We start from the raw sequence: 144,179 nt of genomic DNA, 5'->3' as shown, positions 1-144,179 counted from the left end.
CTGCCCAGGGAGGGGCCCTGGCCAGAGTCGCTGGGAATGTGTTGAAACCACAGCCACTCACCAGCAGCCTTTGCCGTGACTCCTAGAGAGCTCGAGGCAAAAAATAATGTTGTTGCCTCCTCCCACAGGGGAACATGAAGGCATGGAGTGGCAATGCTGCCTCCCATCCCGAGAGTGAAACTTCCCAGAGGGCCAAGGGATTAACTGGAGAAGACAGGGTATAATTTTAACATCCCCGCACTGCCCTTTCCCTCCCAGTTATCCCTGTACACATCTAAAATCTATTTAAGAATTTATATTGTGCTCATCACAGTAGTATCAGCGTGTCCTATGAAACGATTACTGCCATAATATAAAGGCATGGTCTAGTTTCTTTCCTCTCTCCGTTAAGCAGCTGAGGGGTTTTTTTATTTTAATTTTTCCCTTCTCCTCCTCTTCCAGTTCCTATGTTCTTTTCCTTCCTTGTTGTTTTTATTGTGCTATAGAAAAGCTAAATTGAAAACAGACATTTTGTTTGTCGCTCTGAGATTGGTAAGGTCCCAGGTTCATAGGAAATTAATTGATAGCACTTGGCCAGCTGCTGGTAAAGTTCTGTCTTCTGCTCTCATGAGCGTCACTTCAAGTCTAGGAGTTTCACAGTGCTTCCTACATAACATTTAATATACAGTTGTAACCCTTCCGCCAGTTGGAGTTGGCAGCAACAAGGGATGAGTTCAATATCTAGGGGTTCCAGCTCAAGCCCCCTGACAGTAACCTGGGACAATTACACACCATCCCTTGGGAGCCTCTAAGAGGCAATACTTCCCCCCCTTGCAAGCACAAAGTCTGAGTGTATAAAAGAAACTTTTAATAAAAAGGGGGAAAGTAACCCAGCATTAACTAGGGAAAATGCTGCAAGCAGGATTCATAAACACATGAGCAAAACACCTAACCAAGAGTTTATAGATTCATAGACATTAAAGGCAGAAGGGACCATTATGATCATCTAGTCTGACCTCCTGCACAATGCAGGCCACAGAATCTCACCCATCCACTCACTGGGCAGTGTCCTTTTACCTCAGATGCTTAATTCCAGCTACCAAAAGTTCTTTAACGCACCGCTCCCTTCTCCCTCTACTGCACCCCAATCACAGTTGTTGTCCTTGGTCAGGGAAGACTAAGAGTTCAGAGGCACCTTGCTTGCTCTGCTGTCCAGGCACACACTCTGGCATCAGCCATCCTGCCAGCCACTCACCCTGCTGGCTGCTTGCCACGCTGCTCGGCACCCTCTGGGATGTCTTGATGTCCCACCACTTCGCACAGCTCTCCGTGATTTCAGCTCTCAGAGCGGGAGCCTGCTAGCGCAGACTGGGCAGCCTCTTGCATCAGAAACACTGTCCCAAATCAGGACTAATGCTCAGGCCTAGTTATGAGTATTTTCAGCTCTATTGGTCTGCAGCAAGACTCTCAGTTGAGGATTAATCAGTTCTGTTATTGGACAGTGAAGAGATAACAGATCAAATGGTGTCCAGAACCTTAAGCAGGCCCCCACACCACCAGGTACAAGCACCTGTCCCCACCTTTTCTCAACTCCACTGGACCTTGGCACCCATGTCCCCTGCCTAGCAAGTGCAGTTTAGTTTAAGATGAGTCCCTCAATCAGTGTATGACAGTTCTTCTGCTCTTGGTTCACATGAGGATAACAACCCTTTAATAACCCTGCCCCCAATAGCAAAGTGACTTGTGATCCAACGCCAGCCAAAAATAATGATTTGGGCAAAGCAGCCCCATCATGCTGAGCACCGAGGCAGGGTGGGTGTGCCCATGCAAACACGGTCAAATCCTGAACTCCTCTTCTTCAGCTCATCACTAGATGTCAGGGGAGAGCTCATTCAGATCGTGCTTACACAGTACGATACCACATCAGCTGTATCTCCTCTGAAAGCATATATTTTCTCCCTTCGCTTATACCGTTTAACTTCTCTCTGCCATGTCATTTAAGTCTGTAAAGCATCTGGAGATACGCTTTGGATGGAAGATGTATTAAAGTCATTCCATACTATGTTTCCCCCCTCCCCCTTGCATTATTTTTTCCGTACTAGACAAGCTAAATCTAAAGGGGTGGTTAGCAAATTCTACTGCAGCTGCTGCGACTACAACCTAGCAGCACTTTTCATTTTTAGCTCTCAAAGGGCTCTGCCAAGAAAGTCAGTATCATTAGTCCCAATTTTTTACTTTCTGGAAGTCTAAGTCTACCATGTAGCGTAATTACCTCTATAAACCACATTTGTAATCTCGTCAAAAAACAATAGCAACTTTATTTGACAAGAGCTGATTTCCATAAGCCATGTTGATTGGCATTAATTATGTAACCATCGTTTATTTATTTACTACTTGCATCCTGTATCAGCCGTTTCATGATTTTGTCCAGGATTGATGTGAGACTAACTAGGTTATGGTTATGTTAGTCCATTTACCTTTTTAAATATTAGCACAACCAACATTAGCTGTTTTCCAGTCCACTGGAACTTTCTCTTTTAGCCCAATTCTTTTAAAACTCCTTGGTGCGAGTTATCCAGTCTTGCAGATTTAAAAAGTTTGATTACTGGGTTCTGTACCTGGCAAAGTCATAGAATCATAGAATCAAAGAAGATCAGGGTTGGAGGAGACCTCAGAAGGTCATCTAGTCCAATCCCCTGCTCAAAGCAGGACCAATCCCCAGCTAAATCATCCCAGCCAGGGCTTTGTCAAGCTGGGCCGTAAAAACCTCTAATGATAGAGATTCCACCACCTCCCTAGGTAACCCATCCCAGTGCTTCACCACCCTCCTGGTGAAATAGTGTTTTCTAATATCAACCTAGACCTCCCACACTACAACTTGAGACCATTGCTTCTTGTTCTGTCATCTGCCACCACTGAGAACAGCCGAGCTCTATCCTCTTTGGAACCCCCCTTCAGGTAGTTGAAGGCTGCTATCAAATCCCCCTTGACTCTTCTCTTCTGCAGATTAAACAATCCCAGTTCCCTCAGCCTCTCCTTGAAAGTCATGTGCCCCAGCCCCCTAATCATTTTCGTTGCCCTCCGCTGGACTCTCTTCAATTTGTCCACATCCCTTCTGTAGTGGGGGGCCCAAAACTGGACACAGTACTCCAGATGTGGCCTCACCAGTGCTGAATAGAGGGGTATAATCACTTCCTTCAATCTGCTGGCAATGCTCCTACTAATACAGTCCAATATGCCATTGGCCTTTTTGGCAACAAGAGCACACTGCTGACTCATTTCCAGCTTCTCATCCACTGTAATCCCCAGGTTCTTTTCTGCAGAACTGCTGCTTAGCCAGTTGGTCCCCAGCCTGTAGTGGTGCATGGGATTCTTCCGTCCTAAGTGCAGGACTCTACACTTGTCCTTGTTGAACCTCATCAGATTCCTTTTGGCCCAATCCTCCAATTTGTCCAATTTTGTCACTCTGGACCCTATCCCTACCCTCCTGCATATCTACCTCTCCCCGCAGTTTAGTGTCATCTGTGAACTTGCTGAGGGTGCAATTAATCCCATCATCCAGATAACTGATAAAGATGTTGAACAAAACCGGCCCCAGGACCGACCCTTGGGGCACTCCGCTTCATACCAGCTGCCAACTAGACATCGAGCCGTTGATCACTACCCGTTGAGCCCAACAATCTAGCCAGCTTCCTAGCCACCTTATAGTCACTGACCCTCTTTCTGGTTTAATCACTTAACCTGCTCTATGATTCAATTTCTCCATCTAGAAAATACGAGTGCCAATGCTTACCGTAATTAGGGTGATAAAGTGGAAAATTCTAAATTTTTTTAAATAGTTTGTCCTTAAGAAGCATTCATCTGTCTATTGGTTGGGCTTAATGCTGCTTTATTTCAAAAGTTGTTTCTTTAGTTGTTCAAACCTTTTTTCTTTCATTTTCTTGTGGAAGACAAATTTTAAAAATGAATTTGGTATCTTGGCTATTATGAGCCATCGTTAATTTCATCTGCTTCTTCATTTCTTAATGGACTGAAACTCTCTCCAGCACTTCTTCTCCCCCCCACCCAGTACATTTATAAAATCCCTTCTTATTCTCCTTAGGCCCTTTAGCAGCATTAACAAATTCTGTGTTCTTTGCTGCCCATGTCTTTTCCCTTCAAATCTTAAATTATTCTTATTTGGTTGCCCTCATCCTAACCTTTTCATTTACAGTATAGCTATTTTTGTAAACTTCAGATCTCTGAGCAGTCCCCCATGACATACATTGGCTGCTTCTTGTTTTCTGGAAACTACTTTCTTAGAGGAGTTTTAGTTTTTTGTGCTAAAATTAGAGTGGGTTTGATCACATTCTCTGGCAAGAGGAAAGCTTTGTGAGGATCCCTTCACGAAAATTCTTGGATTGGTTGGGGGAGGGTCGCTGCCCCATAGAAAGGACAGCAATTCCATCCCCCAGAGCTTCTGACCCACAGGGATCTGCTGAAAGCCAGGCCATCTGTAGAGAGTTTCCAGGCTCTCTGCCCTTCTCCTGCTCTCAGATGTTCAGCATGGAGAGGGGAGTGTGGCAACGTAAATACAGCTTCAGACAGCACTCACTTTTTCTTGGCTTTTCCAGGGATTTGGAAGGCGATGGTGTGCATCCCTGTCCCCCCTTAAACTCCTCCAGCTGGGTGCCCAGCCTTCTTCCATACTGGTGAGTTTTCATACTCCCATTCATTGCACCTCACTCACTAAAGACCAAATCCTGATGTCCAAACTCAGTTTTACGCTGCTATTATTCAGGCAAATTCCCACTGGAGTCCATTGGAGTTGGTCTGTATAAGCAGTGAGTCGACACTGAGTAAGGATCTAAGGATTTGGCCGTACATTTCTTAATTTACCAACATTTTCTTTTCTTACCCATGTACTGATGAATATGGTGATTCCCCCTCTTCTTCATGCATATATCTCATAGGAACTCCTTCTAAATTTCCTTATTATTCTCCCATTCTCCATCAGTTCCCCTCTCTTGGTAAGTAGCAAGGTTAGGATGGTCTCTTCTCTGATTGGAGTCACTCATTTCTGGACTGTACAGTTGAGTTCTATATAATTCAGACATGTATTTGATGCCTATTTGGCTGAATGAATGTGTTATCCACCAGATACTGGCATTAGCAAAGCCTGCTCCATTCTCCAAAGCTGAAATCTTGTGGTTTCAATGTGGTGCGGGTTGGTTAAGAATATTTTCCTCTCATTCTCTTCCTGCCTTGATAGTCTGAAGCACATTTTTCTTTACCTGTTTTCATTTCTCATATCCTCACATAAAGATGTAATCAATACACTTTCCATTGCTGGACTGTAGCTGGTTGGCATTAGCCTCCCGCCCTTCCCCTATCCCATATAGCTCGCACTCCTCTGCATTGACATTTTCTCCCTTACTTATGTTATGGCATTAGAAGGAGAAGTCAGATTATTTATGTTAAGCAACAGCTTGCACTTTCCATCAAGTTTATATATATGTCATAGAGGCAACATCATCCATCATGAGTTCTTTACACCTGTACATGTCACCAACTCAAGATCATTCATGGGGTTTTGTTAACATATGTACATAGCACCAAAGTGAGATCACCTCTCACATGTTGTTTCCACATATGTGAAGCTCCTGCATGGAAAAGGGAATGTAGCCATTAATTGGAATAGTTATTTTGAAAATTTGAATAGGGGATTTAATTGTAGCCTTGCAATTGGCCTCAAATCTTCTCACCAAATCATCATTGACAAATATTTTGCTGAACTCCCCAAAGCCATAGCTCAGCTACACAAATAAATACTGTAGCAGATCCTGACAGGAAGACGTTCAGTCCAATCTTTTCCAGATGGCAGTGATGGATGGCTGTGTGCATATATTTATTTAGTTTCCCAGGCACTGGTGTCCTGCTTTCAGTGGTCATCACGTGTTTAGCTTTGGCTTGGAGACTGACACAGCAGTCTTTACAATACTAGGTGGATATTCTGGCAGGCTTGCTTCATGGCTTGGGTACCATGATTGCAGAAGAGGAGCAAATGTTTAATCTACAACCATTTAACTATTTTGCTGCCACTATCTTTTCTGGAAGCTTTAGCTTTCTCTCAAATTTGTGATGAGATCTTGTAGCAGAGCTTGAGACGTCTATATGTAATACGTGTTGGCTGATCACTTGTGACATGCTAGCTGCTGGGGTACCCTGGAGATGAGTACAGAAGGGGACCTAAAGTGAACAGAATGGGAAAACCATCCTGTGTAGTAAAATCCTAAAATACAGGGACTGGAAATGTGGTTGCTATGTGGTTACATAATGCCATAATGTGCTTTACGTGAAGGAAAAGACAATGTCCCTGACCCAAAGACCTTGAGGACAGATTTTCAAAGGTATTTAGGTGCTAAATATGCAGGTAGACATCTAGTGGGATGTTCACAAGCTTCTAGGAGTTGCGAGTTAGGCATCTAGGTGTTTTTGAAAATCCCTCTAGGCATCTAAATGCATCCTTAAGAGCCTGTATCTAGGGATATGGCGTCTCACCTCCACTGCTTTAATCTGGCCCCAGCTCAGTAATGAATAAATCTGGTGGATGTTTGGTGGTATGTATCAACTGACTTGGTGGCTTCTCTCCAGGCGTCCACATTGCAGGGGTCAGTAACAGGGTGTAAACGAGGCAGGTTCTGCTTGCTGGGGTTCTTAGACTTGTTAGTTTAGCATAGATTGTAAGCAATTTGGGGAAGGGATAGTGTCCTTTCATGTGTTTGTACAGTGCCAGTACAATGGGGCCTTAATCCTATTAGAGCCTTTGGCACTAGTGCAAAAATAATAATAACTACTATAATAATAATGGACAGGTTGTTTGTCATGGACACCCCTCCCCCCATGCACACACTCGCACATGCGCGCACGCACACACACACACACACAAATCCAAGGATAAATAGATACCAGAAGTATGAGCTATGTCCAGAAAACAGGTAAAACACAGAGTCACAAATGACTTCAGACAGTACTTGTCAGGCTGTTACCTGCTTCCTAGTAGGTACAACCAATATTACACTGTGCTTACTACAAAGCCTACTGCTAAACACGAGCCACCCAGATCATAACTGCATTAAGTGACACCCTTGTTGTCAGTTACAGTACTGCATCCAAGAATTAAAAGGCTCATGAAACTGAGGAGTCAATGAAGTGGAAAGACACAGGGAGACTATTTCAAATGGTAGCGGAGATGAGAAGGCTTGAATACGAACAATTGTGGGATGTAGTGTGGAAGGACAGATGGAGGATTGTGCTAGCAGAGAGTGAGTAGAAAGAGACATGGTCCATAAAATAGGCTGGGGTAAATCCATGGAGGGCATTAAAAATTAGGAAGACACGTTTAATCTGGATCCTGAAGAGACCAGGAGGCAAATGGAATTGTCTGAGGGTATAGGTGTGCAGTCATGCTTCTTTGTACATGTGAATAGATGGGCAGCTGTATTCTTCATGTGCTTGAGTTTGGACAACTGGGACTTGGGAATGCCATAGACAAGGGAGTTGGACTAGCTCAGAGGAGAGAAAATGAAGGGAAGGGTAAAAATGTCTTCATTTGAGGTGGTAGCTGAGGTTGTGGTGTGCATAGGTGCCGACCCCGTGGGCTGGGTGTGGGGGGGGGGACACAACACATGACCTCCCCTTTACATCATACCCCCACAGTATGGGGAGGCACCAATTGTCTAGGTGCCCTTGGGGGAAGGGGCAGAACGGGTGGGAAGAGGTGGGGTGGGGCAGGGCCTGGGATGGAGCGGGAGTGGAGCACCCCCCAAGAAATCAGAAAGTCAGTGCCTCTGGTCATGTGTTCAGGCACAGAGCTTGAAAGATTCACCAACACCTCTTAGTCTACTTGCCAGGCTGAAATATATTACTACACAAAAAACTATGTTAAAAGAACATTATTAAGATTGCAAAATCAAGCATGCAAAATTTAGGAAATGTCAGAATTAACACTGTCTGTGCAACCTTGATTCATCCCCCTTGTTCAAATGCATAATGATACAGTCTTTAATTACATGATCACATACTATTTTTTCTCAGGACCCCTACCCACAAATTGAAAAATGGGTCATAGGTCCATCATGGGTCATCATATTGACACCTTCATGGTTCATCAGCAGGGTTGGAAACTTTAGGTCCAACACAAAGACCCCTGCCAACTGAGCTAACGGAGTAACTGAGAGCAATAGTAGGTTGTTATCCTCTGTACGGACCAGTGCTAGAGGGAGGCGGGACACTCTGCCAGTGGCTTTCACAGGTATTTGCTGACAGCAGAGGAGTGGTGAGACTCAGGGATCTTGAGTTCCATTCCAGGCTTTGGAGGAGAATGAGGAGTTTGGCTTATTCCACCCCTAAGCTTGACCCCTTCTGCCCCTGCCAGGTGAGGGTCTGTGGGTCTCAAACCTGGGTTCCCAGGCAGCCTTCACACCCTGGCCACCGTTGGGTATCTCACCCAGAACTACTGGAAGCAACTGGCAAGTAGAACTCTGACCCAACCTAGAAGCACTGCTCACGTGGGTCATGACCATAATATTTAAGCCAGAAGGAAGCACACAGAGTTGTCAATCCAACTGATCAACTTCCTTACTGGCTGCTCCACTGGACCTGACTGTTGTTTGATCCCTGGTTTCTGAGTCTGGCTCTGACCCCTAGCCTGGTTCCTGGACTCTGACAACTACCTCTCTGACCAGTAGGTCACACCACCCACATCCTGGTTCTGACATGTCCTCTGCAGCCTGTCCCTCTCCAAGTCCTGTCTTTTTTCACCCCAGACTCCTCATCCCAGTCCCAGTCTCTTTGCTCAACAAGTCTGAGTATCATCCCCCTGGACTCACTGTCCCAATCCTAGTCTCCCCTGCTCCAAGTCCCAGTCTCCTGGCCAACCACACCCAGTTCCCCTCAGCCCCCTCATTCCTGTTCTCCAGTCTCCTTGCCTAGTCAGTCCCAATTTTTCCCTGTCTCCTGGTTTATTGTCTGATCTGTCATCCCCATCTCCAATCTCCAGTCAACCCTCTGCCCATGTTCTCCATTCCCAGTAGCTCCCAGTCCCAGTCTCCCTCCCTAGACTCCTCATCCAGTCTTAGTGATCCTTCCAGGTCCTTGTCTTAGTCTTTTTGCCCAGTCAGTCCATATGCTCCCTGCTGTGACCTGTCTCTTTATTAGATCTGTCTCCCTCACACACACACACACACCTTCTTCCTCCCACTGCATTGGTTCTCAGTCAGAGTCTCCCCCAGCTCTTCAATCAGTCTGTCTCCCACCCATCCACTGGTGAGCTGTTTTCATATTACAACCATAGTAAAACCCAATCAAAAATAGTCAAGAATATTTATTTGTGGAGGTAACTGAAAAGACTGCAGCAGTAACCTTAACTCTGTCCCGTTCTACATATTTATTACAAAAGAAGCTCTGATTACAGAATCACTGTCACATAATATTTGACAAAAATATTATGGTGCTTACTGGCTGTGCTCTAACAATCTCTGCTTAAGGCCTATTAGGCTTGAGACTGAACACATCACACATTCCAAAGAAATATAGATACATAGGTTCACAGGTTTTAAGGCCAGAATGAACCATTGTGATCATCCAGTCTGACCTCCTGCATGATGCAGATCACAGAATTTCTCACAGTAACTTCTGTATAAAGTCCATAACTTCTGGTTGAAAGATATCCAGTCTTGATTTAGAGACTTCAAGTGATGGAGTGCCGACCACATACCTTGTAAATTGTTACAATATTTAATTACCCTCCCTTATCCATATTTGAGTTTTATTTCCAGTTTGAATTTGTCTAGTTTCAATTTCCAGCCATTTGGTCATCTTCTGCCTTTTTCTTCTAGATTAAAAATCTTCTCTCCATATAGATTCTGATCAGGTCACTACTTAGTTAAACAGATTGAGCTTCTTTAGTCTCTATAAGGCAGATTTTCCAGACCTCACATCATTCATATAGCTCTTGTCTGAACACTTTCCAGTTTTTCAACATCCTTTTCGAAGTGTGAATACCAGAACTGGACACAGTATTTCAGTAACTGCCTCACTAATGCTGAATACAGATGTAATACCATCTTCCGACTCAATATTCCCTCGTTTATACATCCAAGGATCACATTAACTCTCCCAGCCACAGCCCTGCACTGGAAGCTCATTTTCAGTTGATTATCCACCATGACTCTTAAGATCCTTTCAGAGTCACTGATTTCCAGTGTACAATCCCCCATCCTGTAAGTCTGACCTGCATTCTTTGTTCCATTGTTATATATCATTGCAATTATATTGAGCTGCCTAAAGAGGGTGTAAGACTAGACTGGCACCAATCTATTGCAGAATCCTGCACTTTGACAGTGCATCTCCACAACAAGGTCCTAGAAGAGTAGGGCTTAGTGGCTCCAGCCAACTCCTTTTCAGATCACCTATTTGAATTAAATCTCCTGCTATCTAGAGAGCATGGTTGCTGTGTGAAATTTGAAATAGAGTCCTGCAGGATGCACTGTGTAGCTCCAGAAAGTGGGAAATTTGACATAAAATTAAAACAAAAAAATATAATGGAGGAGAGGTATGGCGGGAGGGGTCCCAACCTAGACTATTACCCCTTTTAAATGTGGAATCCATTGCAGCCATATGCTTGCTCAGCTAGCTGTGCAATGTGAACTCTAGATCATGTTCAGATCAGATAACCTCTTTAAGGTAAATGGATTGAAGGCAGAATTACAGTTGCTGTGAACCCATTTTAAATTTCCTGACTGTAGGACAACTGCATACTCAACATTTTACTCAACATTTAACATTCCATAAGCATTTCCCTTCCTCCTGACATTCCAGATGGAGATCATTTGGGGAGTTTGTGATTTCACTCTGCTAAGATCACTGAAGGGTGAGATCTATCAGTAAGGGTGGAGAAAAAGCACCAGGGGATTGAAATTAGAGTACCACATTCAGCCCTGTTGTATGTGGATACAGTTCCTTTGAAGGGTATGTAGTCCTACTTGCTAATGTTAGGATCAAAATTGGGGTTTATTGTCCATTCTCAGCATATTTTAGCATGTCTATAGACACTGACTGCAAATAAACTGGGATTTTATGATTAAAGCTCCACTACTTTTGCCAATGTACTGTTGAAGAACAATTTAATCTCAGTTAACTGGGGATGTTTTGAGGGAGAAATAGAGAGAGAAAAGCCAAACACATGGAGATTAAAATCAGCAGTTCCAAGAATGGAGAATCAAGATCTCTTCATTTCAAAATTTACTGGGCTCGAGAGGACCCAGGTTTGTTTAAGCTTTGTGTAAAGGGACATAAACTAGAGAAACTCTAGGATGCCGGTGCTGTCAACACTGGTTGCTGAAGTCTGTTTCTGGCTGAATACCACACTGATTTACAATTTCAGCATCCTATCAAGACAGCAGTCTGTGTTATTCCTATTATCCTGCACTATGATTTCCACTGAACTCACTGTGGAGGGGGTGTCTACACCAGCCCTGTACATTGTGGCACTGGCACAAGATGGAAGGCCAGGGAAGAAGCCATAAGATCTGTGATTCTGTGGACCCAGTGGGGCTAAAACTGCACACAACAGGTGTAGAAGGGCTTCAGGAAGCCTGTGCGGCCCCATTTTCTGGCCACAGTTTGGGGGTGGATTTACCCTTGTTAAGCCCAGTTAATGGAATTTGACCCACAGTGCACAGCTATAACTTTAATGAAGAAATCTATTGGGCATGCTCGGTTGGCAGCTTTCAAACACTTGTAACTGTGGAAAATCAAAAACAATTTTCCCAAGCTAACTAAGCCATTTTCCCCTGAAGCTTAGTCTTGAAAAAAATGTGGTTTGAATTTTTCTAAATCAGGAAAAATGGATTTTTTTCACCATTGCTGTGCTCAAAAATGGCTGAAAGGATTTTGCTCAAACATTATGAACATAGAGAGACAGATGGGCAGACAGCACCGAGCATAGTGAGATCCTAGGCTCCTAGCCACTGTGGGAATACGAATAGTAAATAATAACAGATGAATGGTGTAGCGAGGGGGCATGGCCTCCCTCTGAGATTGACAGGGAGGAACCCCCGCCCAGCCCCTGGTGGGCGGAGCCAGGACACCTGTGCCTGCCCTGCTGGAAGCAGAGGGGCAGGACAGGAAGTATAAAAGGCAGGCCTTGCAGCTCAGTTGGGCTGGAGGTGCAGGAGAAGAGAGATGCCTCTTGCTGCTGGGGTTTGAGCCTGAAGAGGACCCCCTGCTGCACTGAGGACTTACCAGAGCTGCCAGACCAGGGCATTGAGGAGCTGCTGAGACTGCTGCTAGCTGTGTACCTCAGGGAGAGAGAGGATGATCCTAAGCCACAGGTACACTGTGAGGGGACTGTAGGAAGTAGCCCAGGGATACCTGACAATAGTTTGGTTTTGTTAATGCCTGAATCCAGGTCAGTGTGTTTAAGGCAAATCCTAGCTGACCCAGTGGTGGAACACTCTGCCACTTTTAGGGCCCTGGGCTCAAACCTGGTGGAGTAGGGTGGGCCTTGGACCCCTACCCCTTGCTGCCATTGCCACCCCTGGGGTGGCAGCCTTCCTACCTTAGGCCAAGAGGCCTGCATTTGTCTGCTGTCTGCCAGAGCTAGGACATCAGACTGTTTGTGCTCTGTGCTGCCCAAGGGCCTGATCTTCTAGATTGTTGGGTGCTCTGCCATGTCTGATGGCCTGAGCCCATAGACTCTTTATTGCTCTGCCCTGCCTGCGGCCAGGGCCCTGGGCTACCTGCTGCTTGGGCCCACCTAGAGGGTCAGGGTCATAGAGACTGCTAATCTCCCAATAACTCTTGCCTTATTAGGGACCTGAGAGTGAGGGGGCATGGCCTCCCTCTGAGATGGACAGGGAGGGATGGCCATGCACTCCTACAGACAGACACAAATCACCTTCAAGCAAGCTTATGCATGGAAAAATTTAGTTCAAAGGGTAGATATTTCAAAAGATTGTGAACAGCTGAAAACAGGGGCTGAATAAGAACATAAGAATGGCCATACTGTGTTAGACCAATGTTCCATCTAGCCCAGTATCCTTTCTTCTGACAGTGGCCAATGCCAGAGGCTTCAGAAGGAAGGAACAGAACAGGGCAATTATCAAATGATCCATCTTCTGTCGTTCAGTTCCAGCTTCTGGCAGTCAGAGTTTTACAGACACCCAGAACATACGGTAGCATTCCTTACCATCTTGGCTAATAGCCATCAAGGAACTTATCCTCCATGAATTTATCTCATTCTTTTTTAATCCAGTTCACATAACATAAGAACCTGCCCCAATGAAATTAATAAGCAGCAAGTTTAAAACAAGCATAAAGAATTATTTCTTCATACAATGCATAGTCAACCTGCCCTCACAACGAGTTACACAGGTTGACTATACATTGTATGAAGAAGTACTTCTTTATGTTTGTTTTAAACGTGATGCCTGTTAATTTCATTGGGTGACCCCTGGTTCTTTTGTTATGTGAAAGGCTAAATAACACTTCCTTATTTACTATTTTCACACCATTCATGATTTTTAGACCTCTATCATGTACCCCCTTAGTCATCTCTTTTACAAGCTGAATAGTCCAAGTCTTTTTAATCTCTTCCAATATGGAAGCTGTTCCATACTCCTAATAGTTTTTGTTGCTCTTCTCCATACCTTTTCCAATTCTAATGTCTTTTCTGAGATGAAGTGACCAGAACTACATGCAGTATTCAAGGTGTGGTCAAACCAAGGATTTATATAGTGGCATTATGTTATCTGAAGATCAAAGCTGTTATGAACTTGTAACTATAGAAAAAACTCTTTGTGGGATTTGAAGAACTGGCTCCTACCAGATCCCTTATTAGAGCTGGGGTGAGCTCTACCACCCAAGAGAGGTGGTGGCAGAGGAGTTGGGTGCCTAGACTGGGTGACCTTGCTGGACAACAGAGGAGGACTACAGGTGTGGTTGCCAAGAACTGTTGGGAGTAGTCTGTTTGAGTAAGGGCTCTTTATGATAAAGCAGCTTCTAAGTTATACCATTTCTCATAACTTCTATAGTGCAGAATGCAGAGAGCTCCAATACACCACATTGGTAAAGGCTATTATTCTTATTCATTATTTGTATTACTTTATTACTCCCAAGCATGAGGGGCAGCATAGGTGAGAATAGGAATTGATTCAGGGGTTGTGACTCTGTGATTTCTGAAGAGATGTACAAACTAAAATGTCCTAATGGAAAACAAATAAACCAACATAGTTTGGAAAATTGTAATCAGTGAGACATAAACTACTGGTTTGCCTGCAGGTCCGTGTTAATTATAAAGATATCTGCTTATCATTATAGTTATTTGTGACTGAAGGAAATGGGTTTTCAGCTAATTTACAGATAATAAGAAAATGTACTTGTGGTTGATGCTTATTCCAGGTGGACAGAAGTAGTACACATAATGAACTTCTGCTGATTAAAGCATTGAGGTATATGTTTGCTGCATATGGGTACTTGAAGGGAAAGTATCAGATAATCATTCTCAATTTGTTTCTGAGGAATTCGGTAACAAATGCTAAATCTGCTACTTCAGCCCAGCAACAAACCAAGAGTCAGCTTCAATGGGTTAGCAGAATGCTTCATGTAGACACTTATGTGGACATTAGAAGCAAATGAAGTCAGAGCCATGCAACACTGTATTGGAAATGTTGTTATATGAGACTATACCACACTCTGCCACTCTGAAAACAGACTGACAGTTACATAGCTAGAGACACAACAAATACAAGCAGTAAGCTGCGGCACTGTAAATCACTGTTTCCATGTCTACACTAGGGGGTTTCCCCAGCATAGCCACATCAAAGTAGCTACACTAGTGGCTAAAAGCCAATGTAGACAAAGACTGACTCTGGGAAATCCAAGGATTCAGGAAATGCAAAGTTGGGTGAAAGCTCAGCCTTAACTCTCCCATCTTGTGCTTATACCTTAAAATATGGTCTTTTATCATTATAAATGATTTGTTAATTATTATAACACAAAATTGAATTTCTTATACATCCCTAAATACAAGTTACAATATAAATGGGGCCAGGTTCTGATCTTATCTTATTTACACCAGTGTAAACCTGGAGTAACTTCATTGACTTCAACAGAGTGACTGAGGATTTACAGCCGTGCAATTGACATCAGAAAGTGGCCCACAGCCTTTAGAGTTGTCTTGATTCTTAAGTCTCTACAAGATCTACAAAATAAGCCAAATACGGAGAAAAAACATTTGATATTTTTTGAACATAAGAACGGCCCTACTGTGTCAGACCAAAGGTCCATCTAGCCCAGTATCCTGCCCTCCGACAATGGCCAGTGCCAGGTGCTCCAGAGGAAATGAACAGAACAGGTAATCATCAAGTGATCCATCCCCTGTTGCTCGTTCCCAGCTTCTGGCAAACAGAGGCAAGGGACACCATCTCTGCCCATCCTGGCTAATAGCCATTGTTGGACCTATCCTCCATGAATTTATCTAGTTCTTTTTTGAACCCTGTTATGGTCTTGGCCTTCACAACATGGTCTGGCAAGGAGTTCCAAAGGTTGACTGTGCGTTATGGATGTTTAAAGTAAGTTAATTGAAACTTTTTCTGTTGGCTCAATCAGACAACCAGACTATAGCCTTGAATAATCAGTGACCTGTTGCAGACTTTGATAGGGTCTTTGCTAATGGGGATGATACCTCTGTAAATTGGGGCTAAGAGATAAAAGCAATCTGATTTGGGGTACATTTTCAAAACTGTCACTGGACTGTAAGCTGTTAACTCCCATCAACTTTAACACAATGCTTTGAACATGTACCCCATTCAGAGGGTGTCTCTGCCTGCACCAGCAGAGTCTTTTCTACCACTTCTGTGGGTGGGTGGAATGAAGGGGTATTTTTTTTTTTTTTGCTGCAATGAGAGTTAGACAGTGCACTGATGCTGTTTGACAAGAAGGGAGAAGGAAATGGTGGGAGTTAGGGGGGTGTTAGTAGACTATTGGGCAGTGGGTAGAGTTTCTGTTTGGCTTAAGTAGAAAGGAACATTTTGGGAGAGGGAGTTTTCTTCTTTGCTTTCCCATCTCAGGCCTCTAGCTTACTACCTTAGCCTCTGTGATGTGAGGGCTAGGAATGTTCAACAAGAAGCCAGTCCTGCTGAGCGAGAGCTCCATGGGGGTTGGGCTGAGAGTGATGGAGGGAAAGAGAATGGAACATAACCCTGTATACAAATTTGGGAGTCCTGTTTGGGGCATGCGGGGTTGCTGGGATTTGGCCTCTGCTCGCCTAATTTTTTTGAAGGCAGGGAATTATTTACAGTTGGTTTTTTATATTGATGGCAAGGCATTACATTCTACCCTGGAACTTCTTGCCCTGGAATTCAGCTATGGCACAGTGCTCATTCAGTGGATACTGTATAATGACTAAGTTTGTCTACACTTACAGCGCTGGAGCTGTGCCACTGTAGCGCTTAGTGAAGATGCTACTTATGCCGACGGGAGAGATTCTCCCCTTGGCGTAGGTGTTCCACTTCCACGAGAGGCGGTGATTATGTCGATGAGAGAAGCCCTCCTGTCAACATAGTGCTGCCTACACTGGGGGTTAGATCGATATAACTGTGTCGCTCAGGGGTGTGGCTTTTCCACACCGCTGAGCGATGTAGTTATACTGACGTAAGTTTGTAGTGTAGACCCGAGCTAAGAGAGCTCAATGGTGCTGCTGCAGATTGGGGATGTGGAGCACCAGGAGGGGGTATTGGCTCTGCAAGCCTGTCATAACAGGAGGCTAAATGAAGTGGCGAGACCTTCTTCTAGATATAAACCAGGTATTGTCATTTAGCATCAGTCCCAATGATCTCGTCAGCAATCCCATCTCTGGATCACAGGCCATTGGATCTTGTTATACCTTGTCTGCTAGATTGAAAAGCCCATTATTAAATATTTGTTCCCCCGGTAGGTATTTATATACTGTAATTAAGTCACCTTTAACTTTCTCTTTGTTAAACTAAATAGATTGAGTTCCTTGGCTCTATTCTATCAATATAAGGCATGATGCTTATAATAATCATGCTTGCGGCTCTTCTCTGCTTTATCAACATCCCCTCTCCAATTTATCAAAATCCTTCTTGAACTGTGGACCCCAGAACAGGACACTGTACTCTAGTAGTGGTCATAGCAATGCCAAACGCAGAGATAATGTCATCTCCATGCTCAATATTTCCCTGTTTACACATCCAAGCTGCACATTACATATTTCAGGTGCCCTGTGCAGTGTGTGCCTAGTTGCTGCACTTAAATACTGGTGTCACTCCCAGTCACCAAACTCCTGTGCATTTCCCCATCCGTGACCCCTAAAAGGACAATAGGCAGTTTTCACACCTCTGCATGATCAGAGAAATCTTGAATAAATTCCCCTCTTCTGTTCAAGCAAAGGCTCCTGCCTCCACAGCCCGAGCCCAGGGATAATATTACAAATGCTTTCTTGTGTGAGAGGTGAACAGAAAGACTGGGCTTGCTTAAGCCTTTGCTTTTGTAGTTTGTTGAGAAGAGTGAGGTACACTTACTTGTCGGGTTTCACAGTGAACCATCATCAGTTCATTACCTGCCAGTCATGTATCCTTTCTTCTCCACAATAAGTAGCAGCATTTCAGCTCCAACATCAGAACATTCCCACTTATCCCAATCTCTCCTTGACTCAGAATAAAGGAGGAAAGAGATAAGCACTTTGTACTTTACTCGTTTTTGGGAAATGACTCAGAGTTGTTAGTTAATGGTGAGGATACTAATCTGGAGTTTCTAGGGGCAGTGTTTTTTGAAATATGGAAGTTGTTCCTGTGAATGTAGCTGTCTCTGTGGGTAATCTGTGGAGAGAAAAGGCGTCGCTTAGCAGCTTGGGCCAGCCCCATAGAGGGCTTTGAATATCAAGCCCAAACCTCCAGTTATTCAGGGGAGCCAGCCAGTCACTCTTGGTGACCTGGGCTGGTAAGTGAGTTACTGTGTTCTGAGCCAACTGAAGCTTTATCCGAGTCATCAGCATCATTTCTAAGGATAATGAGTTGCAATAAACCTGGCGGTTATGAAGCCGTGGACTGCCAAAGCCAAATCTGAATCTCATAGGATGGGTCCCAGTTTTCTCGCCAGCTGCAGGTGGGAGATGGCATTATTAGCATGTCTAGTTTTTTGGGTATTCAGTAGCGTGAAGGGCCCTGAAGAAGTGAGGCTGTAGACTGGCCTGATGGTAAGAAAGCAGATACCCTGGTTGGAGGAATATATTCTGTTCTGTTTTTAAAAGGATTTCCCCCTTGCTCCTTAAATTCCCCCCCCCCGCCCCCCGTCTTGCCAGGGTTCAGCACTGGCTGGCTGTTCTTTGTCCAGGTGCTGATGTCTCCCAGGCACTGGAACTGGTGCTGGTTGCACAGCAGGTGAAAGAGGCGTGGAGTTATGTGCCATGCGCATGCTGCTTACACCGGAACCCATGCTGCCTTACAATCTTGGTCTATAACTTCAGGTGTTGAATGGGGCAGGGAAGAGCAGTGAGACTTGTAGAACTCCGGAGGCGAGAGGCAGAGGAGCAGTTCCCCATCATGGCTTTTTGGGATCAGAATGATTTCAGTGCTTTCTTGTTCAGACCCGCTCTGTCTATACAGCATGTGCATTTGTTTTTTGTATGGCATATTATGAAGACATGGCTATACTGTGACCAGATAGCAAGTGTGAAAAATCAGGATGGGGGTGGGGGGTAATAGGAGCCCATATAAAAAAAAGCCCCAAATATTGGACTGTCCCTATAAAATTGGGACATCTGGTCACCCTACATGGCTGCCATAGCCCCAAAGCCCTGTGCCCTATGCACTCGTATAAAGTATGGGTGAAGTATAGGCCCCTTAAACTGACAAGGCTCCAAAGCTCTATGCCTAATCTCTGTGTGCTTTGTTTAAACTGGATGTTTTCTGGGACCAGGACTGTTTTGTCTTGAACAACACAGAGCACACTGATTGTGCTTAACAAATAATAAAATAAATAATCCTTCTAAATTGCAAGGAAACACTGACTGGAAAGAACAAAACCAGTCTCATTTTCAAAAGTATCCTGACAATGTGTTTTACAGATTTCACGCAGTAGTTGGATGGCCTTTTGAATCGAGGCCTTTCGTCTCCAACTCAGCATTTATCTCTCAGCCCTTTGAAGCTCATCCCAAGTGGAAGAAAATGTTTGTTTGCTGCTGGCATTTGCGATTATAGCAGCAACGTTCACTTTCTGGAGACAAGAGCCCTTTGTGCTACACCACAGTCTGCTGCAGGAAGCAAGTGGGTAAAACTGCACCTCACCTCTTAGCCCAATTTCACACATTGGCTTCACAGCATTAATAAATTGGTTTCGTTTGCCACACATTTGGCAGGAGAATTTTCTAATAACATTTTTATCCCCTTTGAGAACATGAATCACTCACACGCTGAGTATAAAATTACTTCCCTCTCTGACTATTAAAGGTACCGCCCGTTAGCAGAGGTCAGACACTCAGCCTCACCAGTGGCAAAGTCAAAAACAGGGGCCATGGCTTGGAGGCACAATTGTAAAGCTCAAAGCTTTTCTTTCCTAGGGAGGGTAGATAACCTATTTAGCACTTGGAATATATAGTTTTCTACAGCTGTCAATCCTACCTGGTTGGGGTACAGATTGAGAAAATGTGTTAGATATACTGCATGGCTCACAGAGCCAAGCCAATAAATAAATAAATAAAATGTGTGCAGCAGATGTTTGCGTGTTCCGTGCCTACACGGACTTGCAGACGCTTCCTGTTTGGAACTGGGAATCTTCAAGGACAGATGGCCTTAGCTAGGACAGGACGTAGCACATCAATAGCTGCAAACATGCAAATATCATGCGGCATCCACTCAACTAGCACACATGTAACATTGAAAATAGAACCCAGGACATCTGGCTTCAAAAGCATAGCCCTCCCTGCAATCGGCTAGATCTTATTTTCTGAGGTCTCTAGCCACAAGGGGGCAGTGAGGGACACACTAGCCAGTCTGTTGCAAATTGTTTTGGAAAAGTAAAATTTATGTCATTTTTTCAACAGAAAAGGGCCTTTTTAATTTCATTTGACATTTTCTGGGGGTTTTTAATGAAAAAGTTAAAACCATAATATTTTCAGTTTTTAAAAACTAATCAATTTTTTTTAATTATTTGGTTTCAGTTTTTCACTGAAATGTTTCATTGGGAAATTTTGAAAAAAAATAATTTAAAAATTTGCCACAAAAAAGCAATTGGCATTTTTGGCCAGCTCTATGGTGAGTAAAGGACAAATTCTACTTGTTTTGAATAGTGCTGAGCAATGATCACATGCACAGCAGGGGAGCGCAGCATGGAGGAGGAAGGAAACTTAAGAGAGAAATCATGTCACAACATGCACAGTTTGCTGAAAGCAACTATATGACTTTCATTGAGAATGTTGTTGTAGCCATGTTTGTTCCAGGATATTAGAGAGACAAGGTGGGTGAGGTAATAGCTTTTACTGGGCCAACTTCTGTTGGTGAAAGAAACAAGCTTTATAGCTTACACAGAGTTCTTCTTCAGGTCGGGGAAAGGCACTCAGAGCACAACAGCTAAATACAAGGTGAAAGAGATGTTGCAAGAGACCATGCAAGGTGACGTGGGCAATTAACACTTCTACAGTCATAGGACAAAGGAAGGTTTGCAGGTTCCAGATTGTTGTAATGAGCCATAAATCCAGTGTGTTTATTAAATCCATGATTTTTGGTGTCTAGCCAAGTGATGAATTTTTGAAGGTGTTGTGCATGTTTCCTTTGAGGACGAGGACTGAGAGGTCAGATATGGAGTGATCATTCTATGAAAAGTGTTCACCCACAGTACTGATTATTGTAACCCTGGAGATACGTTTGCAGGTTTTGCATCTGTTGTTATGGCAGATTTGACAGATATGGCAGCTATGATAGATGCAAAACCTACAGACATTTCTCCACTGCTCTGACGATCTATACCCCCCACAACACATCTTTCAAGGTCCATAGGTCCTACACATGCCTATCACAACATGTACCATATCTCATCCGGTACACTAAATGCCCCAGTAATAATTATCTGAGTGAAACCAGACAAGCACTTTGCTCTCAAATGAACTCACAGAAAAAAATGATAAAAGACAACAAACCCATAATACCCCTGGATGAACACTTTTCACAAAACAATCACTCTATATCTGACTTCTCAGTCCTTGTCCTCAAAGGAAACTTGAACGACATCTTCAAAAGATAAACCTAGGTCCTTAAATTCATAACTCTGCTCGATATAAAAACTCATGGCCTCAATAAAGACACTAGATTTATGGCTCATTGCAACAATTTGTAACCCACTAAACCTCCTTTGTCCTGTGACTGTAGAGATGTTAACTGCCCACTTCACCTTGCAATGTGTTAACTCCTTATTTGTTCCATCTTGTATTTAGCCGTGGTATTCTGAGTACCTCTTCCAGACCTGAAGAAGAGCTCTGTGTGGCTCGAAAGCTTGTCTCTTTCACCAACAGAACATAACATAAGAACGACCATATTAGGTCAGACCAAAGGTCCATCTAGACCAGTATCCTGTCTTCCGACAGTGGCCAATGCCAGGTGCCCCAGAGGGAATGAACAGAGCAGGTAATCATCAAGTGATCCATCCCCTGTTGCCCATTCCCAGCTTCTGGCAAACAGAGGCTAGGGTCACCATCCCTGCCCATCCTGGTGGATAGCCATTGATGAACCTATCCTCCATGAATTTATCTAGTTCTTTTTTTAACCCTGTTATAGTCTTGGATATAGAAGTTGGTCCAATTAAAGATATTACATCATTACCGCACACACCTTATCTCTCTATATGACTTTTGAAATATGCACTTATTATTAATTCTTTGCACTTCTATAGTGCCTTTCCTTTAAAAATCTCAAAGCACTTTACTATAATGTGTGAGGATAGTGCATGCTATTGATGCAGATTGAGTCCAGCTTTCATTTTAATCTCTTTATTTGTTGCTAATGTCTAAAATATACTTCTATTTGGTCTAAAAATTGTCATATTTGATCTCACCCAGAGATGATTTTTTTCTTTTAAGTATAAATAAGGTTCCACAATTTTGAAGTTTTGAGTAAAAAGCCCCCACACCAAACAATCATCACCACATGCATACACTCCTTCCTAGGGTTGCCACCCATCTGGGTTTTACCCAGACAGTCCGTTTTTTTTTTGCTTCTGTGTACCAGTACCATTTAGGTTTGCCAGGTGCCCGGTTTTCAACTGGAAAGTCTGGTTGGAAAAGGGACCTTGCAGTGTTCAGTCAGATGTACTGACCGAACACCAAAAGCCTGGTTACCGCAGGGCAGGGAGAGGAACCGGGTCATTAATCAATGAGAGCCCCTGCTCAGCCAGGGCCGCCTCCTACATGCAGGCAGACTCCTTGTCAAGCTGCAGTAGCTCACATCCCCCCCATCTCTGGAGCAGACGGAACCCAGCTGGGGGAGAGAGAGGTGGAGATAACCCAGTGAGCAACATGGGGAATGGGGAAAAGGAGCAAGTGATGGAAGCAGGGCCTTGGGGGTGAAGAGGCGGTACAGAGGTGGGGCCTTAGTGGAGAGAGTTGGAAAAGGGGGCAGGGCCTGGGAGAAGAGGTAGAGAAGGGGCAGGACCTCAAGGGAAGAGGCAGAGAAGGCAGGGTCTTGAATGAAGAGGCTGAAAAGGGCGGGGTCTTGGGGGAAGAGGTGGGGTAGGGGCGGGGCTTCGGGGGTCCAGTTACCAGCAATTATAAATTCCCCATCAGGAATTCTGCACACAAATAGCTCAAAAATTGCAGGATTGCTCTTGTTCAGACATGACTTGTCCTGTAGATCTTATTGAGTGCTAAGAAATAAGCCATGGTGAAAGACAATTGGTTCCGTATGTCTAAAATTAAGGATAGAAGTTTTGTTCATGCACAGTAGAATGTCCTGCAGAGATACAAATCCCTTGCGTAATGGCCAAGAGTTTCAAAAATAGGTGCCTGTAGTTAGATTCCAAAATCCATATTTGGATAGCTAAATAAATGCTGATTTTCTAAAGCGTTGGGCACTCAGCTGAGCACTTTTGAAAATCCTTAACCCACTAACCCTCCTTTGTCCTATGATTGCAGAGGCGTTAGCCCACTTCATCTTGAATGGTCTCTTGAAACATGGGTTAACTCCATCTGCTTAACAATCTGCTCCACCTTGTATTTAGAAGTGACACTCTGATTACCTTTCCCAGACATGAAGAAGAGCTCTGTGGAGCTCTGAAAGCTTGTAACGTAGGTCTGGTCTACACTATGCTACACTAGAACCAGCTACTTGGGAATCTCCATGGCATAAAGGGAATTCCACAGTAGTGTTGGCTTTGTGCTGTTCCCTCACAGTGCCTGGCAAGGAGTGGTAAAACGTGTTGCAGGAGGGACAAAGGGGGGGCAGGAGTGCAGGGCACGCTGACTCTTCTAGTCTGCTACAGTGGCTCACAAAGCTCAGAAGAGCTTAAGGCCTGGTCTATGCTATCAAGTTAGATCAACATAAATTGCCTTGAATTAACCTATTTGTGTATTAAAATTAATCTCCCGTCAAAAGAAGCAGCCTGTTACAGCAATGCAGTAAAATCACCTCCCCAGACAGCGTTGAGCTGCAATTGACCTACTGAGGTCAACGCAGTGCGAGTGTAGACAGTGTGTGACCTGTGTCAACCCTAACAGTTCTTGAGCAGCTGTCCCACAATGCCCCATTCCTTGTGACAGTGACCACTCTGGTCACAATTTTAAACTCATCTGCCCAGGGGTCACAGAGACAGGAAGTCTCCTTAAAACCCTCCATGTGTTTTTGAAATGCCTTTTTCTAATTGCCTATGTTTGTGAGCACACCTAGCTCATCTTTGTACTGTGCAACTGCCCAACTGGCCATGTCAGCTTCATGCACACAGAGAGACATTAAATGTGGTCCTGCCTGGACAGACAGGAAGTTTTGGACCTCCTGGGCCTGTGGGAGATAAGACTGTGCAAGCTCAGCTACAGACCAGCTCCAGGAAGGTGGACGTCTACAAGCAGATTGCACAGGGGATGCAGGCAAAGGGGTGCAACAGGGATCAGCAGCAGTGCTGCATGAAAGCAAAGGACTTCAACAGGGACACCCCAAGACCAGGGAGCACAGCAATAGCACAGCCACTGACCTGCCACTTTTACAACAAGTTGAATGCCATGCTTGGCAGAGACCCCACCAGCACACTGCAGACCACTGTGGATACCTGAGAGGAGCCCAAGACAGATACCCCTCCTATGAACAGTGAGGAGGAGAAGGAAGAGGAGAAGGGTAGAGCTGCCACAGGGGACTCCAGCCATGCTACCATGGGCGGCGAGTATAATAGGCCAGGGGAGGCCCTCCCCTGGTACTGCTGCAGCCTCTGGACCCCTGGTTGTGGAGTTTTGGGGGCAAGTTTTTGCTTTATTATGCCCCATGCAGGTCCTGGGGTGTCTGAGAAGGCAGGATGTGCTATTCAGCTTCCTGGGTTGATCAGTAATCTCCCTGGACTCCAGAGAGATTACTGAGAAACCCAGGAAGCTGAGTAGCTAAGTACTGCCTCCTCACCCCCACTCCCCAACCTGCATGGGGCAATAGCAAAATCTTTTTCACGAGATTGAGAGCTTTTCTCCAGGGCAGCTTGGGGTCTGGGGAGGGGAGGTGCAGTGCAGCTGCGGATGGCCCGTGGCTCCTCCAGACAGGTGGGATGGGGGGCCTAGGGGCTTTGGCTGGCCAGGGGCTCCTCTGGGGGAGGGGAAGGGCTCGTGGCTCTGGCCATGTGGGTCAGGGGTCTCAGCACTTCGGCTGCGGGGGGGGGGCTCGGGACTCTGGCCGAGGGCGCTCAGGCCTCTGGCCAGCCTGGGGCTGCTCTGGCCGAGGGCGGGAGGGGCAGAGGGTCTCGGGGCTCTGGCTGCGAGTAGGGGGAGGAAGGGGCAGTGCCGGAGGCCAGCCTCCCCAAAGCGGGGTTCTAGCCATAGGTGCCAACTTTTCCCGGTGCTGGTGGGTACTCGACCCACCCCCGGTCCCACCCTGACTCCACCCCCACTCTCTCCCATTCCAACCCCTTCCCCAAAAGTCCTCACCGCAACTCCACCCCCTCCCTGCCCCTACTAGACTCCTTCCCCAAATACCCACCCTGGCCCCGCCTCTTCCCCGAGAGCGCTGTGTTCCCCCTCCTCCCCCCTCCCTCCCAGCGCTTGCCGCTACGAAACAGCTGTTTCACAGCAGGAAGCGCTGGGAGCTAAGGGGAGAAGCGGGGAAGGCGCGCTCAGGGGAGGAGGCAGAGGGGGAGTGGAGGCAGAGGTGAGCTGGGGTGGGGCGGGGACCTGCCGGTGGGTGCAGAGAGCACCCACCAATTTTTTCCCCCAGGGTGCTCCAGCCCTGGAGCACCGATGGAGTCGGCACCTATGGTTCCAGCCCCACCCATGATGCCGCAAACCGGTAACCAGAGATTCTGCCAGAGTCTAGGCAGTTCTGCCTGGCAAGTGCAGATGAGCCTAATGACGGGGAAAGGAACTCAAGGCAGTGTGTTCATGCATTTTTCCTTACAGTGTTTAAATTTAAAGAAGGAACCTGGCCCATCCCCCCTGTTAGCAAGACAAAGGTAACGACGTTTTACTGTTTTACTCATACAGAAATGTTAGAGGTACAACAAACAGAGGTAGAGTTGGCATCTGCTTTTCATTCTCCTGTTGGGTTGGGGGCGGGGGGCGCATATGGAAGACTTTGTCTAAGTGAATAGCGACGTCCCTTTTATCCTTCTGAGAGATCTTGATGAAACTTTCATGGAGACACTCTGCAATCCTCTCTTGAAGGTTTCTAGGGATGGCAGGTTTTTTTTCCTGTGCAGTAGACACTTTCCCATGCCACTCTGCAATGAGTTCTGCTAGTACCGTTGCAGTAAATAGGCTAGTTGCATACAGGCCTGGGCAGCTCTGAGTGCCAGTAGCTGTGTTATCTGTGCCTTTTGTGACCCTTAGGAATGAGATACCAGCTAAAATCACCACTGACTATGGAAAATAGTGCCAATATTCTGTGCCATTGCCCTATATTTGTTGTACCCATGGAATAGGGACTGAAATTTTACAGCTTTGTGCAACAGAAAATCTTTCCTCCTCCCACCCCTGGTGGGCCATGCTCACCATGGCTGGGGCTGGACAGTGATGCTGTCCTGTGACACTCCAAAGGTGAAATGTTAATAAATATTTCTTATTAAAAGTATGTATGGGAAATAAGGGAAGGGAGTTTTGAAACCTTCCCGTGTGACTGTAAATCCAGTGGTACATCTCTCTGTTTTATTTGCAGCTGCTTCTGTTGTGGCCTTGATGGGTTGACCCTCCAGGCCCGCAGAACCCCTGACCCTGAGGAGGAGAAAGAAGAGGACATATTCTATGAGATGCAGCAAGCTAGTACAGCATTGGAACATGAACAAAAGGCTTGACAAGCAAGTATGACTGACAGCATGGAGAAAGGCAAAGAGGATGGGGAAAAAGCCCAGGAATCCCAGAAGAACAAGAATGGGGAAATGCACCAGGACATATCTGGTCTTCTGAGGCAGCAAATCCAAATGCTGGAGACCCTATGTCACAGGGCTGGCCCTTTAAAGGAGTCAGATGCCTAGCCTGCCTATGACAGTCTCTACTGAAGGGATTAGGGAATGAGCCAATGCAGGCCCACCTAGCGATAGTTAACTGCCTAAGTTGCTGGAAGGCAGTTAATTTAGGAAGGACCACCTGGGCCTAATAAAAGGCTTAGGAGAGCACACTTGAAGAAAAAAGTTCCTGAGGAGAAAGGAAGCTGCGGAGGAGGGGAACTCTGAGGGGACCGGCACTAAGCGAAAGCTCTCTAGGCAGGGAGGCCTGGGAGAGTGTGATGGTTCATGGAGCACTCAAGACCATGAGTGGCAAGATGTGGCCTTGCCTGTGATGGCTGGGTGTCAGCTCCCTGACACCATCAGCCATTCAGGCATTCCCCTCTTGGATCTGATAGCCATAACATCGCCTTGCATATTAACATTAGGGGCACACCAGTCTCCAAACCCCCTTGAAGTGTCCCCCTGTGATATCCAGCCCCTGACGCTGGCTACTCACAGAAATCCCAGATCCCCTGCCCCCCCAAAGGAGCAGCGTACCCCAGTTTGCCAGTTTTCTCTTAAATCACCATTCCTATAAACCACACAGCACTTTTAATACAACAAAAGTAGGTTTATTTAAGAAAGAATAGAGATTTAACTGGAAACAAGAGAGAGTGGTGGAAACAAATGGTTACAAAACAAAATCATAAAAGAGGAGTCTGCGTCTACATTTATCATTCCTATCTAACAGAGCAGATTTCAAGTTCTATTTCTGGAGAATCCAATTATCTTTATTAGTACACAATGAATATTGCAGAATGAATAGCAGTAGTCAAGCAAACAGTACTTGGAAGTGCACACCAAGCACCATACAATTCATAGCTTTGGGGCAACACACAGCCTTTGTTATAAATATATAGCCAACACTGCAAAGTTCTTAGCAGAACTCAAAGCTCCAGGCTCGCAGAACAGTCCAGCGCAGAACATTACTGTGACTGACCATTAAAGTGCTCTTTCAAAGCCTCCCTCAACCACAAAGATCCACATTTGGTTCTTGTAATAGCCTCCGTGTCTGGGTATTCAAAGGCAGCAGACAGCCGCTCCACCTTCACCATGGTGGCAGCTTTTCCCCCTTTTGCCTCACAGATATTATGCTGGACCCAACAGGCAGCTATAACCATTTGGGACATAGGCACCGACTTCTGCTTCTGCCGATGGGTGTTCAACCGGCCTCTGCCCCTGGCCCTGCCCCTACTCCACCCCTTCCATGAGGCCCTGCCCCTTCCCCACCCCCATTCCAATCCCTTCCCCAAAGTCCCTGCCCCAACTCCGCCCCCTCCCTGCCCCTATTCTGACTCCTTCCCCAAATCTCCGCCCTGGCCCTGCCTCTTCCCTGCCTCCTCCCTTGAGTGCGCCACATTCCTGCTCCTCCCCCTCCCTCCCGGAGCAGCCAAACAGCTGTTTGGCAGCGGCTGAGCGGGAAACGCTGGGGCGTAAGCGGAGGAGTGGGGATGCGTGCACTCAGGGGAGGAGGTAGCGTGGCGGGGAGGGTAGCTTGGCTGCCAGTGGGTGCAGAGCTCCTGTCCCGGAGCTCCCATGGAGTCGGTGCCTATGATTTGGGATATTTTTCTCACTGAGATCCCATCTAGAAGGTAAACATCACCGGTGTCCCTTCAGTCTACTAAAAGCACATTCAACAGACTTTCTGCATCTGCTGTGCGGGTAGTCAGATCTTTCCTTGGTGCTATCGAGGTGGCCAGTGTACTGCTTCATGAGTCAGGGGAAGAAGGGGTAGGCTGGTTCTCCCAGAATCACTACTGGCATTTCGATATGGTCAGTGGTCATCTGTGAGTCTGGAAAGAAAATCCCTGCTGGCAGTTTTCTGACCAGTCTTGTGTTCTTAAACAAGTGAGCATCATGCACCTTCCCTGACCAGCCCCCATTGATATCAATGAAGCACTCCCAGTGACCAACCAGTGCTTGCATCACCATGGAAAAGTAGCCATTTCTGTTGATGTACTCTGTGGCAAGTTGGGCTGGTGCCAAAATTGGGAACTGCAGTTTGGGAACTCCATTGCTGCGAATCCATCCACTATATCTTGCACGTTGCCAAGAGTCACAGTCCTGCACAGCAGGAGATGATTAATGGCCCTACGAACTTGCATGACAACAGCCCCCCACTGAGGATTTTCCAACTCCAAAATTATTTCCTACTGACTGGTAGCAATCTCATGTTGCAATTTTCCAGAGTGTGTTCACCGCTCATTTCTCAGCTGTCGGTGAAGCTCTCATTCTGGTGTCCATACACTGGAGGGCTGAGGCAAGCTGAGCACACAGATAAAGTTCTGCAGCAGCTGCTCATCATCCCAAACCTGCATTAGGATACGATACCACCAGTCAGCGCTCATTTCTTGGGCCTAGAAGCAGCTCTTCGCCATCTGCAGTTGCTCCCTGTACACCAGGGGTTCTCAAACTAGGGCCGCCACTTGTTCAGGGGAAGCCCCTGGCAGGCCAGGCTGGTTTGTTTACCTGCTGTGTCCACAGGTTCGGCTGATCGCGGCTCCCACTGGCCATGGTTTGCCGCTCCAGGCCAAAGGGGGCTGCGGGAAGGGCGGCCAGGACATCCCTCGGCCCGCGCCGCTTCCTGCCGCCCCCATTGGCCTGGAACAGTGAACCGTGGCCAGTGGGAGCCGCGATCGGCCGAACCTGCGGACGCAGCAGGTAAATAAACCGACCCGGCCCACGAAGGGCTTTCCCTGAACAAATGGCGGCCCTAGTTTGAGAACCACTGCTGTACACCACCAAGATGCTGGAATTGTTTTTTGCTGTGTCCCTCAGCAAACTCCTCTGGAAGAAATCCTCATGTCCCCCATTGTTGCAGTACTTCCTGAAAGTCTGTACATAAAGAAGAAGCATACATCCTGTATCTGCAACGGTCATTGGAATACTGCAGAGCTCTGCAAGCTCCATGCTTCTGTCAGAGATGACAGAGACCAAAAAGTGTTGCATGGGTTTGTGGGATTTTTTTACAAGTGGTGTGAAAATTATGGGATATGGATGGCATAGGATAGAGAAAGTTGCATGCTGGGAATTTGACCCATAGTGCCCAGAGATCCCTGGGCAAGTCATTACTCTCCCACAAAACATCGCAAAAATATCTCAAAAGGCATTGTGCTAGATGGCAGTGCATATCACACTGGGATACTTACCCATGGTGCACTGCACTTGACATGGATACAAGTACTCCTGGTGAGTATGTGCAGCACTGACACAAGCAGGCAAGAATGCATGCACCCAAATGATATAGAAACTGCAGCGGCTATACACTGACAGCTTGCATTGACCAAAGTTTATAGTGTTGATATGGTCTAAGTTAGAGCAAACTTTGGGCTCTGAGAGAAAAGTTAGAGCAGTCCCAGAATCCATGAAGTGCAAAGGTGGCATAAAGTCACTTCTGTCCTTATTTCTGCAGTTCCAGGACTGATCTCAGCTCACCCAGAATGGAGAATGAGGACCAGAATCTTTGCTGGTGATGCTTGAACCAGAAAGAAGCCAGCTTCTGTCTCTGGTCCCAGGTTAAGTTTGTGGAGGCAGCAGTTAGGAAAAATAGCATTTTACTTGTAGTCTAAACTAATTTGCTCTGGACTCATGAAAGACAATAAACCTGAAGTCCCACAATGATATGTTTACAGTTACCTTCCAGTGTAGAACTGCACTTTAACCTTATACTGTACAGTACATCCTGTATGTATGAAAGTATACAATGTAATAAACCCAGTGAATCATGGCTGTATTACAGTGTGGAGAATAAGGGAGTTAAGTGTATTATTTTTATTAATATCATATGCACCTCAGCTTACTTGTTTGATATTTGCCTGCCTGCCTACATAAATTTAAATCAAAGGAGGCTGTTAGGGGGCAAACAAGCAGGAAACAAAACAATGGCAGAGCTAAGGCTCCTTAAGGGAACAATGGAGGGAACTATTAACTGAGGAATGCCCCTGCCTGGCTCCAACCAGGCTAGCAAGGTTTACTCTTCCCAGGCCCAAGTCTAGGATCAAAGGAGATATTCAACCATTAAAGAACTCTGGGTCTAGGCAGGAGAGTCGGGTTGAGTGGATGGTCAGCAGCTGCCAGGGGGAGATGCTGAGAGTGACACCTGGAAGGAGGAAGACAATGCAGCAGGGCAGTCTGCTTCCCCTGCCCTGAGATGGTAACTGCACTGAATTCACTTACCAAAGCTAGCCAGGAAAAGTTGAGATTTAGGTAAGGGGAAATATCTATACAGGCCTTTGTTTTAACTCTTGTTTCTGACTGCTACATACATATGGGTGAATGAATAAATGCATATTTTCAATAAGTTGGTTTTGGTCACAGTTGGGTTGCCATCTGTCCAGGTTTTCCCAGGATCATCGCTTTTTTGAAGTAGCAGTCCTGGGAAATCTGTAGTGGTGCTCAGCATACTCTGCCAGCTGTCTAGTTTTACGGGCTGAGGCTCATCCAGGATGTCCCTTTATTTCTACCTCAGAGATGGCAACCCTGGGACACAGGCTCCTGGAGGAAAAGGGTTTACAGGTGCCAAACACAGCTGGGCCTGTCAGGTTAACTCAGTTGGTTAATAGGGGGGCTGCAGTCCAGAGATTCAGTCTAATTATGGTAGGACTTCTACCCAGAGAAGGGTGAGAGTAGCGAAACCTGTCCCCAAAGAGGTGCAATAGAGAGGGACTCAAACGGGTGAAAAGCACTGCCCTGTAACCAAGACATACAGCATTACAGTAATGACTCTGTAGTCAAGAGTGCAAAGGACAAGTCATACTAAAATGCCTCCTTTTCAGATGTAATTACTTTCTTCAAAAAGCTTGAGTGAAAAGCTTTTTGTCTCAGCCACAGGGGAATAGATCTTATTTGTTGAAAAGATTTTTTTAAAAATCCATGCAACCATTTTCAAGTTAAGAAAGTGGGTAGATGGATGAATTGAAAAATAATGTGATGCTCTTTAAATTATTCAGACCCTTTCCCCCAGAACATTCTGACAGCTGATTCTAAAATAATTTCGAATACATGGGAAATGGCTAGTACTAAGGGAGGAATAATTATTTGATTAGGTATAGGAAAAATGTGAAGACATAAAATTGTAAACAAAACAGAATTGCATGCTGACAGGTGCAATGTCTAATGGTCCCTGTCAATCAAGCTACTATTAATGACCTAAAATAACCAGATCCCAGATTGTTTCCCTCCAAACTCCAGCTGGAGGGAATATTCTATGTCTGCATCTGCCCCTGACCTTGTAAGGGGTAGATTAAATATTTTGTGTCACTGTCTCCCCTGCGCTTGGCCCCACAGATGGCTCTCTATCGTGTCAGTATCTTCACTGCAGAGGATGTGAGGGAAATTCCCACACTTGAGCCATTCTTTCTTTAAGTGACAAATCTGAAGAACTATCCCAGAATGAGGCATCAACAGAAAAGGTTTTTGAACAAATTGATAAATTAAACAGTAATAACCAAGACCAGATGGTATTCATCCAAGAGTTCTGAATAAATTCATATATGAAATTGCAGAACTGCTAACTGCGGTATGTGACCTAGTGCTTAAATCAGCCTCTGAACCAAATGACTGGTGGATAGCTAATGCCATGCCAATTTTTTTAAAAAGGCTACAGAGGTGATCCTGGCAATTACAGGTCAGTAAACCTAACTTCAGCACCAGCAAATTTGCTGAAACTATTGTTAAGAACAGAATTATCAGATACATAGATGAACACAATATGTTGGGGAAGAGTCAACATGGCTTTTGCAAAGGGAAATCATGCCTCACCACTCTATTAGAATTCTTTGAGACGGTCAAAAAACATGTGGACAAGGGTGATCCAGCTGGATATAGTGTACTTGGACTTTCAGAAAGCCTTTGACATGCACCCTCACCAAAAGCTTTTAAGCAAAGTAAGCAGTTGTGGGATAAGAGGGAGTGCCTCAAGTGCCTTCTAGTAGCTAGGTCTGCAATCTTTTTTCTTCTCCTGGCATCCCCTATAAGTTGCCACCACAGCAAGGTATGTAGCAGAACTGAAGCACAAGACAAAAACAAGAAAATGTACTATAGGGAATAATCTTGCATTGGCCTGCAGGAGGTGGACTGAACGATCTAACACAGGGGCTTTCATACATTTGCATAGACCACATGTTAATAAAACTGTGTTTGTGGACAACCACCCTCCCACTTGCAATCTTGCAATATCGCTAAAATAAAATCATCTAATGTATTATTTACTGTGATTCGCTCTCCTGACTTTTTATGACATTCATAAAAAGGTTAAAGTTCAAAAAGTGAGAACCTCCTTTTTGTGAATCCACATATCTCCAAAATACCTCATCTACTATGCCTTAAACATTCCAGAAATGTTCTACTCCAACCTACAACCCTACCTGTGAAATGTCAGCTTTGGTTTGCCCAAATTAGAAGTGGGGTTAGAATCAGGCTTATAATAACTGCCTCAACTGCAGTTATGTAAGAAACTAGCATCTCCTTAATAACAGAGAGTAGAATGTGTTAGATTGAGACACGATTATCAGCTAGGCAAGAAAGGAAGACAGATAGAAATGGGGATGGGCACTATGTTCTCTTTCATCGCAGATTTTAGCTGCCAACCCCATCAATGGTTGTACAGTGTGAAATGTTCAGTATCTGACTCAACCACCCATTCTTCACCAGATCTCAGTGGGAATGCCTAACACTGAAGCTCTGTGTTATTATAACATATCGGTAGATGCACTGCAATATTTTCCTCTCTGCGTGTCATTGTAAAGTCTGGTGGTGGCATTCCATGATGGCAGATGATTTTCCAGCATCAGTGAGGTGAAAGGCAGCTGCCATTCGTCCCAGCAGCAGCTGGAGAAACCAGTGCTATGTGTAAAGAGTGTCAGAGGTGTCAGAGCCTCAGGGGCAAAAGAGGGAAGGGAATTGCATGACTGTAACAGGAACCTTGTCTGCTTGCCTATCTATCTGTCAGCATGGAGTTCTGAGTCAATAAATACTAGTCAAAATGCACAATTCCTGCTGACCCACAGTCCCCTCTCTGTCTCTGGAGAAAATAAACAGGGATCTTGGGTGCTGAGCAGTTCTGCCTTCTTCAGAGCTTCCATTGTATTTGAAGTTTTCAGCCAAAAGCACTCGGTAACATTAGTCTGGTAGTCCCAGGAACTTGGAGGGACTCCCCAGTTATTATGAGATGATCCTTTCATCACAAAATGAAAGGTTCTTTACTGTTTCCAAATCCAACAAAGGAGCGTTCTCTCACAGATGTCGAGGAGTCAGGATGGGCTGGGTGATTGAACTAACAAGTAAATCCTCTCACTGTTAGCTGAAGTTACCAGCACATTGCAACTCTCCATCCCAAGCATCCAACATGGCAAGAAGTTTTAGTGATTCTGTAGGTGGCACTCTTCCTCTGAATCAGAACTGAACGCAATGTCCCCCCAGCATAATGCTAGAGAACCCAGTGCTGCTGGAGGTGCCTCCTTTCAATGGGATGTGGTAATGAGGCCTTGACCACTTGGCCCCATGGCACTTTTCAAAAACAGCTACACTACTACTTATAGGCTACTTGCTATTTCCTGACAACAAAACATTCTGTCTCAGGTCACGCAGGGGACAGGACACTACCCCTAAGGATAAAGGAACGTCTTTTATTCTAGATCTTTGCATAACCAATTGTGATTCCTATAATTAATTGTTCACTGTAAAATTGTAGTACAGAGTTAGTTACGTATCTCCACCCATTGACTGACATCTCCATCCTCCTCTCCATATTTAACTCCACTGTGCCTCTGTGATGGGACACCCCCCTTGCTGGAGACCCTGCAGCCCTACTACACCACACCCCAGGAAGGAGCAGCTAAGGTGGGTCTTCCAGGCCTGACTAGAGAGGCCTCATGGAAGCAGCTAATCAGAGTCCAGCAGGCTCCGATAAAAGGAACTGCAGGGGCTGAGCAGGTCACTTCCTGACTGGAGTCTGCGGGGCAGAGAAGGGGGTTCTGCTCTAGGCAATGGAGCTTGGTGAGCTGCAATCCTTGGGGCAAGGGGACCTGGGAGATCTAACCTTAAGGTCACAGGGAGAGGTAAGGAAACCTGGTGGGAAGAGGCTCTGGGAAGTAGCAGTAACTAATTAAAGGGAGCAGTGTGTAGCTGCTGTTTATACAGAAAAGCCTCTGTATTAGGAGAGATTTAAAAGACTGGGACTTTTCAGTTTGGAAAAGAGATGACTATGGGAGGATATGATAGAGGTCTATAAAATCTTGACTGGTGTGGAGAAAGTGAATACAGAAATGTTATTTACTTCTTCACATAACACAAGAATGAGCAGTCACCCAATAAAATTAATAGGCAGCAGGTTTAAAACAAACAAAAGGAAGTGTTTCTTCACGCAAAGCACAGTCAACTTGTGGAACTCCTTGCCAGGGGATGTTGTGAAGGTCAAAACTATAATAGGGGTCAAAAAAGAAATAGATAAGTTTCTGTAGGATAGGTTAATCAAGGGCTATTAGCCAGGATGGGCAGGGATGCAACACCATGTCTGAGTGTCCCTAGCCTCTGTTTGCCAGAAGCTGAAAGTGGATGACAGAGGATGGATTGCTTGATGATTGTTCATTCCCTCTGAAGCACTTGGAATTGGCCCCTGTTAGAAGACAGGATACTGGACTAGATGGGCCATTGGTCTGACCCAGTATGACCATTCTTATGTTCTTATGAGGCAGGCCTGGGTTCCTCCACTGGCCTCTGCCAAAGTGGCCTAAGCCCTGAGAAGGGGACAAGTCTCCTTTAGAAACCTGAGTGAAGGGCTGATTTGAAAAGATCCAGGGACAGGGCTGAAGACCCTGGTGGGGGAAGACAGTTTGTTGAACTCTTTGCTACCCAGGAAAGGGTTCATTTGTGACTGTGTGACATGGCCAGAAGGCTGAACCACCGAAGACCTACCTAATGAGGTTGGCAACCTACACAGGGTGCCAGGAGCAGAAAAAAAACTACAGTACCACACCCAGCTGATAGAAGGCACTCAAGAGGTGAGTGTTCTCTGTCGCAACCTCTTTCCAACTTTCCTTCCAGTCCTCAACCTTGGCTGTGCCCTGCATCTGCTCCCTCTGTTCCTTCCCCTGTACTACCAAGCATCTTGAAAAAAATCCAACAACCATGCTGACTTCCACCTATAAATTTGTCTTGTTTGAGTTCTGCTATGTATCTTGCTTTGTTTCTTCTCCTTGAATTGCTCTATGTTCACAAACTTCATTCCCTCTTCTCCTTCAACTGTGTCCTCAAACTCTCTCTTCCCTCTTGGCCTGCACTCTTGCCAGTTTCCTGAAGGACTGACACCATCTGGTACCAGCTCTTCTTCTCCCCTTATCCCATTTGCTCCAAAATCTCCCTTCCCACATGCTCCTACATGCTGAGAAGTCCCTTCTCATCTCTTGGAAGTACGAATGATATATGGAAAGGAAGGAGAGAGATCCTAGAGGCCAAATTTAGGCTACTGGGTAAGAGATTAAAGTCCAGGACCTCCATGGTAGCATTCTCTGAAATGCTTCCAGTTCCATGTGCAGGGCCAGTTAGACAAGCAAATCTGTAGGGTCTCAATGTATGGATGAATCTATGGTGTTCAGAGGAGGGATTTAGATTTATTAGGAACTGGCAAGCTTTTTGGAAAGGAGGAGCTGATACAAATAGATGGGCTCCACCTAAACCAAAACACAACCAGATTGCTGGCACGTAAAATGAAAAAGATTGTAAAGGAGTTTTTAAAACTAAGGGCTGGAGGAAAGCCAACAGCAATGGTGCAACAGTAAGCTATTTATAGCCAGTAAGTCGTACTGGAAAGACACAGGAGGAGCTGTACCGCCCCCAGCCCTTCTACGCAGCTGCATACCTGCATCTCCTGTCCGGGGTCTGTTCAGCAGCCCCATTGGAGGACAGGGCTTAGAGCAGGGCTGGGGGTGGTACAGCTGCGCCAGAGGAGCTGCCAGTGTGAGGCCACCCAGTGGTCCCACATTCTGCTCCTTTCGCCACTGCCCTTCCTGGGAGAGCCCTGTGGTTTACAGAGGCAAAAAGAGCTGAATCCCACGCTGGCAGCTGCTCCGGTGAGGCTATACTGCCCCAGTCCCGCCCCCAGCCCTGTCCTCCGGTGGGGCTGCTGTATGGACCCCGGACAGGACTCAGGAGACGCAGCTGCATGGAAGGGCTGGGGGCGGGACTGGGGGCGGTACAGCCACACCAGAGGAGCTGCTGGCGTGGGGCTTGGTTGCCGGCGAGTCTGGAAAAAAATATTCTCTGCTGTCAGAGGGAGCTGGTTTGAAGCTCTTCTGCTGGCAATTTCCAAAGAGCGGCAGGGTCACGTGAGGACTCACGGGGGCGGGTGTCACATGAGGAGGTTATGTGCATTCCCCCCGCCCCCAGCTGGTGCAGCGTACTGGTAAGAAATGAAATTTACTTGCACCACTGGCCGACAGGTGCAGAGGAGAACACAGTTCAGACAGGAGAGAATTTATTAAAGGGGATTTTCTATATCCTAGCAAAGAGGAGAGGATAGAAGTTGATAAAGTATATGTAGGAACTAAAGAGAGACAATCAAACAAGAGTCCCATTCTGTTACATCATATGAAGGCAGACAACTGAATACTGTCCAATTTTATAAGTGCTTGTATACAAGTGAAAGTCAAAATACTAAGATGGGTAACCTTGGACGCCTATTATTAAATGAGGATATTGATATAACTGCATGCCTGAATAATATGAGTATAACAGAAGGAATATACTACAGACCGCCCAACCAGGATGGTTGCAATGATTGTGAAATGTTCAGGGAGATTCGAGAGGCTAAAATACCAGAAAACCCAATAATAATGGAAGATTTCAATTATCCCCATATTGATTGGGCCCATGTTACCTCAGAATGGGATGCAGAGATAAAATTTCTAGATACAATTAATGACTGCTTCTCGGGACAGCTAGGCCAGGAAACCACAAAGGGAGAGGCGCACAGGAGCTGGTTCAAGACATGACTATATCTGAACCGCTTGATAATAGCGACCATAATGTAATTAAATTTAACGTCCTTGTAGAGGGTAAAATACAAAAAACTCAACATGCATAGCATTTAACTTCAAAAAGGTCGTTCCGACACAAAAATGAGGAAGCTAGTTAAATTGAAATTAAAAAGAAAAGTCAGAAGAGTGAAATGTCTGCAAACTGCATGGAAACTTTTTAAAAACACCATAAGAGCGTCTCAGAATATATGTATACCCAAATAGAAAAAAAAAAAAAAAAGCAGTAAGAGGACCAAAAAAATGCCACTATGGCTAAACAACAGAATAAAAGAGGCAGTTAGAGACAAAAAGACATCCTTTAAGAATTGGAAGTCAAATCCTACTGAGGAAAAATAGAAAGTAACATAAACTCTGGCAACTCAAGTGTAAAAGTACAATTAGGCAGGCCAAAAAAGAATTGGAAGAGCATCTAGCAAAGACTCAAAAATGAACAGCAAAAATATTTTTAAGTACATAAGAAGCAGGAAGCCTGCCAAACAATCAGTATGACCACTGGACAATTGAGGTGCAAACTGAGCACTCAAGGAAGATAAGGCAGTTGGGGAGAAGCTAAATAAATTCTTTGCATCAGTCTTCACTGCAGAAGATATGAGAGAGATTCCCATATGTGAGCCATTCTTTTTAAGTAACATATCTGAAGAACTGTCCCAGATTCAGGTGTCAATAGAGGAGGTTTTGGAACATATTAATAAATTAAACAGTAATAAGTCATCAGGACCAGATGGTACTGAGTACTGAAGGAACTCGGATGTGAAATTGCAGAACTAATTGCAGAACTAACTATCACTTCATCATCTGGTACAGAGGCTGATTAGGCAGATAGCTAATGTCATTATTTTATTTTTTAAAAGGCTCCAGAGGCAAACCTGGCAATTACAGGCTGATAAACCTAACTTCAGTACCAGGCAAATTGGTTGAAACTATAGCAAAGAACAATTATCAGACACATAGATTAACTCCACATGTCGGGTAACAGCCAACACAGCTTTTGTAAAGGGAAATCATGCCTCACCAAGCTATTAGCTTTCTTTGAGAGGATCATCAGACATATGGACAAAGGTGATTCAGTTGATATAGTTCACTTGGACTTTCCGAAAGTCTCTGACAAGGTCCCTCACCAAAGGTTCCAGAAAAGTAGGTAGTCATGGGATAAGAAGGAAGGTCCTCTCCTGGATCAGTAACTGGTTTAAAGATAGCAACAAAGGGTAGGAATAAATGGTCATTTTTCACAGTGGAGAAAGGTCCCCCGCCAAGGATCTGTACTGGGCCCAGTCCTATTTAACATATTCATAAGTGAGCTGGAAAAAGGGGTAAACAGGTGACAAAGTTTGCAGATAATACAAAATTACTCAAGATAATTAAGTCCAAAGTGACTGGAAAGAGTTACAAAGGGATCTCACAAAACCAGTTGACTGGGCAACAAAATGGCAGATGAAATTCAGTGCTCATGAGTGCAAAGTAATGCACATTCAAAAACATAATTCCAACTATACATACAAAATTATGAGGTCTAAATTAGCTGTTAGCACTCAAGAAATAAATTTTGAAGCCATCATGGATAGTTTTCTGAAAACATCTGCTCAGTGTGGAGCGGCAGTCAAAAAAACTAACAAAATGTTAGGAATCATTAGGAAAGGGATAGATAATAAGAATCATTAGGAAGAAAATATCATAATGCCACTATAGAATCCATGGTATGCCCACATCTTGAATATTGCATGCTGTTCTGGTTGTCCCATCTCAAAAAAAGATATATTAGAATTGAAAAAAGACAGAAAAGGCAACAAAAATGATTAGGGGTATGGAACATCTTCCATATGAGAAGAGATGGAAAAAACTGGGATTTCTCAGTTTAGAAAACAGATGATCAAGTGGGGATATTCTAGAGGTCTATAAGATCATGAATGGTGTGGAGTAAATGAATAAGGAAGTACTATTTACCCTTCATACAGCACAAGAACCAGGGGTCACCCAATGAAATTAATAGGCAGTAGGCTTAAAACAAACATAAGGAAGTACTTCACACAATGCATAGTCAACCTGTGGAACTCATTGCCAGGGGATATTGTGAAGGCCAAAAGTATAACTGGGTTAAAAACGAATTAGATAAGTTCTTGGAGGATATGTCCAACAATGGCAATTAGCCAAGAGGATCAGGGATGCAGCCTCATGCTCTGGGTTATCCCTAAACCTCTGACTGCTAGAATCTGGGACTGGATGACAGGGGATGTCTCACTGGATAAATTGCCCTATTCTGTTCATTCCCTCTGAGCACTGTTGGAAGCCAGGATACTGGACTAGATGGACCATTGGTCTGACACAATATGGCTGTTCTTATGATCCAATACTTGACCCCAAGTTTTCACATCTCCTGATCTCCCTTCAATCCCCCTACTCCATGACCCTTCCATTGTACTCATTCTCAATTTTTTTTCATCTGGCTCTTTTCCCTCAGCCTCCAAGAAAGTACCTGCTTCTCCTATTTCCCTACAAACATTCCCTCAACCCTTTCTGACTCCCCAACTACAGCACCATCTCCATCCTCCCTTTCATGTCCAAGCCCCTAGACCTTGCAGTTAACTCTTGCTCCCTACTAATTCACTCATTGACCCTTTGCACTCTGGCATCACTCCACTCAGGCTGCTCTCATTAAAGTCACTAATGACCTCTTCCTAGCTTCCACCTCTTTTCCTTCTACACCTTTCCCGTGGGAGAGCTCATTCACTTGCATCGCTTCCATCACCTTCCCAACACTAATGACTGCTTCTCTCTGCCCTTCCTGATACCCACCTGACTCTCTTCCAGTTTAACAAATTCTGCCAACAAATTCATCTTCCTCACCTGCCACTCTGACCGCATCCTATCCTCTGCTGGGCCCCTTCACTAGCTCACATCTCCTTCTGCATCAATGTCAAACTCCTTGGCCTCATTATCAAGGATCTGTCCATTCCTACAAATTATCACTGGTCACCCACCACTCTCCTGATTGGGCTATGCAATCTAACAATTCTTCCTTGTTACTTTTGTTCCCTTCTATAGGTGCCTGTGCACAATTTCCCCATGCTGCCCAACGTCTGGAATGTGATCTCTAGTTCTGTGTAATACCTTCCTGCAAATCCCTCCTCAAAACCCACCTTTTCCCACAATCCCACAAACAAAGATTCTCTAATTCCCTATAAATTGTAATAAGTAACTATTTAAAATAAAATCAAGGAACTAACCTGCTGTGCATGATGCCATTGAAGCAGACACACAGGATCATCTCTATATTTCTTCCTTCCTTCCTCTTTTCCCCATCGTGCCTGTTATTTGCTTCCATCCCACATTCCTTTTTCTGTATGTTGTCCATTTAGATTGTAAGCACTTTGAGGCAGGTTCCTCTTTTACCCTGTCTCTAAAGCATCTAGTACAGTTTGGTTGTCATACAAATAGTAGATGATAGAATATCAGGGTTGGAAGAGATCTCAGGAGGTCATCTAGCCCAACCCCCTACTCAAATAAGGACTAATCCCCAATTTTTGGCCCAGAACACTAAATGGCTCCCTCAAGGATTCAACTCACAACCCTGGGTTTAGCAGACCAATGCTCAAACCACTGAGCTATCCCTCCTCTCATTAGGTGTAAGAGCATTAGGTATCTCCTCTCTTAACCTTGTCACCTATTGCAGTCACCAACATTTATCTGCATGTGTTCACTGGTAAGTTGCCCTGCAGCACATAGGGAGCAAGGCCAGGGCTGCTCCACAAAATACAGGGAATGAGCACACCTACCTACGATGGGAAATTAAAAGGCTTGAGATTTTCCTCCTGCTACCTGTCCAAATCCCCTCTCCCTACACACACTCCCCCTACATACATCCTGGTTTAATTAATGACTTGTAAACATTTTAATTTGTGAAGGTGTATTTGGGATGTTTGCTTGTTTGTTTTAAAATCAGAAGAATAGTCACAGACATTGAGTCAATTCTGACAGCAGAGAGATTGAAGAATTCAAGAGTTGTTTTCTCTTCAGCCTGTCTTGGCAGGATCTATCTCACTATTCCTCTAATCTATTTGAGGCTACCTTCGTGGCTGTGGCTGCTCCATTCATATCACTTGTGGACCTGAATGCTGTATCTACGCCAACTGTCCTGAGATATTTGAAAGAAGCCCTGCAGGCCTGAGGAATCTCCCAAAAGCCTGAATCTCATGCCAAAGGTCTGAGGTTAGGCTGGTGTAAGGGTGAGAGAGTGGCCTGGGGCAGATGAGCAGTGTCGCAAGATGCAAGGATGAAGCAATGATCTCAGAGACCTACGACAAGGGAGCAGGAGAGAGGGTACGGCAGTGACCTCTGAGGCATGGGGCAGTATAGCAGCCATTGAGGATGCCAGAATGGTGCATAATGAATATTGAATGCAGCACATTAAGATGTTTATCAGATCTTGTAATCAGGGCTCCATGTTTCCCATGATTCCATAACTGTGGAATTCACCACTTCCTGCAAAATCATGCTCCCAAATCTGAGCTTTCACTTAAAATAATGTTTCTAGTCATTAGAGCTGCAGAGAATATGAACCAAGAGTAAATAAATGCAGTGATGTTTGTCTGTTTAGTCTACAGTAAACCGAAAAACAGTACCTCTGAGAGATGTGAGCTGTTCCATTCATTTCAATCAGGGCCTCATGGACTCCATGACTCTGCTTAGATGGGATTCCCCCTCCCACCCCCGATACAACTGAATTCAGTACTTTTACCATTCATCATTTTGCTGCAGCAGGCTCCTGACATTTTTTATTTCAGTCAGCTTGCAGAGAGGGAGATGGGGAAGCTGGTGTAAGCTGGTGAGCTAGGCAGCCTGAAGAACAGTATAGCAGCTAAGACCCAGGATGATTCTAGGGAGATGCGCTTCTGAAGCCAGGTACAAGTTCCCTCCTTCCCTGCCCCATGAGGGGAAGAAAGCTCTGAGCCGGGCTACTTGGACTACATTGCTGGATTTGAGGCCCTGGGAATGGATCTGGGCTGCCTGGCAAGCATTGTGAAAGGAACCTTTCTCAGAAATAATAGTTGTTGAAAATAGTCAACAAATGTTACAGCTGAGTGTTTTCAGCTACAGGCCACAGATATGTGTGCGTTTGTGTGGAGATAGGGAGACAGAAATAAAGGGTGTTTCCTAGCGGTCACATCAATTGTTGCCACACAATGAAGTGGTTGTTGCTGAAGTACTTGGCCCCACTGTACCATGGAGTACACGGGCCCCTGCTTATAGAAGGATGCTCTATTGAATCCTATGATTCAGATCCTTAGCTGGTGTAAAGTATTGTATCTCCATTGAAGTCAATGAGCTACTCATTAATCAACTGAAGTCCATGGAGCTACATTAACTTATACCAGTTGAGGATCTGGCCCTATATATGTACTATACATTAAGGTTGGAAAGTACTCAAAAGTAAGAAATGCCCAGGCAACCATAATTCAGTCCCCTTTCGTGTATGCATTATGATAGTCTTAAATTACATGATCAATGTGATGCTTTCTCAGGGTATCCAGACGTGTAAGTCACCTTGTTATTCCTCTCTCTCAGTGAGAGAGATTTGCTGCTGCTAAACTGTGTGTCTGCACCTTGATGTTCCAATACTAAGCAATAACAATAGGGACAGAAAAGGTTACAAATAAAACAATGAAAAAAGAAAAGGAGTACTTGTGGCACCTTAGAGACTAACAAATTTATTAGAGCATAAGCTTTCGTGAGCTACACATCCAATGAAGTGAGCTGTAGCTCACGAAAGCTTATGCTCTAATAAATTTGTTAGTCTCTAAGGTGCCACAAGTACTCCTTTTCTTTTTACGGATACAGACTAACACGGCTGCTACTCTGAAATAAAACAATGGTATAATCATGCTTCTTAGAGACTAAAACTTAACTCAGCAGGTTATTATCCTTGTCTAAGGTGGTTTTCTCCCTACAGCCACTTCAGTGTCATCAACCTGTGTAGTTGGGTATCCACCATTCATAGCGACAAAGAACACTGGCCTCTTAGTTCCTCAGTGATGTATAGCTATGGCATTCTCTCACCTTCTTCTTATAGTCCAGTAAACCATTGACATGCATTCTTTTGAAGTGTATCCCCAGATAAAGTTCTCTTCCATTGCTGCTTGTGCTCCAGTGAGCTGATGCCATGCTGCCTTCCTCACCCTTCTCTCAATTTGCTTTTCCTGCTGAGTCAGATGCAAATATAACTTCTATTGTCTCTGGCTTTAGGCTGACTGGTAACTCAACGTTCCTTTGGTGCTGGGACTGCTCCCATCTGATCCATTACGCCTGCAGGCTTGAAATCAGACCTCTTACCATCCAGACTCTCCCTTGTTCCAGGGGAACTCTGACTCACATCACGTTATGGCTGTGCCTAGTTTTCCTCAGCCAGATCAGCAAAGGGTTCTCTGTTAGTGTGAGTGTGGTCTCATGCTTTATTTACTGCACACTATTCAATCCCTGATCTGAAGACAGATGTATTAATTTTCTCATGGGATTTTTTATGGCACTTATCACAGTAGGGCCAAGTGCTTCTCAAACATCAATGAATTTATCTTCACAACACCGCTCTGAGAAAAGGTGATATTATTATTCCCATTTTACAGATGGATAAATGAGGCATAGAGATGTTGATGTCAAAAGTGCCCACAAATTTTGGGTGATCATTGCACAGGCAACCCTAATTCTGGAATTTCCTAACTTTTGAGTCCTTGACTTTGCAACGTTAATGTTCCTTTATTGTAGGTTTTTGTGTGTAATTTTCTAGGTTTTTAAAAAAAAGGAAACTGAAAAAATCGAAATTCCATTGCATGGAATCATTTCAATTCCAACATGGTTCATCAGCAGGGTTAGAATCTTTAAATCCATAGCACAGATCTCTGCCACTTGAGGTAAATGGAATAACTGCTAGCAGTAGTAGGCTGTCATCCTCTGTGTGGACCAGCACTAGAAGGAGATAAGGCACACTTTTTTTGTCAGTTGGCTTCACAGGTATTGCTGACAACAAGGGAATCTAGAGACTCAGGAATCCTGGATTATATTCCAGGCTCTCGAAGGAGTGGACTCTAGTGGTGTTAGACCCTGTTCTACCCTCTCCCCACGTCTATCCCAGCCATTCCCCCATGTCCCAGTCCCAGTCACCACTCCACCACATCTTGGCTTCTTGTCTCAGACTCCCTGCCCACTCTAGCACTCCTCCCACTCAGTTCCATGTCCCAATCCCAATCCTCCATACTCTCTGGCTCCATGTCCCTGTCCCCCACCCTGCCTTGACTCCTCATCCTGGGCCTTCCTCCCTGTCAATTTGTCATGGCCCCTTAACTCCACATGCCCCTTCTTTGTTTCAGCCTTCCCACTCACAATACCTGATCCTCAACCCTCTGCACTCCAATCACGAAGCTTACTCCTGCTACTCCATGATACCTGAGGCTACGTCTACACTACCGCGATAAGTCGACCTACACTACGCAACTCCAGCTACGTGAATAATGTAGCTGGAGTCGATGTACCTTAGGCCAAGTTACCGCCGACTTACCTTACTCTTCTCATCGGGGGTAAAATACAATTTACTAGACCCTCTAAATTGACCGCTGGTGTGTTTGATCTCAGAGCGTCGATCACGGCTGTAGTGTAGACCTGCCCTGATTGTCAGCAGAGTGTAGTGAAACAGTCTCTCTGCTCTCAGTTCCTGCGTGTGGAGCAACCATTCGTGGCCTCGTGTAGCCAAGCGCACCAATTTCAGGGAGAGGCCTGATCAGCCCCTACAGTCCTGACTGGAGCATGCCCAGTGCAGACAGAATCTTCAGGAAACTTAACTGCAAAACTATAAAAAGTCTGTATTGAGCATGTGTGAACTGAGATTTTCAGAGGTTCATAATGCAGCCAAATTTGGGTGGATGTTGATAGGGGTAGGAGAAAGCATGATACCAGGATGTGAACCCTGCCAAATTTCAAGTCCAAAACAAGGAGACATTAGACTTTCTCAACAAAACAGTTGTAAGATTTTTTGTTTTAACATGAACAAGACAACCATTTTCCTTTTAGCCTCCTTCTGAGAAATAGCAGAACTATTTTTGCAGACTTTTCTTTTTTTGTTGTTTTTTGTTCAGCCTGAGGCAGACATCTGGCACAGGAAATTTCAGCCGAAATAGTTAGAGTTGGCAAAGTCATAATTAACTGAAAACAGGGTCTTATAATGGAAAGCGTTGGCCAAACTTAACTATAGGTGTAGCTATCTGTTCTGCCTATAATACCCATCTCAGTTAATAAAAACTTAAAATTATTTTTGATTAAGTGAAAAACAAATCTTCTCTGCACATTATTTTAATCAACTCAGTAATAATTTGGTGATTAAACATAGAGTTCTTCTTAATTATAGCAATTACAGGCCAGTTGTATGTATTAACCTTGGTTCTAAAATCTTGCAAAAAGTTTAGCCAAGCAATTGTTAAAAACCCATTTTTACTTTCTCTCTTTTTATCAGATTTAATAAAAATGTTTGGCTCAGATAGTGTGATGAAGACTGTTCAATTTCATTCCTACAGTAAGTCAGTGGGCTCATTACTGTGTGGGCAGCATCACTGTCTTCCAATGTCAAAAAGGCATTTGACCACCATGAGGAATGGGGCTACCTCATCCAAGCAGTTAGTTGACTTAGTGAAGTGACAAGGCTCATTAAAGGAACATTTCAATGAAATACAAAAGGCCATCTAAACACTACATCTAATTACAAAACAGAATGAATGAGAATGTAAGTGTTCAGAAAAAATAAAAATAACAATGATCAGGTTGCTAGGAAATTGCCTCATTAATAGTCTGACAATGCAGGGGAGGCAATAGATAAGTCATATGAATACATGAGAAGAGAGAACTTCAAAACTTGCAAGAAAAATTGATCATTTTTTAAATTAACTAAATGGGCCAAATCCGTCCCTAGTTGGTTAAGTGCTGACTAAGGAGGAACTTGATAATTGTCTTCAATTTGAACTAAGTAAACACCAAGCAATATGAAGAATTGTTTAAAGTTGTTCATGGAATAATGGGATGGAAATGCGGGGAAAATATCTTGATAGTAAAGATCAAATAGCTGCTGGAACTCTCTGCTTGGAGAAGTGGTAGAAGCCCCAGTATTTGTAATCTTTAAAACTGGACTGGACAAAGCACTAGATAATACATTGCAGGGAACAATTCTGCTTTGTCCCAACTCTATCTCTTATGATTTTATGATCAAAATCAGTACTCATTGTCAATCTCAGACTCTCAGCAGAGAACTCGAGGACTGGGTCTAGACCATGGAAACTGACTTCCCTTCTCCTCAGAAGGGGGATGAGGGTGTGCCTAGGGCACGGGTGATGTGCTTTGGTGAGGGAACTCAGTAGCTGTGCCCAGGCTGTACCTGTTTTGTGGATAAGTAAAGGACTTCAGTTTCTAAGGCTGTCAATTTGAAACCATTCACGAGAATCAAATGAATAAAAATGTCTTTAAAAAGTGAATAAAAAACATGTTAAAAGTGCTAAGTAGCCAGCGATTGATAGTTTGGAGCCCAGGGATTGATGGTGGAGAGTGAGCAGGGGGTCTTTCTCACCTAGGTAATGATTATATGAGCCCCATAAGGACATAGTTAAATCAAATATTAAGAAGACTGCACTTAAGAAGGGGAAAATATGTCAATCACACTTTGCCTTTGACAAAAGGAAATTCCTTGAAACTGAGAATGGAGAGAGAGCGGGAGGGAAAGTGTCTCCTCATGTGGGTGGCCAGGAAATTGGAGGCCAGAAAAGTACGAGAAAGAAAGAAAGTGTAAGAGACAGGAGGAAAAAAATCCACAAGATTGAATTCTAATCCAAATGCTGTGAGGCGTTCACACCAGGCCTTGTGAGAATATTAACAAGGTTACAGAAGAGGGGCCTTTAGCCTCGGGAATTATTAGTGAATATGGAATTATATTTGCACAAACACAACCAGATGCAAGCAGTTAAATGTTCTGCAGATGTGAAAAGGGCTGGAGTGTGTTACATGAAGCTGCCGCCCATTTGGATTTTAACCCTCCTTCTTGGTGCCTTGCTGCATGTTACAAAAGGGCTACATGTCTCAAATGGCAACAGTACCAGAGGTATGGGGGTTTCTCTCTTGTCAAAGCTGCATATATGGGTTCCGTTTTGGGATTGTTCTTTTGCAGAGCCCCCAATACCTCCCAAGTGACAAAGCTGAAGAATGTGTCTTTAGTTCATTCTTTTTCATTGTCTTGTACTTTTCCTCAGATGCATTTTCTATTATTTTAATTTCTTGTTGAATTTTTCCATTTATTTTTTTCTATAACTTCTATGTCCTTCTCACCGTTGTATTATTGCCATGATTGGTATTACAGTTGCACCTAGAGCCTCAATTGAGAATACAGCTCTATTATTTTAGACACTGTACAAACATAGTAAGAGGCATGCCCTGCCCTGACTCCATGAGGAGAAAAATCTAATGAGTCTTTAAACAAAAGTTTAATCTAATTTGGGTCCACAAACACTAAAGTGCCTTAATCATAACTGTGTGGTTTTCGGATGGTGTCATTCTAGGGCAGAATTAAGGATTTTGCTGAAGGAAAAAAAACCTCAGTTATGATGAATAATGGGAAAAATTACTGTTAATCATAGAAAAATATTCAAGTGTAGCCTATGGACGAGAGTTCACTGAGTTTTAATTATATGGGAAGTTTGACAAGTCCGTGACAGGGCCGAATTAAAGTTGTTTGGCAGCCTAACTGTGCATTTGTATACGTTCATATGTTAGGGCTTCTTTTAACTTAACTGTAAATTTCCTGGATTTGTAATGCTTGATTTCAAGATAATTACCTTAAATGTAGTTTACCCTAAATTAGAGTTGATGTGAGCTCTCAGTCTAAACTTAATTTTGAAGTATATTTGTCTGGGAATATAGACTATGGAGGCATTGTTAGTAATTCCATAGCTAAGACTGAGTTGAGTTCTGCACTTAAAGCAGGGGATTTAACCTCTTTGTCATGTATGGAAAAAAAAAAATTTCCTCCCCAAAATTGCAACACTTTACTTTTTAAGTGTGGAACGAATTTTCTGAGTATTTGCGATGCATTAGTTAATTAGTTTAGGAATAAAAATTAATGAAAAATAGGTCCTTTAAGAAATATATCATCCATTGACATATCTCATTTTTCCCTCTAATAATCTCAGTAGCAGAATAACAGACTCTTCAAACTTCCCACTTAGTTAAAAATCACTGAAATCTTATGCATAGACTACATTCAGTTTTGTTTTTGTTTAGAATCACTGTTTATCAGGGTGGGCAAACTTTTTGGACCAAGGGGATCTGGGTATAGAAATTGTATGGCGGGCCATGAATGCTCACAGAATTGGGGTTGGGGCATAGGGGTGGCTCGGGGTGCAGGCTCCAGGCGGTGCTTTCCTCAAGTGGCTCCCAGAAGCAGAGACATGTCCCCCCTCCAGTTCCTACGAGGAGGCACGTCTGGGTGGCTCTGCTACGCGCTGCCCTGTCTGCAGGTGCTGTCCCTGCAGCTCCCATTGGCCATGTTTCCTGGCCAATGGGAGCTGTGGGGGTGGTGCTTGGGGTGGGGGCAGCATGCAGAGCTGAGCCACCTGGCTTCCCTATGTGTAGGAGCCAGAGGGGGACCATGCTGCTGCTTCTGGGAGCTACACAGAGTGGCCCCCGACACTGTTCCCCAGCTGGAGCACAGGAGCAGGACAAGCCCCAGACCCCGCTCCACAATGGGAGCTTGAGGGCCAGATTAAAATGGCTGGTAGGCCAGATCTGGCTTGTGGGCCGTAGTTTGCCCACCCCTGGTTTAGATCATTTTTCAAGTTTTTCTTCATAACTGATTTTTTTTCCTTCAGTAGTGGCTGAAGGATAGAATGGCCTACTACAAAGAATTCCATAAAGAATTGCCCTCTTTCAGATGTCTGCCATGTTCCATTGCTCTCAGTGGGACTGAAGCCACAGTTGCCCCCTGTTGGTGTCCATTTTGAGAAGGTGCACTGTCTCTCTCATTGTTCTCAATGGGTCTGAATTTCTCCGACTCTTCACAATATAGTCTCTCGCCATCCTCCCTGAGGGCAGCTCTCAGACTTCAGTTCCACTGAGAACATTGTGAGATGGTGGGCATTTTGAAAGGAACCAATTCATGACAGATAAACTTTCAGTTATGAATAAGAATGGCACATATGATCATTCATCCTAAATATCTTTTCAAAAGCCAGTCATTGCATCAGGTAGGCCGTGAGAGAGGGGGAAACTGGAATGTGTATGTCCATGCAGGGGAATGTAAGAGGTTACAGGAGGAAAGAAGAAACTGACCCTGCACCGACATGTCTTGTAGACAGGTGTCAGAGGAAGAGGAAATTTGGAGTGTGTGCATAGGGTAGGTTTGCTAGTTCTGGTAGGATGTATTCCTGGAGGTTTCATCACATGATATAATCTTTAATTAAAGATTAATCTTTAATTCCTGGAGGATTGGTAAGCCTAGCACAGGGTAATGTAAGAAGGCGCAAGAAGCAGGGGAATTTTGTGTGCACACAAGGTAATGCTGGGAGGTGGAACAACAGGGGTAATCTGAGGGTTCTGAATAGTGGAACATAGGGAGGTGCAAGAGAGAAATGGAATTTTTGCCAGGACAATGCTGGGAGGTACAAGAGGCAGGAGAAATTTGGAGTATGGAAGGCAGGGCTCTGAAACAAAGCAGCCATAAATCCAGTTTATATGACCCATAAACTCTGGCTGCTTTGTGTTGCTCCAGAGTGGGGTAAAGCAGCCAGAATGTATCAGTGAATCTGGTAATAAAAGTTAAAATTTAAAAAACAGATTTAAGGCTGATACTGCATATCTTCAAATCATTGAAAATATCAAATGCAACGTTCTCTTTGAGTTTCTTATTTAGTGTTCTTCTATTAAATTTTCATTTAAAAAAGGAAATTCCCAGACAATAACTATGTCAAAATGGTTTTAAAGGTTAGAATAAATTTCAGTATTTAGGGTAAAATCCATGTTGTAATTATATATCAAATAAACAAAAAAAACCCCCAAACTGTTGTAATCCGAGGAAATTCACAGTTAAGTTTAAGATGAAAAGAAATTCAATCATGTTAAGGTATGGAGAGGCACAAACGAGGGCACTGAAACAATCTTAAATCTGCCTTGTCACAGACTCTTCAAAACTTCTCATATAGTTAGAACTCAGTGAAATGTTATGCATAGGTTACATTTGAATCTATATTTCTTTAGAATTAATGGTCATTTTCCCCCACAAGTCTTCATAGCTAAAAGTTTCTTGATCTGCAAATACCTTAACTCTGCCACGTAGGACAAAACCATATGATTTATTATTATTATAATTACGGCATTTTAGTTTTTGTGGTCCCAAATTAGAGTAAAATATTTTTTAAAACTCATTAGATTTTCTTCATTATTTTCTCCTTCTAGTTTACTATAGGACTGAGTTAAGGTTATTTGGGTGCCCTAACTGTGCATTTCCTTACTTTAACAGGTTTGGATTTCTTTAAAATTTAATCTTAACTGAATTTCCTGGGACCATAATGCTTGGCTTTTAGATAATTACAAGACACCTGTAATGTATTTTGTACATAAAACATCAATGAAGCACATATTAAATAGCTTAAAAATTGACAGATTTCCAAAAATAATTGTGATTGGGGAATCATCAGATAAGGGTGTTTTTATGGGTTTTCTGCAGAGATCTGATCTTGCTCTAATGCTCTTGAATGTCTTTTTTCAACAATCTGGAAGAAAATTATTGCTGGTAGAGTTTGCAGATGACTAAAGTTGTTGGATTAGTAAATAATGTTGAGGATCAGACTGTTATACCAAGTGATCAGCATTGCTTGGTAAGAAAGACTCAGTCAAACAACGTCTTTTAATACAACTAAGTGCAAGGTCATACATCTAGGAACAAAGAATGTGGGTCATACTTACAGGATGCAACACTGTATCCTGGAAAGCAGTGAATGAAAATGATTTAGGAGATCATGGTGAATAAGCAATTGAACATGATCTCCCACTGCTTCATGGTGGCTAATGCTATACTTGGATGTATAAACAGAGGAATATTGAGTAAGCAGGTTGAATTAAGTGAGACTGTTATTGGAATACTCTGCCCTGTTCTGGTGTCCCTGCTTCAAAAAGGATGTTGAAAAATTAGAAAGTGATCAGAAAAGAGCTACAAGAATGATATGAGGGCTGAAAATCCTGATTTAGAGTGAGAAACATAAGAAAAATCTATTAGTTTATCAAAGACAAGATAAAGAACTGACTTGATTATTTGGAGAGAAGATTTCTGAGAACAGAGGGCTCTTGCTGCGATGATTTAGTTGGGGTTGGTCCTACTTTGATCAGGGGGTTAGACTAGATGACCTCCTGAGGTCTCTTCCAACCCTAATCTTCTATGATTCTATAGTTTATTGGACAAAGGCATAATAAGATACAATGGCTGGAAGTTGGAGTGAAATTAGTTCAGACTGGAAACAAGGCACAATTTTTAACAGTGAGAATAACTAGAATAATTTGCCAAAGAGGTTGGGGCAGGGGGTGGGAGGATTCTCTATCACTTGAAGTATTTAAATCAAGACTGAATATCTTTCTAAAAGATATCGTCTAGCTCAGCCCAAAGTTATGGGCTTTAGCAGGAATCACTGAGTGAATTCTGTGATCTGTGCTATGTAAGGTGTCAGTCTAGAGGATCATAATGGTCACTTCTGGACTAAAATCTAGGACTACATGTTCACACATACATGGATGTATTTAACAAGATCCCCAATATGTTTCATGGTAGGCTCTACATAGCCAAACCATGAGCATACACAGGATTTAAGATGTCCTCAGCTTTAGGGAGCCAGACTAAAGGTTAAAATCGTTGTAAAATGTCCAATAGCTGGTGTGAGGGGAAGATAGGATGGGTGTTGGATACGTTGTTGGTGTGTATATGGTGAGATGTTGATGTCTTGTCAATGAAGGGTGAATCTGAGAATAGTCTATGATCACATTGATGGAACATATCACACAGCCATCTGTCCTCCCTGGGATAAGGGCACTGTACTGGAAGTTGAATTCTTGGGCCCATCACAGACTCCTGTGTGACACTGAGTAAATCACTTAATATCTCTGTGCCTCAATCTCATATCTGTAAAATTAGGATAATACTTCTCCACCTCCCAGGTGTGTTGTGAGAGTAAATTCATTCATTCATATTCAGAGGGAGGTTCACCCAGGGGCACTGGAACAATTTTTATAGTGGGGGTGCTGAAAGCCATTGAACGAAACTGTAATAAACCCTGTATATGGTGGAAACCATGTCAAGCCAGGGGGTGCAGCAGGCCTCCCCCAGCACCCCTAATTCCAGCACCTGTGGGTTCATCTAACTACATTAGACAGATATTTTTCTCTTATGTTATAAATATATATTACAATCTTAGCACTATTTTAGCATATTTTTTGTTTGGGAATATCACTGTCAGTTTGGATGCTCTGCAGACAGGTTCCATAGATAAGAGTAAAGGAGATAAGGTCTACTAACTCTCTTCAGAGTAAAATCCTTCAACTCTACTCCATGAATAGTTATTTAAGCAGATGGTGCAGAGTATATTAATTTAATCCAAGAAAATAATATAGGGCCCATTGCAGATGTTTTGCACATATAGAAAGAGATTGCCATTCCACATGACAACCTTCTCAGCACCCAAGAAGAGAATGATGACCGGGGATCTAGTGGAGATGATGAAATTTAAATGTTTGCTGTCAGAACTGTACTGATTTATTTTAAAGCCTGCTTGATCTCTGTGGATCAGTGTAGGGAGGAGTCTGTGACTCTGGTGGAAACTACTTTGGATAATATTTTAATTTGTTAAGCTACATTGGTACCTGGAAGTTTTAAAAGGAAGAAGTGTGTGGGAGAGAGGGGGAGAGCAGTTGAGGTGACATCCCAGCCATTCAATCCCCCCACCCCCATACACTTATGGGTCACGTTCTTGTAAGACTGCTGTATAATATGAGGAAATACTGTATATATCTGCCCTGTCTCCTGATAGTTCTCTCTCATATACACACACTCTTCTTCCCTTCCCATCCCTCTCTTGTATTCTGGAAAAGCATATAAAAGTAGGTACCAGATCAGCACTAAAACTTTTCTTCATGTTGTCTGATTTGGATATTGATGCATCCTTTTCTTTCAGCCTGGGGAATTCATGTCATTTTAAGTAGACAAATATTTCCACTATCCCCCTTATTACTAATTCATATTATCAGCATCTAAACAGCAACACTGCTACAAACTGAATTTGGGAAGCAGGAGAAATGAAAATGTAATTATTAATTATTATTTCTGTGGCATCCAAAAATGTGCTAGGCACTTTACGGACATGAGATAAGACAGGGCCATGCCCTGAATATGATTGGAGCTGTCTTCAGACATTCAGACTGGACAAACTACTGGAAATAATTGCTTTTTTTATTTACCATAGTAAAGCAACCTGGTCTAGAAACTCCTTATTGCTACAAACTAAAGGTGTGTGTCTGGGGAGGGAGAGCTTTTCCCCTTGATGTTCCAGGACGTGGAAACACAATCCTTTTTCAGACACAGATGTTTGCAATAGAAAACTTTCACCCTGCACTCCTCTGTTTTTAATCTACCCATGACAGGAAACACAGATTCAAAATGAATGTAAGAACAGAGTCACCACAATGGGTGATAATACAAAAGAACTTGTAGGATAGATCTCCTTCCCCCAAAATAGTAGAGAAAGAAAATTCCAGTAGATTTTAGGTGTATGTATTTCTGCTATGTTATCAATGCAAATGTTTTTCATGTACTTCAGAGAAAATAATCCTTACCAAACTGTGCCATATAGTACTGTGCGAATATCTCTGGTTTTTGTGCACAATACACATTTACTGTCTCTGCCAGATACTCAGCTCTTTTCAAACCGCTAAACTGCTTCATGTGAAAAGCTCTGAGTACAAAACAGAAATATCAGTTGTTAAAGCTTCCTCTTCTTATGTGTGTAAAGTTTTTAATGCAACAGATATGATTATTTGATCCACTCCCTAGCCCCTCAGCCAGTCTCCAGCCTAACTCCTTAGGCCAGGCCTGCTCCCAAATTCTGTACCCACAAATACAGGTTTCAGAGTAGCAGCCGTGTTAGTCTGTATTTCGCAAAAAGAAAAGGAGTACTTGTGGCACCTTAGAGACTAACACATTTATTAGAGCATAAGCTTTCATGAGCTACAGCGCACTTCATCAGATGCATTCAGTGGAAAATACAGTGGGGAGATTTATATACACAGAGAACATGAAACAATGGGTGTTACCATACACACTGTAAAGAGTGATCACTTAAGGTGAGCTATTACCAGCAGGAGAGCGGCGGGGGGGGGGAACCTTTTTTAGTGATAATCAAGGTGGGCCATTTCCAGCAGTTGACAAGAACGTCTGAGGAACAGTCGGGCGGGGGGGCAGGGAATAAACATGGGGAAATAGTTTTACTTTGTGTAATGACCCATCCATTCCCAGTCTCTATTCAAGCCTAAGTTAATTGTATCCAGTTTACAAATTAATTCCAATTCAGCAGTCTCTCGTTGGAGTCTGTTTTTGAAGTTTTTTGTTGACGTATTGCCACCTTTAGGTCTGTAATCAAGTGACCAGAGAGATTGAAGCGTTCTCCAACTGGTTTTTGAATGTTATAATTCTTGAGGTCTGATTTGTGTCCATTTATTCTTTTACGTAGAGACTGTCCAGTTTGACCAATGTACATGGCAGAGGGGCATTGCTGGCACATGATGGCATATATCAGATTGGTAGATGTGCAGGTGAACGAGTCTCTGATATTGTGGCTGATGTGATTAGGCCCTATGATGGTGTCCCCTGAATAGATATGTGGACAGAGTTGGCAACGGGCTTTGTTGCAAGGATAGGTTCCTGGGTTAGTGGTTCTGTTGTGTGGTGTATGGTTGCTGGTGAGTATTTGCTTCTGTAAGCAAGGACTGGCCTGTCTCCCAAGATCTGTGAGTGATGGGTCATCCTTCAGGATAAATTGTAGATCCTTGATGATACATTGGAGAGGTTTTAGTTGGGGGCTGAAGATGATGGCTAGTGGTGTTCTGTTATTTTCTTTGTTGGGCCTGTCCTGCAGTAAGTGACTTCTGGGTACTCTTCTGACTCTGTCAATCTGTTTCTTCACTTCAGCAGGTGGGTAACTCCATTTCTTTTTGTACCCACAAAGACATTTCAACATGTACTTCTCAAATACATATTCAAACATTCACATGTACAAAGATCATAGAAGTGTAGACTGGAAGGGACCTCAATAGGTCATCTAGACCAGACCCCTGCACTCAAAGCAAGACCAAGTAATAACTAGACTAGACCATTCCTGACAGGTGTTTGTCTAAACTATTCTTACAAACCTCCAATGATGGAGATTCCACAACCTTCCTAGGCAATTTATTCCAGTGCTTAACTATCCTGACAGGAAGTTTTTCCTAATGTCTAACCTAAATCTCCCTTGCTGCAATTAAGCGCGCTGCTTCTTGTCCTATCCTCAGAGGTTAATGAGAACTATTTTTCATTCTCCTCCTTGTAACAACCTTTTATGTACTTGAAAACTGTTATCATTTCTACCCCTCAGTCTTCTCTTCTCCAGACCCAAAAAACCCAATTTTTTCAATCTTCCCTCACAGGTCATGTTTCTTTAATCATTTTTGTTACTGTCCTTTGGACTTTCTCCAGTTTGTCCACATATTTCCTGAAATGTGGCACCCAGTACTGGACACAGTGCTCCAGCTGAGGCCATATCAGCGCAGAGTAGAGCAGAACAATTACTTCTCATGTCTTGCTCTCAACACTCCTGCTGATACATCTGAGAATGATGTTCATTTTTTTGCAACAGTGTTACACTGCTGACTCCATGTTTAGCTTGTGATTTACTATAAACCCCAGATCCCTTTCCATAGTACTCCTCCCGAGGCAGTCGTTTCCCATTTGTATGTGTGCAACTAATTGTTCCTTCCTAAGAGAAGTACTGTGCATTTGTCCTTACTGAATTTCATTCTATTTACTCAAGAAGAACATAAGTAAGGCCATACTGGGTCAGACCAAAGGTCCATCTAGCCCAGTATCCTGTCTCCTGGCAATAGTCAATGCCAGGTGCCCCAGAGGGAATGAACAGAACAGGTAATCATCAAGTGATCCATCCCGTTGCCCATTTCCAGCTTCTGGCAAACAGAGGTTAGGGACAACATCCCTGCCAATAGCCATTGTTGGACCTATCCTCCATGAATTTATCTCGTTCTTTTTTGAACCCTGCTATAGTCTTGGCCTTCACAACATCCTCTGGCAAGGAGTTCCACAGGCTGACTGTAGGTTGTATGAAAAAATACTTCCTTTTGTTTGTTTTAAACCTGCTCCCTATTAATTTCATTTGGTGACCCCTAGTTCTTGTGTTATGAGGAGTAAATAACACTACCTTATTTATTTTTTCTCCATACCAGTCATGATTTTATAGACCTCTATCATATACCCCCTTAGTCATCTCTTTTCCAAGCTGAAAAGTCCCAGTCTTATTAATCTCTCCTCATATGGCAGCTGTTCCATATCCCTAATCATTTTTGTTGCCTTTTTATTAACCTTTTCCAATTCCAATATCTTTTTTGAGATGGACGACCACATCTGCACACAGTAGTCAAGATGTGGGTATACCACAGATTTATATAGAGGCAATATGATATTTTCTGTCTTATCTATCCCTTTCTTAATGATTCCAAACATTCTGCTAGTTTTTTTTGACTGCTGTTGCACATTGAGAGGATGTTTTCATAGAACTATCCACAATGACTCCAAGATCTCTTTCTTGAGTAGCAACAGCTAATTTAGACCCCCGCCATTTTATATGTAGAGTTGGGACTTCAGATCATTTCTCCAGTTTGTCCAGATCATTTTGAATTTTAATCCTATTCTCCAAAGCACTTGCAACTCCTCCCAGCTTGGTATCGGTCACAAAATTTATAAGCATACTCTCTATGCCATTATCTAAATAATTGATGACGATATTGAACAGAACCGGACCCAGAACTGATCCCTGCAGGACCCGACTCGATATGCCCTTCCAGCTTGACTGTGAGCCACTGATAACTGGTGAACCCACAGAGTCAGCACCTATGCTGATGTGGTTGTCTCTCAATCTCCCACTGAAGTTGTTCCACTTTATATGAATTAAATATTAATTTGGGCAGAGAAAGAATGAGTGACTCTCTGGCCCAGTGATAAGAGCACTCATTTCAGAGGTGGCAGATCCCTATTCAAATTAACTTTTAAAACAGTATATACATGCCTAACTGTTTAAACGATTAAAAATATTTCTTTTAAACCATTAACCAATTAAACAGTTGAGGCTGATCTTGCCAGCCAGCCGGCATGGCTGGGGCTGCTCCAGCTGGGTGGCATGGCTGGTCCCTGCTCTGGCCAGGCAGCACAGCTGGCCCCGCTCCAGCTGGGCAGTGTGGGGCCAGTATTGCTAGCCGGTCAGCCCAGGGTTGACGGTTAAGTCGGGTTAACCAGTAAGACTACTACTTACCAGTTAACATTTTACATCCCTAATTCAAATCCCTTCTTATCAGGCAGAGGAGGCTCTCCCACATCCTGGGTGAATACCCTAACCACTGGGCTAAAGTTTATCAGAGCCCCTCCTCTGGCTCCAACTGTTTTATGGAGGCAGCCTCTAAGCAAACCTACTGGGTTGGACTCCACGTGTGAGGTCGGTGGAGGAGCACCTACCTCCTCTAGTTCATGGATTGTTAGCAGAGAGAGGCACTTTCCTGCAGCCTGGACCTAGGCACTGAACTCTGAGAGTGGAGGGGCTTAGCAGCATCTCCCATTGGCTATCTTAGGCAGCTCCCTGCCTCATATGCTGACTCTGTGAATCACTCTAAGGCACCTATCTTTCCCTGTTTATTGTATTGGAAGTTTAGGAGCCAAACTCAGGCTTTGTGGATCAGTGTTGTTCCAGTGATTTTTTTTTTTCCTAGGTGCCTATAAATTAGACATTGTGATACTCACTGTCACAAAGTCTCTCTGTAGATACAAGCCTTAGGCCCTGATTTTTCAGAGTACTTATTGTTTTTTAAAGTACATTATATATTCGAAGCAAATCTCCAACTAAACCCAACAACTGGAATTAGACCAAGGTATTACAATCCTCAGAAGACTAAAACTCTTCATAGATTCTAAGGCCAGAAGGAGTCTTTGATCATCTAGTCTGACCTCCCCAAAATAATTCCTAGAGCAGATCTTTTGGAAAAACATCCAGTCTTAATTTAAAAATTGCCATTGATGGAGAATCCACTATGAACCTTGGTAAATTGTTCCAATGGTTAACTATTGTCACTGTTTAAAAATATACACCTTATTTCCAGCCTGAAGCTGTTTAGCTTCAACTTCAAGCTGTTGGATCATGTTATATTGTTCTGAACTAGATTGAAGAGCCCATTATTAAATATTTGTTCCCCACTTAGGTACTTATAGAATGTAATCAAGTCACCCCTTAACCTTGTTTGTTAAGCTAAATAGATTGAACTCCAGTCTTTCATTAGAAGGTTTTCTAATCCTTTAATCATTGTCGTGGCTCTTCTTTGAACTCTCTCCAATTTATCAACTTTTTTTTAACTGTAGACACCAGAACTGGAGACAGTATTCCTTGCAGCGGTGGCACCACTGCCAAATAGAGAATAAAATAACCTCTCTACAAGTTGAAATTTCCCGGTCTATGCATTCAAGGATTGCAATAACTATTTTGGCCACAGAGTCACCCTGGGAGCTGACATTCAGTTGATTATCCACCAATGCCCCCACATTTTCTTCAGTCACTGCTCCTCAGGATAGAGTCCCCCCGCCAGTAAATACAACCTACATACTTTGTTCCTAGGTGTATACATTTAGCTGTTTTAAAACACATATTATTTGCTTGTGCCTAGTTTACCAAGTGATCCAGAGGACTCTGTCAGTGACCTCTTCTCTTCATTACATTAACGTTTTAATTAAGTAGACTGCATAAGGATTAATTTTTTCAACAATCTGACTCTAAATTAAAGTATTTCTGTGAAAATTAACTTTTAAGCAGTATTGTATGTGCGTTGAATGGCTCTGTTCTAACGTCAGGCTACTAATCTGATCTAACCTGCACTAAAACATAATGTGTGCAGATGACCTGAGGTTGAAAATAAAAGCCGAGCTTCCACCTAATGTTTCTTTGTAAACTCCATCAAATGGCAGAAATGCCTCATGTTGCGCATCTGTGGGAGCATATTACGGATTGACACCCATACTAGTAAAGCCTGGAATATATTACCCACAGTACTGCAGTAGGACGTTGGGTTAGTGCTGACTCAGAGAAGAGTGCCCCCTCCTGAATTAGTAATGCCACTCACTTCCTCCAGCCAGAAGTGGATTATGGCTAAACAGTAGCTGAAGCCACCAAAACTGTGGGAGACCCCCCTCCCCCGCAGACTGGTCGTCTTGCTCGAAAATTTACAGGCAGCTGGAAGCAATCACCTGTGTGTTACGCGCTGTCATCTTCTGCTCTGCCATTGGTCCACTGCTGCATCTGGCTCTTCCTAACTGTTGGGCCTGAATTACACAAATCCCGCAATAATCCACCCCTGCTTTTAGCACCGCGCAGGTTCCCAATCCTGGATCTGAGCCTGCCCATCTCGGTTCAGCTTGAGCTAACTGATCACAAAGCTATCAGGGAACAAATCACCTGTTCTTTATAACCCCAGTGATGTGTATTGCTCTTGGTTCTGTTATCCCGAGCCTCGCGAGGGGACTGGGGTGCAAGATCGTGCCGGATGGTTAGGGAGAGGTGATGGCCTGGGGGAGAAGTGGCCGATTTCTGGCCGGGATGGGGCTGGCGGTGCTCTGTGTAGGTGGGGTCTGTTTGGAGTGTTGGGGGGACGGGGGCGAGACTTTGGGGTGGTTCTGGGAGCAGCCTCGGAGGAAGGCCGGGCGGGGAGGTTCAGTCTGACCCTTGGGCTGGGGCTGGGGCTGGAGCCGGGAGGGAGGAGAGCTGGACACCCGCATCTCTGTGCGGGGACGTGGCCCTGTGCAGGAGTCTGCGTGGGACGGGACGGGGGAGGCGCTGGGAGAGGGGAGCTGTGCACGCGCCGGGGCGGGCACGGGCCCCGGGAGAGGCGCGAGGGGGGCGTAGGGGGAGCTCGGACGCTGCGCGGGAGGGGCGGGGCATGAAAGCCCAGGCTGGGGGAGGCTGGGGTGACGCAACGGGAGAGGAGGCAACACGCGCCGGCGGCCGCATCACTGGGAGGTGGGGGCGGGGGACTCTGACGAACCTGCCGGCCCCTCCCCTGGGCCGGGCGGTCGATGATGTTCTGGCCCCACCCCTTGAAGGCGGGTGCCGGGCGCGCAGGCGCTAGCAGTCAGTCAGGCCACGTGCGCAGGCGCAGGCTCCCCGGCTCGCTTCTCCCCTCCCCCAGCCATGGCGGCGCCGCGCGGCGTGATCCGGGCCCTGCACCGCGGGACCCTCACCCAGGTAACGGGCCGGGGCCCCTCCCCTGACCCTCCTGGGCGGGGCCCGCGCGCCTCCTCGCCCCGCCCTGGGCACCCCGCCCGGGCACCGGCCCCACGCTGCGCCCCGGCCTCTCCCTGGAGCCGCCCCGAGCGGGGAGCCAGGGGAGCCGGTGCGTGGGCCAGGGCCAGGGCTCTCCAGCTCTGCGCGGCTCGGCCCTGCGCCGCCGCTCTCTGCCCCGCATCGCACCGCGTCTGGCTCCGGGCCCCGCCCCCGCCCCGCGTCACTTCGCTGCCCCCGGCCCTTCCTGTGCCTCTCTGCAGCGCATCGCCGCGCCCGCCTCCTGCACCGCGCCGCCCCGTGCCCTGCCCCACCAGCCTCTGCCTCGCACCACATCCCGGCCCAGCTCTGCAGCGCATCGCCCCGCTCTCTGCACCACATCCCTGTCCCTGTCCTGCACCACGCTGTCGTCTGCCCTGCTGCCCCCCGTTCCCACCCTGCGCTGCCCCATCCTCTGCACCACATCACCGCCCTGCTGTTTGTTCTGCACCACATCAGCGCACCTCCCCTCTGTATTGCCCTGCCCTCCGGCAGCATTGTGCCACATCTCTACACTGCATCCTTGCTCTGCATCTCCTGCCTGCACCACTCTACCAGATCACCACCTTCCTGCTGTGCTGCAACAATGCACGACTGTACTGTCATGTTACCTTGTATTTACTGTAGGAAGAAAAGTCAAATTTAAGTTAGGCTTAGCTGGCACATGTGTGAGCTAAACCCTACTTTACACTCATCCACTGTCCCTAGTCCAGACAAAGCCTTTGGCCTTGTCTGGACTAGGGAGAGCTAGTCCAATTTAGCATGTTAAAGGAAGGCTACTTTGTCTCAATGAGACTCTTAAAAGGTAGGTTTCAGAGTAACAGCTGTGTTAGTCTGTATTCGCAAAAAGAAAAGGAGTACTTGTGGCACCTTAGAGACTAACCAATTTATTTGAGCATAAGCTTTCGTGAGCTACAGCTCACTTCATCGGATGCAAAGCTTATGCTCAAATAAATTGGTTAGTCTCTAAGGTGCCACAAGTACTCCTTTTCTTCTTAAAAGGTAGTCACTAACATCACACCATGAAATCCTAGTCTAGACAGTGTTTGGTAATAGTTTTTCTCAGGGTGATGGGGAGCCAGAGCCTGACTTTCTAACCTTTTTTCCATAGTTTACTGTGTTTATATGTGCGTTTTAGAATTTTTCAAAGCAAACCCTTTGGGCTGTAATTTATCAACCTTCCTCTCAGCCAGACATGGCATAGTTGGAAAACTGGTAAACTGTTTACAGCAAAGTTATGTGAATCAGGGTGGAAGGGAATAATTCAGTTTATCCAAAAGTATGTGTAATAAGATTTTTTTTTTACGAATAGTACAAGATTTTACCAGTCTTCCTCTTGTAGAAGAAATCTTTTTCAAGACAAAGCTCACAAATATTATGAAGAAATAGGCCCCTGGGGCCAGCTGTATCGGCCGCTGCTCGAGCAATCGGTGTAGCTGTCTCCAGGGCCGCCTGAGCAGGTGGCCCCAGTGCCAGCTGCTCGGGCCACCCTGGGATCAGCCACACTGGCTGCTGCAGAAGTCACGGAATCTGTAACTTCCGCAACCTCTGTGACAAACATGGAGACCTATTTATGCTAAACAGTCTGTTACATCTTGTATTTAGCTGTGACGCTCTGAAGGAAGGTCTACACTTAAAATGCATCAGTGCAGCTGCATTGCTATAGCACTTAAGTGAGAGGTCCCCAAAGCAGGGAGAGGAATGTGGGGGTGGGGGGGGGAACCACCTAGCCCCTCCCTGTCCCTAGGTCTGCTCTGGTCCCAGCCCCCACCGCAGCCTGGGTCTGGCTCTGCTCCTGCCCCCAGCCTCGGCCCCTGGCCACGGCCCTGCTTCCAGCCCCCCACCCCACTGTGTTCTTCCCCCCCCAGCTGCAGCCCCGCTTCCGGCTCTGGAGGAGTGGGGGAGTGCAGTAAGGGGGGTGTGACCCTCAAAAGTTTGGGGGATGCTGGCTTAAGCGAAGACGCTCCTACAGGGAGCAGAGAGGGTTGGATAGGGGGTGGGGTCCTGGGGGGGCAGTTAGGGATGGGGGTCCCAGGGGGCAGTCAGGGGACAGGGAGCGGGGGGGGGGTTGGATAGGGTGCAGGGTCCCGGGGGGGGTGGTTAGGGGTGGGGGGTCCTGGGAGGGAGCGGTCAGGGGACAAGGAACGGGGGGGGGGGGTTAGATGGGTCGGAGGTTCTGAGGGGGGGGGCAGTCAGGAGGTGGGAAGTGGGAGGGGGTGGGGGCCAGGCTCTTTGGGGAGGCACAGCCTTCCCTACCCAGCCCTCCATACTGTTTTGCAACCCCAATGTGGCCCTCCGGTGAAAAAGTTTGCCCACCCCTGCATTAGCGGGTGGTTCCTACTGAACAAAAATTTTTCACCTCTGAGGAATAATGTTAGAAAAAAGGCCACTAATCATAAAAATCAAAACGTAGCCTATACCTAAGACTGCACTAAGTTTTAATTATATGGAAAGTTTGAAGAATGTGACAAGGTGGAGTTAAGATTGTTTGGATGCTGTGATTTGCAGTGGACACTACACTGTGGCCTATCTCATTGTTCTTGAGAGTGCAGAGACATGAGCATGATGCAGTGTTTCTGGGTGAGGTGGAAGTTGGAAGTGGCAAAGGTCTGTTTGATCCCAGACCATCTTGTGGGGGCCAGTGCAGGATTGTTTAGTACAGTGTAATTTTCATGTTTTTTTTTTTTTTCAGTCCAGTTTTAAATTACTTCAAATGTGGCTTCCATTGCTTCCTTAAAAGACTGTACACAGAAGAGTTGGTACATGATATTCTACCTCAGTTTTCTTTTTTATTACTATTATCCTTCTCCTAATTTTATGCCTTTTGAACTGTTAGTGTTGGGTTTGCTCCTAGGCCTCTCTTACCAGTCTTCTGTTCTGATATAGCGTATTGGGTAGCTTTACAGCCATTTGCGCTAAGGATTGAATATCCCTTTCAGATATCCCTTAGGACAGTGGTGGGCAACCTGTGGCCTGTGGGCTGCACGTGGCCCATCAGGGTAATCCGGTGGCGGGCCACCAGACAGTTTGTTTACATTTGCAGAGTTGCCCGCAGCTCCCAGTGGCCTTCATTCTGGTGTCTTGGCAGGGCTTGGTTAGAGTCCTACCACTCGTTCCCTCTCTAGCCCGTAATTGAATCTCTTCGTTGAGCCTGATGTTAAACTGACAGTTCCAGATGCCGAAGTTCTCTGTAAATATCCCCAGAGCAGGTTGTAATTGTCACCATTTCAAGGTTAACTGCTCCTTCTGCTCCCCCAACCCCCGGTCATCCTTGAGGACATCCATTTAAGTTTCAGGCTCCCGGTAGTCACCTCTCATGGGCAGAGACCTGTGTCTCTTTCCCTCCAAACTGGGAGATTAGATTAGCAGTCCCTCTGCACCTCACTGTGGTTTTCTCAGCAGGTGTGACCGGGTTCCAGCACCTATGGTTAACCTTTCTCTAGGGGCTACAGCAGTGTATACCAGTTACCAAGCAGCCTTCACAGAGCCAAATACATTCATTTTTAGAATAAAACTATTTTGGAGAAAACATATAAAACAACAATAGAAGTTCCTAGACGCATGCTAAAAGTTTATCCCATTAATCTTATGGGATCCTAGTAAGCCACAGTCCTTCCAACCCTTCCGCAAGGATTGGGGATCCTCCTCCTTGGACAGAGGGTCCTTTCTGTTTACTGGGTCAGAAAGAAGGCCCTGTGTCCCAGGCTTTTGGTATAAACTCAGCCTGTTTATACCAAAAGCGCTTTATTTGTTTGAGTCTCTGGAAAACACAGTGCGAACCAATATATGCAAACCTCTCCAGGGGGTGATACCGCTGTAGAGTAGTTTAGTCTCAGTGACTCACCTTAATCACCCCCCTCACCAAACACACGCACCGTTTTTAGTTCCTGAAGGACCTGTGGTAACCCTTCCCATGAAGTAGAACGTAGTCATACATAAACCATGCATACATTTAGTACACTGGTCCCCAGAGATACTGCCTCGTGTTGCAGTATCTACCTGTCATCACACAACAGGAGACTGGAAGGTTATAAAAGGGCAGGAGCTGCTCTATTCTGCATCTCCAGCCATTTTCACCAGCCAAAGCTGAAGAGAGCTGCTGCTGCAGGAGCCTTGATGAAGCAGGGGGAGACCTGGCTGTCTGAACAGACAGACACTTAAGGGTTGGGTGAGCTGGAATAAGGGGTGTTGCATTCAGGATGCTTGTTTTCTAAATGAATTGTGCTTTCTCTTAAGTAAAGAGTGACTGAGTTAGAAAGACTGTCTTTTGCTATTTGCTTTCCGCAACCAGAAGGCTCACAAGGTATTCTGGGGAACGTGCAAGAGCTGCTGGGGAGCCTTGGGGAAGATGGCTCTAGTTTCAGGACTTAGCAACTGGACCGTGTGGTCCTCATTGTCAAGAGTGGCATCAGATGCAAGGTCTGCACCTGGAATGCATGCATAGAGGCCCAAAGGCAGGGACAGTGCCTAAGCTCATCTTGCTGGGGCTGAGCCCATGTTATGTGTCTTCAGTGTTTAGATCCCCTCACAGCTTTCTGGCAAGTCTGCCGTAGAGGGAGCTTGGCCAGACCTGTGACAAATACAATGGGGCAGTGGAAAACTTCCTCCAAACTGGCCTGCCCTCAGAGAACCACCTCTTGGGGTATGTCAAGAGTAGAGTGTGTAGTCCTGTATTAACTGAATTTAATTGACAATTTAGTTAACTCAAGTTAATTAAAATATGATTATAAATGCAAGTTGAGACACTCCACAGCTCTTTGTTACAGGACACCAAAATTGTTGGTTTACCCTTGGACTCCAAGGTTAGATGGACAAACACTTGTGGAATTGACTTTGTTCTCCTATTGTAATTCAAGTTCTGACAAACCTGAAGATTGAGGTCAGTTAAGTCTCCTTGGACCATTTAGCCCTTGACCTCAGCTGAGGTTGCATATAAGAGGGCTGATCATGGTGGTTTTTAGTGAGTTGAGCATCTGTTCACTAGGAAATGGGCTGACACCTTTCCCCTCTATTCAGACAGGCCAATGAACAGCCTTCAGGAGCCTCACTTGTTTCTGCTGGGCTTAAAAGATTTACCTAATACCTGTTAGCCAGAACAAACAGGTGTCCAGCTTGAAAGTCCTCCCATATCTCTGCTGCAAGGAGGAATATTTTCTGTCTTTGACGAGTCCCACACTATTTCCGACTGGCTGCCACAAGGGTGGGGGAGGTCTCTGTTACTCTTAGCCCCCAGCTTCTATTTCTATGGTTCTTCCAAGGCTTGCTGCTGTTTCTCTGAGCTTTTCTAAGCAGCAGAATGAAGTGGACCAGATTCTTATTAGTTTCACTGATTCCTGCAGGACTTTGAATAGCAGCAGGGACAGCTTGCAGTACTCTGGTCAGTTTTCATGATAATGCACCTGGTGATTAGCAGCAGAAGTAGAACCACATCAGTTACAACATTTTGTGTTTAGACTATAAAGGCTATACACATTTTTTTTTTTTTAAACGAGAGCTTGTAGTTAGTAGGAGTGGAGTTTTCAAGCCCTGAGGGTAATGATTTGCTTTTTATGCAATCTTCACACTGGGCTTTTTCTGCCACCCTGAAGAGCTGGGTCTCCTACTATCTAGGGTTGGGCATTTGACCAGTCCGAAAATAGCTAGTCATTTGACCAATTACATATTAGTCACATATTGTCAAATAATGTCAAAAATGGTCAAATATTTTAAAGCATTAATTTATTAGAACAATAACAACAGTAACAAAAAAAGAGTAAGACTTTATGGTCTCCAATAGGCTTAGCTTTATGTACTTATGCCTAATAACAAAAACATTTATGAAACAGAGTTATTTTAATGCAGAAAAATGTATAACACAGTGAAATTAAGATAAAAAATGAAAGAATGATGCAATCAAAAAGGGAGGCAACTGCTTATATCAGGATATTCTTGCTGGAGTATTTGACAATATTTGGCTGTAGTCAAATAATAGGTGCTCAACTGGCCAGTCAATTGACTGGCTTGCCAAGCCTAATCTGGTCCAGTGGTAGCACTTTAGTGTGCCTCGTAAAACGGAGATCCCACTATTTTAGAATTGACACTAATATCTATAATTGTCATACTCAGCACCCTTCCCGTGTACACACCTCTTGTTACAGCAAATGCGTACTGACATACATAAGGATTTGCACTAGGAGGTTTCTGAGAGTGTAGCGTCTTTTGTGATGTGGACCGTTGTCCAGTAAGAGCTAAGGTGAGAGCTCCAGGCCTAAAATAGGATTTGAACTTTCCTCTCCAGAGGCTAGTGCACTTGTCTGTCTGGACTCCAAAATCTGCCACATTTTCCAGTTCAAATGATCTGGAAACTCGTACTTTCAACTTCTGATGTGTGACTGTCCCAAAGCTAACGCAGTTCATTGTAACTCCTTTTACCATGTGACTCTGTATAAGCAGGTGAACCCCCACCTCAAGCCATGATCCAGTCACATATTTCAAGATGTGCCTTGCTGGGATGGGTCAGCACTTGGACTGGAGAAGTCCAGAGAATATGCATGTTCTGCCTGATATGGCGTTTGTGATAAGTACAATCTTACTTTGTGAGTCAGTATTGAGCCAATGCTGGAGCGGTACTGGGGAAGGACATTGTGCTGCTGGAGGTGCTATCTACTAAGTAAGACAAAACTTAGGTTCTTATATGGATTTGGTATTCACTTACTGTCCCAAGCAGTTAAATAGCTGCCATGTTCCACCTTAGAGGTTGCTGAATCATAGTGATTCCTGTGTATATTTTGTGTATAATGTTAAGCTTGTAAATAACTTTGGGATTCTTCAGGATAGAAGTGTGGCTATAAGATAATTAATAATCAGGAGAAAGTGAAATTTTGGAACATTTATTATTTGGGGGAGGGTTTAAGATGCTTTCTTGTATCCAGGAGAAGATGCTCAAAAGTAGCTGTATCCATTATACCACCATATTGCTGTGTTGCATTGTCTTTTCCTCCAGGAAGTTAGAGAAAATTACAGGTGGCATTTGGGATACACCTTTGCCACTACTCTAGTAGTGTCTGTCTCAAGGATGCACTACTGGAAAGTCAGCAGTTCAGGGGACATCTGTTTTAATGAAGAGACCATGCATATACACAGCAATTCATGCTAGAGAGGCTGGATTCAGGAAATGAGGATTTCCTGTGTAATATCCTATATTTCTGTACAGCTCCTTTTAACCTGAAGGATTCCAAAAGCACCTTGTGACCTTAAACTGTAATGTACTGCTTAGATTCTTAGACTTAAAATTTTCAAAAGTGCCAAAGTCCCATTTTCAAAAGTGACTTAGTCACTTAGGAACCTAACTCTGAAAATCAATGGAACTAGGGGCTGGCCTACACAATGGAGCTTAAAGCACCTTTCTACTGGTGTAACTGTCCACACTAGGGGGTTGCATTGCTTTGGTTATTGTTTTCTAAACTCATGTTGTTATAGTTGGACAAAAGTTGTGCAGACCAGCCCATGGTCCCACTGACTTTCAGTGGGATTTGTAGTCCTTAAGATGCTTTTGAAAAGGTATGTCTGTCACTGTGGTGCCTGAGCGTCTTCCTTCAGTTATTCTACATAAAGATCATTGCCATGCTTGAGATGTAATTGGGCATCAATTCTTTGGTGCACAGCAAAACTGTGCAACCGTTTAGGACAGGAAGAGAAGCAGAATTTTGAATCCAGCTGAAACTGCAGGGGGAATTTAGTGAGGCAGGATGTAATATGAGGTGAGATTTCACCAGGATGCTGCTGTTAATGGCCCGAGCCTTACAAAAAGTGCCATAGGATCTTTAATAACCCAGAGTGGTCAGATTATCAGTTTTGCATCCCCTCTGAGGACTGATTTAAACAAGCTTGATTACAATGTTCCGTTAAGTTAAGAAGAAAAAAGCTTCAAGTGATTTCTTGACTTGTTCAAAGGATTTTGCTTGTTGTCCAACCCCAAGAGTTGTCTGAGAAGCCAGCATTTCACATCAGTCAAGTGTAGACCTTGAACTGATGAAGTTGATCTTTTACCATCTGGATACAGTAGAAGGGATGATATTTTTGCATTGGCTTACTGGATACTATCCAGAAAATAACATATCTTGGGCATAAAAGAGCTAGATCAGAAGTGGTGCCTACGCTGTGGGATTGACTTTTTTAAAAAAACATGGTTATGAGACATCCTAGAATGAGATCAGAGTTGCCAAAATTTATGATTTTTCTCTTTTGCCACCCGTAAATATTCACTTATGTATTCAATTGTATCTTGGAATTAAACCTCATTGTCTCTCTAATGAGATCACTCCTGCCTGGGTAGCAGAACCAGGAGGGATGGGGGTAGGGAGTGGGCTTTGTCTCCTTGTAAACTCATGCACAGCAAGGGATGGGAGGAGAGGTGAGAGTGAGACCAGCTGCTCTAGGACCTGGGCTCATTCCAGGGAGCTGGAAATGGAGGGGCTAGAATGTGCCCGGGAGCAGGTAGGAAACCCTGGGACCCTCCTTCCCAGCCTGGGACCCTCCTTCCTGCCTCCATGCCGGCCAAGTCTTAGTACCTCCCCTCACTCCCCCTCCTGTCCTGCTTCTGCCACCTCCTGACTCCTGCAATGCACTGTGCATTTAAACAGAAGGCTGTGAACATCTCTGGGGCCTTAAATTCGGTATAGTCTAATGATGGATGCCCAAACTTTACCATACTGAGAATTGTTTTGGTAATTTGTAATGAACCTATAGTCCAGTGGTGGGCAACTTGCAGCCTGTGGGCCACATGTGGCCCTTCAGGATAATCCACTGGTGGGCTGCGGGACAGTTTGTTTACATTGACCGTCCCCAGGCACGGCCGCCCACAGCTCCCAGTGGCTGCGGTTCGCCGTTCCCAGCCAATGGGAGCTGCAGGAAGCGGCGTAGGCTGCTGGGACGTGCTGGCCACCACTTCCCGCAGCTCCCATTGTCCAGGAATGGTGAACCGTGGCCACTGGAAGCTGCAGGCGGTCGTGCCTGCTGATGGTCAGTGTAAACAAACTGTCTAGTGGCCCACCAGTGGATTACCCTGACGGGCCTCAGGTTGCCCACCACATCCACACCAGACTTGTATAAAACATGGCAGATCACAAATGGCCTCTCATCTTTCTTGCAGAGGAATGGCTCATGAAGACTACAGACCCAATCATGTGATGCTGCTTGGCTTAAGATAAATAACAAATAAGACTGTGACTTTCATGAGATGCACTTTGGCCATCCTGGTCTTATGGGAAGAGTCCTCTGGATTTTAAATATCTTAGAACTCTATTAAGTGGCACGCTGCTAAATACCCTGGCACTTGGTAAGGGTGGAATTCACATTTTCACCTGTAAACTAATAGTTTTCTTTTAAGTCTACCCTTAGTCATTGTAACATTAAAGAAAATATGGCTTCCACTTTTGCAGCAGCCATAAAAACAACTGTTAGTTATGCTGGTGTCTGTTAAATATGCTGATATATTAGGTTTCTAGATGTGAGAGGGTGCTAGGTTGAATTGGTAGTTTCTTACAAAGTTTTAAGTGAATGCAGCATTGGTGAAAATTCTTGGATATATACAGAAGTAGAGATTGAAGAGTTGTCTATCTGAAGAATAGGTCCAACACAGTAAATGATGGTGAAAGCCTCCCATCTGCCCGATCTCCACTAGGGAGCTTCAACCCCAACGTAGATTGGGCTTCTTGAGGGGGGAATGCAACTTCTGTTGCTCATGCAGTCTTTGGTGTGTCTGAGATTTAGGCCTGGTCAACTTTAGAAAAGATTTTTAAATCTTAGTTCAGTAATGTTGCAACACAAACTATGTTGAGTAAGTAAAGGTTAAAACAGTTTAAATATGTCTATGTGAGGGGTTCACACTGATTTAATTAGTTCCATTTTAAATCCATTTAAATTGGTATAACTTTTCTAATATGGGCAAGAAGGGCCAGTTGTGTTTTTTGTCAAGTGCACATTTGCCCACTAGGAAGTGCACTGAGACTCCTAACACACACACACTTCACAGTACCATCAAATGGTGTAAACTTTCATTTCCACCTGAGCTAGATTTGAGCCAGAGACCACAAAGTGAAAGTTTTTAAACAGGTGTGTTAATTTTAGCGCCATATACAAAGTAGCTAACCTTTCCAGCCTTGAGGCAATTGCCAAACAAAATAACCAATAGAAAAATATATCTTCTAGTTTTTAAGATGTATTATGAACAATTGAATAATTAAAACACAAAACACATGTTTTTAAAAAGCCACTCTATATGTGACTTGATACTGTTTGTCCTTGTTTGTGTTTTTTGGGGCTAGTCTTGCTAGCATACAACTACACACTTGAACCAAAAATGCAATAAAATATAAAAAGTTCCCTTCACCTGAAGGTCAGAGGAGGAGAAACTGAGATTGTATGTTTGTAAGGGATTTAGATACTACTGTGATGATTGCAATATAAAAACTTAGCTAGCTAGTTCACTGAGAGGGAAGCAGGCAGTTGGGAATTTGATTGCCCTCTCCTAAAGAGAAACTGGGAAGTCTTTTTTACAAATAAATGAAATAATTGTTTACATAATTCAGAGATCAGAAAAAGGAGGCATTCAGTAAATTAGCTACTAGCCCTTTGTATGTCCAATTGTCATTATTCTTAAAAGGTAGTAATTACATCCTGTCTTTTCATAGTCTGAAAATAAGTTTTGCCTCTGTATTGCTTACTCCTCATTTCTAAAATCACTTTTCTTTTTGGAAACAAATCAGACTTCTTTCCAGCAGTCTTATTTGGTGCAAATAAATGGAGCTTTCTTCTATTTTTGAATGATAGTACACACGAGGCTATAAGTACTAAATACTAAGCCACATTTCCTTGTTTCCAGAACATCTCTATCAAGGTAGAACACAGAATGGTTGCAAAATTGTCAGTGTTCAATTCTTACCTGTAATGGTTTTTTATAATCGCTTCCCCAAAACTTGTCAGAATAAGACAGGGTCAGATCACATGATCCATTGAGCTTCGTTGTCATTTCTTGCACAACAATGGGGTTTTTTTGGGAGGGGGCTTTATCTACACTGGAAAGTTGCAGTTTTAAATTGACTGGTGTAGTTTAAAACAGTACAACCCTATAGTGTGGACATGGTTATACTAGTGTAAAAGTGCTCTATATCAGTACAATTATTCCCATATGGAAAAGGAAAAATTCCCCTGCTGTAGTATTCGAAGTGTTCTATGGCTCCCCCCAACTCCGCTTTTCTATCTTCAGTTAGTGGATGTGTTCCTCAAAGCCCATTGGTTACCACCTTCTTCCTGATGGCCCCTGCAGCCCTGCTGGGAGTGTGGAGGGGCTCGGAGGAGGGTAGAATCGGTGGCTGAGTGGCAGTGAGGTGTCCCCAGGATGCCACCTCCTATCCCCCTCATTGCCACCACTTCCTCAAAACACAAGAGGAATTCGCTGACTAAAAACTTAGTGCAGAGTTAAGTTTGAGCAGCAGAGCATCTTAACCCTCCAGAATGTCAAATGAACCTATATTTAAATCTCTGAAAACCAGGAAACATACTATCCCTGCCCTGTAACAATAACTGTGCGTTCTCTGTGTGATATACCAGTGCGGCCCCTCCAACAGACATCTGTGAGGACACAGCACGGGAGTGTGATAGGAGGAATTGTCAGAACGTGTCCTCACTAAGGGAAAAGTTGTGTTTAGGGCAGGCTTAGTGGCACCAGCAGGCTACATCTGTCTTTTGCTCAACTCTTTCACCTGCTTTTCACAAACCATTCCAAAATTACTAGATGTTACCATCCTTTGACCCTTGTCCTAAGGGCTCTCTCTGCAACATACTTGCACCAACGTCTGCATTATTATGTATGCTACCAGACTGCTACAGATCCGCATGGCAAGAATAGATTTTATGCTCCTATGCTTGCACAACCCGCATAACTCAGCACAGAAACGAGGGGTCTGTGATCCCTTTGGGTGCACGTCTCTCTCCTGCTACTGCAGTGTTATTTGTGCCAACCTGCTGCAGGTAATCCCTGCACTAATCAATACTGCTGTCTGTAACAAAATAAAGTGAAGTTGCAGTGTTTGTAGATGAATAAGATAATGCAGTTCTGTGGGATGCAGCACATCGCTTAAAATGGCCCATTTACTTCATACATTCAGTACTTGCCAGCTCCAGGTTTGGGGCGTGGCTGTTGTGTATCTTAAATCTTTCCTGGTTTTCAGAGTTCAAGTATAGGTACATTTGGCATTTTGGAAGGGTACAAGGCACTGCTGGACAGCCTTACCTCTACATTAACTAAATTTTTGGGCAGTGCATTAATATAGTTTCTTAGTGCATGTCTATATCCAAAAACTTGCACGGAATAAATCTTTAATTTAATTACATCAGTGCAAACCCCTAACTCTAAATACACTTAAATCAGTTTAAACTGCATTTATACCAGTTTATTTTATTTTGATTACCAGATTAAGCTAAACCAGTTTAAGTACATCTTACATTAGGAGTGTGCACTGATGTAGTTAAATTGATTTAGTTACATCAGCACAAAAAAATTGATGTCTAAACCAGCCTTTGGTTTCCCTGTTCCTTTTAAAAAGAAAGTGAAACAAATGCCTATACCTGATGATGATAGCACTTCAATGGCCCCAGTTAGGTTTTAAAATGTATACTTTAGTTTAATGCGGGGGTTTAATGAGTTAGGGTAAGTTCCTACCTTTCTTACTGCTTCAGACTTTTTTTTTTTTTTTGTAAGTCTACGTTGACAGGCCAGCATATCATTTAGAAAACAAAAGCTTTTTATTTGCAAAATATTAATAAGGGAAGTAAAAATTATGTGCAGACCCTAAAGATGCAAGAGCTCATATTTATAGCCAGAGAATTTCTCCTGTCCCTGAAGACGAGGCGTGTTTTTGTTTTGTTTTGTTTTCTTCTCCAACCCCCTTGGGAAGATCTTACTTCTGTTTGATCAGGCACTTACAATGTCAGGCACTTTTCTTTTGACTGCATTCACTTATATATTGTTCTTTCTTCCTTCTGACACTCTGGTTTTCAGTCTTACATGTTTCTCTTCTTTTGACAAATTTCAAGATGTTTTGGTTGGAAATGTGAACTGCCTTGGATAAAATAACGATAAAAAGGAGAAAAGTCTGAGAGTGATTCTTCTCTGTTTCCTGAGTCATTCCAGCCCCATTAATCAGTGCTAGTGCTGTGGAGGCTGTGTGGTGTGTTATGTCGCCAGCACAGCAGCTCCTCAGTCCCTTTCCCCCACCCCCTGCCTGCCTACACAGTGGGGAAAACTAGAGAGGGAAGCCATCAATCTTTCCCGTCACCACATGCCAACAGTGATTCCCCTCTCCACTTCCTGTTCTCTCTGTCTTGCTCACCACCTGTGTTTAGAATTAGCTCTGATTCTACTAATCTCACTCTCGTCCTTACCTGATCTGCTCCGAGAAAATAGCAAGTGGTCATACTGCTATAGCATTTGTGAGGAGTGACTGCTTGAGTTTGGATTGTAAAATAATTTCCCTTATAATAATCTGTTGTGACTCTCTCCATTTTGTGTAACGTTCATTCTTATGGCTGAAACTCTGCTTGCTTTCACTTCAGCCCAGTGATGAACTTTTGAGAGTTTTACAAAACTCTAGTTAGCCATTTATTATCTGCAGAGGTTGAAATATATATTATGCACTTTCTCATGAGAGGACTAAACTAGCTAGAGCAGAGGTGGGCAAACTACGGCCCACGGGCCCCTCCGGCTCGGCCCCTGAGCTCCTGGCCTGGGAGGCTAGCCCCCGTCCCCTCCCCCGCTATTCCCCCTCCCGTGCAGCCTCGACTCACTGCGCTGCCGGCACAATGCTCTGGGCGGGGGGGCTGCAAGATCCTGGGGCAGCGCAGCTGCAAAGCCTCTGCCTGACCCGGTGCTCTGTGCTTGCAGAGGGGGCAGAGGAGTTTGAGGGGGTGGTCAGGGGTAGGGGGTGTGAATAGGGGTTGGGGTGGTCAGAGAATGGGAAACGGGGTTGAAGGGGGCAGCGGTCCCGGGAGGGCAGTCAGGAAGGAGAGGAGGGATTGGATGGGGCGGTGGGGGACAGTCAGGGGCGGGGAGTCCTGTGGCGGTCAGGGGACAGGGAGCAGGGGGTGGTGGATGGGGCACGAGTCCCGAGGGGGCTGTCAGGGGACAGGGAACTGGGGGCGGTTGGATGGGGTAGGAGTCCCGGGGGGGGGGGGGGGGGCGAGAAGACGGGGGGTGTCAGATAGGGGTCAGGGGATGGGCCATGCCTGGCTGTTCGGGGAGGCACAGCCTCCCCTAACCAGCCCTCCATACAATTTTGGAAACCTGATGTTGCCCTCAGGCCAAAAAGTTTGCCTGCCGCTGAGCTAGAGGCAGATATAGCAGATGAATGGATGAGGGTTGGAGACAGCCTGCAAAGTAAGTCCATAGGCAACAGTTGGGTTAAAAGCCCAGTCTTTATGCTTAGCTACTGGGAGGGTTCTTATCAAAAAGCTTTTGTACCCTGGGCTTGGTCTTGATATCTGCATCTCGCTAGTGGGTGTTTTGAAAATTAGAAGTCCCATCCCCTCCTCTTTTGGCTACTAATAGATTGGTGCCTCCAGGTTCAACTCCATAATCTCATCAGTTTGTCTCTGTCGAATAATGTGGCCAAGTAAAACCTTTATTCTCGCTGTCGTGTAGCTTGTAGCCTGATCTAGATTATGAATAAAATTCCCAGCTATCACTTTGAGGGTTGACAGGTTCTTGTCCAAAGATCAGACCCATTATTTTTAAAATTATTATATAGTTGGGAACCCCGATGTGCACAGGTGCAACACTTACACTGTAGGAACTCTTTTATATTTACAAATAAATAATTTATTAATACATTTAGCAAAGTCTCCCACACTCTAACTCAGTAAGGTAGATAGAGATAATACAGAAAGTACATCTGAACATCCACACTCACACCATCCCTTGCAAGACAACCTGAAATGTTAACCATTATCTTCCTCATCACCATCACCCTCCTCATCTTCACCAGTGGCCATCATTCTGACCCCTCCCAAGGGCTACATCTCTCCCCACTACTGCCTTGGGATGCCACTTTTATAATATGTTACGCTGACGTTACCATTTCTAATGCATATTCTTTAGGGGTTTTCCCCCTCTTCCTTATGTGTATTTCCTCCCCTTACCAATGTTAAGGTGTCCTTCTTCCACAGGTTAGTGTATTTATGATTTCACCGCATTAACATATATGTCAGTTCATTACTATGGCACTCTTGTGGTCGGATGTTCCGTCCAAAACCTTCCAGAAGCTGGTGTGAGTTCATGTGCTGTGATTGGCTAATGTCCTTATGGACAAAATTTCCCCCTGCACTCTACTTCCAGTTCCCCAAAATTTATGAGTTACCTAAGTTTATCTATGCCAAAGTTCATAGGCCTCAAGCGTCATGCTAACTGCTGAAGCCAATGACTTACAGGATACAAGCCTGTAGGTTCCTTGTATTACTACTGAATATAAAAAGCAGAATATAATGCAAAGCCATGAATATAATAGAGGTAAGCTGGCCCACTGGGCTACAAGCTTGTATTAAATAAACTTTCTAGGCAAAAAAAAAATTGTTTATGGCATTTATGGCATGGTAGAGTTAAGGTTGTAAGCAATAAGCGTCTCAATTATTTAAAAAGAAAGCTCTTACAGGAACGTTAGTAGTTTTTACAAAACTTCAGCAGCTGTTGGCCTGTCTGTTCAAAGCTAAGATTTTGCTAAAAACAACAAAATATTTGGAAAGAATGGAAATGCCCAGTTAAGGGCATCCAGGTAACCCTAACTCTGCTCTTATCTGCTTCCACTCTTCTATTGCACCTTGAGGATATGATGGTGATATTCTTATAGACTTCTGGAGGATTTTTGATAGGAACTGAGCTTTAAATCCACTTTATGTACATAGTTTAAGTTGTCTGAGGAGCAGAGGAACAGTAATACATGTTTGATATATGTGATCCTGCTATAATCTCGATGTGTAAAACTACTTAATTTGGGGTTCATCCTTTATGAAGTTCATAACCCTAGATATGGTAGCCATGGTCAAAATTTTGCAAAGGTGAGTAGTGATTTTTGGGTCCCTCAATTTGTGGGTGCTCATTGAAGGTGCATTAATTGGCCTGATATTTGTCAGAAGGTGTATCCACAGCACTTTCTGAAAATCAGATCCTTGAAAGGTGTCTTAATGAGCACATACAAACTGAGGCACCCCAAATCAATAGTCACCTCTGAAAATCTCTGGTCCATGTGCCTATACTAACTTTTGCAGTATGACAGCACTCATATTTGAAATTACATAGAATATCATTCAGGATAATTCCTAAAAAGTGTTCACCTCTGATCAAGAGATTTAAATCTGTATTTTTTTTTTAGTGACTGACTGCTTATGGCCTTAAAGAAGGCAGAAGTATTTTGCTGTAGTGATGTAAAGACAGTTGTACTTCGGTTTATATGCTACAGCAGTAGTGCTCAGTTAATCAACAACAGTACAGTAACTTTAGTCACTGACACAATGATTAAATGTGCTTTTGAAGATGGGATTATCTACTGCCTTTCAGTTGTTCTCTGGGTTGAGATACAGGTCAGAGTTATGGTTAGGTTTTCATGGCTGTTTGCTTTTGGGGGGTTTTTTATGTAACGTGACCTTGGAAGTTCCAAACTTATAATGTTACTGTAATTTGAGAAAACTACAATGTTGTCAAGCCTTTTCCTTACAAGATAGGTATTTACAAACTTATTTAAAGATTAAAGTTTTGCCTGAGAGTTTTTTTAGATTTTTGAATGCATTTTATTGCCGTTTCTGTCACTTGGACATCTGTTAGGGATGTCTAAAAGTTGTGTATACTAATTTGGACATCTGTACAGTTTGGAGGGCATTAACACAATAAACTTGTTTGCAGTGTTGTTGTAGCCTCTTTGGTCCCAGGATATTAGAGAGACAAGATGGGTGAGGTAATATTCTTTATTGAACCAACTTCTGTTGGTGAAAGAGACAAGCTTTCAAGCTTACACAGGGCTCTTCTTCAGTTTGCTGAAATAAACTTGAGTCAGTTGCAAGTCACAGAATGCAATAGAGAAACTTTATTGTGAAACTTTGGCTGCAGCTGTTTACGTCTAATGGAACATGTGACACGCTACTCTGAATGGTGCACGAAGCATTAGAGATAACATAAAACATAGCACGTATGTCTGCCAGCATCCTAAAGTTTGAATGGCATAGCCATTTAGGTGAGGAATTTCAGGCTGCCATACTGGTCAAGAGCTTGGAAGTTTCTTCATGTACATTATGAATGGCACGTGGGGACCATGCCTTGTCTTGAAGTATTTGTTTTAGTCCCTATAATAGATAATCCATCTCCAGACTCCTTGGAAATTGCAAAAGGCCCTCTTCCTTGATGTCTAAGGACAGTTCAGGAAAACATACCAGGGGGTTCTGGCCATTTTTCCTAGGTCAAACCACTTTTGATCTGTGAAGGGACAAAAACAAATGAGGAAACTTTTCATAGTCAAACACTCCATTCATTTTTGGCGCTCCCGAATCTTGGAAATGTCTTCTCTTATTTGCTTCAACCTTTTCAGAAAATTTTTGTTCTGGAAGAGGGCCCTGTTTGCAAATGTTTGGACAAATTAAGTGGACCTTTGAAGTGCCTGGTGAGCAGTGGGTGTTCAAAATCAGCCTGATAATGGTATGAGGAATCTATATGCCGTATGTGTGTGTGTGTGTTTTTACACCCGCAACAGAAGTAAATATAAGTGTACCCTTCGGGGGGGAGGGAAAGCTCAGTGGTTTGAGCATTTGCCTGCTAAACCCAGGGTTGTGAGTTCAATCCTTGAGGGGGCCATTTAGGGATCTGGGGCAAAAATTGGGGATTGGTCCTGCTTTGAGCAGGGGGTTGGACTAGATGACCTCCTGTGGTCCCTTCCAACCCTGATAGTCTATGATTCTATTCTATGAAATAAGCAATATAAGCCAACTGCTGGTGCCATTGTGGCTTGAAAAATGCAGTTTATGACAATAGTGCGGGGAACACTCGGATTTTCTGTCCTCGTATCCAGCAATTACACTACATTCTCCAGTTTCAACAGGTGGATTTCTTGTGGAAACCAAGTTTGGAGGCTGAGGAGGAGGTCCAGATATTGTATGCATCCTTATTTTTAACATGGAGGTGTAGCCTCTTGAGAAGCTGGGTGGCTGCATGCAGTGCTCTATCTTGATGCCAAAAAGAAGTCAACATTGCATGCAGGGGCTGGCGCTCTCTAAAGAACACTCTAAAAATGAGTCACATGGTAGAATTTGGTGTGGGCCATGCTTCGTTGTCCTGCAGTAAGTAGGGCCCTACCAAATTCATGGTCCATCTTGGTGAGTTTCGCAGTCAGGGGATTTTAAAAATTGTAAATTTCATGATTTCAACTATTTAAATCTGAAATGTCACCGTGTTATAATTGTAGGGGTCCTGACCCAAAAAGGAGTTGTGGGGGGGAAGAGGTTGCAGTACTGCTACCCTTACTTCTGCACTGCTGGTGGTGGTGATGCTACCTCCAGAGCTGGGCAGCGGCAGAGTGGCAGCTGCTGGACAGGAGCCCAGGTCTGAAGGCAGAGCACTGCCAGCAACAGCACAGAAGGAAGGATGGCATGGGATGGTATTGCCACCCTTGCTTCTGCACTGCTGCCTGCAGAGCTGGACCCTCAGTCAGCAGCTGCCGCTCTCCAGCCCACCCAGCTCTGAAGGCAGCAGCACAGAAGTAAGGGTGGCAGGGTATGGTACTTCTGCGTGCTGCTGGCGAGGTGCTGCCTTCAGAGCTGGGTGCCTAGCCAACAGCTGCTGCTCTCAAGCCGCCCAGCTCTAAAGGCAGGGCAGAAGTAAGGGTGGCAATATCGCAAGCCCCCTCAAATAATCTTGTGTCCTCCCTGCAACTCCCTTTTTGGTCAGGACCCCCAATTTGAGAAACACTGGTCTCCCCCTGTGAAATCTGTATAGTAGAGGGTAAAAGCACACAAAACATCAGATTTCACGGGGGAGACCAGGTTTCACGGTCCATGCCGCATTTTTCATGGCAGTGAATTTGATTGGGCCCTAGCAATAAGGTAAGCACAAATGTTTTAGTTATGATTAGTCTTGGCAGGATTCAATTTAAATCAGTAGATGTCGGTAAATGTCATTTTCAGATGACGCACTGAAATCAACAACAACAAAACCCATTGGTAACAGTTGTGGCGAGTGCAGCCTGCCCCTCACACCTTGCAGGTGTCACCGACCCTGCAGCCATGCAGGGAGCCCTCTGCAGCCCTGCTGTCATGGGAGTGAGTGAGCAGGGCTGTGACAGCAGGGCTGTAGATGGCTCCCTGCCCAGCTACATGGTCGGTGACACCTGATCCCTGCAGGTGCAAGTTGCAGAGGAGCCTGCAGTACTGGCAGACTACCCCACAGCCAGGAGGCAGATGAACCCCCTGGCCACGAGGGAGGCCACTCCACTGCTGAATGGCTCCTTGAAGGGATGGGGTGTTATTGGCCCCTCAGTCATGCAGAGAGCCCTCTACAGCTTCGATGTCACGGACCCACATTCTCACCAGCCTGGAGTGCGAAGACCATCCCCAGGCAGGAACTGTTCAGCAGTGTGGTGGCCTCCCCCTTGACCACTGGCTTCTCCTCCTTGCAGGCCTGGATGAGGGCTGCTGTTCCTGTAGGCCAGGACTATATCTTTCCCCACACCTTGCACCCAGGGATCTTGAGCCCCTGCACTATGCTGGGAACCCCCTGCAGCACTGCTGACAGCACTGCCGCACTCCTACCCTCCCTTAAATTCCTGCAACTGTAAAAATAGTTAATTAATATTGATTTTTATTTTTTATTCTTTATCAAGATTGGGGAAAAAAATCAAATGGCACCAAGCCTGCTTATGATCATTTAAGAGCAAGAGATATGGAAGTCAGTGGCCTACACTTTTGCATTTGTCAGGAGGGGTAGCTTTTCATCTTCTCATGAAAGATAGGATTTGGTGAAGGAATAGCTGAACCTTGCCACATTTCTGTGCCAGTTTTATTTAAATGGCGAGACCTACCACCACACCTGGGTTGAGTAGCAAGTTCCAAAGTCTGAGGTTTGGAATTTTTTCCTTTGGGAATGCCAGGGAGTAATAAGTAGTACCGAATGCAGAAGCCTTATTGAAGGAAAATGTGATAAAGCAAATGAAGTGTCTGAAAAGCTTCCCCTTTCCTCTGACACACACTGTAGACTCGTATATAGATTAGTCTGCCACACTCAACCTTTATGGACTTACATGCTCACCATGTAGACCTAAACACACACATAACAGACTTTCACACTGCACATACTACAGATGCCTGAGAGAGGGCCTGAGGGCTGAGGACACGTGTCTTGTGGCTTTCACTCTGCTCCATTGGGAAGTCTTCACTCCTTTCAGTTTTGTCATTTTCTCACCTCTGTACTTTAGAATACACAACTCCTATCCCCTGATCTCACAACTCCATTGAAGCACTTTCCAGCCCCGTGATTTTATACTACCGGGCAGGACTCCCCTGCCATGCTGCTATGCTACTTACTAATCCTCACAGGGTGTTCAGACAAGAAACATAAACTGTGTCCAAAGAAGCAATGTTTTCTGTATATTTTTTAGTAGTAGCAATGAATCCGGGATGCATTTAACGGTTTTTATACAGACATTTGCTAACACAATGGAATATTTCATACTTCCCCTACTTGTGAAACATTTCTTTCTTAATGGATAGAATCGAAGGAGTTAAAAGTGAAAGGTTTCTAGTAAACTGGTCCCTCAGCTGGAAGCCAAAGGAAGATTGTTCCTTGCAATGTATTCTCTAGTGCTGTATCCAGTTCCAGTCTAGTCTAATTCTTATTATTCTGCTTGCTTGGCTTTGTGGCATCTTTTTTGCAGCTTCCCCATTTTATGTTGGATAATTGCTGAACTCAGAACCAGTTTAGTGTTGCTACCATTTAATTCTCTCATTGACTCCACCATTGTTCATGTACTAAGCAAACCTTGTATCATTAGCTATTTACCATTTGTACATACAAACAAAATTAAAAACACTTTTTAAAAAAAAACTTTTAGCCCATTTTCAATATCTTGTCCATTCACAGATGTGTTGTCATTTGCCATGAATCCATTAACTCTATCCACAATCCGTATTGTGCTATGCTTGGGCTTTGCCTTGAAGAATATGCTGCCTATTCCACTGCTACACTGTGTAATAGAACATTAAGCCCATATTTAATTTTGAGCTCATCTGTAATCTTACTCCAAATATTTATACCAATAAATAGCACAGGATCTGTATTTGAATGGGGAATATACCCTTTAAGATCTCAATATTTTCCAGTATCTATACCACAAGGACCTGTCACATTTATTTGTGGTTTGGAGGGGTCAGTAGTGACTCCATAGTAAAGTCTAGGTTGATTTGCATTGATTGCATGCTTAAATTATTTAATTTAGGGTATGTCTACACTTAAAATGCTCTAGTGGTACATCTACGCCGCAGAAGCTGCACCGTTGTAGTGCTTCAGTGTAGGGGGGTTAGGTTGGTTTAACTGCATTGCTCGAGGGGGTGGGGGAGCTAGGGAGCAGGCAAAGTGACCCTAGCATGGAGAGGCATGAAGTGTTGAGTGGGGGTTAGCAGGGAAGAGTGGGAGGCCTGGGAGTGAAGAGATTTGTGGGTTGGGGTGCTGAGTCTGTGGAGGTGAGCCCAGTGTCTTCATGCCAAGGCATTGGCACTGGAGCTTTTCTTATACCATTGCCACTTCTGCTTCTTTGTGCTCTACGACTCCTGGGGACAGAAGCAAACTTCTTTGGATCTCCTAGATCCAGAGCCTTGCTTTTCTGTAGTGCTGTTAGTTAGGTTAGTAGTAAAATGTATTAGAAGCTAGTTATTATTGGGTGCTATGTTAGTAAATTTAGTTACTGTTAGAAAAGTGATTTTAATTTTAGTTCCATCAGAGCTGTAATGGCGGATCAGAAGAACAGAAGAGCAGGCTTCAAGAGACCTGCCTCATGTCTGGCAGTGTTCCTGGCATCAGACTCTCATCTAAGGTGCCTCTCGTATCTTGGTGAAGGATATTATCAATCCAGATGTTCCATCTGCTACACATTTATTCTAAGAGTGTGTAGATGAAATAGGCTACAGGCACCCTTGATTCAAGAGGCTTTGGCAGTACAGCCTATAGGGTCTGACTCCTCTCAGAGCATGGAACACAGAGAAGAGACTGCTGTTAGCTTCAGGTTCAGTTCTAAGACTACGTGGATTACGAAGACTCAGGAAATGGCATAGGACCGAACTCTAGAACCTGCTGTATGCATGGCACACAAGATGTGGGATCTGTTAAAACTGAAAACTCCTGAGGTCCCATCACCACCTGCCTTGGATCCATCAAAGGACGGGCCATGTGTAAGACCATTAGATCCATGTGGTCTTATTCCAAGGAAGGTGGCTAAGGAAAGAGCAGCCACTGTTAGCAGGGACGGATCCCAGATGAGAGACTCTTCAGATCAGTCAGGTCATTAGTATCAGTTCCCAGTCTGAAAACTAAACAAGACATTCTGTTAGTAGAACCTGTGATTCATATGGATCCGAAGGTTATGGCAAAGGCATGACCAGAACAGATAACAGTGCTGTCTTTGGAACTGAATAGTACTAGGATGTTAGCTGAAATTTACTACATCAGCGGTTCTCAAACTTCGTTGCACTGTGACCTCCTTCCGACAATAAAAATTAATACATGACCCCAGGAGGGGGGACCGAAGCCTGAGCCCACTCAAGCCCTGCCACCTTGGGTGGGGGGGCCAAAGCCCGAGCCCCATTGCCTCAGGTGGGGGGGACCAAAGCCGAAGCCCAACCTTAGCCTTGCTGTCCAGGGCTGAAGTCCTTGGGCTTTGGCTGTGGCCCCGGGCCCCAGTAAGTCTAAGCCAGCCCTGGAAACCCCATTAAAATGGGGTCGCGACCCACTTTGGAGTCCCGACCAACAGTTTGAGAACCGCTGTACTACATGGATCCCCAACTGGAATGATTTACTGATCTGCAAGAGGTATCTTCAGGGAAAGGAAGAGAAAAGCTTCTTCAGAGATGTCTATTGGGATCAGTTCCTCTAATAAGTGAGGTAGAGTGGAGGAAATATCTTGCTTTTATCCAAAGTCTTCTCTACCTCCTCCCAAGACACCCTCAGATCCTCTGAATATATGGATGTTCCAGTTTTGATAGTGCCTCCAGTTGTCTCAGCTACAAATCCAAGGTTGCATCCACATTGAGGAAAAAAGCAGGAAAGACTTAAACAACCTGAGGCACTGCCTAGCTTCTATTCTACAGGAATGGAATATAATCCAGGAGATGATGCCTTTAGACCTCCCTACCTTCCTAGTTGTAAAATAGTACTGGATGGGAGGATATTGGTAAGATTGGCCTCCTTGAGCTGCAGGGCCCTCTTGACATTCAGCAAGGGAATTTATGCCATCACCTAAGTGTGGTAGAAGAACCTCCCTTCTAATAAGGATCCAGGAGGAGACTGTGGAATGGTTTCAAGTTTCCAAGATCAGTCTACCTCCCCTGCCTTCAGGGAACAATTCCCGATGGTAGTACCAGACACTCTGAGGAGGAGGAATGCTTAGCCCCACAGATGGACTTTCAGCATCTTGACATAGAATTAGAGGCAGATTGATTTGATAAAAACATGGGAATAACTTCAGCTTCCTTTCCCTCAGAGACTGCGTGACAATTTCATAAGCTATCAGGCAGTAATATCTCGTTACCAATTTCACTTCTGGGAAAAGATGGTTACCTTTATTTAAGTGCGGCCTGGTGGCCACCTCGAACTGCCTGAGCGCCAACTTAAGTTGGCTTATACCATTTTGATAGAGGGACAGAATATGGCTAAACATATGCTAAGCGCAAGGTTTTTTTATGCTTCTGATTTGCTAGCCAGAGCAGTAGCCTTGGCTATTATTATAGAAAGGCCATCCTAGTTAAAATCATCCACTTTTCCTACTGAAACAAGGGTATAAGTAGAGGATCCCCTCTTTGAAGGGGATGGTCGATTTAGCAAACGAGCTGCTAGAAAAACAAATGAGCTGCTAGAAAAACTAGAAGATCCAAAATCTACTGCTTGGTCCCTGGGATTAAGTTCGTCTGTGTCTACACTTAGATACCACCGTCAATTTTACCTGTCATTCTCTTTGCCACTCCTTATTCAGAAATGGACTGTCTCGCTTTATCAACAAATGGATGTCAATAACATCTGCCAAAAGGATATGGGAAATTATAGAAGAAGAGTATGGAGTTCAATTCAATACTGTGCCTCCATCCAGCCTCCTCATCCCCTTTCCTTGTTCTGGGACCCCTCTCACAAGCATATGATGTTATGGGTCGTACAGTCTCTACTGCTCTCAGGTGCTATAGAGGAGTTTTCCAAAAGAATTCTGGGGCTTGGATTTTTAATCAAATTACTTCCTCATACCAAAGAAGGAAAGTGAACTTTGTCCTATTCTGGATTTAAGAAAGATCAACACCTTTATCAAAAATGTTTGCTTCTGTTTGTTGACACCTGTGTACATCCCTTTTATTTCCTAGATTGGTTTGCAGCTCTCTACCTCAAGGATGCTTATTTTCACATAGCTATAAGACCAACTCACCTCAAGTACCTCTGGTTTATGGTGGGTCAAAGACACTTTCAATATAGCATCCTCCTTCTTGGGTTGTTTATGGCCCCCACAGTCTTTATGAAATGCCTCTCTGCTGTGCAGCTCCCTCGAGAATACAAGACTTGTTTGTCTACCCATAACTAAACAACTGGCTTCTGAAGTCAACATCATGCGAGGGATTCCTCAGAGAAATTCAGTATATCATGTTTCTACTGAAGAACCTGGGTCTCTTCATAAATATAAAGAAATCTCAGTTATGCACCACACAGAGGACTCCATCATAGGTGTAATCCTAAATTCTCTGTAGGGTAGCGCTTTTGTGCCAGATGACAGATTTCTCAGACTTAAACCTTGACAGTGTTCTCAGAAGGCAGTCGTTTTGTCCTAATACTTACCGGCCTAAAGGCATTGGGAATATGTGTCAAACACCATGTGCTTGTCTCATAATGAGGATTCTATAGTAGTGGCTATCTCTAAACTACTAACCCAGTTCAGACAGCATACAGAAATTTCCAGCGATACCACAGAATGTACTAAAGTTCTTGACATGGTGAACTTGAATAAATGTTCTAAGAGAAATTTTATTCAGTCCTGCAACCTAATAAATGACAAGCACTTTGGATGCATCCAGCAATGGTTAGGGAGCTTATTTAAATTCCCTGATAGTTCAGGGACATTGGAGCTATCAGGAGAAGAGACTGCCTGTAAATCTACTGGAGCTGAGGGCAATTTAACTGGCTTCTATCAAAGGAAAACTGGTTCTGGTGGTAACTGACAATACAACTGCCATGTACTTTGTGAACAAGCAGGGAGAGAGGCTCACTCATCTCAAGTATGCAATCAAGCTACGGGACTGGTGCATTTTCATAGATTCACAGATTCATAGATATTAAGGTCAGAAGGGACCATTATGATCATCTAGTCTGACCTCCTGCACAATGCAGGCCACAGAATCTCACCCATCCACTCCTGCAATAAACCTCTCACCTATGTCTGAGCTATTGAAGTCCTCAAATCGTGGTTTAAAGACTTCAAGGAGCAGAGAATCCTCCAGCGAGTGACACGTGCCCCATGCTACAGAGGAAGGCGAAAAACCTCCAGGGCCTCTTCCAATCTGCCCTGGAGGAAAATTCCTTCCCAACCCCAAATATGGCGATCAGTTGAACCCTGAGCATATGGGCAAGATTCACCAGCCAGATACCCAGGAAAGAATTCTGTGTAGTAACTCAGATCCCACCCCATCTAACATCCCATTTAGCATAAGATTTAGCCGTTAGCCCTGCACCTTGTAGGAGAGGAAAACAACCTAGTGGACCCACTGAGCAGAGAGGCTGTACAGCTGCATGATTGGTCTATAGAGAAGGAAGTGATACATGAGATCTTCAGAATATGGGGTTGTCCAGATATAGACCTGGTTGCAACAAGTCACAACACAAAGTATAGACTCTTCTTTTCCAGGTCAGGAAGCATCTGAAACTCCATATTGGATGTGTTTCTTCTGCACTGGAGAAAAGACCTACTGTATGCTTTCCTCCCCTTCCATTGTATCACAGGGTGTGCCTGCCCTGGTGTCTGAATGTGGCACTCCAGGCACTCCCTGCCTCAGTTTCCTCCTCCCCAAGGTTTTCTGGTTCACCTGGGCCCTCTAGCTGGATCACTCTGAGTTCAATTCATTTTCGGCTAAATAAGTCCAAACAAAAGTCAAAAATAAACAAAAGGTTATTCTGGCCTTTAGGACTTCTCTGAAGCCAGCCTTCTGGGTCCTGTTCCCAGTCCCTCCTGGGTTACCTTTCAATCTCTTTGTCTTTCCTTAAACAGGAGCACTAGCCCTCCTCCTGGAGCTGGATAATTCAGCCAGTTATTACTTTTCTCCTTAAGCCAGGAGTCCCCAAGCTCTCCTCCTTGGAGCTGGGGTGTAATTTAATCCACTGGAGGGCCTTAGCCAGCTTCTCCCTCAATTAATCCTCAGGCTGAGAAAGTTCAGTAGGGCAACATTCTATTGGTTTCTGCCCTGCTATGGTGGAGGAGGCAGTATTTGGTCTGGTCCCCTTCTTCCAGTTCATCCCCAGATGGTTGGGTGACGGGGAGCTTTGTCCCCACCTTCTCTGCAAGGCTCCTGCCCGGCATCCTTAAAGACAATTGACCAGTAGATGTTAGCAGCTTAAATGGTTGAGATTTATGACTTGGATGCGCATCAAACCAGAGCATTCAGAACTGGCTTCTCTTCAATATATTTTAAAGTATTTATTGCATTTGAAGCCTCTGAGGGCCTTTCAGATTCTTCAGAGAGGTTCCCTTAGTGGCTATATTGACAGACCATAATTAGATAATAAATTGGTGTTTACACATGGTTCAGTTGAAAGGTTCCTGAAGGGACTTGCAAATCTATATCTACCAGTGAAAGATCCTGTACCTGTTTGGGACCTCAGTTTAGTGCTGGGGTACAGTGCTACAGCAGCACAGCTGTGCCGGTGCAGCTGTGCCACTGTAGCACTTCAATGAAGACACTACTATGCTGGTGAGAGAGCTTCTCCCTTCAGTGTAGTGAATCCATCTCCCCGAGAGGTGACAGTTATGTCAACAGGAAAAGTTCTCCTGTCTACCTAGCGCAAGTCTACACGGGGGAGGGGGCGTGGTTAGGTCAATATAACTACATCACTCAGGGGTGTGGATTTTTCACATCCTGAGTGACATAGTTATACCGATATAGGTCTGTAGTGTAGACCTGGCCTAATAAACTTGTAATGATAAAGCTTGAACCTTTGGTGGAGTGTTCATTATTTCATTTGTCTGTTAAGGTTGCTTTTGTTATTGCTAGAGTTTCTGCTAGACAAGTTAGTGGATTGCATGTCCTTATCACATCCTCTTTTCACTATCTTTCATAGAAACAAGGTAGTTCTCAGGCTATACCCTAGATTGTTACCATAAATTATGTCATTATTCCATGTTAATCAAACTATAAATCTACCAATTTTCTTTCCCAAACTGGTGTTAGGCAAAAAGATTCTTTTCCCCAAGAATCAGGCAAGCATAGACAATACTGAAGGGCTTTATTCACGGTACCGGGAAGACTGACAAGCAGCCTCAAAAATATGGTGCCACAGTGGCCAGTTATATACATTCTCTTATCAATTCATTTGCATTTATCTGTACATACAGAGACAGACATTGTTACAAATCAAGGGAGAACCCTAAACAAAGATAAAAATAGGAACAATACGTAGGTATAGAGGTCATCCCGTTGTATCAAGCATCTATGGCTACCTTGCGGGGGAAAGAGGCGGGGTGGAAGGGAGGGTAGGGATGAGTGCTTACAGACATCTGGTGGGTTGTGAAGGGAGGGTTAGCATTGTTCTAAGAGCTGAGTTACTGGGCGGGCATTGACCATATAAGCTGAGCTAAGTTATCAGGTATTGACAGAAACTATGTCCTTGCTTCTCAGCAGTTTCTGTCTTTTCTGCTGGCTGAATTTTAACTCCTTCCTGACACTAGGGAATCCACTTTACATGATTTGGATGTTAAAAGAACCCTCGCCTATTATCTTAATAGAACTCAGGAATTTTACAAATCCAGTAAATTGTTTATTTCATATGTGGACGCTCTTCAGAATCAGGCAGTATCATCTCCAACCATTTCCAGATGGATTGAACAATATATTCCAAAAAGTTATATATAGCAGCACTCTCCTCCCCTCTAGGTATTAGATTGCATGGCCATAGCGTGTTTTAGATGTGTCTGATCAGGAGTCATGTAAAGCTGCCACTTGGAACTCTACATATTTTCACAAAACATTACATGTCAGATCTGACAGCTCAAACTGATGCACAGTTTGTTAGAGCTGTACATCAGTCTTTTTTAACCCTCCTCCTGGTTGGAGTGTTACTTGCCAAACTATCCCATAAGCGGGAAGATGCAGGAGACTCTTGAAAGAAATGGAGGGTACTAACTTGTAACCAGAGTTCTTAGAAATGAATGCTGCATAGTCACACTCTCCACCAATCTTCCCCTCTTCCTCAGAGGTCTAATGAACACTTTCTCTGATGAACTATTGGAAGGAACTGAGGCAGAGAAGGGCATCACACTCCTCTCTATAACTTTGCCCCCAGGATGTTTGGGAGCAGAGAAGTAGGAGTGGGGACATAAATGCTGTAACAGGTACTGCTTGGAGGAGGTTCCACGCTCTAAGCTCCAGCAGCTGGCACAACCCATGAGTGTGAATATGCAGAGTCCAGTTACAAGTAACACCTTTCCTTTTTCTTGTCAGAGCAGAGCTTCTCTCCCATCCCCTCAACTTTTCAACCCCACAAGTCCCACTTTTTTCTCATGCTCCCTCCACTACTTCCACCTAGCGCATCCATGCTAACCCATCCAGGCCTCCCCCAATAACATCCCCACTCCCGCGGTGCTTTCCTAGTCTTCAAAAATCAGCTTTAGATCTCTGAAGATTAATTTGTACCAATGGTGCTAGTGATAATCCAGGGTACATGAAAACATAAATACCTGTTGATACTGACCTACTTATTTTTGTAAAAAGCTGGGAAATTCCTACACAGCTTTAACTTTAAGCTGGGAAATTCCTACATAGCTTTAACTTTGGGGTAAAGACTACATAATCTATCAGTGCAAATCACAAAAACCAAGGAATTAAGAGTTAAGTCATTCTAGACTCCACTTCAGATTCAGCCACCTCTCTTCCACTGCCCACAGATCAAGTGCATCTGGAGCTCCAGCTGTGAACATGCTATGCCAGTGTGCACACATACAGATTTTGTTTAATGACTCCATCACATACGTTTCTGGACAATCATAAGCTGGTATTTCATGTAAGAATTCTTGCCTTGCAGGAGAAAATCATAGAATCACAGAAATTTACAACTGGAAGGGACCTTGAGAGGTCATCTACTCCATCTCCCCTCGCTGAGGCAGGATGTTTGTCTAACATATAAAAACTATGACACTTACTAATGTGTGTTTTAACAGTCCTGTTCATGCAGGCTTTCCTAAACATGATAGATAAACAAGTCTCTTGGACACCATTCTCAACCTAACACCATCTCTCTCTCGCTTATGCACACAATACAAAACCAGGTACAGAACTATGTACAGTATGACTTAGAAAGACACGACAGTGCTGCATTAATGATCCAAACACATAGAAATATAACTAGTAAACATGGGGAGAGTTAAGACTGCCTGTTCCTTTGTGGTCATTACCCCAGTGATTTCATATGATTTGATAATGGGAGAAGAGATGTGAGCTGCGGGATGGCAGATAAGAGAAGAAGTGTCTACAAGACAAAAATTCCCCCCCAAAAAATTCAACTTTGAAGAGAAATCAGTCCTGGAAAACTTCAGCCCAATAGCTAAAAATTGTGCCAACTTCTGAGTGATTGAAAACAGGGCCATAATGGAAACAGTGCTTGTATTACCAGAGGCTAGTGGTGGTGGGGAGCTGACCCACAGGAGGCTCAAAAAAGGTTTCCTCATGCTAAGGATCGGTAGTAGCAAAACTTCACAGTCCTGGGTACCCCTGAGTAGTGTTGCACTACTACATTATTATAGTGGTACAACATCGTATTATAGTTGTACATCATGATATTATTTTAAGGGACAACTTTTCTAAGTCTTCTAAAATAAATATGCTCAGTTGGATTTCTTTGAAATTTGGTGTGTTTCACAAAGGTGCAGAGTAGATAATGTTTATGACCCCCATTTGAGGTCATTTGATTGTGGGGTTCTACAGATATAAGCCCTGGAAAAAATAGCCACAACCAGGAACACTATTCCACTGTAACACAGTTGTCCTTTGCTCCAGGTATTGCTTGTGAGTTGGGTTATAAGAGAAGGGAAGGAAGGGCAATATAAACATTTGTATACTAGGAGTGAAGACTTCAGGAAGATGTGGTTCCTGCTTGCGCAGGGGAGGCCATGGCACAGTGGTCAGGGAGGGGCCGGGTAAGAGGGGGGAACACATTGCCTGGGTCAAGGGCATGGCTAGAGAAGGGTGCAGAAGCATGGCTGATAGGGCCAGAGAGGTGGGGGGACAGGCTGACTCAATATGCTAATTGTGAGACATGATCTGTACAACTGTCTAAATGACTACTAACTCCTAACAACTATATATCTAGGAAATTCAATGCCAAAAACCTCAGTGTTAACACAGAGTTAAGGTTGCTTGATGACATGTCATCCCCTTGCAGATCATTTTGTTGAGCAAAATTCAAACTTCGGAAAACCGGGAAATGCAGAGTTCATAGATTCTAAGTCCAGAAGGGACCCTTATGATTATCTAGTCTGACCTCAGTTAAGGTTGCCCGTGCTCAGCTCAGCATTCTTCAAGGGGACTGCTTACCACCACACACCATTAACTCTGCATGAACATAGTTGTTTGCCATTGATACATTATTTTTGCTTTAGTAAAGTGTCTTGGGATGAAATCATAGAATCATAGAATATTAGGGTTGGAAGAGACCTCAGGAGGTCATCTAGTCCAACCCCCTGCTCAAAGCAGGACCGACACCAACTAAATCATCCCAGCCAAGGCTTTGTCCAGCCAGACCTTAAAAACCTCTAAGGATGGAGATTCCACCACCTCCCTAGGTAACCCATTCCAGGCTTCACCACCCTCCTACTGAAATAGTGTTTCCTAATATCCAACCTAGACCTCCCCCACTACAACTTGAGACCACTGCTTCTTGCTCTGTCATCTGCTACCACTGAGAACAGCCTAGCTTCATCCTCTTTGGAACCCCCCTTCAGGTAGTTGAAGGCTGCCCCCCCTCACTCTTCTCTTCTGCAGACTAAGTAACCCCAGTTCCCTCAGCCTCTCCTTGTAAGTCATGTGCCCCAGCCCCCTAATCATTTTCATTGCCCTCCTGTGGACTCTTTCCAGTTTGTCCGCATCCCTTCTGTAGTGTGGGGCCAAAAACTGGACACAAAATGTGTTGTGTAAACACAAAATATTAGAGTGGTGCAATTGGGTAGAGTGTACTGTAACCTCAGAATAATTGTTTTATTCGCACATCTCCCAGGAAACTGGTTTAATGGTAATTGGGACAGATTCTGCTAGTATATAGTAGTTTAATTGTGATCAGATGTTAAAGATTGCAGAAAAGGCTCCATTAGAAATCCTGTATTTGCTTGCTCTAACTTTAAGTAAGAAAATTGACTTGACATGAAGAGTGGTAGTTTATTCTGAAGGCAAAGGATAATTTTTTTTACCAAAGTAGGAAGAAAATTGGTTATGGTTGTCATTTGTGTCTAGTGTGGGTCACAACTGTGAGTGCCAATATTAGGTCAGACTGGCAAGACTTGGCAGACGCTTCCAAACAGGTGGCATATTCTATATTTAGATTTAACCAAGCCAGCAGTATATGCCTGCTCCTGGGTCAGGCCTGATCTTCACTACAGGGAGATCATCGCTGCTGCAATTGATGCAACAGGGGTCAATTTAGTGGGTCTAGTGAAGACCCGCTAAATCGACTGCAGTGTTCTGTGGTCAACCCCGGTACTGCAACTCCCCGAGAAGAGTAAGGTAAGTCAACGGGAGAGCATCTCCCATCGACGCAGCACAGTGAAGACACTGGGATAAGTCAGCCTAAGCTACATTAACTCCAGCTACGTTATTCACACAGCTGGAGAAGCATAACTTAGGTCGACTTACCCTGTTAGTGAAGACCAGCCCTCCCTTTATTAGCTCATCATAAAGCCACTGACAGTCCACTTCGCTCTCAAGCCTCCATCCAGACAAACTAGACTACTGTGATGAAAGGTTATTAAAAACAGTAATCACCACACATCAAGTTCTGGCTCCAAAGAGCTAGTCACTTACCACCAGGTCAAGACAATGCCGCCAGCCAGTTACTTCAGTAAATTAACTAAAGTTTTATTAGCTAAGAAAAGAAATGAGAGTTATTTTAGAGGTTTAAATCAGGTAAAATACATTACCGAGGGATTAGTTTGTCAATCCAAAATTCTAGCAGGGATGTTATATCTGCTAGTTTTCTATAAGTCTGTGGTTTACCCAATAACGCTGCGGACCTCAGTCCTTTGTTCAAAATTTCCTTTGTCAGAGTTCATCAGTCTGGAGATGTGGTAGGAAAGAGGGGGTCAGGAGCCTTTGTTCTTGCCTTTTATATCTTGACCCCTCTTCTGGAAAAATCCTGGCTGTGTCATGGAGTCAGATGGCTCCAGTGTTTATGTGCTGGATCAGACAGCTCCACTGGGCCAACAGTTCTTCATATGAATTGCAAATTTTGCTTCCACTTTCTGCGTGGTACATGCTGCTTAAGGTGTCTTTAGAAATGACATGTAGATAGCTCATTTGTTATTCCTGAAGGGCTGACCTGTGGGCGTTTCCTAGACTCACATGTTTGAGTTACAAACACATAGACAGAATTTCATAACTACATACACAGTGTTGATACACACATAATAATGAGATACCAATACACAGCAAATTATAAGTTTTCCAGTGATACCTCAGAAAGCATACTTTGTATAGGAATTATCACAATTTTGTAAAAGTGGTGACCGTATTAGTATTATAGACAGTCACCTTCCCCTTTATACCGTATCACAATGTTCTTTTGAATTGCTGGTCATTTAAAAAAAAACAAAACCAGTACCAATTTGAAATGTTTACCTAAAATTTTGTATTTCATTACACCCATGTAGATTAGATTAGTTATTAAAGGGACACAGTCAACTTGAAAGCTAGTGAATTAAAAAATTAAAAAATTAATTTCAGGTTTTACAATTGCCCGAGAGTATCCCCGTTATTTTTTGTGGTTTTACAATAACATTTTTTTCCTATTTAAAAAAAAAAAAAAAGTCCACACATGTAGGAGAGACCTCCCACAAGTGAGAAGCTGACCATCTAACTAGTCATGAAGGGGAAACAATGAAAACTGTTATAAACAAAATGCCATCAAGTCCTCAAAGTAAAACTGGGAGAAATTTTTTCTTGTCTTAATTATAGGAATCTTAGATGTTACTTGTAACAGTAGTAGATAATCACACTTCTATTTGAAAGATTTCTTTTAATTTGATGTCCTTTTAACATGTAAACTTCCTATGTTATGAATAATCTTTGTAGTGGTTCCATAGTTAAGATTGAAAGCAGGGTTACACTTGCACACTCTTAACTTTACAAAAAGTATTTTCACATAACATTGTTTAATTATTTTCAAAGTACCCAGGAATTTTTCTGGTAAGTTTGGAGGTAATTGATCAAACCCTGCCAGCTTAAGTTTCTGAGGGTACATCTACAGTGCAAAAGGGAAAAAAATGTGGTAGCAAGTTACAGAGCCCAGAGCTACAGATTTGAGCTTGCCTTACAGCACTAAAAATAGCACTGTGGATGTTTCTGCTTGGGCTGGAACTCAGTCTCTGAAACTCAGTGATGGGGGTGGGTGTCAGAGCCTGGGCTCCAGCCTGAGTGGGAACATCTATATAGACCCGGGCTCTAAGACTTGCTGCCACTGGGAGTTTTTGGCAGTGTAGATGTACCCTGAGAGAATGATCAGCCTGAGAGCTGGGACAGAGGAAAATGAACTTTCCAAAAATGTTAGTTGTCATTTAACCAAACTGTATATATTAACTCTTTTTAATCTTTCTAATAGAACACTGCTGTCAATATTTTCCCATCAATAGGGATAAACCTTTTATGTTCACTGGAATGAGAAGTCAATTTCTTTTGGTACTTGGAACATTTTCAGGAGAAATGTCTGGAATTCCCTTCACTGTCATTCTGAGCTTCTGTATCAGTATGGTTAACACGCTAAAAGAAAAATTCCCTTGCCTCTGTTGAAAAGTAGTCCTTACAGAATTCAATTTCAGCCAGTGCATTTGTTTTTACATGTAATCTGACTGGTTAAAATTATTCTAGATTTCAATATTTATTTGAGGTAAACAATAGGAAGTTTTAATAACTGATCACAATAACTGTTTCTGGGCAATCATGAGCCAGAATTTATTTTATGTAACAATTATACATACCTTGCAGGAGGAAATCATAGACGTCTAAGGTGGGAAATAGACCTCAAGACCTTATCTATTCCTTCTAGCCCCCTGCACTGAGCAGTACCAAGTGTATCAAGGCCATCCCTGACAGGTGTTTGTTTAACCTGTTCTTAAAAACCTACAATGATGGGGATTCCACAACCTCCCTTGGTAAACTATTCCAGTGCTTAGTATCCATGTCTTTCTTAAAGTGTGGTGCCAAAAACTGGACTAATGCCAGTTACAGCAGAACAGTTACCTCCCATGTCTTACGTATGATGTTCCTATTGTTACATTCCAGAATTATGTATCTTTTTGTCAGTTGCATCACAGTGTTGACTTATCTTCAATTTGGGATCGACAACGATCCTTTTCAGCAGTACTACTGCTTTTTTCCGATTTTGTATTTTTGCATTTGATTTTTTTTCCTTCCTAAGTATAGTACCTTACTGTCTTTATTGAATTTTATCTTAGTGATTTCAGATCAGTTAACCAATTTGTCAAGATCATTTTGAATTCTAATCCTGTCCTCCAAAGTGCTTGCAACTCCTCCCAGCTAGGTGTTATCCGCAAATTTTATAAGTGTTCTCTCCACTCCATTATTGAAGTCAGTGATGATAATATTTCATAATACCAGACACAGGACAGATCCCTGGAGATCTCCATCATATACATTCTTCCAGTTTGACAGCAAACACTGCAAAATGAAGAGTAGGAGGAAATGGGGCGTAGGTGAGGCGTAACCAATGTCTGAAAAACACTGACAGCCACAGATGAAAGAAGCTGTGAAAAAGCAATGGTGGTATAAATTATTAAATGTTTTCATTACAGAATAGCGGTATGGATCGAATTTTCTCCGGTATTCAACCAACTGGGAAGCTCCACCTTGGCAACTACTTTGGAGCCATCCAGAACTGGGTGAGGCTTCAGGAAGAGTACAACTCCGTGTTGTACAGCATTGTAGATCTGCACGCTCTCACAATACCACGGGAGCCAGCAGTCTTGCGTCAAAGCATCCTGGATACTACTGCCACTCTCCTCGCCTGTGGTATCAATCCAGAGAAGTGCCTCCTTTTTCAGCAGTCACAGGTCAGCGTCCCAGTTATTTAAAACTTGATTCTCAGACATGGCCATCTGGTGTTCCCCATGCACTTTGCTGAGCACACATAGCGCTGTGCAAGTCTTTTATTCTTTTGTACTGACTGTCATAGAAATTCTTAGCAGTGTTCGATTCCAAGCTCCTGCCTTCACTAACTCTCTGCAAAGGTCAAAGATTTGTTCACAAAGTCCATCCTGGGATACATATATTTCCCAAACAGCCTAGGACTTTGTGGATCTTAAGTCAAACTTATTAGAAAACAGTGAGTCTTATTAGAAGCAAGTCTCCTGTAAAACTAACAAAAGCTTAGCTGCATAAATTCAGTTTGTGTAACTTACATAAACAAAATGCACTCCGATCTCTTGGTGTCAGTATTTGTCAACCAAATACTTTTTTTGCCAAATTTGCCAGTTTCTCAGCTTCTTTTGCAGACAGTCAACATGGCAAGTCTCATACAGGTCCAGCCCTGGACATCTGTCTCTCCTGTCTTCTCTGAGATCAGGTGTTTCCCTTTCTCCCATATGTGCGTCCATTTTTTTTCACCTTTCCCACCTTCTAGCGCTCCCCCTTTTCGGAGACTTCCATTGCCCACTTGACCTGATGAGTTGTAAAGGAAATATTTGTTCCCACTCCAAAGTTCTATCTGGCCCACCTCATGGGGGACCATTTAACTATCCTTGTTAAATTATTTCTATTTATTCTGTTGTGTGCTCAGAAACTTCAGAATACAACTTTGTTTATCTGTCTGGTCCTGTTAATTTTTTATGATTGCATCCATGCTGGGAAAATTTGCGTCCATAATTCACCCTGAATACAGCTCCACCCTTGGTAACAAGAGTGGAAGCTTGTAGTGTAGAAGGGCAGAGTCCACTCCTGCAATCACCAGTGGAGCTACAGAGGTGCTGAATAGAGGGTCTGAATTTTACCAGTTGTAGACAAGTCCTGGTTTTCATTATCTTTCTCCTTGAACTTGGTTCTTATCCATGGTTTGTCTGGAGTTTCCTGTGCATCTGTCAAACAGAAGTGCTGCAGAAGACAAACCTTAGAGGACTTCTTAATTCCCTGCCCTTTTGAGTGAGATTCTTAAGTAGGATAGATTTCATATAGCCTTCCTTCGCTAGTACTGCTGTGACTACTAAAGCCTGCTCTACATTAGAAAATTCCACTGGCTTAACTAAACGGATTTTAAATCTGTCTAGTTAACCCAGTGAAGACTTCTATTGTAGATGCACTTAAACCAGTTCAACTTTTGACTAAACCTGTTTATTTCTATTTGAGAAATTATCTCATGGTTTAAACTGACTGAACCCTTGCTTAAGTGCAGTGGGGCTGACACCAAGTTCACTAGATTGATTTAAATTGGTGATGAAACTTTTCTAATATAGATATGGATAAACTGTGATCCTTTTGATCCTAAACATGCTAGCCTGCCTGTTTATAATATCTGGCATCCCTCATAAAGGATTTATGCAGAAAACCACCTCCCTAGAGAGACTGTTGTCTATCTATTAAATGTCCATTGTGTGTTAGTCATTCTCTTGTTCAGAGATTCTCAACCTTTTTCATTGTGAGCGCGCCGCCGCCCCCCCCGCAACAAGCTATAAAAACTCCACGGCCTACCTATGCCACAGTAACTTGTTTTCTGCACATAAAAGCCAGGGCCAGCGTTAGGGGGTAGCAAGCAGGGCAGTTGCCTGGAGCCCTATGCCACAGGGGTTCCTGCAAAGCTACATTGTTCAGGCTTCAGCTTCAGCCCTGGGTGGCAGGGCTCAGGGCCTCAGGCTTCAGACCCATGCAGTGGGGCTGGCCCTGCTTGGCAGACCCCCTGAAACCTGCTTGCAGCCCTCCAGGACTCTGGTTGAGAACCACTGCTCTAGTTATCCTCTTTTGGTAAACCAGTTCAGAGGTTCCTTTTTTTCTTTCTGGTGTGTTTATTTTTTATTAGTTAACTTTTCAACCCGCATTTACAGCATACCATCCTCTGGAAATTTGTCTACACACGTTTTTTAACTTCCGTTAATGGACTGTTAACTAGCTCATGTTAGCTAACACATTTGTACATGCTAGGCTGGACAAGTGTTTAGTAGAATGTCATTAGTATGTACGTACATGTTTGCCAATTAACTCAAGTTTAAAATTTCCTCCAGTGTAGACCTACCCTGGGTGAATGACTGTTATCAAAAATAAGTTTGGGATGCTAAATAGCTTCAGATATTTTCTGTCCCTGACCATAGGTGTTGATCAAGAGATATCTCATTGTCTTTTTTGAGGCAGGTTTTGTGTTTTGCCCATGATTCCTTTTTACCAGTATTTCTCCTTTATAGGAAATTTGAATTATTGACAGACCAGAAACCAGTCTGTCACGAGCCTTCATTTCGCCCAAGTGATTGTATGCATCATAGCTGAATTCTTTTGGGAAGCCAGTGTAGCCACTAATTAAATTGAATTCATAGTTCAGTGTTAAACCCCAGTGTCCCTAGTGAGTGATTCCAGCTCCTGTGTTGCTGCTGTTTTATAATTTATAATGCAAACAAGATTTCTTAATTGTAACTGTGTTTGTGGTCACTGTATTCGTTCTTCGTGTACTCCTAGGGTGTCCCAACCAGACAAGAGAATTGCTAAGGGCGATTTTCACCCTGTTGATTTTAAAAGTGTAGCAACACAGAAGCCAGACTCACGCACTGGGGACACTGGTTTAACACAGAACTATGAATTCAACTATCAATTCAGTTTATTGACGAGTATTTTTGAGTGATGAGTGTGTATTAGGTATATAAGCAAAGTAAGTCTGTAATGCAAGGCCTACAGGCTAAGACCTGTAAGATTTCAACTTAGACATAGGAGGCCTCCAGCCAAAGGAGGCTTGAGATAAGTAGGTGACCCAGGAATAACCCTATGCCAGTAAAGCTACACCAGTTTACATTCTTTTTTCTCAGTCTTTAGGTGTAAACTTGAAACCGGTTCAGTGTTCTCTTGATCTCAAATGTAAAGCAACTGGGATTATGTTTGCAAAAAGTTCCCCTTCACATTTTTATTGTATGAATTTTTGACTTGAATCTCCGCAATTTGGAAACAGGTGTAAAAATGTTACCTACAGAGCTATAAATGTGAAATTTAAACCAATACATATTTTTATCGTATTTTTCCTTTATAATAAAGATGACTTCATAATGTTTTACGGGTTGTTTGTATTATTTGCATTAAAAAATGAATATTGTGTCCTGTCTTCTAACTTTTTATTAGAAGACTTGGGCAGCAACTTGAGGATTGGGTTGATGACATCACAGAAGTCTGAAAGCTGAGCTAATGTGGTCCAGTCTGCCTTGAATCAAGTCTTAGAATGCAATGGAAAGATTGTCTTGACTTCAGCTGAGTGTCTGAATAACGCTACTAGTCTCTAGCTGATGGTGGAAGGCTTTATGCACCTTGCACAACATAAGCAATGCAGAAGTTGATTCTTTCAAAGTCCCTTGAGAAGGAAATTTCCTAGTGCAATCTGTGAGACACTGAATATCCTGAGCTCCCTTTGCCATCCTTAGGGGTTTAGGATGCTCAGTACCTTGCAGGATCAGGTCCTTAGTATTTAGTGTTCTATTAGTAACTATAGAGATTATACACTACAAACTATCCATTATATTTCATTTATCATTAAGCCAAATTATAAATGATCATAGAATCATAGAATATCTGGGTTGGAAGGGACCTCAGGAGATCATCTAGTCTAACCCCCTGCTTAAAGCAGGATCAATCCCCAATTAAATCATCCAACAGATTTTTGCCCCATATCCCTAAATGGCCCCCTCAAGGAGTGAACTCACAATCCTGGGTTTAGCAGACCAATGCTCAAACCCCTCCCCTGGTGCATCCCGGTTTTTGGGGTATCAAATTGAAGAAAATTCTAATTGTTATTAAAGAGCCATGGTACAGAGTCAGCATCTTAATAGGAACCTCTGGATTTCAAGAACATTTGACATTAACAAGGAAGCATTCTCAAACATAAAGTTACTGCCAGCGGTGACTCTTCACATTATGCACTGGGTAGACTGGCCTAAATTAAATTGATTCTGGTATCTTTGACCTGTGTTATTAATATGCTTCAATTATCCATTGATGGAAAAACATTCAAAGTTACCACTATTATCTAGGGCTTGTCTGTGTTAGTGATCTCAGTAATTCCTAACTGAAGTAGAGGGACAGAACAGCTGAAGCACAAACAATTCGCTGTATCTGGATGTGCTGATTCACATTCTGAATCATTGCAGTTTTGCCCATGGCCACGCTACCGATGTTCAAAACTGTTTGAATTGCAGTGCTCTTTGAGAAGTACCTAGTCCATAGTTGCCAGCACAGCTCTCAGAAGCAGTGGATTCTGGGAGATTTTAAAATGCCATCGGAACACTGATGGACAGAAAGAGAAAGAGTATTTGAGTTGTTTGTGCTATCCAGATTGGCACTAAATTGTTTAAACTGGAACAATATTTAGACTTGCTGAAAACAAATGGCATTTGGCAGTCATGTAAACCTAGTGTCATACCTTTGTGTATGTTTCGAGATGTACTACAAAAAAGTGTGTCACAAAAAAGACAAGGAGAATTCATAGTACGACAAGATCATCATTACACCCTGTTCTGTACCTGTGCAGATTCCAGTGTTCTCAATCTGATAATTTGCACTACTAAATTCACTCAGCAAGGAAGAAATAAAATTCAAGAATGGATAAAATTAATAAATATGTCAGTGCAGTAGCAGTGAATGGATTGATTTTTAAAGAAGTTAAGGCCAATATGTTGCTTAATTTGAGGAAATTAAAGGCTGCAAATTTAGGCTTCATTTGTGCACATAAACACACACTTACAGTCCATTTGCACATGAAAATCCAGGGTAGGTTTGGTGAAAACAGGTTTTGTGCATGGAGATTCTATCATTTGCATGTGCAAGTGATAGTGTGTCAATTACATGGGTACAAATGGAGGCTGGGTTGAGACACTTAAATATTAGGCTTTATGCATGTGCTCAAATAAATTTGTTAGTCTCTAAGGTGCCACAAGTACTCCTTTTCTTTTTGCTAATACCAATATAGGTATTGCTATATGAAAACAAAATCTATGTAGGTTGACTAAGTAGTGACTTAAAAGGAGACATAATGATAGTCTACAAGTATTTGAAATGTATAATTATCTAGGATCCCAAATAATTATTTAGGGTGGTGCAAGGGGGTTTGGTATAACTAGCTGTGATAGACGGAAATTAAGCAAAGAAAATTTTTAAGATGACTATTTAGAAAAACTTCCTAGTGTAAAATCTGTTAGACACTAGAATGGAGTCTGAAGGAAAGAAGTAAAAGTCCCACCATTATTTACAAACCAAGTACTATTAATTATAGCCTGGCCAGGTTAAAGAATTTAATAGGAAAATAACAGGTCACAGAGGAGTAATAAAAATTCCTGTAAAACAAAAGTGCTTGTTTCAGAATTTACACAAGTTAATAAGTCTTGACATGGAGTCTAGATGTAAATTAATGGCTGGATGACTTCTCTCGATTACAATTAATCATTTTCTAAGATACGGGATAGGATGGTGGTGTCCTTGGTATGTGCTTTTAGTGTCAATATGTGATGTGCTTTTTACCCTAAAACCAAATCATCTCAAAATATGCTTTCAGTAACATTCTTCTCCTGTTATGCTAAAAGATATGTAATGGAGTAATGATGCATACCACATACAATGGAAGTGCTATAAGAAAGATTAAATTAAATATAATTGTGGAAAATGGATTTTTTGTCATTGATAACTTTGTTAGGGCTTCCAGTGAGAGGTATATGTGAAATGAAAGACAACTGTCCCCTCTTTCTTCATTAGAATAAAAGTGGAAGAAGATGACTGTCACCAGGAATTGGGAGGTAAGAGGCTGTCCGTCACTTTGCTCTTCGTAGGACTAGTTTCTCCTTTGGTTTGTAAGGATGGAGCCTGCTTTCACTGTGCCTTGTTGTGATGGGCATTCTTGGTGACTAGGGCTATAGACACTTCCACCTTGGGGCATTCCTACTTTCGCTGTGATTTTGGAATATCCAGACCATTAGTGGGACAAAAATTTCTGCCCTCCTCATAAAGATGAGAAGCTGTCTAAGGGGAAAAGCAATTCTAACTCCTAGAAATACGCTCTCTCATAACAACCGAATCAGCTGTAAAATCCTGCCCTGATTCTTCTCCAGAAGGAGCTTTTCCATGTCTTCCTTTTCCTCTTTGTCTCCTCTTCTAGAGAATGGACTCCATCTTGGGCAGCCCAGTCCAGACAGGAACATTCAGGTCAACATTTTTTCCTAGTACAAGTCCTTGGCCATTGATGTATACTCTTTGAAGAATATCAGCCCTGTCTCTGCTCTTTTTTCCTCACCTCCTTTCTCCATTATAACTTCTTTGAAGAGAGCTAGATCAATTCCTCAATTTACTAGGGTAGAAGCGACGTTTGTAATATAGAATTCTGCTCCCATCCTTGTCCCTCTCCGTTTTAGCTTCTTCTCTGACGGAGGATAGACCTTAGACCTGCAAGTGTCTCAATCGCTAATAAGCAGGTCATTTTTTTCATTCATCAGACAACTTCTGCACCCATTGCTTCCTGGTCTGGGAAACTGTTGGGAAAGGTTCCACTCAAACTTTGACACCGGATGCCCAGGCTGTTCAGAGAGTATGATTCTGCCGAGAAAACTGCACTTCTTTGCAGGTAGATTTCCTGTGTTCAGTTCCTGAGGTCATCTTTACATACCATTAGATCCCTCCCTAGTACGCACCTAATCTCATGTTCATGGTGTGTTTAACTCCCTGCTGATAGGATGACCTATCCCTTTAGTCTCAACTCAGCCCTAAGTCTGCATGGAGGTGGCTGCCAAATTTTGATAGGAAGGTTTTCACATTTATCCCTATCTAAGCATGTGACTGTTCTGGGACAGTTTTGTCCTTTCTTGATAAGCCGGGACAGAATCCATCACTGCCTCTTGGAGTGTGGATTCCTTACCAGTTGTGAGAGGCTATGCCTGGACTCTTCACAGGCCCTTATTCTCTTTGGCCTAATCTGAAAGACTCTGTGCAGGTGAGAGTCTTCCTCTGGATGGCTTTTGAATCCCACCAGGAAATGCATTCAGACTGTCTGGGTGAGCTCAGGGAAGACATCAGCCACTGCAGATTGCTGCCACTGCAGTCTCCTTCCTGCAGCTTTGTGCTGCCCTGTCTAACCCTCTCCATCACTTTTTTTTGCTCTTCAGCCAGCCATTTTACCACAATCTTTAGAGTCCGGTATTCTACCAAAAATGCTAAGCTGGCTTCATATGTCTTTGGGGAACAAGAAAAGTTAGTGCCAATGAAGATTACTTTCCTAATCCCCCCTTTACAGATCAAATCTGTAGTGCAGGTTTCCAAACTGTGATCCACAGAGCACTTGCTCAGGAAGGTGACCGATTGTGTGGCGCTGCCTGGTCCTTATTTCCAGCTGCTAAACTGCATTAAAGAAGCTAAAAATATATTAAATACTTCCACATATCAACACTTGCTCCAGGGTTTTTTTGTAGCTGTGCAGACCACCTCTCCCCATATTCACAATCTCTGTATTAAAATGTTGTCCACACTATGAAAAAGTTTGATAACTCCTGTTCTGTAGGATATGAGATCAACTGCTCACTCTAAAGCCCTCCTTAGTGCCACATAGAGTTGGTTAAATACTTATGAATTCAAAATTTATATGAGATTTTTCATCAAAATTTTGAATTTTGATTAAACAATTTTTTGAGAATTTTAATGAAAATTTCTACCTATTTTTCAACCAGTCTGGTGTAATCATGAGCATGACATTTGTTCAGACTTATTTTATTGACTTACAAAGTTGAGGTAGTTGCTCAGCTCAGAAATTTGAGGCCCAGATAATCAGAAAAACAAAACTGATCCCAATTATTTGGATGGGAACAAGCATCTCAGATCGGGCTGTGTCTGCATTTCATCTCCAGTTACACAAGGACAATGATCGCCCCTCAAGTGAATCATGAGTGTCAGTTGCCTTGAACTCATGGCCATTGTCCTAGTTTGCATTAAAATGCAGAATTCCCAATTAACCTGTTATATGGATGGACCATTTACACCAAGAAACAATCACAAGGTTGGACAGGGTGGTCCAGGGAAAGCTATGTCTCAGCTTTGTCAAAACATGGTAGTCTGGAAAATCAAGGAGGAAGCCAATATACTTCTCACTGCACCTCACAAGTCAAGGAGCCCCTGTTTTTTCAAACCTTATTGTCCTAAGATCAGAACTAATGGGAATTTAATAAGATCAGACTCGTTTATCCAGCATCTGATCTTTCTCCGTGAGCCAGGAAGACGTATCTAGCACCTTGAAATCTTAAAGGGGGAAGACTGACCTAGCAAGGGTACTCCAAAATGGCCATTTGAAACGGCTGTGGCACCCAGAGAGGACTCAACCAATATATTACTTTCCAGGCTACATTGGGGTTCAAATGAGCAGATTATATTAATATAATTACTTCTTATAATGTATTCAAAATTGATTATTTTTTCTCCATAAAAGGGAGAAGGGAGTGAATATGATTTGTTGTGCTGATCAGGGAATGTTAAGTGCCCCTTTAATTGATTTAGGAGAGTAAGAAAGAAATCCCTCTGGAGAGCCTTGATATATGGGAGGGTTTGAAACCCACCCAAAAGCAGGAGACATTGGCCCTTCTGCAACACCACAGGTGGCAGGTATTTTCCAACTGGCCAGGTTTAACTGACAAAATCGTACATTCCACTGAAACTAGTTCCTTGAAGGGCTTTGTCTCAGTAATTACCAATATAATTGGATGAGACAGACCAGGGCATATCTTTCTATTCCCCCTGTAAGAAAATTATCAAAGGCAGCATCTCTGCAGTCAAAGTCTGGAGCCTTAACTCTGCCCTTGGAGCCCTAACCCTTTCATCATTTTGACACCTGAGCTTAATTTCCTTGTTTTCTTTTTCCATTAAAGCAGCCTTTTTTCACAGTGATCACTTGTTAGAAGAATTTCAAAACTAGTGACTCTAGACATTGTCCCATTGTTGCACTTACAGTAAAAACAACATGGTTTTATGGACTAATCCTGCCTTTGTTCCCAAGCCAAATATTGTTCGGAGATCTTAGGATATCCTACTGAAAGATCAGTCTACCCAGCTGTCAAAGTGCATGCATGGTTGATGTCTAAAGAGCAATCAACACTTTTATTGAAAGGTTGGATTCAGCAGGTACTGACTGGTGTCATAGCACCGCTTCTCTGAGAGCTCCATTGGTTTCTGCAGAATTAAATCTGCAGTTTCTAAAGAGAATTAAGTTTCTAGCCCTTCTGGTTGTGATAGACCTTTGAATGTAACTGGACGCACTCTTGCAATCCGCAGGTAAATTAAAGCAGAACTCAGAAGGTGGAAATTTACCTATTCATCTCAAAGTGGTCTCAATTCTGAAGCCAAAAGATGACAGTTTAAATGATAACACAAATTACTTCACTGCTGATCATTTTCAGAAACATAACTGGTAACTTCTAAATCTTTCACTCTTTGTAGTTCAGCCTAAAAATGGAAAACACTCTTAGAGGTCTCTTGAATTCTTTGAGAGTATTGGGAGCACTAGCGGGTGCTCCTGAAATATGTATAAACCCTCAGATCTTTCCCTTTTTTGAAACTTAGGACAGTCTCACCTTTATTTGTGTCTCTTCAGTTACACAACCCCAACCCCTAAATATCCCAGAATGCCCACACAGACCCATTTTATTTTGTGATCTTTGATGTTAAGTGAGCATCTATCAGAGTCAAGCTTCGCTGGGTGGCAAGATAGATTGGAATGCCCAAGGGGACTCTGACACCATGCTACGGCTGTGTAGTGCCTGAAGAGTTTACACTTGTTACTTGGTTGGTGAAATCTATGTATAGAACACACAACAAGTTTGAGAGTTGTGCTTGCTTCTTCACAATCTGCCCTGAGATTGGTATTCTCGCTGACGAGCTACTCCAGACAGTGTGACATTGGTGTAATCTTGGCCCAATTCACATGCCACTGGTCAGTTGGATTTATAGATCATAACCCAGTGCTGTTAAAAGTTTAAGCTTGATATTGAGAGTTTTAAGGATTAAAGAATAGACACAGTAAGTGGGCCACCGTTATATGATGATCTTGTCACAAAAGACCTTGAACAGTCATGCACGGAGAGGGGAATATCTTTTAAAAGGAAAGCCCCAAATCTGGAACTGAGAGCTTTGCTCATAAGTTTTGACCAGGCATCCAAGGACCCTGCTGCTCCAGATACGGTTGGGGAACTGGCCTGATTGTAGTACTTGGTAGCCCAGAAAGAACGTAAGCACGAGAGAATGATGGTAGAGCTGCGGATCAGGGAGACTGAGGCAATCCAAGCATCAGTCAAAGCCGGTAAGAAGGTTGAGGAGAGAGCCCACCAATGATGCATAGCTAACAAACAGGTCAAGGAGAAAGCCCACTGAAGACATGTGGAACAGCTAGAAGCTGAGGAGAGGGCACACCAGAAACAGATGGAAGTTCACACATTGCAGGTCAAAGTACTAGAGCAGCAAAAGGAGTTTCCTCAGCCAGTGATTACACCCTCTCCCTCCTCCACAGTAGCAAAGAGACTAATTGCATAGAAGAGTTCCTGTGACATTCCACCAGAAAAGTAGATCACATCCTGCAATGGGCCACCCAAATACCCCGAGAGAATCTGCTTCAATACAGAAATAAAACCGTCTCTGACCACACACCACTAGTTATCACACTGCCATCCACACTGGAATCCATATGGGGTATCATCAAATAAATTCATGGAGGATAGCCATCAATGGCTATTAGCCAGGACGGGCAGCGATGGTGTCCCTAGCTTCTGTTTGCCTGAAGCTGGGAGTGAGCGACAGGGGATGGATCACTTGATGATTACCTGTTCTGTTCATTCCCCCTGAAGCACCTGGCATTGGCCACTGTTGGAAGACAGGATACTAGGCTAGATGGACCTTTGGTCTGACCCAGTATGGTCGTTCTTATGTTAATTACAACTCATACTCATTGGGGACCCCATCCTGAAAGACATCTTCCCTGAACCTGCACTTCTGGCTTTCAGACAACCCCTGACCTCTCCAGGCTTATCATCAGAAGCAAGCTCCCCACAGACCAGGACACATCAACTCAAAGCGGCACCAGACCCTGCCAGAACAACAGATGCAAAACCTGCAGATATATCTCCACTGCTGCAATGATCAACTCACAACACACCTTTCAAGAGCTATGGATCCAACATTTGCCTATCACTACATTTGGTATACCTCATCCACTGCCCTAAGTGCCCCAATAACAGCTGTGTGCATGAAACCAGACAATCGCTATGCTCTTGAATGAACTCACAGGAAAATGATGAGATAAAAACAACATATCACCTGTGGGAGAACACTTTTCACAAAGTGATCATTCTATATGTCAACAATCAGTCCTCATCTGCAAAGGAAGTCTGCACAACACTTTCAAAAGACAAGCCTGGGAACTTAAATTCATAACTGCTAGACACTAAAAATCATGCACTTAATTAAAACACTGGATTTATGGCTTATTACAACAATCTGTAACCCACTGTCCCCACTTTTTGTCCTATGACTACAGGGGTGTTAGCACATATTCTAAGGCAGGGGTCGGCAACCTTTCAGAAGTGGTGTGCCGAGTCTTCATTTATTCACTCTAATTTAAGGTTTTGCATGCCAGTAATACATTTTAACATTTTTAGAAGGTCTCTTTCTATAAGTCTATAATATATAACTAAACCATTGTTGAATGTAAAGTAAATAAGGTTTTTTAAATGTTTAAGAAGCTTCATTTAAAATGAAATTAAAATGTAGATTCCCCTGGACCAGTGGCCAGGACCCAGGCAGTGTGAGTGCTACTGAAAATCAGCTCGCATGCCACCTTTGGCACATGTGCCATAGGTTGCCTACCGCTGTTCTAAGGGACCATTGTTAACTACTTACGCTGAACTATCTGTTCAATCTTGTATTTAGCTGTGACACTCTGAGTACCTTCCCCACACCTGAAGAACAGCTCTGTGTAGCTCAAAAGCTTGTGTCTCTCACCCACAGAAGTTGGGCCAATAAAAGATATTACCTGACCTACTTTGTCGCTCTAGAAGAGTTCCTGTCTACCTCTGAGAGACTGTGTGGAATCCACAAGATCCCAAAGGATAAGTGGATGCCTATCCTCTTCACCAGATTAACTGGGATAGTGAGACAAGTTTTTAATTATATGGAGGAGGCGGATGCTATGGTGTGTAAGAAATTTAAAGTGTATTGAAAAAATTAAAGATCACTCCTGAGACATATCGACTGAAGTATAGAAATCTTAAAAATGTTTGACAGTATTACTCATGTTGAATATATACACAAAATGTCTAATTTTATGAGAAAATGGATAATGGGGGTAAGGGCTGAAGGTGATTATGAAAAACTGTTTGATCTGATGGCCCAAGAACAATTGTTATGGGTAGTTGCAGAAGAGGTAAAGGTAGCCATCTGTGATAAAAAACCTTCCATAGACTATAGAAATTTCTGATGAATATATTGAATCAAGGGTCCATGGAGGATGCAAATCCCAGGGGAAGGGAAATTCCCTGTCACCCCAGTTAAGAGGGAGGAGGGGATTGGAAGTAAACCTAAACCCAGTGTTGATAAGAAACCCCAGGGGAGCCCAGCTTTTGAAACCCTCTACCCTAAGGGAAGGCAGGTAATCTGCCATCACTTTGTGGGGCTCCTGGCCATATAAAATCAACTTGCCCAAAACTCAAGGTAACCCTATGATCCACAACCCACATTGTGATGCCGCTACAATGGTACCAGAGACAGTAGTAGAGAAGGTGCAGGACCCAGTGAACTATGTAAGGACTGAGTCTTGGGAAGGCAGTGAAGATTTATTAAGGATGCTAAGGTAAATAGCATAGATCATAAGGGCTGGAGGAACACAGCACCCCAAGTCACTTTGGTCAAGGAAAGTTTGGTAAGGGAGAAAGACAGACACTGGTAAGAGTTTAAATATATTAGCTTTGGCTGAATGCTCTGTAGCTGTGCCTCTGGTTAAGGTCCACCTTGAGTGGGAGGATTTTAAGGGTGATGATATTGTGGGCATTAGAAATCTGCTCCCTGCTGATATTTTAATAGGTAATAACATTTTAGCCATGTCTAAGCAGGTTGATATTATAACTCGCAGCCAGAAAGAGTATAGCTCAACCACACCTGCTTTGTCTGTGGACAGCAGGAGGGGCTGCAAGTAGGAGGGAAATGCCCTCAGTCCTTTGTCAGCTGAGAGCAGCAGTATTTGTCTTCAGAGGAGGAATTTGAAAATTCCACTGCTTTGCCAGAGTCTGCTGTGAATGTAAGTGAGACTCCAAAGGACTTTACTGAGGCTTAACAGGCTGATCCTTCCCTGGACCAGGAGAGGGTTGCGGCTCAGAATAATCTGCCAGGTGGAGAAGGAAAGGGTAGATTGTTTTCTTTAAGGAGTTTTGTTGTACCAAGAGGATTCCATAGGAAAAAAGAGGTATGCTGTTGAGGTTTGCAAGCAGGTGCTTGTACCTGATAAATACAGGACAGAATTTCTGCAGTTAAACCCTGATTTTTTTAAGCTGGACATTAAGGAGTAAAAGGAACCGGTGACAGGCTTAAACAGAATTTCTATTGGCCTTGTGTGTGAGACAATAAATAATTACTGTAAGAGCTGTGACTTGTGTTAGAAGCATGAGAAATTAAAAGGACTTTGCAAGGCACCTTTGCAGCCATTGCCCATCATTAACGTGGTGTTTGCCACAGTGTCTCTGGATATTGTGTGGCCGGTGTCCAAAGCGTCCAGGATTGGAAAGAAATACATTCTTGTTGTGATGGATTCTGCCACCAGGTACCCTGAAGCGCAGCTCTATCTAACATAGAAGCTGAGACCATGGCCACTATCCTATTCAGCGTTTTAACAGAGTAAGTTTTCCCAGGGATGTTTTGTCAGACCACAGTGCAAACTTTAAGTTATGGAAATTGTGTGAAGTGAGACTTATAAAGGCTGCTCTCATCATCCAGAAACTAATGGTCTGATGGAAAGAGTTAATGGGACTTTGAAAGCTATGCTGAAGATGTATGTTATCAGGCAAGCGAAAGACTGGGATGTGTTACTCTCTTATGTGTTATTCGCACACGGAAGTGTACCGCAAGAATCTACTGGCTTTGCCCCCTTTGATCTTCTTTATGGAACACATGTGAGGGGATGATTTGAGGCTCTTGGGAGGGTAGTACAAAGGAGACAAGACAGCCTGTAGGGGAGTATGTCATTCATTTTAAAGAGAATTTAAAGGCTATGATGGATTTAGTGAAGCAAAACCTTGAAAGAAATCAGGTGACTCAAAAAGCTTGATATGGTAGGCATGCTGAAGAGAGATCTTTTGACGTAGGTGATTTGGTATTGGTGTTGATTCCAGGGAGGAGGAACAAAATGCAGGATTGTTGGGAAGGACCTTTTGAGTTGATAGGGGGAATGAGGACACTTACAATGTAAGGAACCCCCGTGGCAGGGGAGTCTGTGCAAACAGCACATGTTGCTAGAATGAAGGCTTACCATAAAAGGGAGAAGGGAGAGAATACGATTTGTTGTGCTGATCAGGGAATGTTAAGTGCCCCTTTAATTGATTTGGGAGAGTAAGAAAGAAATCCCTCTGGAGAGCCTTGATATATGGGAGGGTTTGAAACCCACCCAAAAGCAGGAGATATTGGCCCTTCTGCAACACCACAGGTGGCAGGTATTTTCCAACTAGCCAGGTTTAACTGACAAAATTGTACATTCCACTGAAACTACAAGGGTAGTGATCAGAGGAGTACAGCAGTCAGCTGGTAGAAGAGAGCTAGAGTCTAGGAGAGAAGTTGTTGCACAGGAGAAGCTCTAGGAACAATCAAGCTTTGGGATAAGGTTTGGGTCTCAATTTGTTAGTTTATTAATAAAGTCAAATGTCAAGAAGAGGGTGAAATTGGCCCTATATAGTACTGTGACTTTATTAGAGCAGCATGGGAATTGCAAATGATCACAGAATCCTAAGGTGTAGAGAGAAGAGTAGACAACTGAAAAGCCATTTGTCTGTATGGAGGGACAAACTGGGCAGCAAACCAGCACAAGTTTCCTTTGGATGAAAGAAGAGAAACATATGCTGGAGTTCCAGGGAAGTGCTTGGATCATCCACATGTAACCATGTTTGCTGTAAATGTCACTGAAGTTTTTAAAAGTCTGAAAACAGATTAAACATAGACCAAATTTGAGCCCCACAGGAAAAAGGTCCAATAGTTTGCACTGGAACTAACTTTTATCAGTGATCAGCAGGAAGTACTCTCGTGTTGCTGTGCTGATTTGATGCAATGAAGATTGAAGATGCGGGGACATGAAACCTCTACATCACTGTTAGGAGTAGGGAGGCGACAGTCTCAACCTGATGAGAGGTGTTAAGAAGTTTTCTGTCTTGTGAAAGATGTGGGAGTGGGAGAAGAGAAACAGGAAGACTTGACCTTGAGCACACAAACATACAGAACAGACCAACAGCACAAACTTGATGTATTTAGCAAAGGCGTGATCTCGGTGGCCAAATAGAGGGATTCATCGTGGATGTGAAAACTACTAAATGAGAGAGAGCTAGTTTCCTAAGGGAAACAATAAATAGGGGATTTGTAAGTCTTCAAAATATCTTGAGCCAAGTTGCAGGAAGTATTTTTTGATATTTATATCCTTCAGGACACACAAGCAGCTGGAGCTGACATGCAGGATTTAATGGATTAGATTAGATAGCTGCTAGTTAGGGTTTCTAATAGTGATGTTCTAGTAGGTTGACTTGACATGCAGTCAGTGACATCTCCTAAATTGCGGTTTTGCTCATTGCAGAAGAAATCCTTGAGTGCTGCTTTGGGAGTTGGAAGATATTCATTTGCTTTGCTCCATGTATGGACTTTTTTTGGTTTTTCTTTATCTCCATCCAGCACACACATCTGCTGACTGCTCCTTCATGCAGTTACTTCAACTCTAGTTATATTGGCTTGTTAAAATAGTCTGCAAAACTTGTGGAAAGCTTAGAGAAGATTTTACTTTTACTCTTTCCTATTAAATTTAGCAATTTGCAAGAATGCCCTTTGAACCACCATTCTCTTCCCATAATTTCTGATCAATTTACATCACCTTGTGCATATGTAATCTCTTATGAATTTTGCTATAAGCAGCGCTGACAGTTACATCTCTAGTTAACTTTGCCAAACACTTTCTCTTATAAGAGCCTGTTTTCAGTTGCTTGCAATTTTGCACAACTTTAATCACTGGAGTTGAAATTTTTCATTCCAGATGCCTGATTTTTATTTTTATTTTTAATTTAAGCATCGGTCATTCTTGATAATGCAATTTGGGAAAAATAGGTTGTTTTGCAAATGTTAAATTTCACAAGCATTAATTGAGAAGATCTAGTTCCTTACTGCTTCAGAGCAGAGTCTTGAAATTTGGAGTGTGTATGAGGCGGAGGGGTGGTGGAAAGGGGTGTTGTCACCTAGGGTGAGAGAAGTGCCTTTTTGCTATCCCCATGAAAATCCATCCATATCTGGCCAAATTACAAGTCTCTGAAAATCACTATTTATACATGCTCAATAGAGGTTTGTTTAGTTTGGCATCTAAACTACCTGAAGATTGTCTGCACTCAGCATGCTCCAGCCCACTGCTGTAGAAGCTGAGCAGAACTTTCCCTATGGTTGTATCTCTTGGTTCCTGGGGCCCACTGTGGTACCTGGTGCTGGAACTAAGAGCAAGGAGATTGTCTTGCCTGTGATCAGGGCTTCTCATGCTGATGCTGAGGCAAAGTGAAGGAGGAAGCAGCCTGATTCAAATTCAGAGGAGTGACAGAGGCAGGCTGTGGGGATAGAATCACTGGAGCACATTCCTCTCCACAGCCTGGAATAGAATTTAGAATTCCAGATGTTATGCTTATAAGAAGCACGCGGGATCTTTTCTAGGGAAAAAAGGCAATATGCCGCATTGATTGAGAATACAGCAGTTAGCATATGCTTTTCAGTCACACACACACATGCACACACACCCACACACACCATGCACACAGTCCTGCCAGTTGATGTTTATAGTTACCAGTCCAGAGTCTGGATCAATCTAGTGGCCAGCCAGATTGGTCGCAGAGGGGAGCCGGGCTCTGTCGGTCACCATCCGATGTTCCTGGAGTTGTGGCGAGATGAACCCAAAGTCCCATGGCCAAGCACCCTGTTTTCATAGTCTTTTTTCTCTGTTGAAGTCTATGGATTTTGCTGTCTATGTTTACAAATTACTATGGTTACTCCTTAATTGGTCTTATCCTTTGATGTTAACATTTCAAAACACCTCCGAGAGGGTCATCCTGTCCTGGTTTCGATTTAATCAATTGTCTTGTCTTTAGGGGTGCCAGCCTTCACCTTAGGGTCATCAATCTGCCCTTCCTCAATCATGCATGCGTGTTGATGGTTCTCCAGTGTCCTTAAGTCTCTTCACTCCTTCTTCCTTGACCATCTGGCTATAACAATGGCCTTCACACTTTATTTTTTCCTGATGCATACATTCCTCATTCACACAGTCTTTTACAAAGACCTTTAAAGGTATACAGCAGTTTTTATGTTGAGCAAGAAAGGCACTGTAAATTAAACCTTACTAAATCTTGTAATCAAAACAGTTCACATTGTGGCCCGGGCCTTCAACATTCCTCTAATCTTATTAACATAGACACAATACAAGATCCTGTCTTTTACTTACTAAACCTGAAAACAAATAAATGTATATTTAACTAGAGTGCCTAATTTATAATATATATAGGAAACCATAGTAGACATTATAACTTATCCTAAAACAAAAGGGTGATCATAATCAGTCATAAGGATTGTTCTGGTCTGTCCCTGCCTTAACATCAGTACAGACACTGGCAGTCTGTCAGATGCGTTTCTACCAATGTCCCAGGGGGTCATTCTTTTCTGCTATTCAAAAAGGGTGGCTGGTAGGATGATCAAATCGTACATTAATTCTTATAGTACAAATATAAAATCCTGCTCCTACACAGAGTCCCAGTGTTTCCTCTGTTGTCCAGCAAATAGCTGTGAAACTAGCTCGTTCCCATAGTGGTTAACAGCCTACAACTGCTATCAGTTACTCTGTTATACAAAATGGCTCCTAATCTAGCAGAAAAAGGCAAGATAACAAGAACCAATAGCTGGAAACTGAAGCCAGACAAATTCAAATGAAAAATTAAATATAATTTTTTACTGTGATAGTGATTAGCCACTGGAAGAAACTACCAAGGGAAGTGGTAGATTCTCCATCTCCTGATACCTTCACATCAAGACTGGATGGATGCCTTTCTAAAAGATATGCTTTAGCCAAATACAAGTTATATTTTCATCAAATAAAAGTTATTGGGCTAACTAGGTAAAGTTTATTGGCCTGTGATATACAGGAGGGTCAGACTAGATGGTGTAACTGTCCCTTATGGCCTTAAACTCTATGAATGAGCTCGAGTGGTAGAGGTCTGTGATGTGAATCTGATGATATGTCTAAACTTCAAGCTGGGGGTATGATGCCCAGCTCAAGGAAACATACTTGCACTAGCTCTTATCCAGCTAGTATGCTAAAAATAGAATGTAACTGCAGTGGTGTGACCGGCAAGAAGGACTAACCACTCCGACTACGTACCTGTTCAAGACCTTAGGCATGTACTCAGGGCAGCTAGCCCCTCCCACCAGACTACTCTGTTTTTAGCAGGCTTGATCTGATTGAGCTAGCCCAAATATGTCTCCTTGAGCTGGGCTTCACACTCCCAGCTCAAAGTGTAGACTTTACCTAAAGATTCCAACACTACGAGTCAATAGACATGGGAGTCAGTATAGTTCTACATGATGGAGTTTCTGTTTTTAAGTTTGCTTTTTTTAAAACTTGAGAAACTTCATACAAAACTACATTTTAAAAAGTTAACATTGCAAAGTTAAGCACTCAAAAGTTAGGAAATACCAATTTTAAGGCTGCCTGTGCAACATTAATTCAGCCCCTTTGTGCATATGCATTATGATAGTCTTTTAATTACTATTTTGCCTGCAGCACACCTGCATGATTCTGTGCACAGGATGGATAGTGCTTGGGGAATGAATCAGAACTATGTAGTTAATAAAGCTAGCATTCATGGGACCCCCACTTCGTCTGTTCAAGAAGTTAGTAGGTGTGTAGTGAATGAGGCAGGGGATTCCAGGAAGAGAAAGGATGGTTTCATGGTTAAGGCAGTTGAATGCCACCTTGGAGAATTGGATTCTGTCCCCACCTCTGCCACAGAGTTCCTGTGTGATGCTGGGCAAGTCACTTAGACCAGACTTTTCACAAGTTGTCACTTATTGCATGTTCCTTCATTTTCTGGATAGGAAATGCCAGAAGTAAGGGTGCCCCTGTAGCCTTCATTTGGCCCCATTTCGTGTATGCAATCTTAATTCTAGCATTTCCTAAGCTTTGAGTGTTTGATTTTACAACCTTAATTTACCTCTTACATAACTGCCAATGAGTGTGTGTGTGTAAATGTAACTTTACATTTTAGAAGAGAAAACTGACAAAAATTCACCATGTGGAATTATACTGACGCCCCACATGGATCATCAGCAAGGTTGGAACTTTTAGTTCTCCGAGTGGCTTCTGTGTGTTCTCACTTCTGGGATTATTACTTCCTGGCGTTGAGCTGTGAAATCTTTCTAGAGAGCAGTGTCCATTGGGGCCACTTTGCCTCTCCTCCCCCTTGGTTCAAAGAGGATTCATAGGCTGTAAAGGGGGAGTGCCCCTAACTACCCTTCACTTCCTTTTTTAACCACCAAAGGTACAGCAAGCTCAGATATCGAGCAGTGCCTGTGACACTTTGCTCATCGGTTTCTTTGTTTTTCTTAGTGCAGTTTTTCTTTTATTAGAAGAACAAATTGAAAATGATACCCCTTGGGCACAGGTATTATCTGAATGACCTCCAGGAACAAGAGGGCTTCCTCTCCTCTACCTATGTCGTGTTTCTCAGGCCCAGTCAACTTATTCTTGCAGTATCTAAATCCAGTATCAACTTCATCTGGACGTTGCTAGCCTAAGTTACTGTGCCCAGCTTAAGCAGTCTGCCTCCGTGGTCTTATCTGGGTGAGCCTGGCACCATCAATGCAATGCCATGGTCCCTGGATCCCTCTGTGTTGACCTAATTGGGCACTGACTTCCCAGCACTAAGGTCCTTGGATCCTTATAGGTTGACCTTATGTGTTCCTGAGGTTCCCACACTGTAGACTTCCCTGGATCCATCCAGGCTGACTGAGTTCAGTGCTTAGGATCTAAAATCATGACCTGGTGACCTACTTAATGAAGTGGCCTGGTTCCAATTTATGGGTCACTATAACTGGCACTAAGGTCGACCTTAGTTGAAGTGGTTCTGTACCCAGCTCAAGTGACAGTAGGATCCATGGATTCATCTGAACCAACATAGCTGGCAAAGATTCAGCACCATTAGCTTGGATAAGCCACCAGTCAAAGTTGTTGTTTGTCCCATGTCTGCAGTACTCAGGGCTCTGGTGCTCAGGTCAACTGGGTCCAATGCTGAAAGTCTCTGAAGTGACATTTATTAGGAGAGTATTAGATTGCATGTCAGTATTACCAAGGTTCCTGATTTGTCAAGGTCAGATGAGTGTGATGCCAAAGGTCCCGCACCCTTTTTTTTTCCATCAGTGCTGCTTAGCAGATCGGTGGTGAGGCTCCAGAACCACAAGTTCAGAGTGAATCACATACTGTGATGTTCTATATTTAGTATAAGTGGCTCACAAGCCCCAAAACTTAACTCAGTAGACTGAGTCTGGTGTTGAGTGAAATTGACTCTGTTTATCTAGGTGGCACCGTAGTCTCCTGATCCTTTGAGCCCTACTTCATCAACACCCCTAAATCTGGCTCTACTATCATAGAGCCTTTCCATAGCCAGATGCTTAGTCTCAAGTAGGCATTACTGATAGGTGATGTCTTGATGTCTTGACCTATTGCAAGAATAGACAGCTGAAACTGTAGGAATTCCTTTTGTGGGAGTCCTTCCAGGAGAAACCAGAAGAACTGTTCACGCACCATGCTGGGGTTCTGCATACAACCTGAAATGGCCTTCATTGGCTCCTAAACCCTTCAGCTGGGTTCCCTATCTGAGGCGCCCTTGAATGCAAAGACACCCTCAGCACTGAAACCTTGGAAACCTGTTCCCAGGCCTGGGCTGAGGTAGCTTCAGTACCTGAGTCTCCATTCTGTGCCACGTATGGGCTCTGAAAATGACTTTGAAAACATCCAAGGCTGTGATTATCTGGAGACATCTAGGTTCCCAACACCTGTATCAATGCTTTATTTCTGACTCCTGGAGTCCACTCCTTATCTACTAATGTTGGATTACTGGATCTGCATGTCTTTTTTATGTATGCAGTGTTGTTATAGCCATGTCAGTCCCCGGATACTAGAGAAAGTGGGTGAGGTAATATCCTTTACTGGACCAACTTGACAAGCAAGTGTGCATTGACATTTCCAAGTCTTTGAGTGAATAACAATTTTAAAGAAATTTTTTAAAGGAAATCTTGGCATCCCCTCCTGCTTTGGCACAGAAGGTCTTTATGATCAGATTGGGCCCTCCAGTGCCAGATCTCCAGTGCTTTTGTTCTGGAACCTATTCTTACAGCAGTGCCAGGAAGAGCTTGGACTTACATTCTCCATTTGGGTTTAGCAAACAATCTGTTTCAGGTGCACGTGCCTCAGAAATGTTCTTACATTCTTTTAAATTTACCTGAACCTGACTGCTTATGTAAGTAACCATGCCCAGTGGGAAAGAATTTAACTTGTAAATCTGGGATTCTCAGCTGAGTTTAAGATCGCCATATTTGGGGTCGGGAAGGAATTTTCCTCCAGGGCAGATTGGAAGAGGCCCTGGAGGTTTTTCGCATTCCTCTGTAGCATGGGGCACGGGTCACTTGCTGGAGGATTCTCTGCTTCTTGAAGTCTTTAAACTACGATTTGAGGACTTCAATAGCACAGATATAGGTGTGAGGTTTTTTGCAGGAGTGGTGGGTGAAATTCTGTGGCCTGTGTTGTGCAGGGGGTCATACTAGATGATCATAATGGTCCCTTCTGACCTAAATATCTATGAATCTATGAAACATAATTTGCTTAGAATTGTTAGTGCTATTCCTTGAACACACAGTACATGAAAATTGCTACTTATAAGGTGACATTGACATTGTATCACCTCTTCACAGGACAAACACCAGAGCCTGCTATACCAGTCCACCTCATTGAAAGTATCTATTAAATGCTTTTCTTTTAAGCAGCACATAAATGAGAGAGAGAGAACCCTGCTATCTTGACTTGATCTTTCTCAATCAACAGGGCACTCATCTAGACTTGGGTCCACAGACAGGTTCCATAACAGCGTAAATGGGTGCTACATTTACTCAGGCTATGCCTGTAGCTCCATAAGACTGATTACAAAAGGAATCTTGATACTTACACCTGAGCTATTTATGTATCAAGTCATTCAAAAGACTGAAGGTGAAGATAACGTGCTTATTAAGGAATTCCCTTCCCTCCTTTCTTACAATCTGCAGTAATATTTCTAGATGGGATGTTCACCTTGTTTCCCAGCCCTTTTGAGATTTATGGATTCTGCAAGAGATAAAAGCTCCACATACGGGTTTGGAGTTGAAATCTGTTTGTTTAGCTAGTGAATCTTTCTCGCTTTTGATCAGAACTTACCTATACCCTGGCAAATTCTTTTAACAGTTTTCATACAACAGCATAAATGTCTTACCTCTGGCTGATATTATGTGTTATGCAAGTGGAGACCCAACCAGGTCTCTTTATTACCAGGGTGAACATCTATTGTCTCCAGTTCTGCTTCAGAGTCGAGCAAGACCCATTGTCATTGGCAGAGTCTCTTTTTTTTGACTGGAATCAGGAATTCTATGCGTTCCCTCTGATTTCCATTGGTTCAGGAAATCTGTCTGCAGATCATTTGGGATGGAACCAAGATGTTGTTAGTAGCCATAACCAGGTCTTGTAGCATGTTTGAAGACAAATCTGCAATCTGTTGTTAGCATTACTTTACAATGTACTGGATCTTCTACCCCTGCATCTTCTCAGACCTACATCTGGACTTCTGGATTGCCAACAGGCTTGATGAGAGAGTTTGTTGGAAGTTTAATGGTTCTTATCAAAAAGCAGCAATCTTTGACCAAACAAATCTCTTGCTTTTAACATTGCTATTTATTACACTTTGAACATTCAGAACTGTGTTTTGAGTTCTATCAAGCTTTCTGGGTGATGATTTCAGTTTCCACCCTCACGTGCTTAGGTTAGTAGTGCTCACACACTTGCAACACCATACTTTGCAGAAAGGCTGCACTGTGCACCACTAAGATTTCTGGAGATAATTGCTTTGTCCTTCACACCTGTGTCCAAGGAATCTTTTTACATGATTTATTTTACAGCAGCACATTTGTTTGTACTGTGAATACCACAAGGGAACCATACTCACTTAGCCGCCCCGGGAGTGTTCTCTCTAGTGCATATGTTTCTTTTGATTTGGGGTTAGAGTCTTGTTTCACCAAGCTCTTGTCTGTTTTGTTGGAGTTTGCTGGAGGGAAGAGGACGTTCCTCATAGGTGTAGCTACATGCTAGACTTTGAGATACCAGCCTAATGGCCAGTCCTCTATAAACAGTAGTCCATATGATAAGTGTGATATGATCAGTGTTCTCATCCCCATTTCCAGTCTCAAGTCCTCTCCGTTTCTGCTAACCAGCCTATTTCTGCAATCTTTTTTACACCCATGCTTAAGACTTGTCAGATGTTTATTCACCTGGATATATCAAAAAGTATTCAACTAATCCAAAGAAACATCCACATAGGCTCCTGTCTTCATTGAATTTGAAAAGCTGTTACTTGAAGCTCTATATGTACTTAAAGCACCAAAAAAATAAACTAAATAAAATGTTGTCCCTTGCATTCTGATCTGGGAGAACAAAACTGTGGTCCCTTCTGATATCTCTTGACTTGCCATCCAGAGCTGATGCTCACTTTGGCAATTCTGAGTCCTTGTTCCAGGGTTGTGGGGGGAAGGGTACTGCTCACTAATCTCCCACAGGTGGGAATATGTGGAAGCCACCCTAAGGAAAGAGACTACTTAAAACTAACTGTTGGTCTTTGAATGCACTGCCTCTGCATATTCACTCTTCACCCCACCCTCACCACTTCAGAGTCTAAGGTAAATAATTCCAAAATTAGGGAAGGAGCTGAAAGGTGGTTAGGGTCTTTGGTTGCCCCTTTAATAACTTCTGAATCCTCCACAAGGGAAGGGTAGAGAGAGGCAGTTGACTCCAATACACACTACTCTCTAGAAAGTTTCCATAGCAAATATGCAGGTGCAATACACTTGAAGAATGCCAGTTACTGGTAAGGAACCTCTATATCACCAGCACAGATGTATATCACTTTGAACTGATGGAATAACTGGTAGCAGTATTAGGCTGTTGTCCTCTATGTGGACTGGCTCCTAGAGGCAGATGAGACATATGCTTTTTCAGTCAGTTTCACGTATGTAAAATGTCAGGAACCAGGACGTGGGCAGTCTGGCCTAGTGGTCAGAGCAGGAGTCATGTCTAGTGGGCAGAGCAGGTATCCAGGTCAGAGAACAGAAGTGCGTGGGAGAGTTGGGGTCAACTGCTAAGTACCAGAGCCAGGGGGCTGAGCCAGAGTCAGGACCGGGAGTCAAAGCTGAGGATTGGAGCTGGGGTTAGATCCAAATGCCAGAGCAAAGGATTGAGCCAGAGTTTGAGTCTGTCATAAATATAAAGGGAAGGGTAAACACCTTTAAAATCCCTCCTGGCCAGAGGAAAAACCCTTTCACCTGTAAAGGGTTAAGAAGCTAGGATAACCTCACTGGCACCTGACCAAAATGACCAATGAGGAGACAAGATACTTTCAAAGCTGGAGCTGGGGGAGAAACAAAGGTTCTGTCTGTCTGTGTGATGCTTTTGCCGGGAACAGAAAGGAATGGAGTATTAGAACTTAGTAAGTAATCTAGCTAGATATGCATTAGATTCTGTTTTGTTTAAATGGCTGATAAAATAAGTTGTGCTGAATGGAATGTATATTCCTGTTTTTGTGTCTTTTTGTAACTTAAGGTTTTGCCTAGAGGGATTCTCTGTGTTTTGAATCTGATTACCCTGTAAGGTATTTACCATCCTGATTTTACAGAGGTGATTCTTTTACTTTTTCTTTAATTAAAATTCTTCTTTTAAGAACCTGATTGCTTTTTTCATTGTTCTTGAAATCCAAGGGTTTGGGTCTGTGTTCACCTATGTAAATTGGTGAGGATTTTTATCAAGCCTTCCCCAGGAAAGGGGGTGTAGGGCTTGGGAGGATTTGGGGGGGAAAGACGTTTCCAAGCGGACTCTTTCCCTGTTATATATATTCGTTAGACGCTTGGTGGTGGCAGCAAAAAAGTCCAAAGGGCAAAAGGTAAAATAGTTTGTACCTTGGGGAAGTTTTAACCTAAGCTAGTAAAAATAAGCTTAGGGGGTTTTCATGCAGGTCCCCACATCCGTACCCTAGAGTTCAGAGTGGGGAAGGAACCTTGACAGAGTCAGAACTGGGAGGTAGAGCCAAGATTGATAGCCAATGGTCAGAAGCAAAGTGAAAGGACAGTGTAATTAAAATTGTCTAACTGTTACAGTTATAGATAGGGTCTTGTCAGTAGCTCAGGTCAGGTGATGATGTGACAGAGAATGGGATGCCAGCCTTCCATCACCTCCTCCCCAAATTCCACAATCTTATCTCCGCCACAAACAGGCCATAGTCTGTCAGGCCCTACACCATCCCTTTTCTGCAGTTCTGTAAAGTTGCATACACTCAAGTGTTTGCAGAAGGCAGTGCTGGAAATCTGACATCCAAGCTGGGGCACAGTTACGGTTGTGGTACATTCTCTTAAGCAGATGATGGACTTAACTTTCCATGTCATTTTATTTTTTTATTTTATTAGGGTTGTCGATTAATCGCAGTTAACTCATGCGATTAACTGAAAAAAATTAATCATGATTTTAAAAATTAATTGCAGTTAAACGTAGTTTTAATCGCACTGTTAAACAATAAAATTCCAATTGAAATTTATTAAATATTTTTGGATGTTTTTCTACATTTTCAAGTATCTTGATTTCAATTACAAGACAGAATACAAAGTAAACAATGCTTACTTTATATTATTATTTTTATTACAAATATTTGCACTGTAAAAATTATAAAAGAAATAGTAGTTTTCAATTCATGTCATACTAGTATTTTAGTGCAATCTCTTTATCGTGAAAGTGCAGTTTACAGATATAGATTATTTTTTGTTACATAACTGCATTCAAAAACAAAACAATGTAAAACTTTAGAGCCTACAGGTCCACTCAGTCCTACTTCTTGTTCAGCCAATCGCTAAGACAAACAGGTTTGTTTACATTTATGGGAGATAACGCTGCCCGCTTCTTGTTTACAATGTCATCTGAAAGTGAGAACAGGCCTTCGCATGGCACTTTTGCAGCCAACATTGCAAGGTATTTATGTGCCAGATATGCTAAACATTCGTATACCCCTTCATGCTTCGGCCACCATTCCAGAGGACATGCTTCCATGCTGATGACGCTCATTAAAAAAAAATGTGTTAATTAAATTTGTGACTGAACTCCTTAGGGGAGAATTTGTATGTCTGCTGCTCTGTTTTACCCACATTCTGCCATGTATTTCATGTTATAGCAGTCTCGGATGATGACCCTGTTGTTTGTTTTAAGAACACTTTCACTTCAGATTTGACAAAACGCAAAGAAGGTACCAATGTGAGATTTCTAAAGATAGCTACAGCACTTGACCCAAGGTTTAAGAATCTGAAGTGCCTTCCAAAATCTGAGAGGGACGAGGTGTGGAGCATGCTTTCAGAAGTCTTAAAAGAGCAACACTCTGTTGCGGAAATTACAGAACCCGAACCACCAAAAAAGAAAATCGACCTTCTGCTGGTGGCATCTGACTCAGATTATTAAAATGAACATGTATCGGTCCGCACTGCTTTGGATTGTTATCGAGCAGAACCCATCATCAGCATGGACGCATGTCCTCTGGAGTGGTGGTTGGAGCATGAAGGGACATATGAATCTTTAGCACATCTGGCAAGTAAGTATCTTGAGGCGCCAGCTACAACAGTGCCATGCGAACGCTTGTTCTCACTTTCAAGTGACATTGTAAACAAGAAGTGGGCAGCATTCTCTCATGATAAAGCAATTGCACTACAGTACTTTTATTAAGTGAATTGAAAAATACTATTTTTGTTTTTTACAGTGCAAATATTCTTAATCAAAAATAAATATAAAGTGAGCACTGTACAATCTGTGTTGTAATTGAAATCAATATATTTGAAAATGTAGATAACATCCAAAAATATTTAAATAGATGATATTCTATTATTGTTTAGCAGTGCGATGAATCAGGATTAATTTTTTTAATCGCTTGACAGCCCTAGATTTTATGTGAATGTTATGTATAGAACAGCCTTAACTGATACACAACACTGTGTTTTTGTGTATTAGTTTCCCAAGTTTTTAGATAGGATCCTCAGCATTTCAGTTACTTCTTTCAGAAAGAACAGGACCTTCATCAAAGAGTTTTTTGAAGCTATTGCCCTTTGTGGAAGGAGTTGTTTGTTTTTCAAAGGTTTTGCTCTTCATTAATATTAGCATGATAAATGTTACGAAAGTTTATTCAAAGCTATTGAAAATTAATTGAGTGATAGAGAGATGGGGCATGTCTTTTTTACTTTTGCCTATTTCTTTCTATTATATGAATTAACTCCACGGTCCCTTGTTTAGCAGCACAGAGAAGGACTTCCTGCAGAATTTTAAATGAATTAAATTCCATTGGGGCAATGAGTTAACAAGCCTTTTATTTATTTTACCCTGTGTGATTGTTTTTCTTTGTTTCTTCCATGCTTCTTTGTGCTCCCTCCCTGGCAGCTTTTCTTTACATTAGCATGTGCTCTTATCACTTTGTTAATAATGGACCATGCCTCATGTGAATCTGTCTTTGGGGGCTAGAAGTGAATGTAACTCGCTGCTTAGAGCCAGGGGTGCAGAATGGCTGACAGCACAGTGTTCCGGTAACACACGGGATGTCAAAGCAACTGGCACAATGGGCACATGCAGCCTTGGTTGTGGGAGGGAGGCATGACAGAGGCATATCGTGAAATCTGTAGCTTTGAAAGAGAGGCCTTGTCAACACCAATGCAGCAGAACAACATCCCCTCTTAGTTTGTGACTAGAAGAAAGAAACGATAAATTGTTTTGTACCAGATGGTGATTCCTCCTAAATGAAATAGGCATAGGTTAAGTCAGTTCCATCCAGCTCGGTTTACATTGCATATTGCATAGAGGACAAATTTGGCGCCATCTTGTCACACTTTGCCTTGTGTACTAAAGCCAGGCAGGCAAATGAACATGAAGGAATCAAAAAAGAGAAGGTCTGGGAGGCTTCATGTCACTGTAATCAGTTCCTGAGCTATTCACCTCAGGTCATCAGTTCAGCTGTGGACCATATCATTAGTGACCAAAAGTAATTACAATCTTAGGGCTATTTAATTATATTAAATTTAGTCACTTGTGGAATCGGTCCTTTTCCAAGTCTACATACAACACCAAAATGATTTCTGCAGATGATATTAGTAATTGTCCCACTTGTTGTTAATAAGCACTTTTTAAAGCTTTTTATCTGAGCTCTCAGATCGAAACACAAGCATTAAGTTTCTCAACCCCTCTGTCCTAGGTGTTATCATACCTCTGAACCCATACCTGCCAGCATGTGACAGAGGCAACTGAAATGTGTGGCAAGTGACCAGAAGTGGAACACCTCATAAATTACCTCCAGACAAAAACAGTTAAAATGGAGTTAAGATTGAGAGTACACATCAGTGATTCATGGTGGGGTTTTTTAATACAGCGATGTTGTAATTATTTCCAAAACATGCATTATAAACCCAGGAAATTCAGAATTAAAGTTAAACTTTAACAGGAATCCTAACATATTAAGGTTTAGAAATATGAGGGCACCAAACAACCTTAACTCTGCCCTGTAGTGAATGACACCATTAGGAAAGAAAAAAAATCTAAAATATATTTAAAAATAATCTAATCTAATCTTACAAATGCTAAAATGTGTTAATCATTTCATTTCCTGAAGGCATTTTGGTGGTTGCAGTCTCCCACATTAGATTTGGCATCCTGGCTCTCTGCCCCATGCATCCTTCCCTAAGTCAATGGATATTTTGAATCAGTCTTCCTCTTGCATTTGCAAAACATCTCCTGCCTTTGATGCTGCAGAACAGGCAGGCTGATTAACCCAAAATGTAGAACATTCCACAAAATCCAGAATACTTAAGAGGTCTAGGTGTCCCCATTTTACAGACAGGACAACTGAAGCACAGAGAGGTGTTTGACTTCCACAGCAAATTAATGTTGGAGCTAGGACTAGAAGCAAGGGGATCTGACTAACAGTCCTGTGCTGTAACCCCTAGCCCACTGCCTCAAGGTACTTGGCATTCTGAGCATAAAGGCCAAGATCTGAATGAACATGAAAATTAAACACCCGTCTCATCTCTGCAGTTTTCTTTCTTGGTCAGTTAGGGCAGGCTGACCACGTAGGGTGGGGAAGCTTGTACTGCTGTTGAAGGAGCTGTACTTGTACTATGGATCAATATAGGTTCCTCAGTCACTAGGGCTCTCTGTTACTTCTCACCAGCACTAAACTCACTGAAAAAATGTTAGCCAAAAATAAACTAATCTTACTAATCTCTGGTTTGATAGCCTTTACTGGCTGTGCTTTCTCTAGACATGATGTGTGCAGGTGAAAATACATTAACCCTATTCCGATTTCTTATGGCTTTTTTTTTTTTTTAGGTGCCTGAACATGCAGAACTTGGTTGGATTCTTGGGTGCTTAACTAGTATGCCACGTATACAAAGCTTTCCCCAGTGGAAGGTAAGGTTTATATGATCAGCATATTAAACTACAAGGAGATTTAAGGGAATTTAATAAAAACAGTATTGTCCTTCTTGTAAAACTTTCTGTTGCCTGTGGACCATAAACACTGGGCCAGTCATTCTTACTAAAAGGTGATGGAGTCACTTCAGGAAGAGGAAAGAAAACAACCCCATACAATGCTATTACTATAGGAGACATAACTGTATATTGTGAGTCAATGAGGCGGCTGCTGTGGGAGGTTACAAAGTAGCATACCTGTATAAGCAGAGAATACAGAGGCAGTTAAAGAAGGTTTTCAATTATAGACTGGTATTTTTAATCATTTATCAAAATGCTTAAAGTTCTTATTTCAAGCCTCATAACATAATAAAATGCAATGACTACAGCACAACATTAAGGCTAAAAAATCAAGCAGTCACAAGTAAGGAAATTCCATGAGTAAGTCTTCTGCAACATTAGTTGGCCATTCTGTGTGTCGTATGGTATGGGATATATTAAGGTTTACATTTTAAAAGGGATACAGAAATAAACATTACTAAAGATGACTGTGGCTGAGTTGATGTTTTGAAAAATCTTCCCTTTTGCCATTCATGACATATGTGCTTAATTTCTTAGTATTACATCAACACTGTTTTTTGCATTTAATTTCCGTGGGTTTTATTTATTTAACAAGAAGAGAAATCAGAAGTGTGCTGGGATGTGTAAACTCCACGCTGACAGGGAATGGGGCTAGGGAGGTTCAGTGCTAAGGTAGTCCCACCTCTCTGGCCCTTCCAACCATGCATGGTAGGGTGGAAGGCATTCAAAGGAGGAAGGTGCAATCAGCAAGGGGGAAGCCCTGAGAATGGAGCGGCTGGAGAGTCTCCTGAAGCAGCAGGAGGAACCTCCACCATGCCAGAGACCCCCAGCTCTGGGAAGAGTCCAGTGAGCCCTAGAAACAAGTCTGGCAGGGAGAGCATGATTGGGCTGTCTAGCCCAAAGGACTCCAGTAAAGCTGCTACCCAGGCATCTCTGAAGTAAGGTGGTGCCACTGACCTTTTTTTTTTTTTTGACCCCTGGAAGGGTTTCTTTGTTGACTTTGAACTCCACAAGGGTGGGGGCCACTGCAAGGGCTAGGAGGCTGTGGTCTTGACAAGGCTGACCCTGTGGTGGTAACTGGGCATGGCAAGAGGCCCCGACCGAGCTAGAGAAGTGCCCCAGAAAGAATCTCTTAAAAGTGGTGGAGAATGCGGGCACTTGGTCAGCTCTCCTGAAAGGGAGAGGAAAAGAGCAGGGAGTGGGGAAAAGTAGAAAAGAGGTTTGAGGCTGAGAAAATCCTGACAGAAACAACCTTGTAATGGATCTGGAATGGCTGTTAAAATGGGTCAGAGAAAACCAGCAGCACCAGGCCACTCTGCAACAAAAACAGCAGCAGCTGCTTCAACAGCTTGCAATCCAGCAACAGCTGGGGCAGCAGCAGCAGTAGCTGACAGGGAATTAGCCACATGCCAACAGCAACAACAGAACCTGGAGCAACAGATGCTGTCAGTTCTCCGACCTCTAGGGTCACCTAGGGCTGTAGTGACCACTAACCCTGGGCCTCCCAGCTCAACACCATCCCTGGGGAAGCTGTCTAAGATGGGCACCACCAATGACCCCAAGGCATTTCTCACTCCTTTTGAGCGGGTGGCATCTGCCGTGATGTGGTCCTCAGAGCACTGGACCATGTTATTGGTGCCATCTGTCAGGACCGGCTCAAGCTGAATGCCATGAACTTGATTTGGCAACAGCCCAGGACTATAGGAGGGTCAGAGAGGCCTTACTTGACTGTTTAGATATCACCACCTCTCTGGGAAGAGTCCAGTGAGCCCCAGAGGCAAGCTTGGCAGGGAGAGAGTGATTGGGCTACCTGGCTGGAAGGACTCCAGTAAACCTGCTTTCTGGGCAACCCTGAAGTAAGGTGGTGTCACTGACCTGACAGAAGGGGCTTCTCTGTTGAGTTTGAACTTTTGCTTTTCCTCACCCATAAACAAAGTAAGAAGGCCTACAAGGATGGGGTGGTGGGGTGCACTGCAAGGGCTAAGAGGCTGGGGCCTGGACTGGGCTGCCCCTGTGGTGGTATTGGGGTGTGGCAAGGGGCCCCGAAGCCGAACGACGGTTTTACAAGGAGTCAGAAGAGAGACAAACAATGAGAAGAAAAAAAATCCAGAGCAATTTGGTTTGCAGAGTTCACAACTGGAGAGGGCTAAATACCTCCAGATGTTTATGGGTGTTTTTTCTCCCTTCCTGTTTTTTCTTCTTAATTAAATAAACCCATTCAAATTTAAATGCAACAAATAGTGTTAATGCAAAACTTAGATTAAAGCCAAGCTTTTCAAACCTGTGTTTCTCAAGTTGGACTTGTAAAGCAATATTTAGACATCTAAGTATAAGTGGTTGGACTTTTAAAACCCACAAATAGGAGCTGCAGGTGCTTGGCATCAGGCCCCCCTGTATTTAAGAGCCTGGAGATGGAGACAGGAGAGTGTGATCTGGAGGACGGGGAGAGTAAAAAGATATAGGAAAATATAAAGAAGTCTGGACAGATTTTAAGGATTTTTTTAAATGTAGCTACAGTTAAAACAAAAAGCAGGAAACTAGATACTTGAACATCTACAGACCAGCTGGTCCAGATGATATGCATCTAGGGTGTTAAAGGAATTAGGTATTGAACTTCTGAACCTCTGATAATTATTTACAAAAAGGTGGGTTAATCTGGAGGGTATCAGGACTTTGGATAAAAACAAGTGCTGCATACCAGTCTTCTAACACACAACAAAAAAAGGAGTGAGTTTGGCAGTTACCGTCCCACACATCTAATATCTCTCCCTAGTAAAGTAATAGAATAATATTATGAGACAAGATCTATAAATATCTCTAGAAAATAACTGAGCCATGAGCAGTAAGTAGCACTGGGCATTGAAAAAGCACGAATTCTATTAGGCTTGCTTCTTTGCTAGAATGACACAATCAGTGAATGAAGCAGACTCAGTAAGTAAAACTTATAACAAAAAAAATCAAAATCAGATGTTGACATCAGCCAAATGGATGATTTCCGTATGTCTTTCTTTTGCAAACAGGTAAAGAATGCCAGCCAGAATTCTGAAGGAACCGTTGGTCTATTCACATACCCTGTGCTTCAAGCTGCAGATATTCTGCTGTACAAGTAAGAGACAGAATGTGAGCCCACAGGCAACGTCTGTTCAACTGCTGTAAGACTAAAGTTCTTTGGGTCAACATGTTAAATATCAAGGGGCTTGAATAGCTGAGAGGATTGGGAATGGATGGCACACTTTCATCTTTCAGTCACTGATTAAAATCTTGCTCAGTTTGATAGTGATTAAATATCAGGCCACTGGAAAACCATTGAATGGTATTGTCTAAGAAGAGTTGGTCACCTCAGAACAATTTAGTGCATGTCCCTAAAATCACTAATAAAACTAACACCAATTGACCCATTCAGCAGTTGCATTGGACTGATTGACTGAATGGGCCACAGAGATTAAACTAGTTGTGGATCCTCAAGGTCAGGGCTGAATCATGTTGTTACTTCCAATGATGGACCTGCTATGAAGCTAGGGAGATTTAGTGTCCAGACCTTTCAGTTGGGCACTTTACACCACTATTAAATTCATTTACATTTTTTTCAAGTTCTGGTGTAGACTATGTTGTGTCGATGGGTGAAGAGTTTTCTGCACAAAGGGGCAGCCAAACCTCATGTGTTGCCTCCATGAGAAAGTTGAGACCCATTACAGAAGCATAGTTCTATACTAGTCAATTATCTTTGATGTAAGATTAGCAGAGGTCCCAGCTTTGACATGAGGTGTCATGACTGGCACCATCAGGATGTCGTGTAGCCATATGGCACAGTGTTGGAAGGAGTCTTCTGCAAATTGGGAAACTGTGAAGTCTCTTTTTTTTTTTTCCCCCACATTTTAACTTTTATACATCCCTGAGGGGACGTTTACTATACTGAAGAAATGTAGACAATATCCTTCTTTCAGTTACTCGTTCTTTTTTTTCCTGGTTCTTCCCGCACGTCTCTTGTAAACCTAATCCCTCTTCTTCTCCCTGCCCACCTACCCAGTGCTAGCAGCCTGACTCCATGCTTATACCACTCCACTCCAGCAGCTTGATGGTTCCACTCCACACTCCCGTTCTCCCCATACATGGCTGACCTATTAGCCCTTTGTTAGTTCCTAGGCTCTTTGATGAGGCTGAGATCAAGAGCTGGTAATGTGGAGGAAGGTTGCATCTGTGAATGAAGCATAATTAAGTCGGGTAATATGTAAAATCTTAATTAATGAATCTCAAAGACAGAGTAAATAGTACATTATGTTTGCAGATTATATTGAGTTGTGTGGGTTCATCAACTTCTGTGAAGACAGAAGAATGATACAAAAGGGCATGGAGGGTTTGGGAATATAGAGTAGGCGGGAATAACAAGGCTTCTACCTGGAAAAATACATCTTGGGTAAAATAATCCAAAGCATAGAGTCAATGGGAGGGGAAACAGTCATGTCAAAAGACTTAGGGATGATATTGCTAGTTTATATGTATCATAATTAGGAATATAGGGGTAAAAGTAGAGGGAAAATGTAATTTGAATATTAAAAAAAAATTCTTAACTGAGATCTGTTTGATTGTTGAATAGTTCCCCAAGGGGAATAATAGAAGCCCCATCAATTAAAGTAATTTTAATAAACAAAACACTGGCAACTTCACTATCAGAAACCATTCTGCACTGGGCCCTGGGATGGACTGAACTACCTAGATCTTTCCCATCTCTATGTAATAAGATTCTGTACTTTTGATTTGTACTTCCAGCTCATTTTAGCTCAACTTTTGCATATTAAGTGCTGGCTGACTGGAAACAGATGACAAAATAAGGAGGTGTCAGAGAGAGAGAGAGCACATATATTAAAAGATATATATTTAACAAGAGAGCTCTTTTATATTAAAAGGGATAGGAAATGGGACAAGAGGCAAGAGAAAATGGATAATTAGGAAAGGAGCAGCAGTCATAGAAGGAAGAGCAGGAAAAGGAGACGCTGAAATGGTACAAAGCAAAACTAACTGCAGAAATAAGAACACATAAAAGTGGCAGAAAAGATTCAGCAAATAAAATACCACAAACAAAATAAATGAATTAGGAGAAGGAAGCGAGGGAGAAATAAAACCAACTGAAGTGACCTTGGAGAAAAAAGAGGATTAGGAAGAAGAAAAAAAAGTTAATTAATAGAAGGTAAATAAATAGCATGTGAGAAGCAGGAGCAAAGACAGCAAGAAAACTAACATAAGAAAGAAAGAGTCATGCTGAGGCGTTTATAGAAACACAATATGTTTTCAGGTTAGTCGGATAACTTTGTGATCTTTACCATTTTGGCATATGGAAATGTTCCTTTTGGCCTGCTTAAGTGTATTGATTAAGGTAACTGTTTTTTCTGTGTTGTAAGACACTGTGATTTCCTATGGGCTACTGTGGCAGTTTTTAGCTTGTCTTGCTTACTCTTTGGTGGGTAGAGGGGTGAAGAGATTGACCCCCTGTAATTTAGGATCATAAGTAAAGAATGCCATATTGAATTGAAATTGTCTGGGTATTTAGAGACGCAGAATTTGAATTAAATTAGAATTTGGCCAGGACTTGGTTTATCATACACCAACTCTTTAAAAGTGCAGTGGAAGCTTTAATAAACAAAAGAGGACATGATTTCAAGTCTATATCTCACCTAAAAAATCACAGATTAACAGTGAGATTAATCATTGGAAAATTAATCATTAATCAGATTAATCATTGGAAAAAAACACAAGGGAAAGTGATGGATTCTCCATCCCTTAAAGTCTTCAAATCAAGACTGGATGCCATTCTGGAAGATATGCATTAGCCAAACACAAGTTATTGGGCTTCAACAGGGTAGTAACTGGATAAATTTGCATGACCTATGTTATACAAGAAATCAGACTAGATGATCTAATGGTCCCTTCTATCCTTAAAATCCATGAATGAATAGAAGACAGTGGGTAGTAGAAATCTTATGGAAAGTGGGAGACGCTTGCAGAACACAAGTGTACGTGCCAGTATTGTTACTTTTTCTGGTATATTTCCCATTTACGTTCAGACTTTGGTAAAAGGCTGTTCTTTTGCTGCTGAATCTGCATTTCATCCCATCAGACACAGCAGAACCGTATTAGACAGGATCCGTCTGGAATCTTGTTCACCCAGAAGAAAGCGAGTTAGCTGTGATTGAACATTTGGCTCCATCTGGCCCTCAACTATGGCAGGAGCTGTGACAGTCTCAGGTAACATTTCAATAGAACTAGAGAATTTTGCTGAGTTTCCTGTATCTGTCTTTTATTAAAAGGTCAACACATGTTCCTGTTGGAGAAGATCAAGTCCTGCACCTGGAACTGGCTCGAGATATAGCACAGCACTTTAACAAGAAATATGGAAACTTCTTTCCTGTGCCCAAAGCCATTTTAAGTGAGTAGGGAGAGGTGTGGTTAAATACTAGATTGCAGTGAGTTATTAAGGGTTGAGGTTTGACTTACAGGTAGGGTGAATCTATGTGGGAACAACTGGAAAGGGGGCAAACTGATGGCAAAGTAGATGAATAGAAAAGAATGAATATGGGGCTTTGAAAACCCCCAGAAAGGAATGTGTACAGTATCTGCTATTCCAGTCCTGGGGCCCCTCCCAATGCTCTGCTACTGCCTTTCAATCCTGCTTGGTTGCAGCCCCTGTCTGTTGTTGCAGGCATGGGCCTCTCATGAGGAGAGAGCATGTTTGATGGTGCCAATTAAGGAGCAATTTGTGATGCCCATTAGGGCGTTGAATGAGAGACCACCAACCAGCATAACGCTATAGTGTTTGCTTGTAGTAAATGCTGTAATTGAAGTTGCAAAGCAGTTTCTATTTTATTACGTTCATTACCATAGCACCCAAAAGTTCACTAGATGCTTTGACATATGCTTGTAAATTTCAAGAAGGCTCTTCATTGGCGCTAAACTTTCCATTCTTGGTCACAGCCTAAAGCTTAGGAGATTTTGAGGAAAATGTGTTCAGCCATTTTTCGCATTACGAGGCCATGAAAAATTTCTGAATCTTTCTGTAGAGCAAATGGCACATGTGGCGGGAAACATGAGCAGCTGAATACAGAAAAAGTGTGGTATCTTTGCATTAGCTCATAATCTAGAGGAATGTGCAGCCCCCAGGGGCAGGGAGTTCTCCCCTTAGAAAAGATTACACTGCCAGGGTATCATTAGTAGCCCTCTTTCCACTTTAAAGCCCCAGTTAAAAATGAGAGGTCACCCATGAGAATACAGGGTGTTACAAACCTTGGTGCAGTGTCTTGTGAGCAGTTTGAGCACCAATACTGTGATGTCTATGCAACAGTGATTCTGTGCTATGCGATTCTAGTCATTAGCTCAATGGCTCACACTGCGTTTTGTGTATAATAGTAACAGTGGGAAGAGACTGTGAATTAATGGAGTGGTGTAACTAGATGAATGTTGCCACATGCTTTATAGTACTGGTATCCTGTCTCGCATGCATGCATGTGTCTCAGTTATTTCTAAGGCACCTATCACCCTGCCAAAATCTAAGCAATGTTTTCCCCCTGCCTAGTTTTTGGGTAGATAACACCTGGGAGGGAGCAATTTCTAAGGAGCTCTAGGAGAGTTTCAGGGGCTTCTTGTGTGGGGCAGCTTCTCATGGTGAGGAGGCTGGTCATTTTGGGACCCTGGAGTGTGATCTGACCCAGCTCCCCAGTGTTACGCGATCCCTCACACACTTCTAGTTTGTGCTTCCTGGGTTACTCGCCTCGCCAATACCAGGTACCTAGAGGAGGAGGTGGATTGGTAGGGAAATCAGCATAGAGCCATAGCAGGCTGGAATCATCCCAGAAGCAGTAGGTAACTGGGGAGAAAGGGGAACTAGGTTCAGGTCCTTTGGGTGATTATGGGGAGAAAGGAGAATGGCTGGGGTGCTTTCGGTGGGAGAGAATGAAGATTAAGGATGAGTGTATTTTGTAATGCTTGAGAAAGTAATTGTTAAAGCAAGGCAAGCAGCCAGGGCAACCTGCTATAGGCTGTAGTATTCTCCTAAGAAAAGTCCCAAATAAGCATGAATAGAAAACCATGATCTGTTTGTCTTTTTAGGTACAACGAAGAAGATAAAGTCTCTCAGGGATCCAACAGCCAAGATGTCCAAGTCAGACCCTCAGAAGTTAGGCACACTCAATATCACAGACAGTCCAGAGGAGATAGTTCTGAAATTCCGCAAGGCTGTGACTGACTTCACCTCCGAGGTGACCTATGACCCAGACTCTCGTCCTGGTGTCTCCAATCTGGTGACCATTCATGCTGCAGTAACAGGACTCAGCATAAAGGAAGTGGTGCACCAGTGTATTGGTCTTGACACTGCACGCTACAAAGGGATAGTGGCAGAGGCAGTTATTCAGAAATTTGCGCCAATTGGGAACGAAATTAAGAGGCTCCAGGAGGACAAATCCCACTTGGAGAAGGTTTTACAGGCTGGAGCAGAGAAAGCCAAAGAACTAGCTTCCCTTGTGTATCAAGAAATAAGGAGATTAGTGGGGTTTCAATAGAACCTACCAAACAGTTGCGAATTTTCTTATTTCCTGCGATAGCTCTTGTTCATCATCTCCCATCTCAGAGTCTGAGAGAGAATTTTCTTTGTCCTGGAATATCAGACAAGAACAATCAGAGATGATTTTTTTCATGTGATTATGATACCATCTAATGGGAGCCATTCTGGATGGCCAAAGGAAGGACACACAATTTCCAAAGAAACTCACAAAACCAGAACAGTGAAGCTGACCAAATGAATTGCCTGTTTTCATAGAGCAACATAAAAAGTTGAAATAGAAGCCACGATCGTTGGGATGACAGAGTTGCTGCATTCCTGATTACTCCAGAAGGAGAGGAAGTCACAAGCTTCATAAAATCCTCCCCTATTACACACATAAACCCACAGAGAAAGACAGTTACACTATGCTGAATGTGATGGCAGAATGTGCTTCTGGATAACCAGAATAAAAATACATACCAGAGACCTGGAATGCCCAGGACATTGGTAGTGGGAAAGAGAGCCTTTCACCTCTAAATCCCCAGTTCAAATGCAGCCTAGTTTGGTAATGACATCTAGTCTGTATGAAACGAGTTGGGCTCTTAGTCCATTTCCCGATATATAAATGTCCATATTACAGAAATCACCATGACCATTGAAACTCCACTTCTTTTTGGCAGTCTCAGTAAAGAACTCATGGACTGAATGGAACCTGTACCCTCTATCCTGAACTCCCCTCTCACTTCTAAGTCATCTTAGTAGGTCAGGGCTAAGATACATTGGCAGGGGACTGTCTGTGTTGAGAAGCTTGCTCTGCAGCTGTCCATTTTGCAGCATTCTGTAGAGAAGTAAAGGCTTCAGCACTGTCAGTCCAGCACCAACTACAGGATTCATTTTAGAATCTGTTCCAGCAGGGAAATGACTTTCGGCTGGGAAACCAGAGAACTGGCCGTAAAATTAACAAAAACTGCTTGTGTAAGTGACTAGCTGAATACAAAGCCATGGTTATGATCAAAGCATTTTTCTCAAAATGAATAGGCCTAGGAATGAGAGCTGCACTCAGCCTCCACAGATCTTATTCCTCCCAAGCCCCAGTGAGAGAGCCTAGAATGAGTGAGCTGCTGCTGAGGAGCAGAAGGAAAGGGAGAAACTGGCAAAAAGGAATAAACTATTCTAAAGGCAATGGAATGGAGAGGGTAGAGAAGTGTTTAAAGCAATGCAAAAGCAATTATTGTACTGTTGCGGAGAATTTTGCTGCATCAGTGTGTTGATGCTTCACATTTGAAACCACTGTATTAAAACTTAAACTAAGTTTATAATATCACAACCATGGCAGGTACTGCAAAGAGGAAAACGCAAATTTAAAAGTGTCTGAAACATGTCTTCACTGTTTCTTTCTCCTGAGTTGGGAAAGGTGGAAGTTATATCAAGAAACTAGAGCAACTTTATACTCGTGAATCAACATGAACTGATCTTTTTTCTGTGTAATACAGACCAATAAAAAGCTGATGAATTTGTTTACTGGTTGGAGTGAAATGGTGAGTGTTCACTGACTCAGAATCCTTTAGCTCCTCTATATTGCAAAGCAAGAAATTCACAATTGGATGTCCCTACCATCCAAGCTAAGACCCGGGTTTATATATAAAGGATCTGTAGAAAGAGGACAATGGGATGAGAATTTTCAGGTAAGACAGTTACTAAAGCTAGTCAAGACTAGAGAAGGTATATGAATGGACACAAGGATGTCAGTTAGAAAACAAGTGCAAGATAATGTACATTGGAAGGATTAATTGCATCTATTCATACATATTGTTGGTTTCTAAATTAACACACAGGGAAAGACATGGGTGTCATGGACAGCTCATTGAAAATCTCTGCTCAATGGCCAGCAGTGGACCAGAAAGCAATTGTTAGGTTTCATGAAGAATAGGCTAGAACAGGGATCGGCAACCTTTGGCACGCAGCCCACCAGGGTAAGCCCCATAACGGGCCAGGCCAGTTTGTTTACCTGCTGCATCCGCAGGTTTGGCCGATTGCAGCTCCCACTGGCCGCGGTTCGCTGCTCCAGGCCAATGGGGGCTGCGGGAAGTGGGAGCCAGCACATCCCTCGGCCCACGCCGCTTCCTGCAGCCCCCATTGGCCTGGAGTGGCAAACCGCGGCCAGTGGGAGCTGCAATCGGCCGAACCTGTGGATGCAGCAGGTAAACAAACCGGACCGGCCCACCAGGAGGCTTACCCTGGTGGGCCTCAGGCCAAAGCTTGCCGATCCCTGGGATAGAAAGTACTACTGAAAATATTGTAACACCACTCTAAATTGATAATACTCAAGATAAAGACATACTGTTCGTTTCTGGATGCCCCAGGTTAAAAAAGTTATAGCAGAAATAGAAGATGGTCAAAAGGTGAGGAATAAAAATGAGAGACAAAGAGATTGAAAAGATTAGGACTGTCTTCTTTACAAGGAAAAGAAGAGGGAGCCATGATAGAGGTATATATAATAAACATTATAAAGAGAAGGTGGATTACATTCGTACATTGTCTTATAATATCAGAACAAGAAGTGTCCAATGAAATGTAAAAGACGACAAACTTAAAAACTGATTTTTTTAAAATTGTTTTACAGAATGTATGGCTAACCTGTGGAACTCATTTACACAAGATATTAAAGTGCAAGTATTCAGCAGGATTCAGAAAAACTTGCACATATATGAATAAAGAATATAAACCTATATGCTTCAAAGTATTAGACATGGACTATAAGCAACTGACTGATTATGCTTAAGAAGAAACTTATACTGTGGGCTCGTTATTCCATATCTGTTCATTGTGAGGATTTTTGTACTTTCATCTTAAAGCATTTGGTGCTTAGATGGACAACTAGCCTCATGCAGAATGGCAATTTCTGTATTTCTAAGGGAATTCTGTGCAACAAAATTCTGGTTTGGGACTATCTGAAGCAATTAGCTCACAGTTTATATCTATTTCTGTTTCTACATAGAAACAATTCAGTTCAAATCCACCCAATTTTATCAGGAAAGCATTGGGAGGGTCTTGGACCTGCCACTAACTGAAGCAGCTTAGATTAACCAAGCTGCCCATCACTAGACACTGTGATTAGGCTCATTACAGTTCTTCAGTTATCACAGATATAGCCATACAGTCACATATGGAGATGTTTCTCACTGGTACAAAATAACTTATTGGCTCTGAATTGTTCAAACTGAGCTGGCCAGTCTTAAAATGACCTATAAAAGAAAACAAAAATGTTGTATCCTTTTTGTTTCTTAATGATGTATGCAGAAGGCCCATAGGTATTTTTTTAATGTTTTTCCCTGCTTGTTTTTTACATTAGAAATTCAGCTCTCATCTGCTGTATTTTTCCTACGGGACAGCATGAAAGACTGGAGAACTCATATGGGTTACAAATGACGTCAGAGGTACCAGGAAGATAAACCTGATTAATTGGCAAGGGAAGGGATTTTTATTCCGCCTGTTTAAAACACTCTCTTGATTTCTGTTGACACCTGTTTAATTCAAATGCCCAACAAACACTTTGGTAAAATATATTTGTTAAAAATTCTATACTGTACCACATCAGATAAGATTAAAGGCTCCCAGTCCATTTCTTCCTCTTTTAAAGGGGGACCTCCAGCAAAATCAAGAAAGACAAGACAAATCTTGATATTCCTAGGCTTTGCTTTTGTGTTTTAATCTTTAGGTTGTTTGTTTTTTAAGAGAGATTTCAGAGCTCTGAGATATCAGAGCATACAAATTCTGCACAAATTCACACAAGCACTGCATGTGCAGACTGCAGCCACTCTGCATTGTGTTATGAATGTTGTTGAATTATTTTGCTTTAGCTCCATATGGGCTTGGGGTTCAACATTCCTCCCTTTCAAGCAAAGAAACAGGAGCAAGTGTGCTCTTAAAATAGAAATCTTTCGTACCAGTAAAATAAGGAGGAGACGGGGACAAAAGAGAGAAACTCCTGGCATGTTGGAAGAGTGGATTGTGAACAGACCATCTCTACCAGTCTCCAAGAGGTGTCACTGAGATTTTTCTGAGAAGCCAAAAACTCTGCTTGGAGCAGGGAGAGTGGTTCTGATGAAGGTCTCTCGCTACTGTAATTTGGCTTTATTAAATGTAAGGGTTTACCCCTGTTTCCGGAAAATTTCCTTCTTTCTTTTGTTTGCATTTAAGAGAACTGGTTTTTCCTTTTTATTTCTTTATTTTATTTTTCTTTCCTTAAACAAATTTTACACTTTTACCACATTTTTATAGAACATGTTGATCATTTTATTTTCTTTGGGACAACCTAAAAGTATGATAAAAATCTGGGGTTTTTTTTTGTTTGGGGGCTGGAGGTAGGTATTTTATATTTCACACATGCCAAGTTCAGAAGAGAAATCATTAAGTATGATTTCCACCCTAGCACAGGCCAGATGTGCAGCATATATAACCAATGTAGTTTAGTCCACACATGGATTAAAAAAATAACCAGGAAGGAAGTGTGAACTGTCCCATTCATCTCAATAGGTTTGTTTACTCTGAAACCTAATGTTAACTGTCAACACTATTTACTATTTCACTGCTGATCTAAGTACACACACACAAAGGAAGAGCCTGTTATGAATGTTTGCCCAGTCTACTGTGAATGGGATTCATTTCCATGGACGAAGCTGGAGAATACTACAGAGAGTGCTCGACTGTATCAGATTGTGCAGAATGTTCCACAGTGGAACTATCAGGCTGCTTGTTGTAAGAGAGTCTTTTCATTAAACTACCGTAATGTATAAAGGAAGATTTACTGAGCTAGGAGCCATGAGTTGTGGTTTCAGTTCTAGTGGCTGCTGTTTATGCTTCAGCATACTTCCTAGCCCCTATCACTGAACAAAGCTTTATGCCCCAACCCTAGAAGGCAGTCAAATATTAGTCCATTCTCTATTTTAAATATAGGTTTGCAACAAAATTGTATGATGTCATTTCAAACCGACTGAAAATTGAACCCCTGCTCTCTAATACAGCAGAGCTAAACTTCATCAGGTTATCCATGCTTCCTTTCATACTGCATGAACCAAATCTATGTGCTGTAGTTATCCTATCTGTAACCACTCCATCACGCTCCCTGCCTGCAACTAAGGATAGAACCTGGGATTCTTGATCTCCAGTGTGCTTCTGCTGTCATCAAAGAGTTGTGTAACCCACTGGAAAGTGTATGTCAAATCTCCCTGTAATATTTGGTCCGTATAAGGCTAGCAATGTCCCCAGTAGCTCAACTAGTTCAGCAATCTGTGATGCGGATTTAGAGGTCCAGGATTTGGATTCTGTTGTTGGGTGTGGGGTGTGGTTTCACAAAAGATAGGCTTGTTTTTCTGGGGTAGGTTGGTTTGTTTGCTTGTATGTTTGTTAATGATTTATTTAATTCACACAGTGAAATAATATCCTTTAAATAGGCTTTATAGTTAAAAAAATATCATAATCTGTCAGTTACAGCGTAACACAAAAGATACAATAGCAGTCAACGTGCTCATTTGTCACACATCTTGCTGGTATCACACACTGACAAGTTTGATGGTCAAAGAACCACCTTTTTATTTATTTTTAACCTAGCTGAGCTTTGGCTCCTAAACCTAACTACTCTCAAGCTGCTTTTGAGGGAAGAGGTTAGCTGAAGTGGCAATGTCTTTGTGATTTAGGAGAAAGTTTTAGTGGCTGATGTGTGGGTTGCCACTCAGGATTCTGAGTGAACTGGGGAGATTTTATGGATACTGGAACATCTGATGTGTTTTTTAACAAAATCTCCATAGGGCCTGGAGCAAAAGAAAAGTCTGATAAATTGTAGTAAATAAAGAGCAAATTCTCCCTTCAGGATACACTCCTGCAACTGCACAGAAAACAACTGCATTAGTGTAAGGGCAGAGTTTTATCCATGGTGTATAATGGCTCTTTATTACATGCCATGGTTCCCTGCTCCTTGAATTGGATTGTATTCTGGAGGGAGGAAGTTTGATCTTGTGAAAGCACAGGAATAGGAGTCTGAAGACCTGGCTTTGCATATGTTTCCTGTGTGACCTTGGGTAAGTTACTTTAGCCCTCTGTGCCTCAGTTTCCTCAGCTGTAAAATGAGGCTAATAAGCCTTCCTAAATTGGTTAGTCTCTAAGGTGCCGCAAGTACTCCTTTTCTTTTTGCGAATACAGACTAACACGGCTGTTACTCTGAAACCAGAGGTAAACTACTGTTTGTCAACCTAGAGGTGTAGCATTTCAACCTGACACTCTGCTAGTGGAGTGCATGGCATAGACAAACAATGAAACATGCCAGGGGACAGACATTTCAGTCCTGCATAATAAATAAGGAAACCAATGAAAGCATTATGCCTTTGTGTCTTTCAGAAACCTACAGGCCGGGCCTTCCTACCTTGGTTTTCTTGCTTTCTGCTCCAAGGGCTCAGCTGGCCTAAAAGAAACGTGCATGGCCCTGCACTATTGCAGCCCCTTCATCTTTCCTCTCTCCTGGCTTCTTGAAAGGGAGGGCCTCCACTGGGGATCTAATATCAAACGGGAAAGGGTAATGCCACTTCATGGAGGGGGGGAATAATTACCAAATTTCCTGAATAGTAAACAGCTTTAAAACCCCTGAACGCTTTCTATCTGGGCCCTAGTGGATGCCTGTACAGTTATATCATCCATCTGCCTGCTGCAGTTTGGGCTATTGTTGCAGCTTTCCTTCTCCCCCCCTCCCCCCCCCCCCAAAAAAGTTTGATTTAAAAAGTATCATAAACGTTAATAGCAGTGGGCCTGGCAGGACAAATTGAATGAATGCTTCAAAGTCCGTGGGCAGGAGGGAGTTTCTCCAGTGCGGCTTCCCCTTCTCTGCGGGGAATTCCACCGCCCCGGTGGAGAGCCCCGCAGCCGCACAGGCCGGGAGCGCCAGGCAGAGAGAGGGCCGGGGGACTAGTAGTAGCTCGGGACGGTCAGCAGGGGGCAGCGTGGTGACTCGGCTCGGGCGGCGGTGAGTCTGGTCAGCGGGCGGCGGGGGGCGGGTTACTCTCCGGAGGGGAACGGGAAGAAAGGGATGGGCGGAGAAAGCGCTGCCCGGGAACTGCTGAGTCCGCTCTCTCGCGGCACAGATCGCTCCCGTCCCCCACGCATCCCCCCCAGCCCGGCGCTGCTTCCTGCCGCTGCGCTGTGCGAGGCGAAAAGCCAACCGGGCTGGAGACCAGGGCGCAGCTCCGGCTCCCCAGAGGAGCCCAGCCTGGCTTTGCCGGTGGCGGGTGATCTTCCCTGGGGGCCCGCGGCGCTGGGGGGCAACCCTCCAAAGCGCCGACCCACGGAGTGGCCCTAGCGCCAGAGGCCGTGGGGGGGGGGGGGTGTCCCAGCGGCACCAGCCCTGTTCTGTGCCGGGGCAAAGCCCGCTCTCAAGCGGTCTGGTCCCTGGCCAGCCAGAAAGCAGGTCCCCAGCCCCACCCGGCTCCTCCGCCGCTTTCTGTGAGGCCCCCGGGGGTCCCACCGCCGCTGGGAAGGTCACGGATCGATAAAAGCAGGTGTCGCTTGAGATCAAGTTGCAGGAAACTCCCCATGGCCGCGGAGGGACCAGCGCCGGAGCGAGGAGTGCGGGATCGGGCCCAGTTTCAGCTCCTTGGAGCCCGAGGAACACGTTAGGATCCGGGTGTTGGGGGTTAGGGTGGGGGGGTCCCTTCCTGCAGCACTGAAATATTACACACCGTGGCCTGCCCCCTCACCTTGTAGATTTCAGAGCAGAGATGTCTCGGGCACAATCCCGCTCCCTTGGCCGGAGGAGGTTTGACACTTGGATCAGGCAACCTAAGGCGGTCAAGCGAGCCTGTGCCCGAAAGCAAACGTGAGTTTAATACAGGGTGAGAGACGCGTGTTGCTCTTTGGAGCAGAGACGCTGAGGCACAGATGAGATTAAAACGGTGCCCCAACCGCTCTGCTTTTCTTAAACACACACACAACGCGAGAGGGGCCAAGGATCAGCTTGGGCCGCAGGGCCTCCCTGAATGTCTAAGGCACGTAGGGGGAGACGCACGCTCGATTTCACTGGAAGCTTTTAAATATTCCGTTAAGGTATTTCCCCCATGCATCTTGCTAACCACTGCTGGAAGCCCAGTGAATGCATCCATATATAAAGGACCGCTACTTGGATGTGTCACTTAAGTACGTTACCCGGCTCTTGGTTTGTCTTTGATTCAGTTCTTCGCCTTGATTTATACCCG

The 144,179-nt window shown here is 43.4% G+C and overlaps 1 protein-coding gene across 3 annotated transcripts; it reads left to right on the top strand.

The window, feature by feature from the left end:
* The first annotated feature begins 61,173 nt into the window (after positions 1-61,173).
* Positions 61,174-137,459, top strand: WARS2 (tryptophanyl tRNA synthetase 2, mitochondrial). 3 transcript variants are annotated; one of them, XM_037910198.2, is made up of 7 exons: positions 61,207-61,315; positions 70,521-70,706; positions 96,916-97,173; positions 127,254-127,334; positions 130,436-130,521; positions 133,718-133,836; positions 135,513-137,459. In XM_037910198.2, exons 3-7 carry the CDS (start codon positions 96,925-96,927, stop codon positions 135,959-135,961), a joined length of 984 nt encoding a protein of 327 aa, XP_037766126.1. In that variant the 5' UTR covers positions 61,207-61,315; positions 70,521-70,706; positions 96,916-96,924; the 3' UTR covers positions 135,962-137,459. The 3 variants fall into 3 exon arrangements, with proteins under 3 accessions (XP_037766122.1, XP_037766126.1, XP_043407230.1); XM_043551295.1 differs by lacking the exons at positions 61,207-61,315; positions 70,521-70,706 and adding exons at positions 80,102-80,107; positions 80,439-80,443; XM_037910194.1 differs by lacking the exon at positions 70,521-70,706 and having other exon boundaries at positions 61,174-61,315.
* Positions 137,460-144,179: the final 6,720 nt, after the last annotated feature.

Source organism: Chelonia mydas, chromosome 1 (assembly GCF_015237465.2).
Source record: "Chelonia mydas isolate rCheMyd1 chromosome 1, rCheMyd1.pri.v2, whole genome shotgun sequence".
NCBI classification, from domain to species: Eukaryota; Metazoa; Chordata; order Testudines; family Cheloniidae; genus Chelonia; species Chelonia mydas.
Note: the sequence above shows the minus strand (reverse complement) of the source record. Positions and strands in the feature narration are given on the sequence as shown.

Bases quoted from the DNA above. Each gene is read 5' to 3' on its own strand.
- WARS2 (XM_037910194.1), top strand. From the start codon at position 61,262: ATGGCGGCGCCGCGCGGCGTGATCCGGGCCCTGCACCGCGGGACCCTC. The intron at 97,174-127,253 runs GTCAGCGTCCCA...TTTTTTTTTTAG, and splicing joins TCCTTTTTCAGCAGTCACAG to GTGCCTGAACATGCAGAACT. The intron at 130,522-133,717 runs GTAAGAGACAGA...TTTTATTAAAAG, and splicing joins GCAGATATTCTGCTGTACAA to GTCAACACATGTTCCTGTTG.